This window comes from Rhinolophus hipposideros (assembly GCF_964194185.1).
Source record: "Rhinolophus hipposideros genome assembly, chromosome: 1".
Taxonomy (NCBI): Eukaryota; Metazoa; Chordata; class Mammalia; order Chiroptera; family Rhinolophidae; genus Rhinolophus; species Rhinolophus hipposideros.
The window spans coordinates 20932353-21068012 of record NC_138047.1 but is presented as its reverse complement, the minus strand read 5'-3'; the positions used below and the strand labels follow the sequence as shown (position 1 = coordinate 21068012).

The window sequence follows — 135660 nt, the reverse complement described above, 5'->3', positions numbered from 1 at the left end:
AGAGAGATACATAATTTAGAATGCGTTCTAATCAGTATAGGTTAGGTTAGGTGAAAATAATTGATACTACTATGAAAACAGGGAAAGAAGTTCAACGCCTCTATTTTCTAACAGTTTAAACAAGTAAAAAGCAACTCTTCAAAATAGAACAGTAGAGTATCACATTATATTATTTTTTTTTGCCCAGCAGAAAAAGGAAGATAGATGGGAAATTTACTAATAGTCAAACTAGTTCAAATAAAGCACAACTCACAGAGTGCTTCATTTGAGATTGCTGAGTTCCAAGAGTTTTAATAGGCATTCTAGAGACATAGGCTGATGAGTAATTTTTCCAAGCGTTTCCAGAGAACTGATAGATGTGGCTGCAATAAAAAGATCCAAAAACATATTCATCATACGTGTTGATGTTGGACAAGACAGTTGACCTACATTCTCCTGTATCCCACATGATGCAATAGCATCATAGAGGTGTGTAGAATTAAATGATGCTCCAGAAATATCGAGTCACTCCAAATAAAAAGAGATAGCCCACAAATGACCACGGGTGCCATTCCAGGACACATTATATTCATTATCGAATTGCAGTCAATTTCAGTCATTTTTACTCAACAATTTCTTTCAATCCCTTTAAGAACTCAGAGGCATGAGGTGTAAATGTGCCTGCTTCTCAAAGATCACTTTAAAGTCCTGATTTCCAAATCGTCAAACTCTCTCACCCCCAAAATTCTCAGCTTAAAAGTTACATCCAATCCAGAAGTCAGGTGACACACATTTATTTCCAGGCCTTCCTTGGAGGGCACATCACTAAATGTCACCTGTGCCTCACTTCCTCATCTATGAAATGAGCCAATACTCATCATGCCTTCATGTAGAATTCTGTGACAGCAAATGAAATCTTTAAAAGAAAAATGCCATTCAGATTCAACTAATTCTATCAGGGTGTCTATCCTGAGCTAGGCATTCTGTTACTATTTTACTTATATTTTTCCATTCAATCCTCACAACAACCCAACTAAGTAGACATTGGTAGCTACATTCTAAGATGAAAAACTGAGGGTCAGAAAAATTGAATGTCTCTTCTCAGACAGTATAACTAGTCAAAGGCAAATCTAAGATGCAAATTCCAATTCAATGCTCTTTCCATCTTATTATTTCTGCTTCTGTCTTTGTATATTCAAGATGTTACTGCAGTAATAAGATTTTCCGATAGAATGAAACTTTTGGAAGTCACCAATAAACTGTAGTAGAGAAAACAAAGGAGACTGCAAAGGTCATTTGCAAAGTCTCAGTGTGAACCAGGCTTTTGAGCACTTACAGCCCAAGGTCAAGGTCACAGAACTTTTTCAGGCAGCAAAAATATATACATATGAATATAATCTGGAAAGGAGAAAACTCCAGGCTCCTTCTGAAAGAAACAAGTAACTTACTAATTTAGGACTGAGGAAGAATAGAGATATACGAGAAGTAAATATTTGGCTGACAGTGGAAGACTTAGAAATGAGAGGAACTCCTGAATTCCTGGAGGAGACACACACTGTTAAATGACATCGAGCCTACTAGAAATTGCACAGCCGAAGATCCCAGCTATAAAGAATGTATTTGTAGATGCTCCGTCACTAAGACACCAACATTTGATCTGTTCTTTCCGAAATAGGTTTTTAAAAATTCAAAAGGGAAAAGGGCAAGAGCCCTGTACACAACATCCTCTGAAGCTCCTGTAAACACTGCAGTTATGGTGAATATCAGACAGTTGGTTGCAAAGCCTGAAGAGGATTTCAGTCTGATGAGAGAGAAGTCTGAGGGGATGGGGGGAGAGGGGGTGGTGCTGCAGACAGGAGGAGCAGCTACTCCTTTCTCAGCTCCTTGGTTAGTTGTTATGACCAGAAGAGGAGAAACCACAGCTGACCCAACTGTTTGGAAGGAAGACAACATAATGAGCACATGTCCTGAGTGGGTATTGAATGCTTTCCTTGCACCATGCTCTGGGAAAGCGTGTGGCCAAAGAAAGAAGTGAGGCACCTAGAGTCCTAATTTTCTGAGGTGTGTAGAATTAAACAATGCTCCAGAAATACCGAGTCACCCCAAATAAAAAGAGCTAGCCCACGAATGATCACAGGTGCCTTTCCGGAACACATTATATTTATTATCGAATTGCAGTCACCTTCGGTCATTTTTATTTGACTATTTCTTTCAATCCCTGTAAGAACTCAGAGGCATAAGGTGTGAATGATCACTTCAAAGTCCTGATTTCCAAGTCATCAAACTCTCTCACCCCTGAAATTCTCACACACACTACCCTGCTCCTACCCCCGTGCTTTGCAACTCCCTTCTAGCAGAAAAAAGTTCTGTGTATGGGAGACTAGTCCATGGGAGGTAGAGGTTTTATCAAAGAACGTCCAAAGTCCTGATTAATGATTGATAACCACAGAATTACAGTGCCACAATCTCTCATCCATGATTCAGAAATCCAAAAAGCTCTGAGAATAAAAAATTCTTCTTTTGTAATTCACTTGACCAGCAAAACCTGACCCGACCTCTTCTGGGGACAAAACCTGATCTGGATTTATGGGAGGGTGTTACAGGGTGCTATTCCTAAGCTCCTAGAGGATTATGAAATATTTAGTATGTGCACCATCCCATCTCTCTAGAATCTGAAAAAATTATAAATTCCCAGAATACCTAGCTCCAAGACTACCAGTCCATTTTGGTAATGGGTTGCAGGCTTGTATTCTATGCGTTTACATGTTCTTTTTCTTTCTTTTGGTTCTAACTGCTGGTTAATCCATCTCTGACACAGTACAATCAACTAAAGCACAGTGTATCTTAATAAGCAGGTACAAGTATATATTCACAGAAAATGCATACCTTGCCAGATCAGGTATGTTACCTTGTAAGGTCAACCACCAAACTTCCAAAGAGCCAAATTGCACAGGCTGAGCTTCCCACACCAAGAAACTAGCACCTCTGGGAGGGAGCTGGTAGAATTAGGTATCTGGAGAGTACTAGGACACAGCCTCACAGGGAAATCACCTAGAAAGCTATAATAATACTGCCTGAAAACGGATCCACTTCACCGACAGCTAACAACCTTACCTCTGTCCACTATCACATTTACATTTTTAATTTATCAGTCTCACACATTAAACTTTTCATTTAAATCCTGGTGAGCTTTAGAAATTCAGCACCAGGGTGGCTGCACAATCCCAAATTCTCAAAATTTTTGCCAGGGTAAAGCATACCCCAAACAAACAAACAGAAAACTTAATGATGCGTACTACCCACTCCCTTTTCTACTTCTCTCTTGGTGGAATTAATTTTATTTACAACACACTGTGAAGCAATGGGCATCCGCCAATCATTTCTTCTGAATGAGACTCAGAGGATAAAAACTCAGATCTCTGCTTAGAAAAGACACTTACCAAGAGCTGCTCAAACCCACACAGGGGGCCTCTGAATCACAGAATGCTCTGCCGTTTTGGGGGGGGGATCCGATAGTCAAATAGTTTCTTGTCCTATGTGCCAAGATAGCTTGTTCTAAATGTAACACTCTCCAGTAGAATGTCGATTACAGGTATTCATACTTAAGTAAAGAACTACAACTTTTAAGTTGTGCCCTAAATGTTATATCTAGTCTCCCATGTGTATGTAGGAACCAAAGTAAAGGGTCATCTGCTTAGAATTGTTGAAATCTAGAGTAGATCAGGAATAATGTCTGTTCCAGACCACTACTGTTTAAAGTGTTTTAGCCCAGAGTTTTGTCACTTCTGTCAGCAGGTCTGACTTCTAAATCTTGTGTGCTTATGGATTTGGAGTAAAAACACACTAAAAAAATGTGTATACACACACACACACAAACACACACAGTGAGAGAGGAAGCAACATAAATGAAAACAAAATAGAGAAATAGTAGCTACTTCTGGTCAAACAAAAAAAGGAAAGACATAATTTATGAAAGAAGCAAGTAGCAAGGAGGGGGAATTGTTTAGGCTATGATAAGCAGGAACTGTAACTAAGATTCATGGGAAGGAAGATTTTATGCTATGTGGCAGAGGTGGCTTGTGCCCACCTCTGCCAAGGTATTTCTCCCTTCTTCCTCAGTACAAAAATATTCTGATATTTGGGCAGCAATGAACTCAACCAAAGGATGTTATTTCCCAAACTCCCTTGCAGCGAGGTTTGGCATGTGATTAAGTTCTGCTCAGTGACCCATAGGCAGTGTTGAGTGGGGCATGGAACTTAAAGGTGAGGGTGGGGGTGGCGGGGGGATGGGGACTGGGAGGGCTGCCCTAAAGAGGCTGATTCAGTTCATGTGCTTTCTCCCTCCTGGAACAGGGAGTTCCAGCAGTCAACTGGACAATGGGTAAAGAATGGACCCACCCCTAGGCTGTGGAGTGATACGAGGTGAGTCCCTAATAACTTTGTGGAACTGCCCTATTTACCCTGGACTGGCTACCTGTGGACCTCTTTTACATGAAAGAATCATCTCTTGTGAGTTTATTGTTGTTCGTTTGTTTTTATTGTTATAGTCAGCCCTAAGGCAAAACTAAATCCATTGCAGGATCCATGACTCAGGCCCTTGCTACTCAAAGTGTGGTCCCTGGAAGAGCTCCATGGGCATCACTTGGGGCTTGTTAGAAATGCAGAATCTCAGGCCCCTCCCAGCACTACTGACTCAGAATCTACATGTTAACAAGATCCTCAGGTGATTTGTATGCACAGTTTGAGAAGTTGGAGCAGTACTGACTTGAGTAGCCTTTGAAAAACTAGACTAAATATTATGGATTTGAATGACCTGCTGGGCAGTGTTCTTATTACCTAGATTTATATCCTGGAAAAAAAATGACCCTGAGAAATATGACCTGATTTTAAGATCAGACATCAAACATGCTATTTTTAAATGACAACTTTCTCAATAGGTTCAAAATGCACTAAAGAAAAACAAACAAATTTATAAAAAGTAAGAAACCTAAATTTGGACATTTGAAAAATACAATTCATAATAAAGTAGGATGCTTTACACATAATGATCAGGCTGCCAAAATCCAAAAACAATAACCTTTTTGGCCATTTATTACATCAAAGCTTTTTATTCTCATTCTTAAGTTACTAACCACTAATTCTCTGACAATTTTGGTTACATCCCAACTGTCCAACTGAAAATCCATTTGCCTGTGCAGCATTTAAAACGGAAAATTATACTTACAGTGTATACTTTCAGTCTCCTCCACTCCCCAAAAGGACTCCCAGTCAGTAATTGCAATTCTTTAAATGAACAAGATGTTCTGAATCAATTAATTTTAGTTAATTTTCAAATAATTTTTCTACAGCAGTGTTTTAGATATAATTTACACACAGTAACATGCCCAGGGCTTCATTGTACTACCGGATGAGTTTGACAATTATATTCACCCATTGTCGTGCAGGGTCTCAGCTCCCACTCCCCGCCCAAGAACGCAGGATACGGTAAGGCCAAACAGGAACACCCACGGAGCCATAGATAGGGGAGTCAAACCAATATATTCTCGCTGGCGGCTGGGCTGGAGACACAGGAAGCAGGATCTACATAATCTGCCTAACAGCAGTCCGAGCTTGCCAGCCACCATCTTCTTGCTAGCCCCCATTCCTTCTCTGCTAGCGTAGCCACAGCCGTTATATTAGTGGCCAATGGCCTACGGGTTACAGCTGACGGCCAACTAGCCACAGCTGCTGGCATCTGATCACAGTTGATGGCCATTTACTACCCGAGCCAACACCTTTCTATGTGAGGCCGAGAGCCTGGAAACTGTTTTTTGGGGGTTTTGTCCCCACACCCATGTAACCACCATCAAGATAAAGGATGTTTCCATCACCCCAGAAATTTCCCTCGAGCTGCTTGGCAATCATTCTCCACTCCACCTGCCACTCAGGGACAGCCACTTACTTCTACAGTGGGATCTTATTCTTACGTGGCCAGAAAATGGAGCCACAAATGATTTTACAATTTAAAGCTGATGAAACAGCACTAAGAACCATCAATCTCCATGTTGCCTGCAGGTGCCCCTAATACGTTTTAACCCTCTATCAAAAGCTTGTTTATTGTGTGATAGGAAGGCCGCAGAAGTCCTTGAATTTGGTTCACGTAACAGTGTGAGTGTTGATATAATTTGCCAAAATATTGGCTACATACACTTGTGTGGATTCTTGATCTATTTTCTTTGAGTGGGTTTGAATAGGCTTCCTTCATATGGAAACACTAATTTCAAGTAGGGCCTCCTGCCCTTCCATTTCTGGTACCAAAGAGAACTAGAAAGTAGAGAGATTTGCAGTTGAAAATACAAAGTTTACTCTTTAAAAACTTTTGATTATGCCAGGTTGTTATCTTGGGTTGAAGTTGGGAGTTAGATAAGATAAACATTGTTCCTTTTGTCCTAATTCAACATATGTAATTAAATATTAATGCACAGAGAGGGGCCTCTTGAGCACTCTCCTCCTTCTTGGACTCAATTTCCTCCATCAACTTTTCGGAAATTCACTTTCCCCAATTTTAGGAGGTAGCCGATGATAATTGACGTAGTCATTCCAAGAAAACTATGATAAAGGCACTTTTAAGGTTTGGTACACGGCAAAAGTAAGATACCACTAATATTAAGTTTTACTTATAAACTCAAGTAACCAGTCCTGAGAAGGAATATCAAAACAGAAAGTCTGAGACCACGCAAGCGCAGTGCAATTCCCGGTGACTCAACTGACATTTTTGTCTCTAATTACAACCTATGGTGCGCGGGCGTGGAGGGTCAGAGTTCGGTTCTGCGGTGCACGGCGGAGTACTTGGGTGCCAGTTCTTGGATCAGGTTCACGTAGTCTGTTTTTTCCGCGCAAGCCCTGCATTCTTCCCCCCAGCTGTGCAGTATCTGTTTCAGCTCCAGGACGCTCATCTTCCTCAGGTCCACGGATGCCAAGTCCAACTTCTTTTCTAAATGACAAAAAGGAGGAAGGAGCACAGGTCTTTAAAAACACAAGTGCAATTCTGAAGCGTTTAGAAAGGCAAATGGTGTTCTTATTGTGGTGCTGACTACCCTATGAGAACAGTTCCAACTTGTATGGAAACCAAGACATTCCTAAGGAGAGTGTATTACAGACAGAGCTATTGGGATGAGTTGTGTTCTATCAGACTTCTCTCCATGGTGACACCTGTTTCAGAACAGGAGCCTGGGTAGCTTTGCAGCATTTGCTACCACTCCAGGGCTGCTCCACATCATCATTACTAAAACGAACAGCACCGCCTCTTAACTGCTGCTCCTACGATAAAAAGAAAGGAATCGATAAAAGGTGATGTGTTGCGTGTGGCCAGCTGAAAGCCACTGATCATAATTAACTAGGAAATTATGGTTCGCTTTTTTTTTTATGGAAACCTATGTCTGCAGTAAAACAAATGAACGTTCATGTTATAAAGCACTATTGAGTTTTTAAATACAAATTTAAAGAAACCAAAACACATGAATAAAATTAGGAGCCTTCTCATTGGTTCTTATTTGTTTTGGATCTCTGCTTAAACTCACCTGATCCCCATACCTACTGGGATTATTAAATTATTTACATTCATTTGGGGGTATACCCATTTCTCTAATGCAAGTGTTTTGATGCCAGCCAATATGGGTCCTAACCTTCTTGCCAGTAATACTTATCACCAACATCTAACTCCTCTACTAAGACTACTATTTACTGTTTACAGATTATCTGCAGAGAATGTCAAGAACTCAGCTACTTCTCTATTGCCAAGCCCCAAAACAGGGGAAACTATTTAAGCTCATCTGTAATTATAATCAGATATCTGCACTCCCATATTCATACTCATGATTATAATTTCCCTATCAGAAAGGGGTAATTTTCCTCTTTCAAAGGAAAGTCACCTTTTCCACCCCCCATGACTGGGTGCTTGAACATGGCTACAACAGTTAAGTTTACTTATTAAATTATTAGTGGCAGCTTAGGACTTTTTCGGCTTGAAGAGTTCTTTCCTTTTCTTCCCTGCATAATTGAACGTAGCATTTGAAAACTGTCATGCAGGGGACCCTGCTCGCTGCGCCATGTGTCATGCGGGGCGGCCTGCAGGGTCTCTGGACCGCTCCCCACATAAGAATGCAGGACATGGTGAGGCCAAAAAGGAACACCCACGGAGCCATAAGTAGGGGAGTCATATCACTATATTCTCACCCGTGGCACCTGCCTCTCTGCAATCCGCTCTTGCTAGCTCAGCCACCATCCTCTTGCTAGCCCCCCATTCTTTGCTAGCGTAGCCACAGCAGTTATATTAGTGGCCAATGGCTCACTGGTTACAGCTGACGGCCAACTAGCCACAGCTGATGGCCATCCAATCACAGTTGATGGCCATTGACTGCCTGAGCCAGCACCTTTCCACGTGAGGCCGAGAGCCTGGAAACTGCACTCCTGGCTCTGTCCCCACAAAAACCTTTTAACAACCATAGTTGTCAAGTGATTTATCAAAAATTTCAGTAAGTGTACTCTAATTGAAAAGTTGTGTTTTATATTTGGGAATAAATTTAACCAAAGATCTGTACACGGAAAACTACAAGACTTTGATAAAAGAAATTGAAGAGGACGTAAATGGAAAGATAAGCCGTGATCATGGATTGGAAGAATTAATATTGTTAAAATGTCCATACTACCCAAAGCAATCTGAAGATTCAATGCAATCCCCATCAAAATTCCAATGGCATTTTTCACAAAAATCAAAAAAACAGTCCCGACCTGTAGGGAACCACAGAATACTCCGAATAGCCAAAGCAATCCTGAGAAAGAAGAACAAAGCTGGAGGCATCACATTTCCTGATTTCAAACTGTACTATAAAGCTATAGTGATGAAAACAGCATGATACTGGCATAAAAGCAGATATATAGACCAATGGAACGGAATCAAGAGCCCAGAAATAAACCCTCGCATGTACGGTCAACTAATATTTGACAAAGGAGCCAAGAATACTCAATGGGAAAAGAATAGTCTTGCCAGTAAACAGTGTTTGGAAAACTAGATAACCGCATGCAGAAGAATGAAACTGGGCTCCTATCGATAATCACAAACATTAACTTGAAATGGATTAAAGAGTTAAACATAAGCCCTGAAACCATAAAAATCCTAGAAGGAAACACAAGGGAAAAGCCCTTTGACGTTGTTTTTGGCAATGCTTTGTTGGATGTGACTCCAAAAGCACAAGCAACAAAAGCAACAATTAGTAAGTGGGACTACGTCAAACTGAAAAGCGTCTGCACAGCAAAGGAAAGCATCGACAAAATCTGAAAGGGAGAAAATATTTGCAAGTCATGTATGTGATAAGGGGTTCATATCCAAAATATATTCAGAACTCATACAAATCCATAGCAAAAAAAAAAATAGCAAGCAATCTAACTTAAAAGTTGGCAGAGGATCTGAATAGACATTTTCCCAAAGAAGACATACAGGTGGCCAACAGGTACGTGGAAAGATGCTCACCGTCACTGATGATCAGGAAAACGCACGGTGAGGTATCATCTCTTCCCCATTAGAATGGCCATCACCAAAAACACAAGAGATAAGATTTGGAGATGATGTGAAGAAAACGGAAGGCTTGTCTACTGTTGGTGGGAGTGTAAATTGGTGCAGCCACTATGAAAAACAGTACAGAGTTGCCTGAAAAATTTTTACATGGGACTACCATATGATCCAGCAATTCCACTTTTGGGTACGTATCCAAAGAAATGAAAACAGGATATCAAAGAGCTATCTGCACTCCCGTATTCACTACCACATTATTCACAGTAGCCATGACAGGGAAGCAACCTAAGTGTCCAGCTACAGATGAATGGAGGAAGATGTGGTGTACACATATACAAAATTAAATGTTGTTCAGCCATGAAAAAGAAGGAATTCCTGCCATTTACAACAACATGGATGGAACTTGAGGGCACTATGCTAAGTGAAATATGTCATACAGAGAAAGACAAATACTGAATGATATCATTTATATGTGGAATCTAAAAAAGCTGAACTCACAGAAACAGAGAGTAGAATAGTGGTTCTCAGGGGCTGAGGGTTGGAAGAATGGGAGATGTTGGTGAAAGGGTACAAAGTTCCATTTATAAGAAGAATAAGTTCTGGCATCTAATATACAGCATGATGATTATGGGTAATAAATTATATACTTGAAATTTGCTAAGAGAGCAGATCTTAAGTGTTCTCACAGAAAAATGGTAATTATCTTACATGATGGAAGTGTTAGCTAACACTATGGTGGTAATCATTTTGCAATATGTAAGTGTATCAAATCAACACATTGTACACCTGAAACTTACACAATATTTTATGTCAATGATATCTCAATAAATCTGGGGAAAAAATTAATAAAAATTGGATTTCAAAGTCTTTGTTTATTTGGAGGGTCAGCTACACTCCATGCCTCAGAGAACCCTGAAATCTGAAATTTTTATAATGATCCCCATCCTTTTAAAATACAGAGCAAGCGAAAATATTCTTTCAGGTCAAAAACCAAGGACACCTTGCGAATTGAAAACATAATCTAATGCTACATTTACCTTGTTTGTTCATTTCATGGCTGACTTGACAGAATACGTTTGAAAGTAGAAGATTTTGTAGCACAAATTATTTATATCCCACAGCTCCCAGTCCCCTGTTAAATCTCAACCTTCCTGTCAACAATAAGCTGGGAAGAAGAAATCAGGACTACTGGTCTATTCAAGATAAACGGTTGAAGGAGAAAAATAGTTTCTTGCAAGTGTCGGTAATTCTTTGAGTTATTCTAGGGAACTTGGCATCTGACATTGATTTTAAAGAGCAAAAACCTCTGTGACACCCTAAAACTACAAGACTCAGGTTGATGCCAAAATTAAAACTAGTTCATGGTTCCCCAAGGGCCTCTAGTGGCCAACATTTCCAGAACATCAGTAACTATTTATTTCTTCTCAATAACGTCTGATTAATTTTTCTGTTATTCAAGGGACACAGTAATATCTCTTGCATATTGTAGAAGATATTCAAAATAAATTTGTTAAATGAAAGAATCAGCACAGGTTTGTACCCTTTCAAGAATATCATTTACATGAACTTGGTGATTCCTGCCTCTGTGTCATTACTTGGAAGCCAATAAAAAGGGATTCATGCCCCATAATCATACCCTGGGAGGTAGAGCCTGCCCTTGGCAAATAGAGAAACAGTATCTTTGGTATCTTCCAACCTTAAAACGATTTAAAGCCAGCTGTGTATCCATGGTGCATAGGCATATTACACGGTTATATCTGAAAATAAGACTAAAATAATTCACAGAGCTGGATTCTAATTCAGTAGTTTCAATACTACACTGGGTATGTAACATAAAACAATAACTTCACCAAAAGAAATGCGTCTCTACTGGTAGAATTTGTTCAGGCTGTTCAGGCTAAGGGAGGAATCCCCAGTCTTCTGTCATACCTATTCCATCTACCCAAAAGGCTGGCCCAGATAGAAATCGTCAATATGAGAATAGATTTTCTATGTGAAATGTATAAGACCAAGGATAATGTTTAAATAGGACATCTTATTCCTTTCCTCGCTGTTTATTTTAGGCACCAGCAACAAGGTTATTCCATCAGGCAAAACCTGAGTTGATGTGAATAACCTAAAATTTAAAGCTGGCAGAATGATAGACAAATCTAGGACTAAAGATACAGTCACGTTTAAAACTTCCAACTCCTCATGTCACCTTTGAAAACGTGCAACTTTTGTCTTAGTAGGTTACCAAGAGCTAAATCACCAGGAGTAGATGTTCCCCTGACGTTGTGAATTTTTCCTTGACATAACAGTCGACATTGTCTTGGTGATTAAAGAGTTTAAAGTTTGCTGTTTAGGTTGACAGTTCTACCTAAAGCTGATTGTGCCAGTATTCATTTCTCTTCCCCCAAAGAAGCTGAGGCACTGTTCAGCAGCCCAGCAACCTACTGGCGACTGGAGAATTGCTTTCTTTCTAATACTGACTTTTTAGAAACATAGCCTGTTTCAAGATTGGCAATACTTTGGACGTGTGTGGGGTGGGGAAGATTTGACTCCATTATACCATATTTCAGCTCACAGATTTGGCTGTCCATCTTCTTGAGCTTCTCGCAAATCTTCATTGCAGGCATGTGCACACTCATTGGACGAGTGACCTCACTGAGAATCTTCGTGGCTGCATCTTGTGTTGCTCCAAGATAGTAGCACTGAAGGAGAATGAAGAGAATTTAGTGGCCCAGACACTGAAAAAAGTAAGTATTATGGGTTTGAGAAGTGAGATAGAGGCTAACCTAGTTTTCATGGCCCAGCTATTAAATTGTAACCCCTGCTGACTAAGATACCAGAAAACAGATGGCCCCATTCCTGTGTCCTCCTAATTAGAAGAGCCCTACAATTCACATGATACTCTGAGAATTGCTAAGTGTTTTGTCGGTGCCAGGCACTGCTCTCAGGGCTTTACAGGTATTAACTTACTTAATTCTCACAACACTCCTATGAATTAAGTGCTTTGATTATCCCCATTTTACACCCAGGCCAACTGAAGGTCACTCAGTTAGCAAGTAGAAGAGACTGAAGTCAAAAATCGAGCATTTTGGCTCTAGAGCCCATGCCGTTTTCCATCATGCTATAATGCCTTTGAGGCTACCTGACTTAAGCACTTTACATTTAAAAATATAAAACGTAACGGCACACATAAATGCTGAGAATTTTACAGTGTGTCCATTATAGGCCATCAACAATGCAAATTGAACTGACAAATGCAACGTGACAATTTTAGGCAAAATGAATTGGCCTAAGATTGTCTTTAGTGACGTAAAACAGTATATTGAAAAAAGTAATCTGTGTATACCCAGGAAACAGCTATAAACACCATTACAAGAAAATATAAATACTTCATTGGTTATATATCAATAATGATATAAAATATTTTGATATGTTTAACTGATTGTCTTGGAAAGAAACAGAAAATCTACCCACTCTTAACTCAGGACAGTAAATTCTCATTAGGAATTCAATTGTATAATTTCATTTAAGAAGACATGGAATTGGTTGTCTGTGATTTATTCAGAAAACAAAATGAAATCAAATATATTCTAGATGAAAATTCACATGACTACACTTCACTGAATGATCAATTTCTGCTTACTTCCTACAGCGAACAAGCTTGAGACAAGCATCTAAGCGGGAGAACATTAAGTCCAAGATGAGAAATGAAAGCATTAGCAGTTTTCTTCAAGCACAAGGGAAAATGAAGGTGAAAATTTACCATACCAGGCGGTTTTCTTTTCCTTTGACACCCAAGCAAAAGCTGATCAATTCTTTTTCTATGGTGTCCAGAGAAAAGTTGACCCCTCTGGCTATCAGGGAATTATAGAATCGGTTCAAGAATTCTTCACATACTAGAAAGAACAAAGAAATTATGTATTTATTAACGAGATAACCACTACCACTTCCGGTACTCGTATATGTCCCACTCACAAAATAAAAAGTCAATAGGATTCAATGCATCATGACAATGAATTAAAATTATTAGTAAGAATGGTTTGGGGCCTGTAGCTATTAGCTTAGTATTGGGCCTTGAATAATATGAGGTTATTGAACCAATCAATCTTCAGAACCAAGTCCCACCTAAAATGAAAATGTTCCCAGAAATTTTGGCTAACCCTAAATGAAAACACAGCTTTCTATAAGATACAATGCTTGAGACATCTAGAAAAATTAACTGGGAGAGAAACTGGGAGAGAAATAAGTCAGACAGAGAAAGACAAATACCACATGATCACACTTATTTGTGGAATCTAAAGAAAAGAATAAATGAATGACCTAATCAGAAACAGTCTCAGAGACATAGAGGAAAAACTGAGGGTTGCTAGATGGGAGGAGGGGGTGGAGATAAGAGGGAAGTTGAGGGGATTAGAAAGCACAATCGGTAACCACAAGACTGCCAAGGGATATGAAAGTCAATTTGGGGAATGTAATCAATAATGTTGTAAAGATTGTGTAGGGTATCCGATGGACACTTGTCTCATTAGGGAGACCACCTCAGGGATGATGTAGATGGCTGACCACTGCACTGTACACCTGAAGCTGAAGCTGAACAATAATGAATGTCAACTACAAGTTTATATATATATAATTATATGTTATAATTATATATATATATATATAACCATATATTATACATATATGGTTACAAGAAGCAGAGTACAGCATTAGGAATAGAGACAGTGGAAATGTAATGGTTGTATGCGATGTCAGAGGGGTAGTGGATGGGGGGAGGGGGGTTCACACAGTGTGAGGGATATAAATGATAAATGTCTAATTGTTACATTGTTTTGTGCACCTGAAACTAATTTAAAAAATGAAAAAAAATTAACTGGGAGAAATAAAATCCAAACATTAATTACAATATGCATAAATATATTAAACTTGCAATTATACAAAAGGATTTTTCAGATTGGAACTATTAAAAATCCAATAATATGCTGTTTGTGAGTCACATAAAAAGTGTGAGGCTATAGAAAAAGGTAAAAAAGAAATGAAGAGATTTAAAAATGAAAAGATAATGACAGGAAAATGCTATCCAACATCTGGTTTATTATGTAAAGCTTTACTGGGGATAACAAAAGTCACTACTAATTATAAAATGAACAATTTACCAGAAATATAAAATAATTTTGAACGAGTGTACATCCAGTAACATAGCCTGATAATTTAATAGAAAATCCTGACAGATTAATAATAAGAAATTGACAAATTCACAATCATGGTACATGGTTTAACACCTTCTCAGCAATTATTATGTTTGGTCAAATTGACCTAAAGCTATTAAGGGCATTAAACATTTGAACAAAACTATTCCCAAAGTTGACATAGTAGCATATATGGAACTCTTCTCACCCAAATTAAAGAGTTCATAATGTTTTCAAGAAAACATGGAATATTTACATAAATCTGCCATGTACTAAGCCAAAAAGCAAGTCTCAACAAGTACCCAAAAACCTGTATCAAACAGACCTTCCCTGAACATAATTAGAAATCCATAACAAAAATAATATGATCAAGCTAGTACTTGCCTTCCATATGCCTAGAAATTTTCAAATACACTTCTTAGTCATCTGTGGGTCCAAAAAGTAGTAATGGAAATGTGAGATTTTTAGTACTTAATTCCTATAAAAATACTATGTAGAAAACTGAAGGAATGCAGTTAAGGCAGTAGTACTTAAAAGGAAATTTGTAACATTAAATGTGTACCTTTCAAAAGAAAAAAAAAGGAAAATTAATGAGTAAGCATTCATCTCAGGAAGTTTTAAAAAGTATAACTAAATAAACCAAAAGTATATGGAAGATAATAAATAATAAAAGAACAAAAATTAATTAAGTAGAAAAAAATAAAGACCAATAAAACCAATAGCTGGTAAAAATAAACAAGTTCTTATCAAGGAAAAAAGTGAATCAAATATAAACAATATTCAGACAACAATAAGATGAGTAAGAATTCTTTTTTTTTTTTTCTTTTTTAAGATTTTTTTATTGGGGAAGTGGAACAGGACTTTATTGGGAAACAGTGTGTACTTCCAGGACTTTTTTCCAAGTCAAATTGTTGTCCTTTCAATCTCAGTTCTGGAGGGCACAGCTCAGCTCCAGGTCCGTTGCTCGTTGCAGGGGGCACAGCCCTCCATCCCTTGCGGGACTTGAGGAATCGAACTGGCAACCCTGTGGTTGAGAGCCCACGCTCCAACCAACTGAGCCATCAGGGAGGCAGCTCAGCTCAAGGTGCCATGTTCAATCTTAGTTGCAGGGGGCGGAGCCCACTATCCCTTGTGGGACTCGAGAAATTGAACTGGCAACCTTGTGGTTGAGAGGCCACCGGCCCATGTGGGATTCGATCCAGCAGCCTTCAGAGTTAGGAGCATGGAGCTCCAACCGCCTAAGCCACCGGGCCGCCCCCCTGAGTAAGAATTCTTGATAATTAAAAATATAATAGCTAAAATTACAGAAAAAATTAATACGAAATTTATTTAGGAGATAAAGTTGAAAAAATAATCCCCAGAAAGTAAACCACAAAACAAAAGGGTGAAAAAAAATGGGTAATAATGCTTAAACAATTCAGGAAGCCAAATACCTAAACAATACTAGTTCCAGAAAGATAATAATAGAAAAGGAAATTGTCACAAAAATTTTTTTCATTTTTCTTTTTCCTCCTTTTTTTTTTTTTTTGTTTGAAAGTGTGTTTTTTTCATCCTTATTTACTGGCAATTGTTTTCTTTGATCATATGGAGGTTTCCATTTCACTTGCTCAGTCTTCCATTGTTTTTATTGAGAACTCAGCTATCAATCTATCATTGATTATTTTTTCTCTAGCATATTTAACTGTTTTTGTCTTTGGTGTTCTGTAGTTTCGCCATGATGTCTAGGAGTGGGTTTCTTTTTATCTATTCATTGGACCTCCTGAATTTGTGGATTGTTGTTTTTCTTCAGTTCTGGCAAATTCTCAACTAGTATCACTTCAAACATTGCTTCTGCACGATTCTCTTTCTTTTCTGCCGGAACTCCAATTAACCATATTTTGGATTTTCTCGTTCTGTTCTCATGTCCCTTAATCTCTCTTCCTTATTTTCCATTCTTTTCTTGCTCTGTGCTGCGTTGTGTATCATTCTTCTGACCGATCGTCTTTGGTTCTCAGATTGTGGTTCTTGGTCCAGCATCATTAGCAGCACCTAGGAGTTTGTTAGAAATGAAGAATCTCTGGCCTCATCCTAGATCCTCCAACTTTAAAGTACATCCAACTTTAATGTACATAGTAATTACCTAGAGATTTGTTAAAGTTCAGATTCTAATTTGTAGGTCTGGCGTGGGACCCAAGATTCTGCATTTCCAGCAAGCTATCGCGAGATATCAACGCTGCTGGTACGAGCACCACACTTTGAGAAGTAAACTTCTAGTTCACCCACTCCATCATCAGCTCTCTATAGTCTACAATTAAATCCATTCATTGAACTTTAAATGTTGATTATTATTTTAGTTCTAGAAGTTCTCTTTAGTTCTTTTTCAAATATGCTAGGTCAGTTCTTATAGTTTCCTACTTCCTGCAGATATTTTCAAGTTGTCTTTTATATATTAATATATAAACACACTATACATAATTGTTTTATCATCGGTGTCTGATAATTCCAATATCTAAAAATCTTCATGAGTATGTTTTTATTTTTTTGTTCTTTCTATAAATTCTTGTTCATGGTGCCTTGTTTTTTGGGTGCTTAGTTATTTTGTGCGATGGTTATAATTCTGTGATGCTCACAGTCCTTGTAACATATTCGTGGAGATTACTTGAGGCCTAAGATGAAGGTACCTTGTTTCCATAAAGGATTCGTTGGTATTTATCAGACCTAGGGTCTAGTATCCAGGGACCGCTTTAAACTAAATTGATACCTTGTTTTTTGGAGACCTGATGTGAATTTTGGCTGCAAGTCCAAGTGAGGGACATCTTGTGGTTATAATCGCTCAGAGATTTTTTCTTTCTTTCATCTACCCTGTTCAGCATCAAGGAAATCTCTAGTTCTCTACAGGTAAGGATGAATTAGGTTTACTGTTTGTTCAACCTTACTCTGAGGGAGTAACCTTATCCTTTGGGAATCTCAGATTAACAGGGAAGAGATTTCGAGTAGACAGACTCACCACTTGAAACAAGTGTTGCACTTGGACTTCTGTACTGCTCACACCAAAGGTCACCTTTACACTGACATGTCCAGTATCACCTTTACACTGACTGGCCAATGTCCTCAGGGCAAAATGACAGTACGCTCAGTTTATCGCTCAGAATTGCTGCGTTCCATTTTGTTGTAGTAAATCTTTCTATCATGTTAGCTCTTTGGTTTTCCATTGATATTTTTCTATTTTTACCTGCATTAGTAGTACTGCTTGGCCAGACGATTGCTACAATCTGACCCACTAGATTTCTAAAATTCTAACCAGTATGATTCTTTTAAAATGAAAGTCAGATTATGCTACCTCATCTGCTCAAAACTTTCCTGTGGTTTTCCTTATCATTCAGAGTAGTATCCAAAGTCTTTACAATGGCTGGCAAGGCCCTGGGTGACCCGTCTCTCCACTGTCTATCAGACCTCAACTTCTGTCGTCTCTCCCACTTCGGTCACACTTCTCTGTCCCCAGCTGAGCACCTAGATTAGATTTAAATATGTATTTTTTTAGCTGAATAAGTGAACTCCTGATATTTGTAAGAAAAACACAGTCGAAAACACACATACCCCATGACCCAGCAATTTTTGTTCTGTGACCCAAACAAATCACCACATATGTGCTCAAGGAGACATATATAAAATATTCAGAGCAGCATTGTTTACAATTATGTAAATTTAGGAAAAACCTAACTGTCCCTCAAAGAGAGGATATATAAACTGTACTTCATTCATAAACTGGAATTCTCTGGAAGAGTTGAAAACAATGAGCTACATCTATAGTTATCAATATGCGTAAATGCCCAAATGTAATATTGAGTAAAAATTGCAAATGAATGTGTTCAGTGTACAATTTACATATATCTAAGATCACAAAAATAGAGGTTATATGTAGATATATGCATTTATAGGAAAACTTCTTTAGAAATGGATGAGAAGCACACATTAATTTCAGAAAATATATTTCCCCTGAAAAAGGTAGGAAGGATAAGAAAAAAAGAATTGGACTTAGCTGCAGCTCATTTTTTTAAAGAAGAATGAGAGCAAATATAGCAAAATATTAACATTTAACCTAGATGCTATGTATATAGATTATATAAATATTTTTCTGTATGTTTGGAAGATTTCCCCATTTATTTAAAAAGCTCACCATATATTTGACTGCCACAAAAATCTGCAACATGCACATTAAAATATTTGGCAATATTAATGAAATTGAAGTAAAAATTTTAAGTAAAATTACACTTCAATTAAGCAAGTATTAGCCAGAGCCCAAAAGTAGAAAGTGATTATTTGAAAAATATAATAATGCCACCTGCAGGAAGAGTCACAACTTTTCTGAAAAGATAATGAAAAAATGTTTAAAATTGGTTTGTGGACTTATTAAACTGTCAGTATGCTAGGAACCTTATTTTCAACAGTTCCATCCTCACCTTCCATAACAAAGTTAGTTCCCCATTATCTGCTCCAGCTTTATTTTGGAGAAGTAAAAAAAAAAGACATCAGATTAGCGAGTGATACCAAGAGTAGGGGAAAACTGCTACCTAAGTATATAATACATGTTACAATGAGTTAAAATAGGAATAACCAGAGCTTATTGAATGATTTATATGCTACCTCACTGTTCCAATTTTATTTTTGATGTTGCTCTAAATAATGAGTTCGCAACACCACGCTCAGAAGGCATGCTTGGGCTCTGACGTCAGCCTCTCCAGGTCCGAACCCTGGCTTTATTACCTACTAGCTAAGTGACTTTGAACCTTTTATTGAATCATCTGTTAGCCTAGTTGCCATTCCTTTGAAGATCATCAGTCTTTTTTCTTTGGCTCTGTTTAAGATTTTCTCTTTTTTTCCATTTGTGTTTCCTAATTCGCTTATATGATTAGATATTAATCAGATATTTTTATTTATACTGTCTGGAGTATATTGGACTTCCCAGTCTGTGCATTGATGACTTTCATTAGTTTGGAAAAATGAGCTATCATCTCTTTTGCTCTGCCCATACTCCTTCTGGAAATCCAGTTAACCTATGTTGGAATTTTTCTCTTTATCCTTATTGTACCTTTATTTTTCTTTCACATTTTAATCTCAGTCTCTCAGAGATTCCGTCTTGATAATTTCTTCAGTTTTCTAACTCACTAATTCTTTTCTCAGCACTGTTTAGTCTACTGTTGCTCCCATTAATTTCTATTTGTGGAAGTTTATTTGGTTCTTTTCCAAATACGGTTGGACTTTTATTAATAGCCTCTTGCCCTTTATGTATATCTTTAATCCCTTCCTTTATTTCTTTAAACATGATAAATTTTTGTGCCTGATAATTCCAATACCTGAAGTCTTTTCAGGTGTGCTTCTTCTGTCTCTTGTCACAACTGGCTGTCCCTTATGGTGTCCTATTTCCCATGGGTCTGTCACTTTTCTCAATGTGAGCTTTATTTCCCACTTCAACTGTGGGAATTCTTTGAGGACTGGATAGAAGGTGGATTCCTGTAAGCAAGACTGGCATTTGCTGATGCCTGCTTGAAATCTCTTTAAATTCTCATTTTGAGATGTTTGGAACCACCCGTGTAATGTGAATTTGGGCTTCAGCCCATATGTGGGTTAGCTAGTGATTATGAATTATCTGGAGACATTTTTGTTTTCCCTTTTCGTCAGTAAAAAGTTCAAGTAATACAATTCCTTTTAGTCTATAAAGATGCTGGTAGAGTCGTACATATTTCCAGTTCACCTTTGTAATGAAGGTCTAGCACTTTGGAGTTCCAAATTGCGGGCGGTGAGGAAGGGATTTAGTATTACACTCCTAACTTGGGAGAGTCCTGGGCTTTGTATTAGATATTCTCTTCCTTTTACCAAAGCCATGAAAACCTAAGTTCAGAACGCTGGATAGCAAATGTCCTCAAGGTAAAAGCAAGCTTCAGGGCTCCTTTTAACCTCTTTTGGTTCCCACTTTCATTTTGTTTTTGGCCTCTGGGTACGTCTTACAGATTTACATTTTAAATAAATTTTACCTTCTATTTTATCCAGTATTTTTAGTGTATTCAGCTGGAGGGCCCAACATGTCTTCTTTTAGAGCTTAAAGTCATATTTATTTCTGATGCCATTAATAGGAACATAATAAATATAATAGCTAGTCATTCATGGTATTAACGAATATTTATTGAGGAATTAGTAAGTGCCAAACAGTGTTCTCGAGATTTAGCAATGAAGAAAACAAAGTCCTTACCCTCAAGGATTATATTCTAGTGAACAAATATAAGTATCTCGTGGCTATAGATTAAAATAAACATGGTAAGGAGGATAGAGGGTTACCAGGTAAAGGTATTATTCTACATGCATAAAGTAGTATTTGAGCAGAAGCCTTAAGGAAGTGAGGGGACCACGTAAGTAGCCTCTTTGTGAAGAACTCCCCAGGCAAAGGGAAGAACAAATGTAAAGACTCTGATCTAGGCATGTCCTTGGGGGGTCCAAGAACAGTAAGGGGGTCAGTGTGGAAGCAGAGTGAGCAAGAGAGAGGACAGTAGAAAATGGGGTCAAATAGGCAGCGACATGCCAGGTCATCGAGGGCCTTGAGCTGTGGTAAGGACTTTGGGGCTTACTCTGAGAAGGCAAGCCATTACAGGTTTTGAGTCAGGAAGTGCAGTCACCTGACATTATTTTTAAAGTATACCACTGGAGGCTGTCTGGAGAATAGGAGTCAGGGAAGCAAGAATGAAAGCGGGAAACTGGTTTGGAGGTTCTGAAAATAGCTGCATATCTTGGACCAGGGTAGTAGCATTGGAGGCAAAGAGAAGTGGTTGAATTCTGGGCACGGTTTGAAGGAAGAGCCAAAAGAATTTACCACATGGATTGGATATTGCATGTTGGAGAGTGAGAGAGACAGAAATAGAGATAGATTGGATAGATGATTGATAGATAGATAGATAGATAGATAGATAGATAGATAGATAGATAGATAGATAGACAGACAGATGGATAGATAGAGTTCAGGATGATTCCAAGGATTGTGACCTAAGAAGCTGGAAGAGTGGAGTTGCCATTTGCTGAACTGGGAAGACTGCGGGAGAAGCAAGTTTATGGAGACAAGCAGGAATTCAGACTGAACATGTGAAGTTTGAGATACTTCTAAACATTTGTGATGTTTAATTTTCTGTGCCCACTTGGAGGGTGCTGTTGAATGAGATGAACTCTGCATAAAGCAGATAAATCCTCCATAACGTGGATAAGCCTCATTCCCTCAGTTGAAGTCTTGAACAGAACAACAACAAAACTGGCCTCTGCAAGCCAGAGGGAATTCTCCAACAGACTACCTTCAGGCTTCACCTGCATTGTCAGCTCTCCTAGGCCTCCATCCTGTAAGCCCTCACTGCAAATTTTGGACTTCGTAGCTTCCACAATCAGGTGAGCAAATTCCTTATAATAAATCTATCTATCTATCTATCTATCTATCTATCTATCTATCTATCTATCATCTATCTAACTCTCCTATTGGTTCTGTTTCTCTGGAGAACACTGACTAATGCAATATCCGACTGGAAACAGTGAGAAGCAGCTGGACACAGAGATCTGGAGTTCAGGGCTGAGGTCTACATACATACATCAACACTTGTAAGTCATCAAAATTCACGTGGTATTTAAGAGATGAGACCAGAGAATAAGGAGAGAAGAGACACGGCCTCAGGTATCAGTCTTGTGAAACTCCGTTGTTTAGAAACTGGGAATATGAGAAAGATGGAGAAAAAGACTGAAAAGAGCATACAGTGAGGTAGGGTGGGAGTGAAGAGTGAGTGTTTTCCCGGAAAACCAATAAAGAAAAGTGTTCAAAGGAGGGACTGACCAATAGGCTACATTCAATGCTACTGACAGAATGTGAAAAATGAGGCATTGCCAATATGTAGTTTGCTAAGTTTAATTAGCAAATATCTCAAGTGTATAAAGGAGACACCTGCCGAGATGATCAATGCTACAAGTCAGCAGAAACTATGAATAAGGTCTCCCAGTGGCCTCGAATTCTCATCTTCCTACAAAAGAAACCCAGTGTTACAATGCCTCCTAGTCTTACTATTCCCACAATACACCTTCATATGATTTCTAGACCTCAGCTGTTGCTCTGCCAATTATTACAAGGATGAGGAGAGTTGGGAATTCTAACTTGTTCTTTTAAAGATAAACTTTTGACTCACCAAAAGTTGCATCAAATTTTATTGCAACATGTATGTATACATTTGTTCAACAAAATTTAGTGCCTACCATGTGCTTCGCACTATAGATGGAGATGATGTGGTGAGAGAAAGTCTTGATTTTCAAGGAATACACACATGGAGGAGACCAAAACAATTACTGACTACTATGAGAAGTGTACTGGATACTGTGGGAAAACAAAGAGGAGGCACCTACCTGGGGGGAAGTAGGAGACCCCCGAAAGATATTAAATAAGGGCATAGCATGGTAACAACTGCCAGGGGACTAGGAAGGAGAAGAAAGATGGCAGGAAGGATACTGTTGTGCCAGTAAGGAAGATAAATGGGGGAGGTCTGTAACAAGACAATGGAGCTGGGGAAGGAGTAAGGAGAGAGTGAACCAGAAGATAGACTCAGTGGACACAGTGACAGATAGACGTAGGGAATCAGGGAGAGAGAGAAGTCTAGTCTACTTGACCAGATACTGACACCACAAGCGTAACAGGGTTTGGGGACTGAGAAGGGAGGAGATGGCAATTTTGGTTTGGAACTCTGTTGAGTCTGAAGAATAAGATATCTCAGTGGGAATGTTCAGCAGTCAATAGGATGCAAGGTCTAGGACTCTAGAAAGGAGGTGGATTAGATGCAAACATTGGGAATTAATCAGACTCTAGATAGGTCAATTCTGATTGCACAGAAGAGTGTGTAGACTGAGAGAGGAGGAGTGCAGAGGACAGAACTCTGAAAAATTCTAATATTGAAGCCATGGCTAGAGAACTAGAAAGATACCATGAACAAGTGGGCACAGAGACAGGAAGCAAAGGTAAGAAAAAAGCAGTATCATCGCCATTAAGGGAAGGAAGTTTCTGAAAGAGACAGAAGTCAGTGGGACGATGCCACAGCGAAGTCAGGATGAGAATGGAAATTTATTCCTTGAGCTTAGGTGAAGAGAATAATCTCACCATAAATTACCTAACAAATTAGTAATTTAAGGTTCCTGACATGTATTTATTGCTATAACCAGATAATTATATTCTTTTTTACTTGTGGAGTTTTTTTGTTTATTAAAAATAGTCCCATAAGCAAATCTATAATTATTTCAAAATAAAAATATTTTAAAACAGTCCCATACTAAAATCCTTTTAAAGATATCCAGAAATGTTTACATTTTTTTCAGTAAGCCTCACATGATCTTTATAAAGCAGGACTCAGAAACTTAAATATTCACAGGGGCCAGGCAAGTAAAATGAACGGGAAAAGAAATCTGGGCGTAGGAAAAACAGAAACAAAAACCCGTAGAACACATGTCCTTCTTAAAAACAGCCTCGACTAATTCCCACTACATGGATTATGGGCCAGTCTTGACAGGGCACCTGGTATTTCCAGAAAAAGCAGAAATCTGAATTTTTGAATATGCAGTCTTCCAATTTTTAAAACGTAGCCCATTTATTTAAATGTTTTTCAAAATACTTTGTGAATTTAACAAAATATTTCAGGAGGTCCCAGGTGACTCACAGACTCTCCGTTTTTTACTTTTGCCCCAAATTATATATAATATAGCATTTTAATCTTATACCTTGAGGGAACTAAAACGGCTAATGACAAAGGCTCATAAGCAGTAATAGAGCCAGATCTAGAATCTACTCCTTCTTGGTCGAAGACTAGTATTTCCTTCTCTGTGAATCTACAACTTCTTTATCTAACAAAGAACATACATACCTACGTTAGTCAGACATGCAAGTTAATACATTTATTACAGACATGCTGTAATAAATTCAGGCAAGATGGCATAAGCTTCACATTTAATTAATCCGGATGCTCTGGCTCTTCTGAAATGTTTTTATGTAGAAGCTCAGATAATAAACTACTGATGACTAATCAATTGCTCATGCCTCACAAATTCTGCTTTAAATGTGTAGGACACAACTGTAAGCGATCTATAAACAAAATTATAATTTAGCTGAACGAATATCTATATAAAGTTTTTGTGTGTGTTTTTAAATAACATCACGTAGATATTTTTAGTTTTTGGAAAAAAGTGTAATCATTGCAGGACTGGTAGAAAACTGGACTCCAGTTCTTAAGATTTTGTTCGGTTATAATACAGACTACACTCAACCATTCATTCAACACATGCTGTGAACCTACAATTTCCTGTTAAGTAATGACAGATTCGCAAGCCCCCATGAAGGATGAGGAGATACATTTAAATTATTTCAATGCATGAAACGTGGAGGTAAGTGATACAGTAGTGCAAGAAGATGGAGCTAGCGTGGCTAATTGTCTTCTTTGATGTTAACAGCCCTCTGAAGGAGGGATTACCACCATGATTTGGCGAGAACCAGGTAAGTCTGCCAGAGCCACAGGGCACGTGTTCCGACTGCAAGTCCGCGGCTGAGATTCTGTGCACAGAAAAGGAATCGTTCTTTATGCCTCCTCTTTCTAAGGACTTAACGTACTCCCTTGGAAAGCAACTTTTGCATGTAACGTCCTAACAAACGTGAGTCCTGTCCTCTGATTGAAGCCTCCTCAACTCAATTGCAGACCACATGTCATGTTTTATTTGAACTCGAAAGACATCTTCTGTGCACGGAGAGGCAAATGTTACCGGTTAGAAGCAGCAGAATCAGTTTGGCGCCAGGGTCGTCTGCATCTAGCCGCGTTTGCACAAAAGCGAATCCAGATCCAAAAAACGCACCAGCTTTGCCAGGGCAGTTTAATCGTCACAGCAAGACTAGGACGCAGCCTAAAAGTGTCACCTGGCCTGGCTCGAACTTTTGCCGAGGCGACGGCGAAGGCAATCGGAAACTAGGGACGGAGCCCGCGTGTCCTAAGTGAAATGTTATTTATAGTCAAGGGCCAGGAGAAGCCAAAACGGACAACAGCTGCGCTGCAGCGCGGTGCCACCGCCATGCAAGCAGTTCTCACACCGCTCACCTTCACAGTCGGCCCCCGGCCGCCCCCCGGCCTCCTGGCCCTGCGCCGACACCGGGGTCGAGACCCAAAGCCCGGCGCAAAAGGCCACCACTGCGGCTGGGCTCGCGAACCACATGCTGAGCCAGCAGCTCCAAAACCCCTCGGCCACCAGCGCCCACCTTCAGCCTCGCGGCTATCGCCCTGGGCTGTTATTGGACGCTGGAGAGAGAAGTGAGCCCGGAGTGGCTAGGGCAAATGACGCAACTCCATCCAGAGTTTCCATTGGCCCTCAGGAAAGGGGCAAATCACGGGGCGGGGCGAAGGAGCCTTTTCCTCGCCTTCCCCAAGTGGCGCGTGCGCACTATCGCACACGCTGTGTCGCTTCAGCCGGGCGCGGAGAGACGCACTAAAGCTATTCGCCGACTGCTGGTGAGGGAGGCGGGACCTCCAGGCTGATTGGCGACGACGCGGGAGGCCGCGGCGCTGGGACCGGACGCAGTGGGCGGGCGGGAACGTGAAGTCTCCGCGGTGCCTGATGGGGCTGTTGGGAGCCGGAGACCTGTAGCCTCCCGGGTACCACTCTTTACTGCTGCCGCCGCGTCCGCCGCCTCATGGCGGCCATCGGAGTTCACCTGGGCTGCACATCAGCCTGTGTGGCCGTCTATAAGGTGAGGGAATGGGGCTGGGCTCTGGGCCTACTGTCAGCCACCCCGTTCTCCGAGTGAGGGGCCAAATCCGTTCATCACCCACGGGGTGTGAACGGCGCGGGGCCGGCCTAGGAGCGTCGCGCGCAGAGGCGGTACTGCGGGGAAGTTTCCAGGCGAAGAGCCAGGCGGACCCCGCTTCGGCCGCTGCTGCTCCGGAAAGCCAGCTGCGCCTCTGCTAGCGGGTCGTGAGGACGCTGGAGCGCGGGGTCCGGGGACGTCAGGGTCGCAGGAGACCGGGGGGGGGGGTGCCCGGGACGTCGTGGGCGCGGGAGGCCTCGAGGGGGACGGTCCCGGGGACGTCAGGCCGCAGGATGCCTGGAAGGTGTCGGGATGTAGCGACCGCGGGACACCTGGAGGTGCCTGGCCGTTTGCCAGGAAGGGGCGCGGTGGCTGCGATCGGGAACCGGGGCTGCCGACCCCGCGAAGCGCGTGGAGCGAGGTGACGGCGTGCGGGCTGCTGGCTTGGCCCGTCTGGAAACGGGAGCGCTGGACCAGGAGTTGTGGCCTTCGTCCCTCCTCGGGGGGGAGGCGGGAGGAGCGATGGTAGTGAACTCGCCGTTGCGGGTCTCGCGTTTAAATGCCAAGTGAGTTGTAAGGAAAAGCCCAAGGGATTAGAGCTACTTCATTATACTTGGAAAAGGGGAAGAACTGTGTATTTAGAGGGGGGAGGGAGTGTGTGTGATAAGACTTGTTGTAATCGTGTATGGAAAGGTGGTGGTTAGGTGTGTTCCCGTTATTGACTAGGCAGAGAAGACGGGAAAAAAGGAGGCAGTTCTTCGTGGAATGTTGGCCTTACATGAAATAGAGGAGATTACTAGCGGCGGTTAAATCGACACATTTAAAATATCGATGGAGCCTATGTTGTCCCACATATAGGCAAAGTCACCCGGGCCCGAATATGTCGAATGAGACTATTATACATATTTCATTTCAAAACAACTAATACACTTGTGTCTTTTTCTCCAGGATGGCCGGGCTGATGTGGTTGCAAATGACGCAGGGGACAGAGTTACTCCCGCTGTTGTTGCTTATTCAGAAAATGAAGAGGTACTATTCCCCCCCTCGTTTTTGTACTTGGGAATAAGTAAAAAGTATACGCATTGTAATATGTTTCTCTTTTTTCAGGTTGTGGGATTGGCGGCAAAACAAAGTAGAATAAGAAATATTTCAAATACAGTAGTGAAAGTAAAGCAGATCCTTGGCAGGAGGTATGGAGTAAAATAATTTACATATGGTAATAAAAAATGTGTGTACGCATCCTAAGCATAGTGTGGCATGAAACTAGAAACACCATTTGCTTTTTCGCTGTTTTTTATGACTGTCATTGCAGAGAGTACCCCAGTAGGCTGTTTCTTTTGATGATTAGTGTTGAGTCTTCTCAAGGATAGGATTCACTCAGACGTCTGTTTCTTGCTGGTAGGTCTGTTAGTATTGGTAAAGGCCAGCGTTCCTTTAGTTTTGACAGTTCGTGTCATTCAGAGGTGGTAATTTGGACTTTTCACATTTCTGTATTTTTTAACTGAGGGACCTCGAAAGATTTTTGTGGGAATTTGACTACTTCTTTGCACTATAGTTGAATTTTGCAAAATCTATACATTTGGTCATAATTTATGTAGATGCTTCGATTTTTCTTCTTTGGGTCCTTTTGTGACACTTTCTGGGAACAAACTTTTCCAGTGGCTTACAAATTTAATCATTAGAGAAACAGCTTAATTAACGTCTTAAGTAAGAATCAGGTTAATCATCTGTTGTAGCTTTAATTAAAAGATTAAAAAGGTTTGCTTCCCCAGACTCCTGTCTCCTCAAATTATAGATACCATAATAATTAGGGGGTTTCATTTTCACTGGACTGGTAATGCTTGATATAGTGTTTTTAAATTTTCAAAGTGCTTTCACATCTATTATTTTACTCAATCCTCTCAAATCCCTGTAAGATTGGTAAGGCAGGTTTTATCCCTCCCCATTTATAGATGAGAAAATCAAGGCACATAGAAGTTATTACTCAATTGGGGGCGGTGAACTAGAATAGGTCTGCAGTTCAGGACTTTTAACCCCTTAGCTCAGGTTGTTTCCTTTCTGTGTTGTTCAGTTGAGAATTTAAGTAGAAATTTCCTTAAATTGATCCTGGGATTTGGGAGTAACAAATCAAATTCAATGGATTTTTTTTTTTTACATACAGATTTTTTTTTTTTTATTATCCCTTACCTATGTTTAGTTAAATTGAACTTGACATTTATTTTTTTTCCTTCCAATATCTAAGCACTGTGCCAAAAACTATTTTGGAGAGAATTCAGATTTTTGTGATGATGATAAATTAGTTGGTGTCAAAAATTTTCAAATTATAAACTGAAAAAAAGGGAGTTGTATGTTGAATCTAGATTCACTGTAAGCAGCCAACAATATGTGTTTTTTATTAAACTTTTTATTTTGAGGTAATTCTACATATTGTTATAAGAAATAATGCAAAGAGATCTGATGTATTACTGGATGTACCACTTTCTCCCAAGGCTAACATCCTGAAAAACGGTAGTAGAATATCACAACCAGATGCTGATATTGATACAGTCAAGATACAGAACCTGTGCATAGATCTCTCCTGGTAGCCCTGTTTGTTTAAGCTGCTATTTTGGGGCAGACAGATGAGTAATAATGTGGTTGTCTTCTGCCATATTATGCAAAAAGCTTTGTATTAACAAGAAGAACTTAAGCTTCATTTCGGGCCCCGAAAATTACTTTTTAACAAAGGAGTGCAGTGATGTCAGTAATACATAGCCACGCCACGCTGCGTAGGCCAAGGTTAGTGAAGGATGAGCGCCCTTCAGACAAATGCTGCACCATGGTCCTGCTAGCACGTCTCTGGAATGAGGTGCCCCGTGCTCCCGGTATTTCCCCCTCGGTCTGTCTGCTTACAAGACAATGATTTTTACAGACACACAGTTGTACCAGGTCTCAGCCTTGGAAGCTTTCTGGCCTTTGTGGAGGAGCCAGTCCCCTGGGTATCAAGCCAGTAAGTCCCATGTTAGCCTCTGGTCCCGTATCCATCCCCAGCCAACGTCCAACGTTGTGCTTTCTCAGTCTGGGCATCCTGCCTGTTTGCGACCTACTTACAGGTAGCAGCACTTAACTTGCTTCCTTAACACCCTCCCTGTAACTCTCATTCCCCTGTGGCCTTCCAGCCAGAAATTCAGTCCTCGGACCTGGCTTCTCAGCAATTAGCCCTGAGAAGGAAGAATCGCCTGGCTCCTGCAAAATAGACTGAGAGCACCAGTGCTTCTGCCCCACACCTTCAGACTTGCGCCTTGCTGCCCAGGAGCTCCCTTCAGCTAGCCTTCCTTCCCCGTCCACTATGGCCAGTGCCAATAGCAGTGCGGGCATCCGGTGGTCCAGACAGGAGACGCGGACTCTTCTCTCCATACTAGGCGAGGCAGAGTATATTCAGCGCCTCCAGACTGTGCATCATAATGCGGATGTCTATCAGGCTGTGTCTAAGCGAATGCAGCAGGAAGGCTTCCGCCGCACCGAGCGTCAGTGCCGCTCCAAGTTTAAAGTTCTGAAGGCGTTGTATTTAAAGGCGTATGTTGCCCACGCCACCAGTCTGAGCGATCCACCGCACTGTCCTTTCTACGATACGTTGGATCAGCTTCTCCGAAGTCAGATAGTGACGGACCCAGACAACTTGATGGAGGATGCTGCTTGGGCCAAGCACTGTGATCAGAACTTAGGGGCCTCTGACACCCCCGGGGAAGAGGGAACCAGTATTCTGAGAGCACAAAGGACTCAAGCAGCAGATCACCAGCCTACCTTGAAAACAGTTAAGGAATCAGATGAGGATTGTCAACGGAGAATCAGTGACCAGATGCGAGAAACCAGTGACCTTGAGGACTCCTGGGATGAATCCTCGGGGCCAGGTAATTCCCAGACGTGTGACAGATCGGGGTCCCGGAGTCACTTGGTTCTAAACACCAGCATGTGTTTGGATGCTGTTCTGTTTAGCATTGTCCCTTTTTCTGCCCCTGCCCTCCTTTTTTTTTTTTTTTAAGCCCACTGGTAAGATTAAGGGTTCCAAATGTTTAAAAGCTATGACCCTAAACATATAAGATATTAAAACTCTACATGCAGAAGATGTACTCTTGAGAACCATACTAGTTCTGGCATTATTTATAATGGGTACCCATGCATTTGTGGATATAGAGTGGGTTGGGTAGCTAAGTGGAAAGGGGCTCAGGAAAGCAATGGGGAGGTTTTGGGGGAAAGCTGACAACAGGCCAAAATATCCAGACTACGGAAGTGAATTCTTCCCAGTCCCTTGAGGAAAGAGGCTTTTCCAGGAATGACTACCGTTTTGTAATTGTCTCGCAACTCAGCTGCTGGCTCCAAGCATTCCCTTAGCAGGAAAGTCCTCTCTGCAACATTGTTGCTTTGTTTTTCAGGGTGCTCTCAAGGGACCCCCAGCTACAGCAGCTCCCACCACCTTTTCAGAGGTGCAATTGCTCCCTGTCAGAGCAGCCCCCTGGCCAGACTGGGTATGTCCGGTGAGCCCAGCCCTGGCACCAGCACCAGCCGAGACACTCCTGGGGTGGCCTCCACACAGCAGCCTCCAATGTCCTCCTCCGGAGTTCCTTTTGTTTCTGGTGGGGATAGGCCTTTGACCAGTGAGCCCCCTCCAAGGTGGGCAAGGCGAAGAAGGCGGTCAGTGGCCAGGACTATTGCAGCTGAATTGGCAGAAAATAGGAGGTTGGCACGAGAACTTTCAAAGCGTGAGGAAGAAAAGTTGGACAGGCTGATCGCTATTGGTGAGGAGGCCAGTGCTCAGCAAGACACGGCCAACGAGCTGCGCAGGGATGCCGTCGTCGCAGTCAGACGCTTGGCGACGGCAGTGGAAGAGGCCACAGGGGCTTTCCAGCTAGGCCTTGAAAAATTGCTTCAGAGACTCATTTCGAATACCAAAAGTTAGGCACTGGTTACACAAGGCTGTACCTCCTAACGTGGTAGAAGCCCAGATCCAGCAGTTGCCTTCTGATACCCTGGCTCCTTTGCCGTGTCCTCAGAAAAAAACGTTCATGAGCCATGATTCTGCAGGAATAATGTGCTAGTTGCTGTTCTCAAGCTTCTCTACTAACTGAAAGACCTTTCAGCTATGTGAGGGGTGGCCGAATAGAAAACAAATGGAGCCAAGTCCGGAGAGCTAGTTAGCCCTGGCTTTGGCACTGATGTGAGGCAATTTAGTTTACCTCTATACCAGTTTCCTCATCTGTCAAATGGGAGCTAGGTAACAACTCCTGACCTGCCTACCTCACAGGGTTGTTGTGAGGAGCAAACCGCTGATAGATGTGAAAGGGTTTAAATATTTAAAAGCACTATACACATGTAAGTTATTAACGTATTTGACCTTGGCCAAGGTAAGGCTAGGGGGACAAGATACAGAATTGTGGTTGTATGCCATGATGACCTCATTGCTTGAATCTTTATTAGTTTAACTTGACTGCTTCCTGAAGTTTGAGATCTTCATTTTTTTAAATCACTCTATAGCTCAAGACTGCTATAGAGACAACATGTGTCAGTACCTTCCTCTCATTTTCACCGCTGTGTCTGTAACGTACTAGTACACTCACTAGTCAAACCATCTTTCCCTCCATTTCAGTAGTTCTTAGTCTCTATAAGGATATAATTCAGAACTAATAGGGAGCCACAATCGTGTGTTACGGTGCATATTGATAAGCTTTGGTATAATGAGATACTGGCTGTTTTACAGAATATTAAATGTAAGTAAATTCTTTGCATTCCATATTATTTGGGTCCCTTTATATGTATAGTTATATTTTTTTAAGTTTGGGTTGCCATTTGATCATCATGGAAAGAATTCGGATTATATCAGTTTCTAAAGTGCTTTTAGCTAATTTCATTCTTTTCTATTAGCCTTTTTTCTCTCTTATGTGTTACAGAAGGCAAGCCCTAGAAAACTTTCCTTCTAGGGAAATTTCCAAAGTCATTTTTTCTCATATGGTATAGATGAAAGTTCACCTAGTTAGTGGCATATGGTGGCAAAGAACATTTGAGGGTGATGTGAATAAAGACTGCCTGCAATAGAGAACTCCTTTTAAGCACAAGCTCTCAACAAATGAATTCCCTTTCCACCCCAAAACACACACCCTTCCTTTGGGATGTGGAAAGGTGTTGAGCCATATTTCCAGTTTACTTCAGAAGGGAAGCCATTACTGGCCATCATTAACTTAAAGCTTTTAGTGGTTTACTTAGTACTTTCAGGAAATACAAATAGGAGCCTTGGATTTTAAACAGTTTTCTTTCAATCTAGAGGCTGAAAATAAAAAAGTGTGAGCATGTTGGGAGAGATTTTATATTTTGCAAGGTTAGGTGCTTAATGCTGGAAATACAAATAGGCAGAGAAATGAGTAAAACCACAGTGGGACTATACCTGGAACCACAAATAGCACGTGAGCGAGCTGCTCCGATGAGTAGGTGATGGGGGTAGGAGGCAGCTGGTCTGGTGCATACCCTGGAGTCTAGTTAAACTCCTGGGTTCTAATCCTGTCACATGTCACATTGACAAATCACTTGCCCTTTTTGTGCCTCCATTTCTTTATCTGAAATGAGAGATTTATATTAGATGACTTTTCTAGGACCTTCCAATTCTAAAATTCTATGACAAGTAGCATAACAAAAAAGGCAACATGAAATTTTAATTGTAGTATTTTCAGTCACAGCCACGTATTTGTTTGAAATACTGGTAACAATTGTATTTTAAGGAAGCATTCTACAGAATTAGTATTTATTAATATACTGAACGTCTATAAACACCACACCAGACAAAGATTCTTTGCTTTTAAAGGAGCATATGTTAAGGCATTAAAATGGACACACACACACACACAAACACACATTTTCTCAATTGCTTTAGGCCATTATATGGAGGGATATGTGTCAGTTATAACTAGATAACACTAGATAATGTAGGTAGGTAGACTTTTTGGAAAAACGGAAATACTTGAAGGAGAATTAGGCCTGTATGACATTAATCTGTTAATGGTAGCAAAACACAGGTGAGGATTTATGTGAGATAAGAGAAGTGCTGAAGAACAGAAGTAGAGTTCAACTTTGGAGGTAGTATGGTGAAAATCTAATGGGTGAAGTAACCTTAATGTGGGAATCAAACTGAAGGGAAAGGTCTTAAAGAAGTACACAGAAAAATAGGCAAAATACTGTTAAGAGGAGGGAAGTTGTGATAAGGAGAAGTCATGTGAAAGAAAACAAGCCCAGAAATGCCTCCTAAGCTCTAGGCCCAATCATTGCTCCCGGGCTAGCCTTAGGTGGGTCATTTCACCATTCTGTACCACAGGTTCCTCACCTCTGAAGTGGGAAACTACTAACTATCCTACCTCCCTCAAAGGAATGTTGTGAGGGTCAAATGAATGTAAAAACTCAGACATGGAAGGCACTGTATTGTGCCCGCGGCGGGGACGAGGACCCTGTGGCACATGCATGCTGACGTGCGCCAGGTCTGAGGGCCTGCTGACTGCAAGAGACAAGTGTGGAGGAGGGGCAAGAGAATGGCGTTGCTGGTAAAGGTTGTGATCACAGTGGTCGGATTCACACTCTGCTCCTAGAGACCATGTTGTGAATGGGGTGCTATGTATACCAACCTCCCGCCGCCCTTTTGTTGTCTGTTACATAATTCAATCCTGATGTGGATAATAAAGTTTTTACTTGTATGTAGTTGTGGGTCAGTCCGCTACTTTCTGGCGCTATCCGTGATCATTTGTCACCTCTATTCTCTGCTTTCTGCTCTGCTAGCTAATCTCCAGGGTCTTGCCTGTGTATGGCCCCAAGAGCAAAGTGTGCTTTCTGTCCTCACAGGAGCGAGGTCTTTGCGTAACAGTTGAAAAATAATTTTTCATTTCTAAGAGTTCTGTAAAATTCATAAAAGATCCTTTCCTAGCAAATTATCTTGTTTGAGTAATAGATAACCTACACATAATAGGATAAATTATACTGTTGACTTCAATTGTATTCTAAAGAAAGAACTGGTGTTGTGCACTAATTATAAGACTGGTGCAACAAACTACGGGCACACTTCCACCTTTTTTTCTTACTCTTAAGATATTTGTACAGGATATAATGCAAATTCTGGGTTTAGACAAAGGGAAGAAGGGAGGGTTTAATGGAAAGAATACTAAAATTTATATTATATATAAGGATTCCTCCCCGTTCTGCCGTAAATTAGCCATGCGACTTTGAGCAAGCTACTTACCTGTTTTCTCTCTAGATCAATTTTTAGGTGATAGGAAAGGAAGTATGAGGAATCTGCAAGGATTCCAGACAGAGCTCTAAGCTGAATTAAACCCCTTTTGTCTTCCTATTATTTACACAGATTAGGGTCCTTCTATATTCAGTAATGCTTCGGCAATTAGTTGCTATTAATTTTCATCTTTTAGTAAACATTTAAGACTGGTCTCTGAACAGAATAGCCACAGCCCCTTGGAAGAAGGGTTTAGAATGATCTACTTCATTTTAATTTCTAGAGGAAATTAAGCCAAGGATCAAAGACTCCCATTCCAATTCAAGGAGCAGTAGTACTTCAGTCATGTACCATCTTACTGCCGGTCAGTTGTTTAAAGTGTGAACAACTGTAGCCTGATAGAGAAGACCTGGGATCCAGTACTGTCTGCCCCTTATTAGCTTATAAGTCATTGACCTCTATGAACCTGTTACCTCTAATACCTGCCAAACCAACCCCACATAGGTGTCGTGAAGATCAAGTGAGGTAATATATGTGGAAACATTTTGTATTCCACATAAATTAGTTTTGCTATGTTGAGCAGCACGACACCCGTTGTCTTAATTTTTTCTTTGCCAAGAACATTAATACCTGCTTTGTATGGGTCATTCTAGGTCTATCTACCTATAGTACTGTGCACCTTTCCCGTATATAACATTCGTACTTTTGCTCCCTTTTTTTATTTTGGGTGTAGATTCATGTTCAGAAACCAAGTAACAAAGATGGTGGTAGGCATGCTGGTTTGCCCTGAGTTTGCAATCTTTTTGTCCTTTTTATCTCAGTGGTTGGATCCTCAGGATTATAGATGTGAGAGTATATCACATAAAATCACTGATATTATGAAAATCATCCCCAAATGTAGCACCTGTTAATAGCAAGATCAGAAAAAAATAAGAGCTATTTACTTTCAAATGCAGAAAAGTAACATCTTAATAGAATTACTATAACCATTATAAATATTCCATTCATTTAATCCTATCATCTGTTATATCTGAAGTTTTTTTAATATTAAGCAATGTAATGATTTTGTTTATATTTTTATATTTGTTCAGTGGTGTTGAAGAATGTAATGTTTAAACCTTATATATCAACGATACTGATTTTAATAGTTAACTATCTTTATCTCTATGGACAGCTCTGATGATCCACAGGCTCAGAAATACATCACAGAAAGTAAATGTTTAGTGAGTATGGTTCTATTATTCCCTATTACGAAAGTAATTGTTAAGGTGCTGACCTGTAGTATTAGTTTGCAACTTTGTATTTTTATCAAAATTCTTCCTTATTTAACACACTTATAATTTCCTTTATAGGTCATTGAAAAAAATGGAAAATTACAATATGAAATAGATACTGGAGAAGAAACAAAATTTGTTAACCCAGAAGATGTTGCCAGATTGATATTTAGTAAAATGAAAGGTATTGAGCCAAAGAGAAAATCTTTTAAGAGTTGACCACTAAAAAAAAAACATTAGGTGTATTTTCTGACGTAGGGAGAAGCCAGTGATTGAGCAGATGAGCAGTGAGGAGACCTATACTCTAGATTTGACGGGGCCACTAATTGGCCATGTGACCATGGTTAAATGACATACCTTCCCTGACTTTGGTTTCTGGAGAAGTAATGTAAATGGATTAGGCTAGATTGGCATTTTCAAAACTTCTTAAGATTAAGTGGCCAAATAAGCACAGTGTAGAGAGAATATTGTATCTCCCTCTGTAAGATTGAGAGTGCACGCTCAATAATATTTAGGCACATTAGGTAGGTCTGGTTTTATCACTTTGGACGAAGGCTGGGGCTGAGTGGCATTCTTTGGAACAATTTAGAAAATTCTGGAGTAGATTATTTATAAGGCTCTGGAATTTACGTTAAGAACTTGTGGGATGGAAGGGATACCTTTAATGTGTTGAATTAACATGGTGCTGTTTGTCTTCACATTGACTCATTAGAAGCTTATTCTCGGTGGAATCAGTCTAATTTGGGAGATGCTTGAAACTTTGAAACCTAAGAGCCAGGCACTTTGGAAAGTACCTAGTTCTACATCCACAAACTACCAAAACCACAAAAAATAGTGCACAATTTAAGAGAATAAGGAAAGAAAATCAATGGGGTGGGATAGTCATGTGAATTGAAAAATTGTTATAGTGAGAAAATCTTCGCTACAAATGAATAAACCTCAGAAAGTATCGCTTGACTTTTTTTCTGCCATCAGAATTTATTTTTATTTTTTTTAATATATAGAAACGGCACATTCTGTCTTGGGCTCAAATGCAAATGATGTAGTTATAACTGTTCCATTTGATTTTGAAGAAAAGCAAAAAAATGCTCTTGGGTAAGTATAATATGGAGTTTATGGTATTTTTAGTTAAAGGAAATACAAATTTCACAATAGCACCACATAGCAGAAAAAGTAAAGTTGCATTTGAAAATACCTTAGGCAATAAAATTGTATTTGTAAATACATGTATGTATATATGTGTGGATATATATATATATATATATATATATATATATATATATATATATGGGATACACACACACACACACACAAAAGTAAAGAGCATGGTAAAAAAGTATGTTAATGATCATTAATATTTCCTATCTTTTATGGAACACCAAGAGAACATAAAATTAGATATACCTTCTTAGTTCTTTTGATTGGAAATGTTTTTAATTACCAAGTTAATGCTTATGAATCACTTTGACTCAGTTTCATGTAATTAGGGTTTATGTGGGAATGATATAAAAATGTGCAATTTTAGAATATATTTGCAGCTATTTCTTCACCTTAGATCTCAGCATCTAAACAAAAAGTCGAATTTAGTTTTTACAGCGTATATGACAAAATTTTTGATATTAGGATTACAGTATAATTTACATTATAATTTAGTTACTATGCAAATGTAAGTGGTGAGCATTCATGCCTTTGTTTTGGGATAGGGTTCCGCATGAAGCTTTAGGCCAGCATCTAAGTTGCTTCTGAAGTAGAGAATTGCTTTATTGACTTGAACTTGTGAGATGTTGATACCTGTGATGCTAAAAGTAATTGGAAAATTCCAAAATGTATTACAAATTTGTGTTAACCTCTTTCTAAAGTTTGTAAGCATGGGCATTTTGAAGAGCTTTCTTTTCCTTATTCAGTATAAGCACATGTTACTTTAAGAAAGTAGACTCTGAACATTACTATTTTAAATGGAAAATGATCTACTCTTACAGAGTTACATCCATTTCTGTGTTCTATTATCTTGCTTCTAAAGATCATTACCGTTCATGTTCTACTTATGAAATCTTACTTGCTGTTGCATAAAATCTTTAGCAGAGCATTTCTGAGTATGTGGACTTGGACGTGTTGTGATACTAAATTCATTGAAAGCAAATTGTCCACAGGGAAGCAGCCAGAGCTGCTGGGTTTGATGTTTTGCGGTTAATCCATGAGCCATCTGCAGCTCTCCTGGCTTATGGAATTGGACAGGACTCACCCACTGGAAAAAGGTAAAAACCATACTTGCAGCTTTCAGTTTTTCAGTGCAAAAACAGTTTAGATTATAGCAGTTATATCAGTAGAGATTGTTTATAATGCAGTGGTTCCGAGCCTTTATGGATGAAAAGATATCTAAACTAGAGTTTTCAAAATAGATGAGAAAGATGTCCTAGGACAGTAGAGAAAGGAGAAAAGACTAAGCTTCTGCTCTCCCCTTATCACCCATATTTTGTCCCTTTATCGGAGAAAGATTTGAAGTTTGTAAGCCCAGCCAAGTTCCAACTCAAGCTAGGACACTCTTAATTTTCCTACCAATTCCAATTATTAAACATGTTTAGAAACACTGATTAGTTTTATATACATTCATCTTGGCAGGAGATGGGGCGAAATCCAGCATGGGAATTTAAGACTTCTTTTGATAATGAAATAGTAAAACATACTCCTAATTTAGTTGTCAAAACTTGTCTTAATAAAAAAAAAAAAAAAACTTAATAGAGCTGACACATAATGCAACTTAAATTAATTCAAATATATAAATTTCCACTAGTTGTTCACCTCATTCATATCTCATAGTTAAAGAAACCAGTAAGCATAAATCACTAGGAAATTATTTTTAAGTAAACTAGATAAATGTAGATTATCAGAAATTATGAATGTTGATGCATAGGAAATTAGATCCTAGTTTTGCATGTTTCATTTTTATAGAACATGTTATTGCAGTAGTAGCTTGGAAAATAGTAGCACAAAATTTCTACATTCTCTTACAATTCATTATAATAACAAATCTCTTCTTTATTTGAAAAGTTGGTGTTTTGAACCCCAGTTTCTCAGAAGAATACAATTTTACCAGCACAGTTAAATGAAAAATAACTTTGACTTAAAATCAGAAGATCTGGTTTCTAGGCTTGACTCATCACTAAGTGATGACCATGGACAACTTAGTTACTCATGTGAGATTTTTAGTTTCCTCATTTGTGATTTAAAGGGATTAAGCTAAGTGACTTCTTAGTTTAAGAAGTCCAACCTAACTTTAAAATGTTGTGATTCTCTCTTAACTTACTCGTTGTCTTTTTTTTTTCTTCAGCAATATTTTGGTGTTCAAACTTGGAGGGACATCCTTATCTGTCAGTATCATGGAAGTCAACAGTGGGATATATCGTGTTCTTTCAACAAACACGGATGATAACATTGGAGGTACACATTTCACAGAAACCTTAGCACAGTATCTAGCTTCTGAGTTTCAGAGGTGAGTATTAATGGAGTTGATGATACATTTTGATTGCAGTTTGTCTTCAGGTTTTATTTTTTTCCTAATTTATTTGAAATTGCCCTGCTTCAAAGGAGGTTGTGGTTTTTCCAGTGCACTGGATGTTGTCGTATCTAGAGTTAATATCTAGCCAGGCAAACGTGGGGAAGCAGAGGTCAAGCTGCCCAGTGCAATGCACTTGGATTTTTCACTTAGTTTAAGGGCCCACCAAACACTGAAGTATGTGAACTTGTATCTCAAGTTCAGTTTCTTAATTCTTCATGCTCTGCTTTGATGTCTGAATGAAGAAGGAGTAGGCACGGAGGCCTTGATGCCCTTCCGAACAGTTTTTAAAAGTAGATCTGATGAAGATTACATACGTTGTAGTTATATCTCAGGAAAATAATGTTTTATGGAGTGTTTAATTACTAATCTCCTACCACAAGGAATATTTTAGTTTTGTTACTGGATGTAATTATTCCATTCAAAATTCTAACCTTGTTTGGCACATCAAAAATCAAATAGATAAAGGTTGTATTTGGGGCATTACCGCTCTAAAAACAAAAATGTAGCTGAAATAGTATTTTCATCAGTTTGACTAAACCGACTAGGTAAAAAAGTCTTGATAAAAGCCGTAATTTCTTACTTGTTTAATAAAGACCTATACAGCTTTTTGTTATAAAAGTGTTATAATTCAAGGTTGAGCGTTGTTAATTTTACTACCAATTCCAGTCACAAAACATGTTTAGAAACAAGGCCATTGTTCACTACTTAGCAAGCAGTTTTAACAATTAACTCAACTTAGTTTTAACAATTAACTCAACAGTTCCAAAGGTAAAAGAACTGTTACATATTTTGTGTGTGTCAAATTTCTTTGAAGAAGCACTTCTAGTTATTTGTTTAATGCTGGACACATAATTTTATACTGTTCAACAATGTTTGTGCTGCAGTGGCAATGGGGGAGGTATGAGACTTGACCCAGTTACATTAATCTCTTTCAACTTCCATTTGTCTCATCTGTAAAAAGATGACAGCTACTCCACCTTCTTCAAAGTATACTTCGTTATTATGGTTACAGAATGCAGCAACTCAAAGTATTAAGTATGTTTGGTTATTCACTTTTCTTGAGGAAACTCTTCTTTTAATTGCAGAGAATTTTCTTTGGAAACTTTGGGGGGTTAGAAGCCAGATACTAAAATCTGGTATTTATCTTGATTCATGAGCTGCTTATTATCCTAATAGGGATTATCCAGATTTTCATTATAATAAATTCGAAATGACCTAGTAATTTATAAACTTCAAAGACTGTATTTTTAATTTAGATCCTTCAAACATGACGTCAGAGGAAATGCCCGAGCCATGATGAAATTGATGAACAGTGCTGACATTGCAAAACACTCTTTGTCAACCTTGGGAAGTGCCAATTGTTTCCTTGACTCATTATATGAAGGTCAAGATTTTGACTGCACTGTGTCCAGGTAAAACTGAAATTCAAAAACTTTTTTAAGAAACTCTTTAAGTGCATTCATATTTAGGTGTCATTTTCTCATCCTGAGTTTTTTGTTTGTTCATTTGAGATTTATTCTCCATCTATAAAAAGAAGAGCTTTCCTGTCTCTACTTCTGGGATCCAGTTTTTGTCAGACTGAATAACTGACTGTTCCCAAAGTAATTACGTCAGTTGTGATTGGTTGCTCTGTTATTTACAGCTACAACTAGGTAGTCTAGAGAAAGTTGAGAAGAGACTCAAGTTTGAGATTTTCACATTTCTCTTACTAAATGGCAGCCCCACCTATATAGTCCCTAGTTCTTTGTTACTTATATTTGATGTGGGGTTTGCACGTTTCAGTGATCATTTACTACAACTTAATTGTTAACACTGTGTGACAGGCTATATTCTAAGTATTAATATGTCTTTATCATCAAGTCCTCATAACAACCTAATGAGGTATTCCTTATTTTACGCATGAGGACGCTGAAACACAGAGAGGTTTATTACTTGCCCAAGGTTACACAGCTAGTAAGTGATGGACCTGGGATTCAAACCCAACCAGTATGACCCCAAAGTTCATAGTCTTTAAATATCACACTATACTAAAGATTGATATTTATCTTGGTTTTGTTTGCTCTGTCATCCGTCAACATTTTAAATTTTAACAGCTTATATGACATTTAGTAAACACAGATATAATGTGCATGAAATTGTTTCTAATAGCCATATCTCATACATAATCCAAAACATTGGTTACAAGGGTTTGCACTTCTACCCAGAAAGTCCAGAGGACGGATGTCACCCTGTCATTTTACATTGCATATTACTAACAGTAGTAATAGCTACGTTAGTTAAACTATTCAAATCTCCCAACAACCTAACAGGTGACTTGGAAACATAGTGAAAATTTCCAGAACTATAGTATTATATTATTTTTAGGATTGTACTGACTATATTTAGTTAAATTCTCTCTTCATCTGGCTGTTATGGTTGAGCTTCCTTTCTCTCCCTCGGCTTTCCTAAAGACTTCATATCTGTATGCTCAATGTGATAAACACTAGCCACCTGTGGCTATTTAAATTAAAATTAATTGGAAACAAAAAATTCCATTCCTAAGTAGCACTAGCCACAGTTCCAATACTCAATAGTCTCGTGGGGCTAGTGGTTCACAGAAAATTCCGTTAGCAATGCTCTATATCTTTTAAGAGAGATTTCAAGCTACAACCCGAAAGATAGGTATTAAATTAAAATGAAATCTCTTTTGTGGGCAGAGTGTCTTTATATATTTTCTATTTCCAGATTCTTAGTGCTGAGTTTGTCCAAGTACTCAGTATGCATTGGCTTATTAATACCTGTTATTAAGAATAAGATAGAAATTGTAATTTTTCATTAAGAAAAGTTTGCCTTTATCACAAAAATTTCAACCCCAAAGTATGTTTTTAGTGTCTAGAGATAGCACAAGTAAATTTAAAAATCAGTCATCTGCATTTGAGTTCAGTATGAAATTAGGGAGTACATTTTTCATGACCATAGATCATTCTTAAAATTATATGCTAGAATTCAAGTTCCTAGGCGATGCAAAGGAGCTAACCTTCTGTATAGCATTGTCTCAGATTATAAAGAAAAATAATAAGAAATAATTTTTAAAACTTTTAACACATAAAAACATCAAAAACTTCCAAATGATGGTTTGACTTGGATTAATAGATTTATTGTTGGAATGCTATACATTGAGTCTTCAGTTTTTAGGGTTTTGAAAGCTTCTAAGTAGGCCATGGGTAAGAATCTCCAACCTGAATTTGATCTTAAATGTCTTCATATACTTGTAGATAAATAAGTTGGATGTTGTTCCCCCCATGGTATTGCACTGCTGGGTGTTAAATATCCTTTTCTGATCATAAATCTATTCCTAAGAGAACACATTAGGTTTTGGCATCACTCTTACAAGAAAAAGATGTCTTGTTAATTGTACTAAGCCTTTTCTCTGTGTCTTTTTCTTCTCTCTGTGTGTGTGCGCACTTGTGTACGTGCATGTGTATGTGTGTGTGTGTGTGTGTGTGTGTGCAGGGCAAGATTTGAACTTCTCTGTTCACCACTTTTTAATAAATGTATAGAAGCAATCAGAGCCCTCTTAGAACAAAGTGGATTCACCGCAGATGATATCAACAAGGTAATACTTTTATATTTTTCTTATTTATTTTAGAAGTCGTTTCAGGCTTGGAAATAGCCCCTCAGTACTGAAAGAATATTTTTATGAATTTAAACATTTTCTGAGCTTGTGTCAATGAGTAAGGACAACAGGTTAAATTTTGATTACTGGTTGTAGTGCTAGTCCTGTTTCGTGTCTTCGTCCTTTACCATGACAATGCTCCGTGTCACACATCACTTCTGGTACGGCAGTTTCTGTCAAATAAAAACATTACAGTGTGTCTTCATCTACCTTATTCACTGGAGGTACCTTATTCATCGACCTTAATCTGGCACTGTGCGACTTCTCGCTCCTCACCAAAGTCAAAATGACCATGAAAGGTAAACATTTTGAATCGATTCAGGGTGTTGAGGCAGCCACGACAATGCAACCTAAAGACACTCACGAAAGAGGACTTCCAGAACTGCTTGCGAAAGTGGCAAGAACAATGGGATAAGTGTGTTCAAAGCGAGGGGGAGTATTTTGAGGGGGATTAATGGCAAGGTGTCTTTTACTATAATAAATTTTATTTAAACATTCACTGTATTTTTTGATCACACCTCATAACATTTCCTATGGGCAGCTGAAGGTGTCTGTCGGTCTACTGCCATGGTGCTTCTCATTCTGTGACCCAGACTAAAGGAGCAGCTACCTGGGACATGCGGTTCCCATGGCAGAGGGAAAAGAAGAGAGCTTGCAGAACCTGCATGGCTTTTAAAGCTTCGGCTTAGATGTGGTGTGCTTCGCTGTATTCACATTCAGTTGGCCAATGCTAGACACAAGGCCACGCCTGAGAGAGGGGCCCAGAAATCTACTCCACCTACAGAGAGGGGCTGCAAAGTCTGGTTATGACCCTGGGCACCAATGTCTAATCGTCTTACAGGGAAGGGGGAGGGGATGATTGGGCTCCACAGGCATTAAAACACTGAATCTCACAACAGCACCAGCAGGTAGGCACTATTATCTCCATTTTCAGATGAGCAAACTAAGGTTTCTGAAGAGGTTCAGTCCTTTGCTTCAAGTCCTATTGCTGGCAAGTGAGTGGGGGAGCTAGGATCGGCACTCAGGCAGTGGGTCTCCATAACGCATGCTCTTTCTTTTCTCTTACGTCCAGCCTCTGGTTCTTCCAGAAGGAATCCACAGCCCTCTTGCTTGAGGACATGTCTGGTTTCTGGCCTTCTGAGCACAGGGAGCTTCGCGGTTCCTTCTGTTTAATACGCAAACTTTCCTTCTTGCCCTCGTTTTCAACACCATGCCCCACTTCGGTCCCCTGCTGTACCTTTGTATCCAAGGCCATGACTGGGGTCCAAACCTCAGTCTCCGAGTGTGGGGGAGGTGCTGGTGGCCACCTGTCTGGGTCAGGGGAGGGGTCTTGGGGGTCCATTCACTCTATACGTATGCTCTCTACATAAAGTCATCCTGCTTTCACGACTATGTCCCACCCTCGTTTTGTCTGCTGTGTGCTTCCAAATCCCCAGCGTCTCTGGGTTCTGGGAGTCAAACCACCTTGCTTTCTCTTTGGTTCTCAAACTTAATCTGCTTTAAGACAATTCTCTCTCTCCTTTCCACCGTCCAAAATTTGTTGAAATCTCAAGATCTCTCTTTCAGTTATTTTGCCCTTTTAAATTGTTATCTTCTTAAATCCCTTCCTGTTAGTTGACTGGGCTTATGGAAGGGCACGTAAACTGGTGTAATTAATCCCTCCGTTTTAACCAAGTTTCCAGACTCTACAACGGCACTTGAATAGCTGCATAGTATTTCATTGCACTGACATACCATAATTTATCAAACCAATTCTTGATGTTGGATGTATAGCTTATTTTGGTTTTATAAACAGCAGTCTTTGTGAACACCCTTCGTTTCCTGAAAATAACATTTGGGAGTAAAAACTTTTAATATTTATTTACCAAATTGCTCATCAAAAAGCAATTTAGATTGAGTAGGTGTAAAACTTCATTATTAACATTGCAATTTTTTAGAAAAATTATTTTCCTAGAATTGTATTTTCAACTTCTTTCATAAAATCTCTAGGAAAGAACAAATGAAATCCTTTACAGGGAGGTGTTGGTAGGATTTATAAGGAATATGATGTTATTCAGGAAGATAATGTTTTCTCTGTCATATCTGATGCACTGAAACTGAGGTTATTCCTACAGATGGTATGAAAACAAGTCAACTTATTTTCACATGTAGAAAGTTGTACGTATTATCTTAAGCACTACACCACAGTTGAGCTGCCTATCAGCCAAGACATACAGCAGATCCACTGTACCATTCCACTTTAAAAAAGAAATGTTTCTTGAAAACCATTTTTCTTGAAATACACAGCCCTCTTGGTCTTTCTTTCATTCTCCTGCTAGATGGAAAGATGGGTGTAGAGAGTTTAAAATTTTCCACGTTGAACTCTCCTGTAAGAAAAGCAAGAGCACAAATGTGATTGTAAATGGCAAGTGCCCACAAGCTGGTGTGAGGGCCGCAAGAAGTCAAGGTGGGCCTGCCACCTACAGACGGGAGCCATCCTAGTCCAAACAGGGCACCTGCTACCCACCTGCTAGTTACTACCCTTTAGGGATGCAGGCCAGTGCTGTGGGAGCCTTCGACTTTTTAAGAGACTCAAAATAGGGATTTCCAATAAAAAAATTTTAATATTTAAATGTTAGTAAACTAATTCAGAACTTTTAATAACACTGTGTGGAGAGACAAAACTTGCCTGATGTAATTTGCAAGTTACAACTTTGCAACCTCTGGTCCAGAGGGTTTTGTTTGATTGGTGTTTTTATTGTTGTGTCCTGGGCTGTGGGTGCTTCTAAAATGAATTTAATACCTTTCCATCTTTTTAGGTATTCTACTCTAGGGCATAATGCATGGATATTCTCTGTTCCTCAAGAGTTCTACAGAATTTACCTGTAAACAGACTTTTGTCTGAAACTAATATTTGAAGTACCATATAACTTTTACAAGTTCTCTTTATTGCTTCAATTTTGAATTTGACCTATTTAATAATAATTTCTTGAATTTTTAACATACCACTTTTTATAACATTCTTAAAATTGTAATTTTATGTATCTTTTCATACTAAAATTTGTATATATAAAGAAGTTATTGAAATTAAAATGGGCCAGTTTCTCTCTCTCTCTGTCTGTCTGTCTCGCTCTCTCTGTTCTTTTTGAGTTTTTCTGTTTTTGCCTTCCCTAAGTTTGGCAGACAGTTGTTTTATTTTTTGCTCCAACTCCTGCCACTTAAACTATCCCCAAAAGACTTCCTTAGATTTTTTGTTTCAAGTTGTGTTCTTCTCTTTTCTAATTGCTTTATTTCTGCTTTTCTCTTTATTTTTTCTAGCCTTTCCAGGACACTTTTATTATTTTTCTAAATTCTTATATTAAATGCAAATTCATTTATTTCATTTAATTTTTTCCCTCATGCATTAACTACAATTTTACTTATTCATAGCTTTGGTTTTATTCCAAACTTTGATAGATTTTATTGCTTTTTTTCAAAATAATCTGTAATATTTTTTATTTTCCTCATTGTTGTTTAGATTCATATTTTATAATACCCAAGCAGCTATGAAAGTAAGCAATCAAACCCCTGCCAAGTGGAAACTGGGTCTTTTGCCTGCTCCCTCTGCACTGAGCCCTGGTGTAAAGCCACTGGAGCAGGGAATGCTCCTTTGCCTATATAAAAACTTCTTTATTTGCTGTAGTCCTAGGAGACTCATGAATGCAAGCCTGTTGGCTATCAGAGCTAGGTGATTTGGGGGCCCATCCCTTGGGTGGCAGCCATAAAAGTTGGGGCACTAGACATGTGGACAAGCTCATAAAAGAGCAATTTTGCATTCAGTTCTTCAGAAACAATGATTTGTATATATATTTATGTGGTCAGTATAACAAAATAATACGTTAAAATAGGGTTTCTTATATTTTATGTGATGAAGATGGGTCAGCCTCTTACAGTCAACTTTGAGAAACAGCCATTGTTCTAGAAGTGAAAAACTGAAAATTATTTTTATTTTCTAGGTTGTCCTTTGTGGAGGGTCTTCTCGAATCCCAAGGCTACAGCAACTGATAAAAGATCTTTTCCCAGCTATTGAGCTTCTAAATTCGATCCCGCCTGATGAGGTTATCCCTATTGGTGCAGCTATAGAAGCAGGAATTCTTATCGGGAAAGAAAACCTTTTAATAGAAGACTCTCTTAACATAGAGTGTTCAGCCAAAGATATTTTAGTTAAGGTACATTTAGCTCTTCTTTACTCTCCCATAAAAGTGGTATAAATTTAATGCCCTAAGTTTTCATACATACCTTGTTTTTACAATAAAACTTTATATACTGGTAAAACTTTTTAATTTATATTTGTGATTTTATGTTTAACGAGTTTCGCATATTCTTTTAGTATTTATCTAACATGTTAATTTCTTAATAACTGATTTTAATCATAACTTTTAATCTAATCATAATCATAGATCTATGTTTCAATTTGTTTTTAAATAAAGTAGGTTGGGATTAAGGATCGCTTCCATTTTCTTCTCTTTGCTTATCTGTAGTTTCCAACAATTATCAGCCTGGGATATGTATTACATTTATAGGAGTGATTTTTAAAATTGTAATGATAAAGATCAAAGGATATGCATATTATTTTCCTGTTTATTAGGGAGTCGACAAATCAGGAGCCAACAGTTTCACAGTACTGTTTCCATCGGGGACTCCTTTGCCAGCTCGAAGACAACACACATTACAAGCCCCTGGAAGTGTATCTTCAGTATGCCTGGAACTCTATGAGTCTGAGGGGAAAACCTCTGCAAAAGAGGAAGACAAGTTCGCACAGGTGAATACGTAAAACTGAACTATGAATTACTCTCAGGAAACTGTTTAGCTTTTCCTTCTGGATTGGATTCAATTTAATATCAATTAATGTAAAATGTACATAGGATATCTAACACATTTTTATGAATAGATTACTTCTACTTACTCATTTTTGTAAGAGAGAAGAACTAGGTGATTTTAATTTGAAACAGTTACAGGAAAAGGAACACAAAATACTATTTGTATTTATATTATTTCTCTTTGAGCTCTTGACCCTTTTTGGTGGTAAGATATGTGGCAGGGAAAATGACATTTTTTTGTTTGCTAAATGCCAGGTACTACATGAGGTACTTTACAAACAAAATGCTCTCAAAATGCTGTGAGATAGATATTATTATGTGGATTTTATAGGTGATTAAGAAGTAGCCTTATGGTAGTACCGTGTTTCCCTGAAAATAAGACCTAGCTGGACCATCAGCTCTAATGCGTCTTTTGAAGCAAAAATTAATATAAGACCCGGTATTATATATTACATTATATTACATTACATTATACTATACTGACTATACTATATTATACTATATTATATTATATTGTATTACGTTACGTTATATTATATATTATGTAAGACCCGGTCTTATAGTAAAATAAGATCGGGTCTTATATTAATTTTTGCTCCAAAAGACACATTAGAGCTGATGGTCTGGCTAGGTCTTATTTTCGGGGAAACACGAAGTAATGCCTTATTTTCGGGGAAACAAGGTATATGCCTTGTTATTTTGTTGGTTGAGTTCATTTATCCTCAAGCTGGTTTTACTCCTGGGCTCATGCTCTTGTCATGAAACCACGCTGCCTCTGATATAGTGTAAGTTTGCTTTTCAAAATACCACATGTATATTTCATGCTATATGATCTTCTGCATCTCTTTAAAAAGAGTGAGGGGAGCCGCTCGTGTTATTTGCTTGGAAGCATTCCCAAGAAATACAGTTACATTAAAACAGCACACAGGGACTGCAGAACTATATTTATAGTATGATATCATTTGTTTTTTAAATAAAAAGACTGAGATCATGGGTCCAGTCATGGGTAAGGGAGGAGGTCCAGATCATGGGTAAGGGAGGAGGTATTTGGGTAGATGTGTATATTTAGATATCCGTGAAGGGATCTAGAAAATATCTGTAAGTTATTCAACTGTATTCAGGAACCTTAACAGTGGGTAGGTTTGAGGATATTTTACTTTTTAACACTTTCTACTGAAAATTCTACTGAATTTTTTATAAATAGACAGGACAGGAGCATGAATTAGTTTTATAGTAAAAATAAAACAAATACAGGTAACAAAAGAGAACGTGTAATACCTTTAGCTTTATATCTATGTACTACTTTCAACAAGAGAATAATGAAAACACATACATACATTACATGTCTGGGCTCCAACTCAGATTTAATTAACATCTTAGAACCTACTGGAGTAGGGCTCCTTCAACCAGTAAAGTTCTCAAAAGCTTGTCTAGATGTTTCTGTTGTGTTACTACATAAGCACTTCCCTGTGCACAGATTTCCGACCTCAGATGGCAGTCTCGATATTTATTCCCTTAGCTTCCGTCTCTTGTATATTTATTACCTTTTTCTTCACATGCTTCTCTGAGGCTCTGCAGCTACTGTCACTGTACCCTAACTTACAGATGCCAGAGGACAAAAGTGAGCACATAACACTGACTCTGAAAGAGAATCTTTCAGCAATGCCACCTGTTCTAACCTTCTCATTTCACAGATGAGTAAAGCTAGGTACTTAGCACCTTGCCTAAGATCATAAATCTTGATATAGGTAAAATCTGAAAAGCTGCTTCCAAACTTGGTTTATTGATATCCTTTTCTTTAGGAAACGGAGGAGTTTTATAGTAAATTCAGTAGTATCTCTTACTTATAAACGTAATCTTAGTTGTACAAAAGAATTTGCCACATGTTTGCAAAGTTTGTGTACCTTTTCCAAGTGTATTTAAAATATTGGAGTTTTAAAAGAACATATAGATGGCTTACCAAAATAAAATTTCCATGTTACTGATAATAGCTTAATTACCAAAAAGAAAAGCAGTGTTTATTTTCTGAGACAAACAGTACTTCATAGAAACAATCATTTTAACCTAGGACATGACATTTAAAAGGGACAAATATGTTGGTTATCTTATATGCCCTCCTTCTGGAGGAGACATTTCATTTCATAGTTGAGAAAGCTTAATCCCGTTTTCTGAATTCTAATAACTGGTAGGAGAGTTGAAAACTGCGCTATTTTAAAAAGTGTGTTTCAGTAATAAGTAGGATTTGGTCTGTTGGAATAATTAATGCATCTGTTTATTAATAGGTTGGAGTACTGAATCATTATTGTATTATTTTTGCATAAACAGGTTATACTCCAGGATTTAGATAAAAAAGAAAATGGATTACGTGACATATTGGCTGTTCTTACTATGAAAAGGTACAAAATGAAACTACTTGTGATGTTAAGAAAATTCACTTTGAGACTTAACCGTTTTTGTTAGTTTATTGATTCTTTACCCATTGTCGTTCTTGGAAAATCATTTAGTAAAAACTGACAAAGATTTTATCAGTGATTTACATTTTTTGCCCTGCAGAATTACTATACCTTACAAAGAAAAGTATATCTCAAGTCATTTGCATTCTGCATTTGTTACGAACTCTTTAATTATATTGTGGGCATAGTGCACCTCAAAAACTGGTTCCTGCAAATTTGGGATAATTTTTATTGATTTTAAATATAACTTTCTAAAGTTACATAATTGATATTATTTGTCCTGTGAAAGAATAAGTTTATTTCAGTATTGCTACAGAAAATGTCTAGGAAATAAAAGACTAAGGAAATCTAGCTCTTACCATTTCCCTGACAACAGCTCATCCATAACACTACACCTTGCAAGTCAGTTGTTTCCGAGTTAACATTCGGGACCATTCATTTCATAAATTGTACTTGGCAAGAATATTCAATTCACCAGAGTAGGTTTGTCTTGGCCTGGGCTAGAAAAAGACACGATCCGTTTTGAGCTTGAATAAAGTCTTACACTTAAAATCTTCACATGGGTTTTCAAGTAATACCACTTAATCTCACTGGTGTAGGAGGAAGTTTGTAAGAACTACCTAACAGTACTGAGTTTAAAGACACTGCAATTGGGCTTTTTCTTTATCTTAGTATTCTTCTTTCAAAAGTTAAAATGATCTCTTGTTTACTCTAAGTCCCCAAGTAATTTCTTACGGACGCCCTGTTTGTATAAAATGCGCTTATGTCACGTTATTTGTTTGTTTGTTCAGGGATGGATCTTTACAGGTGACATGCACAGACCAGGAGACTGGAAAATGTGAAGCGGTCACTGTTGAGGTGGCATCTTAGTGTTTTGGGGAACCATGAATTTTTTACAACTAGAATAGCAACATTATTTGGTTTTGTTTATAAGTGATGTTTATATTGAAATACTTTGGAATGAACTGTGTAATCTGTGTTTCTATTAAACTCCAGTATGTTGGTAAACGTTGCAGCCTTTTTTTGTTTTCCACTTAAGATGAATCATTATTAGTGGGAAATATAAGGAACTTTTTCTATCCTGAAGATATTTAGAATTAAATAGTTTTAAGTGGATTGAAGGAAATTTTACTGGGAATTTAACGTGTTTTAAAAATTTGTTTCTATAACTTCTAATTTTAAGAAGTCTTTTATTCTTTTTTGATAATGAACTAAGAGAACAACTTAAAAGTGATACTAACTGAAAAAATGCAGAACCATGTACAAAGTAAGATATCATTTTTGCTGAAAAGAAAAAACTCAACAGTTGTGTATAGATATGCGTGTGACACACAGGAAAACGTCCAGAAGGCTAAAAATCAAACTCAACAGTGGCTTCTTTTGTGGAGGAAAACATAAGGGAGGTGCTTTTACTTTTTCTTTTTACAATTCAGTTTAGTTTGATTTTTCCCTCTTACAAACATGGTTTTCTTTTGAAATTGAAAGATTTTTTTATTTTGAAGAGAAGGCTAGCCACATTGTTTTCATCAGAGAACATTCACTAGGGCATTGAGATCCTCAGTGGGTTACTAATGAAAAAGCTTATTCTCTAAATAAAACAAGATAACTAATCTGCCTGTATTGAGTGAAGAGCTGAAAGGTAAGCTGTGCACATAAGACTCTAGATTTTATTACCAACAGAGGATTTTCCATTCATTTCTCTCCTTGGATCCCAACGGAATTGAGAAGAGGAAATCTTTTACTCAGGAGTAAAATTTTAAAACTGTGTTCAAATGTTGTGGATGTGCTTTATTTTACAGTTGGCTTTTAAGGAAATGGGTAGCAGTAACCTTCTATTTCTAAAAATACAGAAACCAAACTTAAATTTTTTCATGATTTTTCTGCATCAAATTATTGACAGAAGCACAAAGAGAATTCAGATATAATTATAAGTCCACAAAGAAGGAGCCTTTTGATTAGGCATACTCTCTTGACTAAGGCCAAGTGCGTAGTTATTTCTTAGGGCCTTTTCCAAAGTTATAAAAGCTTTCAAATAAAACAAGCATATGTATAAGGCATTAGTGTTTTCAGAAAATAGGAAAATACCAACTGAACTAGTTGAACTGCTAAGTCTAAATATTTTCAGGTATCTTTGGACAAGAGCTTTAGGATTTTATTTTGTAGTTATTGTTAGCTCTTTTTAATAGGTCAGGGGTTGGCCAGTGTGTCAGTTCTACCCTACAACTAGTTTTACATAAATTTTTATTTGAACATAGCCACACTGAATTATGTATGTATTGTTTTCGCACTATAATGGCAGAGTGAATACCAGTAGTTGGAACAGAGATTGTGTGGCCCACAAGTTTAAAATATTTACTGTCTGGCTCTTTCCAGGAAAAGTTTGTCATTCCCTACAGTAGATTGTTGAAACTTAAAGAATGAACTATAAGGGTTTAAGTTTTCTTCCATATCCATGTAATAACTTATATGACCGCTTTCTGCACTAGGTTATGAAACACTGAGAGGAAAGACCCTCAGTCTTAGGGACCATCATGTCTCATTCCCTAGAATAGTGCCTGAACATAGGTATTCAGTAAATGTCTATTGAATCAGTGAATTACATGGAAGAGAAAAACAGTGTCATCTTTGTATCCTACAGGACAATGGCCAGTAAGTACATCTTTTGCATATTTTATGGTTTGTTTAGAAACACATTAAAGAAGGAAAGAAACACTACTGCTTCTGACCTCATTGATCAGATTTGTATTTTTCCCCCCAAACATACCATATTTGAAATTGTCGTCCAAAGTGCTCTGTTCCCTAGTGAAATATACTCCCAAATTTTCTTGTATCCTCAAGTGACAAGTTTGTTTGGTTTTTTTCGCTTTATTTTTTTCCAATTACAGTTGGCATTCAGTATTATTTTATATTAGTTGCAGGTATACAGCCTAGTGGTTAAACATTTATATAATTTACGAAGCAGTTCCCACCAATTAGTCTAGTACTCACCTAAGACCATACATCATTGTTCCAGTACTACTGATTGTATTCCTTGTGCTGTACCTTACGTCCCTGTGACTGTTTGTAACTGCCAATTTGTACTTGTTAATCCCTTCCCCTTTTTCACCCACTGCCCCCAATCTCCTTTCCCTCTAGCAACCATCAGTTTGTTCACTATCTATGAGTCCGTTTCTGTTTGGTTTGTTCATTTATTTTGTTCTTTATATTCCACATATAAGTGAGATCATGACTTATTTCACTTAGCCTAATACCCCGTAGGTCCATCCACTGTTGTCACAAATTATAAGATTTTTTATTTTTTTTTGTATCCTCAGGTACAAGTTTTTTTCCTTCTGATTTGTGGAAGATTTGCCAATTAAATTTTCTAGGTGAAAATAGCTTTAACCTTTCTCTGATTATAAAATAATACGTGTTTATTATAAAAGCAAAATTAAAAAAGAATAAGAATATATAAAATATCCTACATTTTACCACCCAAAGTAACAACAGTTAAGATTTTGGTGAACATCTTGATAATCTTTTCATGCACTTGTCAATTATCTTTGCAGTGTCACGTATATGTTTAAAAATTCAAGCATGTTTACCGGTAAAAGCTTATGTCAAATTACAGTTATAATTTTGCCTATTTACATGTCTGGCATTGTCTAAAGCACAGTGCAAAATACAAAAATAGAAGGAAATGTCTATGTAATACTGTGGAAGTCTTGGGAGGCCACAAAATATTTTATCACCAACTGAAAGGTTTTATATGTATAAGAGTTTTTAAAGATTATCAGAGCACAAAACAAGTTCCATGGGAAAATGTCAAGATTTCCAAAATAACAGTGACCATGTAACATTTATAGCAATGCTATTGTTTATTTGCTTTAATTCATTATCTTATTTTTTAAATTGTGATCTCCCTACAACTCCATGAGTATTTGTACTATAGAGAGAGCACCATGGCATGTATTAATTCTGTGTTCTTGACGTAGAAATATATTCAGAAAATTAAATAATTTATCCAAGGTCTCACAGTCAATAAATAATGAATTTTGAATATCCAGGTGCTCTTTTTGTAAACTTAATTTTTCTTGATTACTTAATATCCTAAGCACGTTATGTGCATTATTTCATTTAAATTCACATTTCCAAGTGTCTATCCTAGTATTCTTTGCCTCTCAAAGAAGATTTATTTAAATGGAAGAGGAGACATCCATGGACCTCTAGAAATCACGTTTTCAGTGGTCTTTATGAAAGAAAGTGTGGGGTGCCAGCATAATTCCTTATTTTTCCCTTGACACTCGTGTATGTCTCTCAATGGCTTTTGATTTCCCGCTCCATTTATAGCCAGGATTTACCAAGGTCCTCAAAAAAAAAAAGCAGTCTTAGGACTGCTTTTACACTCTTAAAATTTATTGAGAACCTAAAGAGTTTTTGTTTATATTGGTGATGTATATAGATATAGATATATGTATGGATATAGACAGATATATACAATATATATCTCCATATAGAAATTAAAACTAAGAGATCTTAACCATTTATTTTAAATTAAAAAAAGCATTGTGTTAACCTATATAACATTTTTCTGAGAAATAAATCAGTGGCAAGAATGACATTGTTTTATATTTTTTCAAATCTCTAATATCTGGCATAAAACAGTAGCTCTATTCCGGTATCTGCTTCTTCAATCTGCAATATCCAAGTTGTGAGACTTCTGGAAAACTTCACTGTACACTGGCGAGAGGAGAGTAAAGAAGGCAGATAAGATCTTGGTCTTCTTATGAAAATAGTTTTGAACTTAGAAGCCCCCTGATAGGGTACAGGCCTTGGGGGTCTCTCTACTTTGAGCGATGCTGCTCTAGATAGTAGAGACACAGCAATGCATGTTGAAGAGACAAAGCCTAATCCCCTGGAATTAATGGGATTCAAGACTAGAAAAATGAAGGAAATAATTGATTTACAAAAGAGTCTAATACATTCTATAAATTTTTACTGAAACTGATCAAGACTCAAAAACCAGACAAGGTAACTGCAGATTTTGACAAGTGCATTTAAGGGAGCAGAGAGAACGGCAGACAGGAGGTACCTACTTTAGATAGGGTGACCAGGAGAGGCCTCTGAAGAAATGACATGTGAGCTGAGTCCAAAGTGATAAGAAGGTAGCCACATGAAGAGGAGGAGCGCATCCTCACCTAGGAAGTAATTTAGAGTTGCCGTAAGTAACTTATTTCCTCACTTGTTTATCTGCTCCTCCCGATCGGATATAAGCTCTAGGAGGACCGGGTATTTTTCTTTCTTGTCCACTGTTATATTCCCAGCACCTCCTACAGTGCCTGGCACATAGGAAATGCGTAATAAAAGATTTTTAAATGAGCAAAAAAAAGTCCTAGAGAAGAGTGAGCAAAGGAGAGAGTGGCACTGAAGGTGGCAAAGGAAGGTTAGGGAGGCAGAGTTCTAATCACATAAGATCATGTAGGAAAGTGGGTTTTATTCTAGGTCCACTGGGAAGTATTTCAAGCAGAAGAGGCAACTGTTCTACTTTATGTTTTAAGGTCACTTTTGCAGCTGTGTGGAAAGTGGACTGGACAGAAGCAATAGTGGGAAACCAGGTAGGCTTTTGCAGGACTCCAGTTGAGAAATGATGGTCTGTACTAAAGTAATAGAAGAAGCAATGGAGAAATGAGACAGAATCAAGGTGTATTTTGGACAAACCATTGAATGACTTGCTAATGGAATTAATTTGGAGAATGAGAAAAGGGTGACTCAAGATGACACGTAGATTTCCTTCTTGAACAGCTACGTAGACCAGGCCTGGAGGCAAAAATCAAGGGTACTTTCATGAGTATGTTCCATTTGAGGTGTTTGTGCAACACTTAAGTGAATATGTCAATGAGATACTGTGGATATTAAAGTTTGGAATTTAGAGCAGAGGTCAGGGCTGGAGACAAAATGTTTAAAAAGATATTTAAATCCATGGGAGCTGAGTCACTTAGGAAGAGAGCATAAGAGAAATGTATTAGGGCCAATCTATGAGGAGCCCCAGAATTTAGGTTGGATAGAGGAAAGGGAGCCAGAAAGAGGAGGGAAGAGTGGCCAGTGAGGAAGAAGGAAACCCAAGAAAGAAATTGAATAAGAATGGATGCTCGCGATGGTGCTATAAGAACACATAATAGAGGCAGTGAGTACACTGGGGACCAGAGAGGGAGACAAGCCCTAGCAAGGTGAAGCTGTGAGCCTCCCCCCCTTTTCACCTTGGTATTAAGGAATGAAAGGCCCTATCCCACCCTATCACATGGGGGCCCCTTTTGTTAGGGTTCCTGCCCACTTCTCAGATCTCACTGCTCATCATTTCCTCCCATTCTAATTCCTAACTTCCTTGAATATTCCCTGCTCCCCATCCCCAGGATTTTGGTCATTTCTGTTTTCTCTGCCTAGAAAATTGTCTACATTTCTATCTTTGCTAGGATTACTCCTATAGGTGATAAGATGCTCATTATAGAAAATGGCTTAATATGTAAAAATGAGAAATAAGGAAAACATACCCCAGAGAATTTATATCTATCTTCCTATGCATTTTTTCTTACATAGTTGAAACTGTGTTTTACAGGTTTTTGTTTGTTTTGCTTAACATAGTAAACACTTCCCACATGATACTAATGGCTTCATAAAGATTTTTTTAATGGCTAGATAGTATTTCATAAAGGAATCAAATTAATTCCTTTAATGTTGTGTTTATTTCCAATATTTCAAATTTATACATGATGCTTTGAAATATTTTTTTTGTAATTTTACATAAAATTCTTTTAAACTTGTCTAGATGCCAGACGACTTTCTACTGAAGTTTTCGCATTTAGTCTACTTCTAAGATTTCTGCTTTAGATTGTTTAGAACAATCACCATGGAAGTGGTGTGAAGAATGGATGGGGGCGGGGAGAGGTTCCAGACCGGACAGAGGCTCCTCCAATTGTCCTGCTAGAGGACCTGGGTGTCACCGCAGCCTAGCTAACAAGTTGTGGCCGGATGGAGAGGCATCCATCAACGGGCACAGCCTGGGAGCTCGTCAGAAACGCAGAAACTCGGCTTTCAGCCCAGACCCACCTAATTCTAATCTGCATTTTCACAAGATCCCCAGATGATTTCTATGCCCATTCAAGTGTACAAAGCACTGATGGAGACGTTCGTTTCAAATTGCCGCACACTACAATCACCGGGGGAGCCGTAAAAAGGCCGTTGCCTACATCACACCCCATACCAATTGAATCAAATCTCTGAGAGTGGGACCAAAAAGCAAAACCGCTCCAAGAGAGCCCAACGAGCGGCCAATTTTGAGAGCCTGTGATCTAGGGGAGTAGCATGGAAGGAAACAACAGTCGTTAACTGGACTCAGGCAGCTGAGAAACAGGCACGGGAGGCAAAAGCAGCGTATGGCTCTGCTCTAGCTTTTGAGTTTTGCACAACGTGCACGCAGCGCCGATGTAAGACACGACGCGTGGGGAGGACTGCCGGGAGCACCCCCGGCTTAGGCGCGGACGCAGCCGGTCTGAGGCAGGTGCCCGCAACCAGCCGAGCGCCCCCGCCGCGCCCCGCCCCGCCCCACGCGCGCCCGTGCGCCACGCCCCGGCCCGTGGACCCCGTCTCCGCACTGGCCTCGCGCCCTCCCCACGCGCCGCGATGCGACGTGGGCGCAGGCGCGCTGGCTGCCGGGGTCTGCCTGCGGTGACGTCAGCGCGCCTCGCGGCCCCAGTCCCGCGGCCTCGCCCCCCGACTCCGCGCGGGCCGGCCGGGGTGGGGCGTCGGCCAGTTGAACTATCCCAACAGACCGCGGCTTTTTGAATGAAAGCGCCTCAAGATGGCGGCGGCCGGAGCCGACACGCGAGGAGGTGAGGGCTGCAGAGCGGCGCCCCTCGCTACCCCCGTTCTCCAGGCGGACTCCTCCGGCCGGGGGCGGGCCGGGACGCGCGGGCCGGGCGGAGCGCGACGCGGCGACACGCCGCCTCCCGCGCTGGGGACTCCGGGCCCCCGAGGCGCCCCACGGGCTTCCCCCTCCTCCGTTCCCCGCCCCTTCTCGCGGCGCGGCCCGCTCGCTCCCCGCGTTGTGCCCACGCCCCGGCCGGCGCGCCCGGACCTGCCCGCCGAGGTCCCGTGGGGCCCGCGGCGCCCGCCCGCTGCGTGTGGAGGCATCTGGCTCCTGCCGCCGCTCCCTCTGGTCCCGGGGTGGCGGGCGCCACGCGCGTTCCCGTGGGCGAGCGTGTGGCTTCAGTCCTTTGTGGTGGCTTCGGCGGGTCGTTGAGCGTTCCGCTGGCCCCGTAATGGGAGGCGGGCAGACCCCGCGGTGTGACGGGGACGAGCGGGGCCGCGGGCCGGCCGCCCAGACGCGGGCTGAGCGCGCATCCGTCCCGACCGGGCCGCCGCGGGGGGTCACGTTCCCGGTCGGAGAGTGGCCGACCGAGTGGGTATTGGAGGATGTGGCCTCTGGCGTAGGGTCACTTTTACACCCGCCAGGAACTTGCGTGTTGTTTATACGGACGCCAGAGAATTAGGTGCCGAACGGGGGTGGGGGGGTGTGTGCCGCGCGCGCGCGCCTTGAAAGACGGCCACTTGCAATTGCATTTTAATAATGTAAAGGTGTTTTCCAATACGGCTGCTCGCCACAAAGGTTATGAACTCTTCGTCCACAAACTTTTCCTCCCTGAGAGGTTAGTGTGAACGGTTCTGAGGTTTTTGTGGTGGTGATGAAATGCTTACTCTTGAAAATGAATTTTTCTACATGATTATACTCGCAAGTGTTGCCAAGAGCTTTCCGTTTCTTACGTGCCATTGTTTTTTACGCTCCATAGCATCTCCATCGGGGCTTGTGCCTTGAAGCCTCTTAATGACTTCAGCCGGCTAAAAATGGTGGGGACGGCAGGCACACCGCCTTTGCGTGTGGTCAGCTTAAGGAGGTTCACTTGACACAAAACATCCTTAAGATTTTTAACGGAAAGGATCTAAGGGGGTCGTTTCGGTTCTACCACCCTGCTACCCCCAGACCACCACGACAGAACAAGCAACCTCTCCCCCCAATTTTTTTTTGGGGGGGGGGCAAATATCTTGGTCCAGAATTATGAGTCCTTTGTAGGAAGTGGGGATGGGTGGAAATTAGGCTTCCAGGGTTTGTGACGATGAAGTCTCCGAGTTGAGGGTGAGGAATGGAGATAGAGTAAGGGCAGCTGGGTTTTCTGTAAATTACCTCAAAACACAAGGTTATCACAACTACCTTGAAGAGCTGCCAAATGAAGCTTGAGTTTCCTGATAGCTTTCATTTGGTAACCCCAACTGACTCCAACCCTCACATTTTTTTCAGTGAATCTGAAACCCAGAACTCTGAAAACCTCACTGAAATCAGGTAGCTAGGGTGGCCTACCAAAGGCTAGGGCAGAGGACCGCTTATCCTCTCCAGTGCTTACCATCACACTTGCCATAAAACCCAAGTTTGTTACAGATTTCTAAACATCACTTTGTGTTAGCATATTTTACATGCAGTATGGTAGCATACTGTTGGCAGAAGTTTGAGGGTAAAATCTGCAGCAGTTACTGGCCTCTTCCGTAAGTTTGATTATGAGTGTGTCTTCAAGCTTGGTATATGGGTCAAGTAAATTGAATACTCTGTTTTGTAATTCTTGGCTTTAAAAACAGTACAGGAAATGAGTATTACAAAAATCAATATACTCTCCATTATATGATTATGACTCTTGGGTTTATTCACCTTGATACATTGCAGCATGGGCAAAATAATAAGTGGAGTTAAAATTTCATGCAACACTGCAAAGTGGGAAAAGTAGGACATATGATGTATGAGTATGTAACTATAGAACTATATTTCGGTTAGATTTCAGTTCTTATTTATCTAAGAGAATGGGGAAACGTTACCTTTTTAACAAATTAAAGATTGTTTTAAAATACATTTAAGATCCATTTCTAACAATGAGTATGTCCTAGAGATCTACATTTTATTAAAATAGCAAATTATATTCTATGTAGAATATAATGGAGAAGTCAAAAACATTCTCTTTTGACCTTTGCAACTATATGAAATCTTAAGAAACCTTACAGACATGAAACATTTTGTTCAGGTGGCTCACTAGAAATTAATTGGCATCAGTTAAACACAGTAGGATAGAAACCCATGAGAAAACCCAAGAAGACCAATTTACCTAAATAGTTCTTGAATGCTTAACTTTTTCTTGAAGACGCAGAAATGGTTTCTTGTCATATGAATTTTTAGTCCTGTAAAATTGCCAGTAGAAGGGTGGGGATGTAGAGATCTTAAATTTTTCCTTTTCCTTTTTTGTTTTAATTTAGTAGCTATTTCATTAGTAAAGAATTCTATTTTCTTATTGTAGCTTGGTGTGTGCCTTGCCTAGTTTCACTTGATACTCTTCAGGAATTATGTAGAAAAGAAAAGCTCACATGTAAATCGATTGGAATCACCAAAAGGAATCTAAACAATTATGAGGTGGAATACTTGTGTGACTACAAGGTAGTAAAGGTAAGGCAAATATCTAGCCCCTTAAAAGAGACCTAATCAGACTTCAGTATTTCATATTTCTGTAAGATAAAAAGAACCTTAAAAATAAGCAAAGCTCTTCTTAATGTTTAAAATTTTAAGCCATAATTATTTATATGTCCTATCATCAATATTGCCAAGTAACATTGAGAGGATTTTGAACTATAAATGTTCTTGCATCCGACTATTTTAAGGTGCTTATATCATTCTACATCCAACTCTTGATTATCTCCATGTGGATTACCAGAGCAAATGTTTTACCTCAGATTGGCTTCTGTCATTCATTTTGTTCCTGAATCATATTTCCCCACTATCACCTGAAATGAACCTAGCAAATCAAACCAATTTTAGTGTCACTGAATCTCCACAAGCAGTATCACCATTTGTATTCCCTGCCATTGTGTCCAGCTTCAGATATTAGTGAGGTTCTGTGGTGTAATAAGACTGGCCTGGAGTTTAAAGTCATTTCTAGCCTTTGTTTAGTGTCTTGTGACTTCAGCAAAGTCACTTTACTGGGCCTTACTTTATTCCTATTTCTTTCACAAAATGACATTCTTCTAAGATTTATCAACCTAAACTTGACAGTATATTTTTGAGTAATCATTTCTCTATAGCCTACTTCCTCTGCAAGAACTCTGTTTTGGTCACTAGTCTGTCAGCTGTATCAGATAATCAGGTATCTTGTTTAGTTCTTTTCCTTGTTCAGCTTCCATATCAATTCAGTCATTAAATACAGTTCCTCCTTTGAAACATCCGTCTTCCTTTGGTACCACTGCCTTCCTCATTCAGTGGGATTTTATGATCACGCATTTTACCTACACTCCTCGCAACCTTCCACCCCGAAAGAGCCCAATCACCTGTCATCTGAGTTTATAAACTCTGGTTGACCAGTCTCGCTGCAGGTATCCTGTGGGGCCCATTGGCTCTGTTAAAGCTTCTTTCTGTTCTCACACTGCTCAGTTCTACTTGACAGACTTTTTATTCTTTGCTTTCTTTTCCCATTCTTGTCAGTTCTCCCAATTTTTACTATTCTGGACTTCTCTTATTCAACTGCAGACCTTTTCTAGCTCAGTGAAAAATAGGATCCCTCAAGTATGAACTCTCAACTTACCTTCACACCAATATGTGTATCTTTGCTCATTCCTACTTTCAGAGGTGTCACCATTTTTCTTTTTTGTTCCTATCCGTCCCTTTTAGGGCTTTACTTGATGTCGTTTTTGTATCAAGCTCTCTTTTACCATTGATTTATCTCAGTTGATAAACCTACTCATATCTTCCCTAACTTTCAAAAATCTTCCTTTGACCTTGCCTCCCCACTCATGCATTTCCTGTGTTTTCCCTTCCATTTCATTTCCCATTAACTTTTTTTCCCCCAAGAGTATTTTTGGTTTTATATACACAGGTTAGCATGACATCAGTATACAGACAATTGTTCATAATACATACACAGTTCATAACACATTCACAGTTATCACAATACAAAGATGATGTTAACTAGGGCAGTTGAAGAATAAGAAGGGAGGGATAGGCATAAACCAGTTTAAAAGTGCATTGTATTTATTTATTTTTAATGAGTTATATAACATTGTGTAGGTTTAGTATTTACAACATGTTGATCTGATATATTTACATATTGCAACATTATTACCAACATAAAGTCACCTAACACCTCTATCATGTCACATAAGTTTTTCTTTTTGTGGTGGGAACAATTAAGATCAAGTCTCTTAGCACCATTAAAGTTTATAATACAGTATTTTTTTTATAATTACCATGCTAAGCATTAGATGTCCAGGACATACTTATCTACTGGTTACAAGTTTGTACCTTTAAAAAACATCTACCAAATTACCCCACCTGCCAACCCCTGCTAATCATTATTCTATGCTCTCATTTTGCAAGTTTGGCTTTTTCAGATTATATGTATATGTGGTATCATACAGTATTGGTCTTTCTCTGTCTGACTTATCTCACTTAGCATAATGCTCTGAAGGGCCATCTCTGTTGTCACAAATGGCAGGATTTCCCTCTTATCCATGGCTGAATAATATTCCTGTGTGTGTGTGTGTGTGAGAGAGATATCTTGGCTATTGTGGAAAATGCTGCAATAAACAAGGGAGTGCATACCTCTCTTCGATATCCCATTTTCACTTACACCCAGTAGTGGAATTGCTGCGTCATATGGTAGGTCTGTTTTGAATTTTTGGAGTAACCTCCATGCTCTTTTCCGTAGTGGCCCAACCAATTTATATTCCCACCAACAGTACACAACGGTTCCCTTTTCTGGATATCTTTGTCAGCACTTGTTAACTCTTGTCTCCTTGATAATAGTCAACCTAACAGCTATGAGGTGACATCTCATTATGGTTTCATCTGCATTCCCCTTCTAATTACTGATGTTGAGCATCTTTTCATGTACCTGTTGACCATTTGGATGCCTTCTGCCTTCTTTGGAAAAATGTCTATTTAAAATAATTGTAATGAACAATGTCAAGGAGTTTCTTTCCTATGTTTACTTCTAGTTTTATAGCATCAGGTCTTATGTTTAAGACTTTCAACAATTTAATTTTTGTGAGTGGTGTGAGATAAAGGCACAATTTCATTTTTCTGTATGTGGTTACCCAACATCATTTATTGAAGAGACTATCCTTTCCCCATTGAGTGTTCTTGGCTCCTACGTCAAATATTAGTTGAACATAAATATATACAGAAATTTATTCCTTGGCTCTCTCTTCTGTTTCCTTGGTCTGTGTGTCTATTTTTTTTACCAATACCATATTATTTTAATTCCTATAGCTTTGTAGTAGAGTTTCAAATTAGGAATTGTGATGCCTCTGGCTTTGTTCTTCTTTCTCAGGATTGCTTTGGCTATTTGAGGTCTTTTATGTTTCCACACAAATTATTCTATTTTTTTCTATTTCTGTGAAAAAATATATCATTAAAATTGTAAGGATTGTGTTGAATCCCTAGATGCACATGGTGGTATGCACATTTTAACAATATTAATTCTTCTCATCCATGAACATGGATGTCTTTTCATTTGTTTATGTCTTCTTCAATTTCTTTCATCAAAGTCTTATCATTTTTATTGTATAGATCTTTCACTTCTTGGTTTAATTTATTCCTAAGTATTGTTTTTCATTCTATTGTGAATGGAATAAATAGTTTTACTTTTTTCAGATGTTTCATTGTTAATGTTTGAAAACACAACCAATATCTGTATGCTGATTTTTATGGCTAGCACCTTTACTGAATTTATTGATTGGTTCCAACAGTTTTGTTGGTTAGTCCGTAGGATTATTTATATATAAAATCATATTGCCTGCAATAATAATTTTACTCTTTCCATCCCATTTGGATGTCTTTCATTTTTGTCTTCCCTAATTGCTGTAGCTAAAGCCTCCAGTACTATGTTGAATAAGAATGGTTAGAGTGGGCAATACCGTCTTATTCCTGACCTTAGAAGAAAAGCTTTCAATTTTTCACCATTTCAATAAATGATCTCTGAGTTTGTTAGATATGGTCTTCATTATGCTGAGGTGTATTCCTTCTACAACCAATTTGTTTAGGGTTTATTTTTAATTTATTGGGGTGACAATTGTTAGTAAAATTACATAATTTCAGGTGTACAATTCTGTATTACATCATCTATAAATCCCATTGTGTGTTCACCACCCAGAGTCAGTTCTCCTTCCATCACCATATATTTGATCCCCCTTACCCTTATCTCCCACCCCCATTCCCCTTACCCTCTGGTAACCACTAAACTATTGTCTGTCTATGAGTTTTTGTTTCTCATTTGTTTGTCTTGTTCTTTTGTTGTTTTTGGTTTATATACCACATATCAGTGAAATCATATGGTTCTCTGCTTTTTCTGTTTGACTTATTTCGCTTAGCATTATACTCTCAAGATTCATCAATGTTGTCACAAATGGTCCTATTTCATCTTTTCTTACCGCCGAATAGTATTCCATTGTGTATATATACCACAACTTCTTTATCCATTCATCTATCAAAGGACGTTTTGGTTGTTTCCATGTCTTGGCCACCATAAACAAAGCCGCAATGAACATTGGAGCACACGTGTCTTTATAGATAAATGTTTTCAGATTTTTTGACCCAGGAGAGGGATTGCTGGGTCATATGGTAACTCTATTCGCAATTTTTTGAGGAACCTCCACACTGCCTTCCTTAGCAGCTGCACCAGTCTGCATTCCCACCAACAGTGTATGAGGGTTCCTTTTTTTCCACAGCCTCTCCAACACTTGTTACTATTTGTCTTGTTGATGATAGCCATTCTGACTGGGGTGAGGTGATATCTCATTGTGGTTTTTATTTGCATTTCTCTGATGATTAGTGATGTTGAGCATTTTTTCATACATCTATTTGCCATTTGTATGTCCTCTTTGGAGAAATGTCTCTTCAGGTCCTCTGCCCATTTTGCAATTGGGTTGTTTGTTTTTTTGTTGTTGAGCGTCATGAGTTCCTTGTATATTTTGGATATTAGCCCCTTATTGGAGGTACTGTTTGCAAAAACCTTCTCCCGTTCAGTTGGTTGCCTCTTTATTTTGTCGATGGTTTCTTTTGCTATGCAGAAGCTTTTCAGTTTCATATAATCCCATTTGTTTATTTTAGTTTTTACTTCCATTGCCTTTGGAGTCAAATTCATAAAATGCTCTTTGAACCCAAGGTCCATAAGTTTAGTACCTATGTTTTCTTCAATGCAGTTTATTGTGTCAGGTCTTATGCTTAAGTCTTTGATCCATTTTGAATTAATTTTGGTACATGGTGACAGATAGCAGTCCACTTTCATTCTTTTGCACATGGCTATCCAATTCTCCCAGCACCATTTATTGAAGAGGCTGTCTTTCCTCCATTGTATGTTTTTAGCTTCTTTGTCAAAAATTATCTGTCCATATTTATGTGGTTTTATTTTTGGGTTCTCAAATCTATTCCATTGGTCTATGTGTTTGTTTTTCTGCCAATACCATGCTGTTTTGATTATTGTAGCCCTGTAGTACAAGCTAAAGTCAGGGAGTGTAATACCTCCAGTATTGTTCTTTTTTCTTAAGATTGCTTTGGCTATTCTGGGTCTTTTGTGGTTCCAAACAAATCTGATGATTTTTTGTTCTATTTCTTTAAAATAGAACATTAAGTTTTAAAAACAGCTTTATTGAGATATAATACACATGCCATACAATTTACCAACTTAAAGTGTATAATTCAAAGCTTTTAGTGTACTCTCAGAGTTATTATAAAGTTGATTGTGCTGATGGGCGCACATTTTCATTACTCCAAAAAGAAACCCCACACTGCTTAGCCATCACTTCCCAAAGCCTGCATTCCCCCGACCCCAAGTTCTAGCCAATCAGTAATCTGCTTTCTGTCTCTATAGATTTGCCTGTTTGGATATTTCATAGAAATGGAATCATACAATATGTATGTAGTCCTTTGTGATTGGCTTCTTTCACTTACCATCATGTTTTCAAAGTTCATCCATGTTGTAGCATGTATCAATACTTTATTACTCTTTATTGTCAAATATTCCATTGTATGGATATATCACATTTACTTCATCACTTGACAGACATTTGGGTTATGTGTGTTTGGGGGCTATTATAAATAATGCTGTTATGAACATTCACGTACAAGTTTTTGCGTAGACATGTTTTCATTTCTCTTGTATATACCTAGGAGTTGAATTGCTGGGTCATGTGACATCTCTGTGTTTAACCATTCGAGGAACTGCCAAACTTTTCCAAAGTGACAGCACCATTTTATATTGCCACTAACAGTGTATGTGGGTTTCAATTTCTCTACATCTTCATCAACACTTCTTATTATCTGACTTTTTGGTTATAGCTGTCTAGTATGTGTTTAGTGGTTTCTGATTGTGATTTTGATTTGCATTTCTTTTATGGCTAATGATTCTGAGCATCTTTTCATGTGCTTATTAGCCATTTTTATATTTTTGGAGAACTTTTATTCAGATCCTTTGCCCATTTTTTTAAAGTTGGGTTGTTTGTCTTATTATCACTGAGTTGTAATAGCTTTATATATTCTAGGTAATCCCTTGTCAGATATACACCTTGCAAAAATTTTCTTTTGTGGGTTGCGTTTTCACTTCTCATGAACTTTTTAACCCACTTTATTCTGATTTATGTCCCTATCAGTGACCTAATGGCCAACTTTGTGGACTCCAAATCTAACTCTACTTCTTTGCAACATCTAACACTGTTAGCTACCCTTTTTCTTCTTTGAAACTCTTTTGTCAATGAAGAGACTGCCTAGGTTCAAATTCTGGCTGTACCATTTTCGTTGTGTAACAATCAGTAAATTACTTAGCCTCTATGTCTTTAAGTTTCCATACCTAAGAAATGAGAATGGTTATAATATCCATCTTATGGGGTTGCTATTAGCATTAAAAAAGTTGATATAGATAAATGCTTACAAAAGACACATCTGTGCTGTTTGAACTATAGAAGTGTTCACTGTCATTATTATTACCTCTATCTCCACTCCTTTTTTCCTCTTGTTTTTCTTAACTGTTCTTTTTGAGTCTCCTTTACTGTCTGTCCTACCTCTGAAATGTAGATAATCTCCAAAGCTTTATCCTTGGCCTTCTTCTTACCTTGAAGGTGTAGATGACCTCTCTCCCAACAGTTTCTACTTACATCTATTTGGCTCATGACTCCCAAATCTTTGTGAGGCATCAACCTCTTTCTGGCCTTCATTTCAAACTGTTCACACTACAGGTACCCACATTCAGTATATTTAAAACTGCACCTATTTTCCTTCCTCAAATCTGAATCCTGATCCAGTGATCCCTGTCTAGGTTAACAAAATCCTAATACAGTTAACTAACCTTATAATTGCATACTTCTGCCTTCTTTCTTACCCTCTAAATTTAATAGGTCATCAGATTGTATTCTTTTTCTGTATTTGTCTTTTCCTTTTCATTTCGGTTATACTTTCACAGATAGAGTTAGTTACCTAGCGGTCTGTGCTTACATTTGAGGAGCTACCAACATTCTTTCTTACACAGAATTCTGAGTGTTGTAGTTTAGTTTTGGATAGCGTTGGCCATTTAGAGTCTCTTTTATCCTTCTCATCAGTCCTGGTATCTTGTTTGGAATAAGGGACCTTACTGTGCACAGCAATGTTTGTCCTCAACATTCCACTTGTATCCCCATTTCTTCTCCTGCCTAATGAGTGATCGATCGATTAATTGATTTTTCAACTACAGTTGGCATACAGTATTAGTTTCAGGTGTACAACATAGTGATAGGACATTTATACAACTTATTACATGATCCCCCCAATAAGTTCGATCCCTTTTTCATTATGAAATGCCTTTCTTTGTCTCTTTTTACAGCACGTGTTTTAAAGTCTGTTTTGTCTAATATAAGTATTGCTACTTCTGATTGTTGTTGTTGTTGTTGTTGTTGTTGTTGCATTTGCAGAAAATACCTTTTTCCACCCCTTTACTTTCAGTCTGTGTGTGTCTTTTCAATGTGTGAAGTGGGTCTCTTGTACATAGCATACGTATGGGTCTTGTTTTTTAATCCACTCAGTCATCCTATGTCTTTTCATTGGAGCATTTAGTCCATTTATATTTAAAGTAATTATCGGGAGATATGTAGTTACTGCCATTTTATTGTTTTCTGATTGTTTTTGTAGTTCTTCTCTGTTCCTTTTTCATTCTCTTGCTCTCTTGTCTTCTATGTTGATGACTTTTTATAGTGTTTTGTTTGGATTCCTTTCTCTTTATTTCTTGTATATTGTATATTTTTGGTTTGTGGTTACCATGTGCTTCATAGAGAGTGCCAAAAAAATGTACACACAGTTTAAGAAAGGGAAAAACCATATTAAAATTATGCTGATGGTAACCATTTTGAGCACCTCTTGTAATTACAGAGGTCAAACGTGACTTGTATTCATCTTTTGTTATCGGTATATATATATAGTATTACAATTTTAATACAGTTTTTTCCTATCTTAAAATGTGTATACATTTTTGGGGCACTCTCTGTATACTAAGCTATGTTTATTGAAGTCTATTTTAAGTTGACAGTTGCTTAAGTTTGAACACATTTTAAAATCAATTTCTGTTCTCAATCTCCACATTTATATTGTGGTCATTATTTTTTACTTTACATGCACATATATCTTAATTAATTGTAATTACACATGATCTTCCTATTTTTAACCTTTGTATTGCCTTTACAGTTGGTTGATCCACTGCTTTTACTGTGTTTCCCTGTGGCAGAGAGCATTTTTTTCTTCCCTATATTTTTTTATTCCTATTTTTGATCATTTCTACTTAAAGTCCCTTCAACATTTCATGTAATACTGCTTTAGTTGTGATGAACTCCTTTAGCCTTTTCTTGTCTGGGAAACTATCTGTCTTTCAATTCTAAATAGTAACCTTACTGGGTAGAGTAACCTTGGTTGTAGTCTTTGTTTTCCATCACTTTGAATATTTTGTGCCAATCCTTTCTGGCCTGTAAAGTTTCTGTTAAAAATCAACAATAGTATCATGGGAGCTCCCTTATACGTATAACTAACTTGCTGCTTTTAAGATTCTCTCTTTATCTTTAACCTTTGTCATGTTAATTATGATGTGTCTTGGTATGGGCCTCTTTGGGTTCATCTTTGGGACTCTCTGCACTTCCTTGACTTGTGTGTCTCTTTCCTTCACCAGATTAGGGAATTTTTCAGTCATTATTTCTTCAAATAGGTTTTCAATCCCTTGCTCTCTCTCCTCCTTCTGGTACCCCTATGATGTGAATGTTATGCTTGATCCCAGAGGTCCCTTAAGCTATCTTCATTTTTATTTTTTGTTTATTTTTGCTGTTCTTATTGGGTGTTTTCTGTTACCTTGTCTTCCAGATCACTGATTTGGTCCTCTGCTTCATCTGATCTGCTGTTGATTCCCTCTCATGTATTCTTTCTGACTAGTTTCTTTTTATGGTTTCTATCTTTTTGTTGAGGTTCTCACTGAATTCATCTATTTTTCCCCCTAACATCATTAGGGGCATCCTTATAACCAGTGTTTTAAACTCTTGTATCTGGTAGATTGCCTGTCTCCATTTTGTTTAGCTCTTTTTCTGGAATTTTGTCCTGCTGTTTCATTTGGGACATGTTTCTTTGTCTCCTCATTGTGGCTGACTCCATGTATTTTTTTCTGTGTATTAGGTGGATCTGCTATGTCTCCCAGTCTTGGCAGAGTGGCCTTATGAGGCCCAGTGGCATAGTCTCCTGTTCACCTGAGCCAGGTACTCCAGGAGTATTCCTAGTGTGGGGTGTGTGTTCCCTCCTGTCCCAGTTGGGCTTTGATTGCTGTTGGCACTGCAGGGGATGGGCTTGACTCCCAGGCTGACTGGCTGTGGGGGATGCGATGAGTGCAGCAGACACGCTGTTCTGCAGGCACTACCCGACAGAGCGGGATTTGCTTCAGCGGGCACTGGAGACAGCCGGGTCCACCCTTTGGGTATGTCGTTGCGGAGGTGGTTGGGTAGTGCTCTGGTGTATTCTGAAGGCGGCCACCGTGTGTGTTGGTTCTGGAGGCTCTTGGGAGAGGCTCTGATGCAGGCCAAGATCAGCCGCCATTTCTGCCTGTCTTGAGGCCGCCTAGTGGGAACTACAAAGTGATCTGCAGTTGGTTGCCACTTGTGCTGTGCTTGCAGGTACTTGGGGGAGAGTGTACTGGGAACTGCAGCCAGCTGCCGCGAGTACCATGTTGGGACCCTTTTGTGACACCGTGATGTAAGCTGAGGCTAGCTGCCTTTTGTGCCAAGTTTGTAACCACTTAGTTGTAATTATCTTCCAGGCTAATACAGGCCACAAGTTATGCCAGGCTTGGGGCCACCTGGTGGGATTTACAATGCAAGTTGTGACCGGTGGCCACTTGTGCCAGGCTTGGTGCCACTTCTGAAGGGGTACAGGGCATGCCAAAGCCGGCTGATGCTTGTTTGGGGTTTGTGGACCTGTGAGAGATTTTAGGAAAGTCCACAGTGTGAGCCAAATCAGACTGCTTGTGTGGAAAAGCCGCTGGAAGTGGCTCGGGCCTGGCATGTGAGATGGGTGGGGTGGGGTGTCAGGGAATTACCAGAGCGGGGTGAACAGTGTTAGCTGGGTTAATGGAGAGCTCAGATTTGGCGCCCTCCTGCTTCTGCTGGCTAGGTCAGGGGAAGACTCAACAAAGGAGCAATGGCACCTACCAGCCCTTCCATTCCTGGAGAGAGCTGCCCCAACCGCTGTTCCTCTAGCCCTCACCCTGAAGCCAGTCAGTTCAGTTTCTCCCGGTATCTTCCTGGAACTCTGAGCTGCTGTCCCTGCACTGGAGCCCAGATCGAGTAAGTTTCTGAGTGATTGAGTCTCAGAAATGATATCTTGGAGTCCAGCAGCTCTCCATCTCAGACACAATCCCCACTGGTTTTCAGATGTTGTTGGGACTCCTCTTCCCAGCACTGGGGAGCCAGATGTGGGCCTGGGACCCCTGTCTTCTCATGGCCGACCTCCACAGCTGAGATATTCCTCCTGATTCTTAATTGCCACACCATAGGTGTGGGACCTGTCCGTTTTCATGTCTTAACCCCTCCTCCCAGTGTCATAAGTGTCATCATGACTTCATTTTTTAAAAAAAAAATTTTATTGGGGAATATTGGAGAACAGTGTGTTTCTCCAGGGCGCAGCTCAGCTCCAAGTCCACACTGTCCTTAATCTTTAGTTGCAAGGGGCACAGCCCATCATCCCATGTGGGAATTGAACTGACAACCTTGTTGTTGAGAGCTCAGGCTCTAACCAACTGAGCCATCCAGCTGCCCCTCCAGAAGCTCAGCAGCAGCTCGTTGTCTTCAATCTAGTTGTGGAGGACGCAGCTCACTGGCCCATGTGGGAATCAAATCAGCAACCCTGTTGTTCAGAGCTCAAGCTCTAACCAACTGAGCCATCCAGCCGCCCTGTGACTTCTTTATGTCCTTAATTATAGGACTTATGTTCAGCTAGTCTCAGGTGGTTCTCAATGATGGTTGTTCTGTAATTTAGTTGATTTTGATGTGGTTGTGGGAGGAGGTGAGCACATTTACCTACTTCTCCATCTTGACCAGAAATCCATATTATTTAATCCATAAACCAGTATAACTTCAACATGTCTCTCTCTCTCTCTCTCTCTCTCTCTCTCTCTCTCTCTCTCTCTCTCTCTCTCTCTCTCTCACACACACACACACACACACACACAGCAGGTGAAATATGTGATGACCCTGTCCTTTTCTTGTATGTTCCCCTTCATTTAGTTCATAAGAGACACTATCTCAGTACTTCTTCCTCCAAGCCATTACAGTTGTTTCTGAAACACAGTTCTGGTTGCATTACAGCCTTGCTTTAGACGTTTTAATGGCTCCCTGTTGTCTACCAATCTAAGGTGAGAACCTTTGGACTGAGATTCTTTATCATCTAGCCACCAACCGTCTTTCTAGCTTCATTTCTTGTTATGTATCCTACGTCTTATCCGCATTGAAATACTTGTAAATTCTTTCATTAAACTAAGACTTACTGAGTACCTACTATGAGCTGGGTACTCTTCTAAGCATTGGGAACATAGCTTAAAAATAGGCATAGCTTATATTCTAATTCCTTGAACACATCAGGCACTTTTGTGCCCTTTTGCTTTTCTCATCCAGTTCCCTCTTTGGAATACTGTTGTTTCCCGTCTCCCCTCGGCAAACCCTACTTAGTCTGCAAGATTTAGTTGAAAGGTTAACACCTATTATAGAGCCTTCTTCCCTTCACCACCTTCAGCAAATTAATTGCTTTATGTTCAGGACTTACAAAGGACTGTTTTTGTCATTATTCTAGAACTTGTTTCCTAACTCTGCTAAATTATCAGCCATTTGAGGTCCAGGACTATGGCTTACTGTAGTTCCTAGTACATGATGAGTATTTAATGGTTAATGAATTGAATTGGCTTTTGCTTTAGTGATTTTTCCAGTCCTTGCAATCACTGTTAGACTAGACCTTCATGTTTACATTATAGCAGCAGTCCATTGATTGACTAATATCTGTTTCTTCTTTCTATAATCTCACTCAAAAAACAAGGGAGTTTCTTCGCTGGGTCAGGTACTACATTAGGCACTGGAAAAATTAAAGATTAATAAGAAACTGTCCCTCACCTTAAGGAACTCACAGCCCAGTGAGAAAGACTGGCAAGTAAATCATCCATTGCAATATAGTACAGTAAGTGCTATTGTAGATATTATTATAAGATCTGGGAGGTACACATAGGCCAGGTCACAGAAAGCTTCTCAGAAGAGGTGATAATCCAACAGGGCCTGAAAAGACAAGTATTATAATTCATTATGGCTTTAGTATAGAGAATAGTGGTAAGATGGGAGTGGGAAAGAATGAGAGATGAGTGAAGGAACTTTCTCAGCCATGCTACAGTAATGGGGAGTCATTTGGAAGGTTCTAAAAAAAAAAATTGGTACAATCAGGTATGTAATTCAGAGAATTTTCTCTGTAAGAAGAAAAGTGGGTTGTCAGAGTGGAGAATGACACGTGTATAACTTAAACATTCTAAAAGGCTGTTGAAATAATCTAGGCAAGAAATGATGGTGCTTGAACTAACTAACATATTAACCATGGAGATGAAGAGAAATAGGTGGGTTCTTTTTTGTTTGTTTTTGTTTGTTTGTTTGTTTTAATTATCAGGATGTAAAATTTCCAACTGTGTGGTTTAGAGATGAGGGTGTCGAGTGGGGATCTGGTCGTAGGGATCCACATCTGGGAAAACCTGGGTTTCTGGCCTGCAGTAGTGTAGATAAGACGACTTCACCAAGACCTATGATGTAAGAGGACTAGATCAGGTTTGGAGAAGAAGGCTGGGAACATGTAAGTGTGAGATGACCAGTACATAGTTGAAAATGTGATTCTAATCAAGAGAGAACTAACTGGAAACATAGGTCTTGAAGTAATTGGCAGAAAGAACCATTGAAGCCCTGGGGATGGATACAGTTACCCATTCATTAACTCAATAGATACGTATTGGCCATCTACCACAACGTATGCTAGGCTCTAGGGATCTCAGCAATGAATGACACAGAGGTATGGTCCATGATATCATGGAGTACCTCTTTTAGTGAGGGTAGGAAAACCTTAAATGTTACTGTACAAAGTACTTCATTATGGTTGAGGTAAGTGCTAATATATCAGAAGGATCTAACTTAACCCTCCGTGAGGAATTGGTGTTTAAACTTAGTACTCAAAGAAAAGATAAGTAGAGAAGAGTCTTGAGGCAGAAGAGAGCCTGACTTCTTCAGGGAATAGAAAGTGTGAGTGGAAGAACATAGTCAGCCAAAGGGATTGAAATGAGCCTGGAAAAATGGGTAGAACCCAGAAAGTGCAGCTCCTTACAGACCAAGAAGAGAATTTTGGACTTGATCTTAAAAGCCATAGGGAAACATTTAGTAGTTTTGAGCAGGAAAGTGACATGATAAGATGGATGTGTTGAAAATACTCGTATTACTCTAGCTGCTGTGACATGAATGAACTGAAAGTGGTAAGAGGCTATTGTAGTAATCTAAGCAAAGGAAAGTATGAGAAGAGAAAAACAAAGACTGAGGAATAGTAAGGAGAAGTCACAGGAAGAACTGTCAAAGACTGAGACAAACTGGTAAGAAAAGGAAGAAAACCAAAAGAGTAAATCATGGAAGCCTAAGGAAGAGAGAATGTCAGCAAAGTAGAGGAGTGACCAGCGGGTCAAAGAACAACTGTAAAGCGCCCATTGGATTGAGCAGTGGAAGGTTCACTGATGCCCTTAGAGCAGTTTCTGTGGTGTGAATAGAAGAAACCAAAATAGAAGGAATTAAAGAATAAATTGGAGGTGAGAAAGTAAGAATCAGGTAGTACGGACAACCCTTTCAACAATTCTAGCTTTGAAGAAAGAAGAGAAAGGGCGATGTAAGGTGTAAGGGTGTTTATAATTTAAAATTTTTACTTAACAAAATCTGAGTAGGTAATATATGCATGTGATTTTTTCAAATTGAAAGTTATAAAAGGCCTTAAGTGAAAAGAAATCTTCCACACCTCTGATCTTCGTCTCCAGTCTCTCAACATATAGTAATTTATCATATCTTTTAGAGATCCCTTACATGTGGAAGTATTTATATCTCAAAGGAGGTTTTGTGTAAATTTGCTTTTAAAAAAATGAGAGACATGTAAATGCTAGTGAGAAGCAGTAGAGAGGGAGGAACTGAAGAGACGGGAGAGGAGAGATAACTGATGGAGGAAGTATATCCCTTCTGTGTGCCTGCATCCACCTTCTCTCGTTACATGTCCATGGAAGGGTGGAGATTCAGGGGATTCGTGCCTGGTTTCTGTTGTCTCTCTGCTTCGGGAACAAAGGTCAGGTGCTACTGAAAATAAGGGGGAGGTAGTGGGAGGGACCGGGAGCCAAGCGGAGGAGGTGTGACGTGGCTGCCTTGGGAAATGGGAAGAATGCTAACGGGAACAGGATGCTTGCCCTGCGAGTTCATGTCGGGGTCCAGGTGAACTTAAAGGATTAACTGGAGGTAGTTAATCCTACGTGACTTTTCTGTGCCATGTTCTTGCCATGTCACCCCTTCATACAGAAAACTTTCTGACAGAACTATGGGTACTTAGCTCATCAGTGAAGAAGCAGAACCTCCATGCACATGGGTGGGGCGTCTCCCTCAGTAAGCGAATACTAAGAAAGAAGTATTACCCAAAGCTTTGCCTTCTTGAAAATAATTCTGTGTCTCTAGAACCACCACTGTACTGCATGGCACATGCCAACAGAATATTCCACATCTAACAATAGATTTATGTTCCTACTAAAGGACTGATTGCACTTAGAGTCATTTATTAAGAACCAGATAACATAGGAATCATTACATAAAACTCAAATTTTAGAGATCAGGAATCAGCTCCAAGAAAGGTCTTCTCCTGGATCATGTGACTCATTTGTGCCAGTGGGGGGCCTCTAGCCCAGGTCTTACAATTTCTGCTCTCTGTCCATTGCTGGCATGCGAAGCCAGTGACTTTCCATTGGCTATACAGTTGTCTAATCGCACTTCCATGGAACCCTGGTGTTCTCAGGCTATTCTACCACTAATACTGAACTGATCATTATTTTTAAATTAGCTCATGGAAAGGTAGATATTTTTGTTTTTTTAATCCTCCCATATATGTACTTTTAAAGTTGTGCTTTGCTACCGTTTATTGGTTATAGACAGTAGATGATAGAACAAATATAGAAAAACCATGAATTACTATCTCCAAGATAACAGCTTGTATTTGTTTTAAGGATTCATATAATTACTATTGTCATTTTTATATTACATACATGTAGCTAGTCGTATTTTTTGTTACACATTCAGAAATATTTAATCAAAGCCTAAGATGTAGTAAGGAATTGTGCTTGGTTCTGGGGCTACAAAGGAATTCCATTCCTTCCTACAAATGGCTTTCAGTTTAGATTAGAAATGGTAACACGGCAGTGAACAGTCCTTGCGCAAGAGAGGCAGGAAAGACTTCATCGAAGAGATGACATTTGAGCTGAGTTAAAGATAAGTAGGTTTTTCTACATATAAAAGAGGAGACTGAAATAAGCAAGTGTTCATTAGGCAAATGAGAGAGGCCATTCTAATTAAAGAGAACTTTGTGAAGGAAGCCACAAAAAAGTTTGGAAAAGCCCCTCACGTTCAAGTACTAACAGTGGTTCAGCATGGCCAAAGGGTGGTGTGTAAATTGTGTCATAATGGAAGATTAAGCCAGGAGGTATCAGGGACCCAATCAGGAATGGTCTTCTTTGTTTAAAATAGGAAGTATGAATTTAATTCTTTAGGCAGTAAGGAAGCCATTAAAATGTTTAAGCAAGAAAATACCAGAATGACTAGTATGGTAGATGTTTGTTTTTATAAGAAAATTCTACACTTTAAACGGGTAGATTAAAGTGTTGTCAGTCTAGAGGCAGGGAAACCAGTAAGGAAATGAATGTAACAATGCAGGCAAGAACTGAAGGCCTAAAGTAACTGTAGGTAGTAGAGATAGACAGGAACAAGCATCTAAAGAAACTTGTTGACGGATTAGTTTGAGGAGAAGAAAGAATCGAGACTGACGTCCTGCTCGTGACTGATATGACTAGGTAGATGGGTAAAATTCCTCTTGATGGTTCTACAGAACAGAAAGAATCTGCGTAGGAAGGACGCAGCTAAGTTCCATGTGGTTAGAGTGATTTAGGAACCTGTTGGACATCCAATAGGCTACAGGATATATTGCGTTGCAGATAAAATTTTGGGAGTCATCAGCATGTAATTAAAACCATTGGAGTGATGAGGTTGCCCAGAGAGCATTTAGAGCAGGCATTCTTAACTTGGAATCCAAATATCCTGAAATTACCCAAAATATTACAGACATGACTTTTGTTAGGGACAGGTTCATTGCTTTCTTCAGATTCTCAAAAGGGATAAATACTTGTTTAGTGTGAAAAAGGGCCCTTCGTATCTGCATTGTTTTTAAGTGATGGGCTAGGGTAGTGGTCTCAGCAAAGAAGGCAGAAAAGGAACAAGAGTGTAGAGAGAATCATGATATCAGAGCCTAAGGAGAATGGTCGTCAGATGAGGACTGAAGAGTCACTGGCTTGGCAGTTAGAAGGTTGGTAAAATTGTTCCTGATAAACAAGATGGAATTTAATGCATCTGTACTTAATGAAGCTCCTCCCAGAAACACCATGTTTTCTAAGAATTGTAAAAACCATTGGCCTATGCTGAAGTTTAAATGCGTTAGTCAGGTGTTCAAGGCTGTGTAAAATTTACTCTTGCCTTGCCATTCGTTTGATCTCTCACTTCACTATCAGAACTTGAAAGCTAGCAAAATCCATCTCTTCACTGTTTTCTGGATACTTCATGCAAATCTTAGCTCCAGGCTTTTGCTCCTGTTTCCCATCCTGCCTGCCCTGTTCCCTACCCAACAAGTCCTATCAGCCTTTCACCATGAAATTTGTTCCACTTCCTCTGTGCCCTTTTGATTGACCTAGATTTGTTTCACTCTTTATAGTCTAGTGGTATTTATTATCTTATTTGTTTGGGCATTGAAAATTATACTACCTTGCATTGCTACTTATTTTACATGTTATTGCCTTCTTAATGTTGCCTTCTTAATGAGATTTTAATCCTAAAGGCTGGTGTTACCGTACATTTCATTACACCCCCTAGTGACCGAACTTTCATTATTATACTTATAGATACTAGAACATTTGAATGAATTTAACCTAAGGCAAACATAGTGGGGGAAAATGTCTTTAAGAAAAAAAATCATATGATGCATTTCAAGTTTTACAGGAGTAATTTATGTATGGGTCATTTTTATGACTGCTCCATTTCTATGGGTAATCAAGAGTTGATCGCATATCAGAATACAATACTGATATAACACGAGGCTTATGAACTTTTTGGCTTTTATTTGGAATTTTAGGGTATTGAATTAATTGAATTAGCTTAAGTCAAAGTGTTTTTTCTGTTTAAAATTATTTTATATTTCAAAATGGAAATATCTTTTTTGGATTTTAAAAGTAACATGGGTATAAAATAAAAGGCAGGAGTCTACAAAATAAAAAAATATTACTAATATTTCTATATTCTATTTTGCCAAAGGCAATCATGTTTTATAAGCATCTTTACCATTCATAAACTAAATAGGTACCAATGTGATTAAGTACAAAACTTAGTCACTAAAATGCAAGTGACTCATCATTAGTCAATACATTATTTTGGAAGCAAACTTCAGTGCTATGGTGTTTTTAGTTTTGCGTAATAATTTGATTTAATCATCTGACTTGAAGCCAGTGTTTCTTTCATTATTTGCTGGCAACTTTTGGGTTAACCCAGGGCTATAGTAGGACAAACAAGCATTAAAAAAGAAGCAATTTAATTTTTTTTAATTAACAACTTTTGTAATTAAAGGAATAGACATGTTAGATACTGCCAAATGGATCTCATTGAGCAGATATCTGCTAACAACAATCCCAAATTGTAGTAGTTACCTGACAAGAGGGGAAAATCCATGTTCCATCTCAGTGAGGCAGTTTGACTGACAAATAATTTGTGTATGCTCTTTTTTTTTTTACCTGGATCACAATATACCATGTTTCCCCGAAAATAAGACCTAAGTAGACAATCAGCTCTAATGCATCTTTTAGAGCAAAAATTAACATAAGACCCAGTCTTATTTTACTATAAGACAGTATAGTATAATATAATTATAATTATAATATAATATACTATTCCAGGTCTTAATATTAATTTTTGCTCCAAAAGATGCATTAGAGTTGTCAGGGTAGGTCTTATTTTCAGGGAAACACAGTATATTTCTATGGAAGTACAGTTTTTGTGCATATCCTCACACCATAACTTAACCACTTTTTAAAAAAATATAAAATATTTTGACCATTTTTATAAAGAAGCAAAATTCTTTTAATTCATAAGCATTACTGCTTATTGAGTAGAAATATACTAAAACATCGAGATGAAGACAGTGGGGAGAAAATGAGCTCCCTCACTAATGAGGTGACTGCTCCTGCTGAGCTGCCTCAGAGCCCCTGGCCCAGTCGGGCCTCAGCAGCAGGTCTTAGTACCACATGTCCTAGGCCTTCCAGGTCAGTTAGCATAGATACATTAGGAGTCGTAAAACAGCTGTCACGGGCATCCTTACTTTATGATGAAAACTTTATTGAAAATTCAGGGAAAAGAAAATGTATCCCAATTAAGTTTTTATCAATATGTATGAATTAAAATGGTAACTAAAAACTATAGAATGCAGTTTAATTACTTTCATATTTCAGAAGGCATTTTACCGAAGGCACATGGATGTCTGTTAATTATTCCAGAGGACAAAACACAAATTGAGATATTTGACTTCGGAATTTTTTTATTACACTTTCTTGACTACCTTTTTTAAGAGAAACTTAACATGGCATGCCTGACTTTGAGGTTCTGAAGAATGTGTCAAATCAGTGGGATAGGCAGGCAAGATTCTAGGTACCACGGTGGCCAAAAAGTCGGAGAGAAATCAAAATATTTGATCTTTGGTGGCTTGAATACCTGCTACCTAATCCAATTATGGTTGAGTCTAAATAAAGTAATAATTGTCTGGAATCATGCTGTCCAATAGAAATATAATATGGCCCACATAATGTATAAGTTTAAATTTTTAGTAACCACATAAACAAAGTATAAAGAAACAGGTGAAATTGCTATCAATAATACATTTAATCCAATAAATCCAAAATATTTCAACATATAATCAATATTTATTAAAAGTTGTGCTCGCTTCAGCAGCACATATACAAAAAATATTTATTAAAAGTTAGGAAGTATTTTACATTTTTTTGTGCTAAGTTTGAAATTCAGTGTGTATTACACTTAAAGCACATTCTGAATTTGGACTAGCCACATTTCAGATGTAGCTACATGTGGCTATGAATGACTGTACTGGACAGTATTTCTAGAATATCTAGGGGATGTGTGCCCATGACATTGAAAAATAGAACTTCCCTCTTGTATCCATTGTGAAATGTTAAATTACACACCATAGAGGGTGCCTACATCTTTGCTGGCCAAGTAAGCCACTAACTTAGGTCATACATTGTTGGTTTTCAGGCTATGTATTTTCATGATCAAGGTAAATACCTTCTTGTTTAACTTAATCACCATTTGGTAAAATATTTGTGAATTTCAGTACTTTTTCTTTATGTAGGTGTGACTCTTTTGCCTAGAATCCAACTTCTATATAGATTTTATGTAATATAAATAAAAGTAGTTTTATTTTTATGATTTGTACTTTATCTGCTAGAAATCTGACTATATTCTGAACTTTATTAAGCAAAATGATAATGGATACTTTATACAACATTAAATTCTGTTAAATAATTGGGACATAATCTGAATTGCATTTTCTTTTATATTTTAAGGATATGGAATATTATCTTGTAAAATGGAAAGGATGGCCAGATTCTACAAATACTTGGGAACCTTTGCAGAATCTCAAGTGCCCATTACTACTTCAGCAGTTCTCTCATGACAAGAATGTTTACTTATCTCAAGTAAAGAAGGGCCACGCAGTAACTCTAAAAAACAATAACAAAGCCCTGAATCCTGCCATTGCCGAGTACATTGTGAAGAAGGCTAAACAAAGGCTAGCGCTGCGGAGATGGCAGGACGAGCTCAACAGACGGAAAACTCACAAAGGGATGATCGTTGTGGAAAACACTGTTGACCTAGAGGGCCCGCCTCCAGACTTCTACTACATTAATGAATACAAGCCGGCTCCTGGGATCAGCCTAGTCAACGAAGCTACCTTCGGTTGTTCATGCACAGATTGCTTCTTTGAGAAATGTTGTCCTGCTGAAGCTGGAGTTCTTTTTGCTTATAATAAAAACCAACAAATTAGAATACCACCAGGTACCCCCATTTATGAATGCAACTCAAGATGTCAGTGTGGACCCGATTGTCCCAATAGGATTGTACAGAAAGGCACACAGTACTCACTTTGCATCTTTCGAACTAGCAATGGCTGTGGTTGGGGTGTAAAAACCCTTGTGAAGATTAAAAGAATGAGTTTTGTCATGGAATATGTTGGAGAGGTACGTTCAACTTACTACATAGCAAATAATATGCATGGAAGGTTTACGCTTTTGAAGAGTTACCTTTTTACCTCTGTAACAAGTATATGGTGTATTTTGATATCATTTGGAAATATGTAGAAATTTCAGGTTTGAGAGAAGGGTTCACTGACATAGTTACAAATACAAACTTGAATATAAACAAACAAACATATACACCCACACACAAAAGAAAGTCATCTTTCAACAAACACCCATTTATAGTCAATGAAACTGGCATTTGTAAATTTTAATATGACAACTATTTTTACACAGAACCCCTAAGAAGAAAATCAGATCTAAACACATGCTGGCTTTGAAACTTCTAAATTGTAATTTACTTCATTTGACCAAATATTGGTTAACTGTAGTTGGCAAAACTCAATTTTTGTTATCAACATGAAAGATACTATAGAGTAGACCAGTGCTTTCTGAGCAAGCATTACGAGATAACATAAAAGCATTTATTGTAGCCATAAGAAAAACCACACTCTTTGTATTTGTAACTCAGCTACAAAGGCTAGTCTCTAAATTACATATAGTGAATAAATTTATTTTATATGTACAATGTATATATACAAAAATAGTATTTACCATGTGCCAAATACTATTCGTTTTTAAAAATTATTTTATTATTTTTTGAAGAAGGGAGCAGCTCACAGTGGCCCATGCAGGGATCGAACCGGCAACCTTGGTGCTACCAGCACCACGCTCTAACCAACTGAGCTAACCGGTCCCTCCACCCAACAAATACAATTCTAAGCACCTTATATATTCATTAATTCTCTCTCTGAGGTAGTTGTATTATCTCCATTGTTATAGATAAGGAAACTGAGGCACAGAGAAATTAAACACCTTGCCCAAGGTCACATAGAAGAGCCAGGATTCAAAACCAAGGCTCTAAAATTAATGCGCTTCACCACAGCACCTCACTTCCTCAAACTGATGGGTGGGTTAAGCTGTGACTAGCAAAATACTAGTGTGAATGCATGTCTGGGACTGTCAAATCTGACATTTTAAAAGTTTGGAATTGGATCACCTAATTCTTGAGATTAAATTGGATCCTTATTTTGATCCGTATAATTTTATACAATGGCAATTATAAATCACTATTCAGGATATTAGATCTTGTATAATTCAGTTATTCTTTTTTTTTTGGCTATAATTCAGTTATTCTGTCTCTTTTTTTTTTTTTTTGGCTTAATGAATGCAGCAGCTAAATTTGGTTGACACCATGAATCACTTTAGACATTTTTGATTTCTTAAGCTGAGCATGTGGTAAAGCTGTGCATTGTTAAGAGCAGAACTGTAGATGATGGGTTTGAGCTACCTCATTTCATGAAACAACCTATTCTATAAAACAAAGCTTTCCGTACAGTCAACTGCAAATTTAACGTAACTTCTTTCCTCTATTTGTAACAAATTTGTATTTGTAACTGCGCACAGATTAGTTATAGGGAAAGTATGCCTTTGGAGTACATATACTTCTAAATTTAGTCCTTTACATTCTGTTATGTCTTATGGAGAGCTATAGTTGTGTAGCTCTTTGAACAGCTCACCAAATTAGGATGAAAGTACTACATGGTTTCAACTTGTCAATTGTTGAGTTGTCCTAATTCCGTTTAAATAGTCATAATTCTTTTACACCATCATTTCTCCTCCCATTGTCTCCTCACCTCTTTCCGTCTAGCTCTCTGTAGTCATTTGTGTGAGTGTTGATTTTGATGACACTTTAAGTTCTTTTTAAACACTTGTAGGAATGAATATGTTAATTAATAGATTTATGGATGAGTTTTTCTTCAGTTCAGCAATAGCTCTATAATACACTATAGTTTTTTCTTTTTAGGTAATCACGAGTGAGGAAGCCGAAAGACGGGGGCAGTTATATGATAACAAAGGAATCACCTATCTCTTTGATCTGGACTATGAATCGGATGAATTCACCGTGGATGCAGCGCGATACGGCAATGTGTCTCATTTTGTGAATCACAGTGTAAGAAATACTTAGAGACGGGGCTAATTAACTTAGTGCTGTGTTTATTGATTTTTCTGTAGTGGAGGAAAAATCACTTTAAACCACGTACCCTTTTAATATTTCCAGAGTTTTCTAGTACAAGGGGCTCTTCTGATGAGTTGTGGGATCATTGCTGTATTTGGAAAATTCATTGAGGCGCCTACCCAAATACTGTGCATTTGGCAAGAGTCTTTACATATGTTATTTCATTTAACCTTTCCAACCACTTTATAAAATAGGTATTATCCTCATACAGGGGCGGAAATTAATGGGCACAAGAGTTAAGAGGCAGAACGGAGAGAGTTTAAGAAACACAACTGTAGTTAGGTTTCTTACAGAAGTTAACGGCTAAATTGTGGGATACAATTACAAAATACAGCTAAAGATAGCTGTATTTTCTTAAAATGGAAACATGTTAACATTTTTATGAAATTTAGGAATTTATAGAGTATTGAAGTACTTAGGACTATTTTTCTAAATTGTAAGTTAGTGTTCTTAATTTATGTTTGAAAAGAACTTAGAATACAGCTGGAACCTTAACTCCAGAATCATATCCTCTAAAAACTATTCCCCAAAACAAAGGAGATTAATAGTTACTGGGTACCAACTAACTCCCAAATTGATACTCCCAGAAGGCTGTCCGGCTTGTGAGACTGATATTATCCCTATTTTATAGATTACAAGATATGTCTCAGAGAGTAAGTTATGTAGCTGACCATATGAAGAAGTAGACCGTGTTAAACTTTTGATGGATTTTACACCAAGAAACTAATTTATGACTAGTAGTGAAATGTCAGAGACCTCCTGACTCCCTTGTTAGTTTTTCTGATTAGCTTGAATTTTTACTTTTTTACTTAATAATAAATTTGAGATACTCTCAAAATAGATGTATTCCATTCAAAGACAATTAAACACTTACTTTGATTTTTTTTAGTATGATTCACTGGATCTTTCTTCTTGTATATTCCAGAATTTAGTATCTAGTTCTCAAAATATCAAACAATTCCAAACAAAAGTTTCAGCAATGAAACCCCATGTAATGTGAAATTTGAGTTCCACAGTACCAGCTTGATTTTTTTAAATGTAGTTCTAATTGTTTAAATATACTGAAATATTTACAGGTGAAATGATGTTATCTGGAATTTACAGTAAAATTTTCCAGAAAAATTAAAAAGTCAGGATTAGTTGAACTAACACTGGCAAAAATGTTAACAGTTGTTGAAGCTGCGTAGTGGATTTATGTGCATTTATTATTTTATCTAGTTTTATGTGTGTCTGAAATTTTCTGTAAGTGAAAACAGTATTTTTAAATGTATATGCCTTAGAGACCTCTAAATAATCAACTTAATTTCCAGTACATCTTAAAAAGCTAATAGTCTAGGAAATTAAAGATTTTATGTGTGGCATATAGAACTCGTTCACGTCATTTTTACTTAAATGGATTCTAATGTTCTTTTTTAGTGTGACCCAAATCTTCAGGTGTTCAATGTTTTCATTGATAACCTTGATACTCGTCTTCCCCGAATAGCATTATTTTCCACAAGAACCATAAATGCTGGAGAAGAGCTCACTTTTGATTATCAAATGAAAGGTATGGTTTTCAAGTACAATTCATTGGTGTTGTTTCAGTATGAAGAATCAATGCAAGAGTAGGAAAGACCTTAGATCATCTGAAGCAAATTAATATTAAAGATGAAAAAAATGAGGCAGTAGAGTTTATCTTCTTCCTTAAGGTCTTAAAGCTCATCTCACAGCTAGAACTGGAAACCGTGTGCCTGACCTCGGGCTGAGCAACTGCTTTTGCCAACTGCTTTTTTGAGAACTTCTATTATGGAAGCTTATTTATTATAACATCTTTCTCCTACTTGTACTTAAAAAATTGTAAGCCTACATGTCTGAATCTTTACTGGGAGATAGATTCAAAAGATTGGAAATGTGATTTAAATCACATATGAACTTACTCTATTCCTACTGGAATTTGGCTTTAAAAACACACACATTTAATTCTGTTTGCTTAATTGTGACAATATAAGTGTTTTCTTTCCTTTGTTTTCCTAAGCATGATGCCCTTTACATATTGTTACTACGTGACCTCACTTTATGGCTCTAAAATAATGTATGAAATGAATGCTTGTATGTTGGATTTTCCTAGTAAGTTTCATTATTTCAGAAATCCATTCTCATAAATACGGGCTAATAACATATATTTTACTCTTATTAGCCCACACCATCCTTTCAACACAATTCATAATGATTTGTCTCCGAATATTCACATTTATTTAAAGCTGATAGAAAATTTGAAACTCATTCAGAATTGTCTTAACTCTCCTTCTTCTGTATTTCTTTTTCTACATATTCAGGTTCTGGAGATATATCTTCAGATTCTATTGACTACAGCCCAGCCAAAAAGAGAGTCAGAACTGTGTGCAGATGTGGAGCTGTGACTTGCAGAGGTTACCTCAACTGAATTTTCAGAAAATAGAGCGGAGGAGAATTGTAGTTTTGTTTTTTTCTAACATTAACATTTTTAAAAATAAGTATTTGGGACTCTTTTCATACTATCAAGATGATATGCTATGTAAATTTACATTTCATGTTTCAGACTCTTGGCCAAATGCATTACTGATGCTTCTGAAGGGAGGAACACAGGGTCACATGGACTGATTTGAAATACAGCTCCTTAGTGGTTAGGGAGCAAACAAGCAAGGGAAACTGGTTACAGGCCAGCATATGTGTACTTAAGAAGTCTCCGTGACTAGAGAAATGCCTCCCTCAGTGTTTTAAGTGCTAAACTGATGATATCACAGTCACTAAGATGAAACATTCAACTTGCTATACACCTTGAATTTAGAGAAATACTTACCTGAATTTGGGCAAATATGCAACGTTCTATTTTTGTTACGTTGTCATTCCTGTTTACCTATTTATTACTGTAAATACCGTTCTTGCATTGGAGACAAATAGGTGATACTGAATTACACTCTCATTTTCTATTTCTACTTCTTTCATTAAAACATTGGAATCTTGGTACCGAAATTTAAGGTCTAAAAATAAGTACGGAAAAATTTAATTACAATTGGATTTCATATTTTGAAGCAATCTTAGACAATAACGAGGGGTATATATCTGAACCAGTTATTCTTAAAGGTTGTTTAATCCTGTGGAAGAAAAATCTCCAAAAAGCTCTCTGAAATTCTAGAATGGCTGGCCATTATGCCTCTTGGAAATGACACAGCAATGGAACCAGGCGGGTTGTTTTGGAGTACCAGGCAAGGGAAATAGGGTGCTTTTAGACCTCTTTTAAAACCATGAATTAGGAGATCCAGGTTGAATACATGTGGTTTAAACAGTAAAACAAGATGCTCCTGAGAGCAGCTACACCTGATGATATTTCTTCACACATTAACACTATATCTTCTGAATTTCAGGCAAGTTTTAACATTTCCTTTCCACCGAATTTAATTCTTTTTCTATTTTCTGCAAGCTCTTCTTAAAAAATAAGTATATTTTCAATTGATACTTATTTTATAAAGGAATTTTTTAAATGTGATAAAGCTATACTTGGCTTGGTCAGAGTGTGTGCCTGAATTATGAGACCATTTATTACTTGAATTATGAAGACTGAAGTGGAATATATTCCTTGTTGGTTTTGTTTGTCAGTTTCTCCTGATTGAGATTTTACTATGCAGGAAAACAATGTTTTCATCTTTCTCATTCTGGGATTTTTAATCAAAATGTAAAGGTAAATACAGCAAATAAATCTAGATTTCAGTATTCCTAATTAAGTTGTATCTAAGCTCGTTGCCCTAGGTTTTAATAACCTAAAAGAAACTTGGGTAAAATTGAACTGATTTCACAATGCAGCCTATCAAATATCTTCTTAATCTTTAATCTCTTTTTTGGGAGAATCTACACTTTATTATTTATTATATTGGTATCACGACTGCTCTTTCATAATAGGGTAAATTGTTTACATGTTAGAAGCTCAGAGTATATCTGCAAACCAAAATTGGCAGAAGGTGTCATGAACAAATACATTCTGTTAGTGCCGTTTATGTTTTCTTTATAAAAAAATAATCACATGGAAAAATCAGTGGTGAGAGAGCATCACTAATTTTACAGGTTGTTCCCGGTAGCCAAACATACTTTGAATTATAATTGTCACAGGTAGGTTTAAAGATGTAATTTTTGCATTCTTTTTAAAAAGTCAGTGTTTTACTGTCTAGTTACTTGATTTTGCCCACTTTTTGTGTTAAAAAATATAAAACTGGAAGACAAAGGGAAAAACGGCTATTTTCAGTCAACTTGTTTTGTCCTTATTAATAGAAATATAATGGGCCTTTGATATTTTAATTATCTGTGTCATCCTTATGTTATTAAAAAGCTGAACTTAAGCAGTAAAATAATACAAACTAACTGAAGTTGTTAGGAGCTTTATTTTAATTCAACATTTAGCTTCTTTAAATTTGTTTCCTAAGTTGTCAGACTGTGTTCTCTCATATAAAGCGAATATTCTTGGGTATTAGATGAAGTTTAAACTGCAACTGAATCCACTGTACAAGTTGTATTAACACCACTGTTCGTATCTATCTACCTAAGAGGATTGTAATCACAATTGGTGATCTCAGGGCTTTTCTCCATATGTGCAAAATCTAGACAGCACTTATTTTTCTTACAGTTCAACAGTTATTCTTTAGCAAATAAATTTAGTTTGGCATTTGATTTTCCTGTTTATTGTGGGTTAGCTTTGTTTACAAATATTTTACTCTTTTTTTAGTAAGGCTACAGAAGGAAGAGAAAAATACTGATGTATTCCTGACGACCTGCTGTTGAGATTAACCAAAGGTGTATATACCATTCCTTTAAATGTTATTTTCCTTTTTAAAACGCTCGTTGTTGTCATGGTTCATGCACTTGGATATTAAAGTACAATTTTCTCTCAGTAGAACGTGGATGGATACTTCTGAAACTTTTTGAGCGTTATTAGTTACCAGGTATTTAAACATATTTCGCTAAATACTCCTTAGAAGTACAAAGGAATTTTAGAATTTGAGCTAATGTTCTTTGAGCAAGTCTATGCCTTTATATGCCTCGTGTGCGTCTCATAAATGTATAAGGTTGGTGCTGTGGTGTTTACAATCCACCTGAGGTAGGACGTTCAGACTGTTAGGTCACGTGCCCAAGATCACCCAGCGACAAGGCAGGCAGGTAACATTCCTGACTATTTTTAATGTACTTAACCAACTCCATGCAGATTTTAAAAAATAATTCCTACCATTAAACAAACTTCTAAGTCTTGGATTCCTCTCTAAGGCAAATGTGGCTAGCCATTGGGTTTCTTCTGTGATATCTTGGCATTATGAAATTTTTTCTTCTCACTTTTCCTTGTATGCTTTCCAGTTCTTCAAGTAAAAGTCAAGGAGCCACTATAATTAATCCTGCCCACTGCCATGCTCTTTTTGAGAGGCCTCACTGCATAGCGGTTAGGAGATCGGTGCAGGGGGCCTGAATTGCCTGTGAGTCCTGGCTTCGCCCCTTACTAGCCATGTGCACTAACCTCTCTGTGCCTTAGCCTTCTCATCTGTGAGTGGGGATAATAAATGTGTGTTGTGAGGATTAAAGAAGTTAACTACAGTGTGTAAAAGAATTAAGCATTGTCACAGTAAGTATATAGCTAATAATATGTAAGTATTACATCATGACAGTACGTAGTTATTCTGTACTTCAAGTAGAGTATTAACCTGTAGTGGTTTTAAAGTACAGGTTTATGCAGTTCACCCTTGAACAACGAACAACATGGGTTTGAACTGGGTGGGAATCCACATATGTGGAATGCTGACTTAATTGACATTACATAAAATCCGTGTGGAGTTTTGACTGCGTGGGTGGTGGGTAGCCCTAAGCCCGCATTGTTCAAGGGTGCACACCTGTCCTTCAAACATCGTTGGTTATCCCTGTGAGTTTTTTGATCAAAGTCTGTTCTGCTCTTAGTCCTTAAATTCCTTCCGCCAGCACTTATCATGCCACACTCACATATAAAACAATGGAACTGTGGCAGTATGTAGTAATACTCAGTTGATGGTGTGATTATGAAATGTTAAGAATGTATTCAGAATGTTTTCAGGCATGTTTTGAACACCCAACTTGGATCATAAGCTATATTATTAAGATGAAGTCTTAAATGTCAGTATGTACAGATGTATATAGTTACATTTGATTATATGATTTGTGATAATGAAGTATAGTTAATTTTTAGAGCTATAAATAAAATACGAAGTCTCTGGGTTTCTGTAATAGGCCTATTGTAGTAATGACCAGATACTCAACCAATGATTTGCAATCCCTACTGGTTCTCTCCAGTGGTTTTATTCACTTGGGATTTAGGAAATAGTACTCAGGGGAGATGGGCAAAATGAAACAAATAGAACTCTAATCCTGCTCCGATCATAGCAGAGTGTATCTCATCCAAAGCTGAGGCACACTGAGCTAGAAAAACAGGGTCCGTGTTCCCTTAAAACTCCTTGTATCCTTCTTTATATTCTTTTGCCCCAGGTACCTTACTATGCTCAGACCCTTCTCGGTTGGTGTACATATTAATAAAACTGCTGAGTAATTGTGACTCAACATATCCTCAAAGACCAATCAGAAATGAGTTGCACTCGGCCCTTACTCTCTCAGCCCTATCCCTTGGTAACCATGCCAGTTTCTTCCCCTCAGCCCTCTGGTGCCAGTTTCTTAGGTGAAATGTGAATTCTAAGTGTCACTGTCCAGTTTTTCCCCCATGTAAATGGATGGGGGAATCTGTCCTCCCATCATTTGGGAGTGGGAACATTCCTTTCTGGAGCAGTGAGAGGGCTGACTTCCTGGGTCCTCTTAGTATTGCATCCTCTGAGCACCCCATTTATTTTCCTCTAAGTTTTGTAATCCTGATTAGTTTTGTGGATCCAGTACTTAACTGTTGGTCTAGTCACTTTGCAGCAGGGTGATAATGCATATCGTTGTTAATTGATCTGCAAATTATTTTAGAGACTCCACTTAAACTTGTTTAACAAGTCTGCTTTTGCTTCCTTAATCTACAAAATGTCAGCATACCAAAGTATTTATTAATGTTAATAAAACTATTTAAAGTCCATATACATAACTATGCAAAAGCATAACCTATGCATGAACTTTAGGAAAGTGACTGACTCACAGAACATACTTATACTTTTGCCATTTAATTATTTTCTTTTAGGTCCTAATTTTTCTAGTTTTAATTTTACCACCATCTTTACACCAACATGCTTAAGTAATATACCATCTTTTGAGATAAGTAGGGGGCTGATTTTTCCTATGGCCATCAGTTTAATAGTTCCAAGTTTTTTCTTTCAATCTGAAGTATTTTTATGACCCAGGATATGGTCTATCTTGGTGAATGTCCCATGTGCAACCGAAAAGCATGTGTTCTGCTGTTATTGGATGGAGTGCCAGTTAGATCTGGTTGGTTGATGGGTACTGTTCAGTTCTTCTATGTCCTTGCTGGTTTTCTGTAAACTAATTCTGTTACTGAAAGAGGAATGTTAAAGTTCCTCTATATACAATTGTGCCTTAGTTTGTCTTTCTCCTTTCAGTTCATTTTGCTTCGTGCAGGCATACTTTGTATTGCGCTTCGCAGATACTACTGCGTTTTCATCAAAATCAAGGCAAGACCCTTCACCAGCAAAGAATTACAACTTGCTGAAGGCTCAGGTGATGGTTAGCATTTTTTAGCAATATTAAGTATTTTTAAATTAAGATATGTACATTTGTTTTAGACATACTGCTATTGCACACATAATAGACAATTTAAGCATAACTTTTATGTGCATTGGGAAACCAAAAAAGTTTGCGACTCGCTTTATTGCGGTGGTCTGTAACTGAACCTGCAGTCTCTCCGAGGTAGGCCTGTGTCTTCTGAAGCTGTTGTTAGGTATGTACACATGTAAGACTATCTTGGTGACCTGCACTCCAGCTTTAAGTAGTGTTTACATGGTAAATCTTCCATCCTTTTACTTTTAACCAGCCTATATCATGTGAAGTGACTTTCTTATACACAGCATATAGTTGGGTTATGTTTTATTTTTCCTGTCTTTTCACTGGTGTGTTTAGACCATGTTCATTTAATGTAATTATTGATCTGTTTGGATTTAGTTCTTCAATATCTTGTTTTCTCTTTTTTCCTCAATTTTTTGTTCCTCTGTTTCCCATTTACTGCCTTCTTTTAGGTTATATGAGCATTTTTAAGTATTCCATTTTAATTTATTATGATTTTGGCTGTTACCTTTTTGTATAGGTTTTTTACTGATGGCCCTAGAATGAAATGTTTTTAATTCTTAAGTATCTAAGAGTGAGCTTTTTCTTTTTTCAACTATTATACTCTCACCTGTTGCCAGTTTCTCGTATAAATATTGTAGATGCTCTCGTTTAGGTAACTCAGCTTCTGGAGTTGAGGGAATTTCAAAGTCGGAGGAGCTCTGTGAGTCTGCATTGGTGCTATGATTTAACAGCCTTGTTTCCTGAGGTATGTGTTTCCTGCTGCTTAGAGTAGTTGGTTCTCCAGCACTTGGAACTATATTTACACCTGGATCTCTGCTTTTCAAGTCAGACTGAGTGTCCTTTTGTTCCATCTGAGAGGCAGAAACATTCTCTTTGATTCTTGGTCTGTAGCCACTTTTGTTCAAGGAGGTAGCCACTTTTGTCTCAAGACTGTTTCTGTCTTGAGAAGATAACAAGACCGTATCAGATTGGCTGTCCCAGCCTTGACTTCCTTGTTCTGAGATGTGTGTGGACTGAGAAGAATTCTGGGAGGAGATGTGAGTTGACTCCCCATCCGAGTCACTGAAAAGCTGTGGTGACTGAGCGTCCCCTGCCTCTATAGAGGAAGGGAGGTTTTCCAAACCATCATCCGGGACGTCATCATTTCTTTTAAAGAATACCTCCCACTGTGGTACTTCCTCATCCACCTTCTGTTGGTGTGTGACGGGACCCGGATCTCCTGGAGATGAGACTGGGATGTGTAATTCTTCCTCACTTTCACTGTTGGATTCTTCACAGTCTATAAAGTTGGTGCAGAGAGAGGTTTGCATGCTGTCTGCTATGAAGCGTCCTATGCTTTGTCTCAGTTTTTCAGGCTGGTCTGGTGACACGGCAGCCATTGGAAGTACCTCAGGGTGCAGAGCAGGCTGGTTTGGAACCCTGTGCCTTAACGGTACTGGGAGAAGATCGTCAAAGAGGTCATCCTCCTCCTCCTCTGGGAGAACAGAGAAAACAGGCTTGTAAGAAACAGTGCGAAGGAAACCAGTTTGTGCTTTTAATTCAAAATCCAGTTGTAGCATTAAGCTACATTTTTCATTCATGGAATTGCAAATAATAGGCAGTTCATGCTTCTTGCAAGAGAAATGAAAAGGCCCCTTATTCTTGGGATATTACGAACAGGATAACCACCATCCTTCAACTTGTTAAAATGTTAGATGGTGAGTTGAGAGTCTAGATCTGTGTTCCCCCAATAAGGCCACAACCCCCTATCTGTGGTTCTCAAACTTGATTGAGTGTTAGCACATCTGGAGAGCTTTTTAAAAACCACAGCTGTCTATATCTCATTCCAGACCTACTGAATCCCTTACAGTGGGACCCAGCAATTTGATTTTTGCTCTACATTCTGCAGCTGATTTTGTTCACAGCCAGTTTTGTGAACCACCCAGACTAGAAGAGAGGTTTGCAAATTCTAGATGCTCAACAAGTTGGCTGGTTTAATATAAAGACAACAGTTAATTTACTCTAAAGTTTTCCTCTCGAAACATTGATACCGACTTTGTGTTTGTTACGAGCTAAATGTGTGTCTTCCCAAAATTCACAATTTGAAGCTCCAACCTCAATGTAATGGTATTTGGAGGTGCGACCCACATGATGGGATTAATGTTGTAAAAAGAGGAAAACAGATTTCTCACTTTCTTAATGCCCATGCACAACGGAAAGGCCTGTGAGCGCACTGCGGCGGCAGTGGTTACAAGCCAGGACGCATCCCCTCACCAGGAACCCCACCTGCGGCGCCTTCATCTTGGACATCCCGGCCTCCAGAACTGTGAGCAGTAAATGTCTGTTGTTTGAGTTACTGAACCTAACCTACGGTATGTGTGACAGCAGCCAGCGCTGGTTCAGACAGGCTGTTAGAGAGACTGGGGGACATGTACAGATGAGAGGAACTTGAAGCAAAACAGTAATAAATCACAGTTAGTGTCAAGAACTGAAAGTCAACAAAATTCATTTTACTGATTTTCGAAGCATGCTGCATTAGCATATAGTGCGCTCAGTTCATTTAAATTCTTAAATTGAGGAAACCTTCCTTGGACAGTGAAATTCTCTAACTTAATATGTGAGATTTACATAAATTAAAATGATAAGGCACAGAATTGGGGCGGGATATATTTTCCTGCCCTCTACTAGCACGTAACCGAAGATGGAAATTAAATGCTCACGTGACTCCTGTATATGGCAACTTACTGTTCCAGTGCTGAATCTGGTGTTAACTTACAATTATCTACATCTTAGAAACATAACTATCTTCCCAGTGATAAAGGATATAGCTAATCACTACATTGTTTAAAGCCACTAAAAAAAATGGACCATAGCGACCATCTAGCTCCCATTTTACCAATGAGGAGACGAGCCCAGAGAAGGTTATGTGACAATGCATAGGTTGAAAAACTAGACAAGCAGAGCTAGGAATCAAACCCAATACTTAAAAGTCCCCTTTTCTGTTACGATTTAAGCAAGCAACTGTCTTCTAGGACTTAAAGTGACTGAGATGTTTAGCTACGTTATTTGTAATCATTGTAGTCTCTCAGTATGGCTTTATTTTAAGCCATGGATTATACATTTGTTTTAGCTCTCCCATTAGTGTGCCAGTTATCTTCTTATGAAATGTTTTTGTATCATCTCTAAGTTGGACAGTTTCATGTTCCTCTGGATCCAGGTATATCGTATATGTCAACTGTAAAATATTTAATCTGTCAAAAAACATTTTCACATTAACTCACCTGTATGTATCTGAAAAAACAAGTAGTTTCTATATTAGTTTATTCTGAAACTATGTATTCTTTGTTAAAACTATAAAAATTTTAAATTTCAGTATATAAAAATGAAAAGGCATGTAACACCAAGAAAATACCACAATAAATGTGAAAGTACTGAAATCCTTAATGATGTTTACAAACTGATAAACCCAATAAAAAAATGGACAAACATGATAATTCATAGATACTTTCCAATGCATCAACCACCACGCATTGTTGATGTCTGTAAACTAGTATAATCATACAGGAAGACAATTTGGCAATATGTATCAAGCACCTTAATTTCTGAAATTTAACCCAATAATAAGAAATATGAAATAGAATTACGTATCATGTTCATCACAGTGTTATTTATAAAATCAAAAAGTTCGAAATAACCTAATTGTATAATGACAAAGATTAAATATACCATTATCTAGTCATAATGCAAAGTATGCAGCCATTAAATTGGCATTTTTGAACAACACAAATTTTCCAGTAGGAAGTTTAAATGTGTGTGTATATGCAGTGATCCCAGCTGCTTTTCAGCCTGCATAGGCTCCTCACGTACTTGCACACTGCTTTGGAAAGAGCTTTGCCTTAAGCCCCAGTGTCCTTCCTGCCCTGGCCCCGACCTAAGGACTGCTGTCCTCCTCGCCACAATCCCAGTAAGAATCTTGGAGGCTTGAAGAGCTTTCGGACACTGCCCTTCCACTGCAGTACTATTCTCATTGGTGCCTACACAATGTTGCTCTTTAAACATTTTCAATATCACCCCTGAGTTTGGTAGCTACTTAAATAAATGAATAGGGGGAAAAAGGAAGTACATTAAAATGCTAATCAAAATAATTTAGCGTTGTGGGGTTCTACATAACTTTTCTAAATTACCTACAGTGAGTATATGCTACTTTTATAAGAACAGAAGCAGTAATTTTTAAAAATTGGTCTGTGGGGATAATTATAGTGGTTAACTAGTAAGTTATATAAAGCTAAAACAGCACAAAGAGCGCTATTAAAATGGTTTTTAAAAGAGGCTAAGAGAAGAATGACTTCTCAGCTTGCCCCTCAGGTAGATTTAATAACATGTGTATACGAACCCTGACTTGTGTCATGTTAAGAACTAAATGAACCTGACGCACTGGTCAGCGCACTGGTAGAGATCAGAGAGACCTTGAACGCGTGTGGCACAACATGAGAATTACAAAGTCAGTGACACGTGGGAACAAACATGATGACATCCAGAGCTCACAAAATTCACCTAGAGGTGACACCACAGGATTGTGGGAAGATTTATATTGGCACAAATATTTAAAACTATAAAAATTGCTATATTGGTAATAAAAAGCCTAAGGAATCTAGAAGGAACAAAATCACAGCTACCGAAAAGGATAAAGCAAGAACAAACAAAATGGAAGTGAACGATAATTTAAAAATTCTTACACTAGTGACCCAATCAAAAAATGACATACTCCATCAAAAACAAGCATCATTTGGGTAAATACATAAATATAAAAATTAAGTTAAAAATTTAAAGATTTATGCTTCCAGCCAAGAAAGTAACAGACTAGATTTAACCTCTCACCTGAAACAACTAAAAGCAAGGAAAAATATAACAAAGGCTCTCAAGAAATCGGACAGTGACACCTGAGAAATGTGAAACAAATGAAGTGAGCCCTAAGATTGCCCCAGCTTTCTGGTTTCCAGGCAAGAAGGGGACACCGAGGTAGAGCTATCCATCCAGCATCCCTGAATTGAGACAGACATAAATGGGAGTCTCAGAAAGCCAAGGTGGCTGGATTCAGAGGCTAGGCCAGAGAGCAGACGGTGGGACCAAGGAGCTCTGCAGAGGGGCCCTCCAGTACTCAGCATGCTGAGCAGCGCTTCCTGTGACGCAGCACACCCCGAGGCCGGCCAGCCGGGGGAAGAATACTCCAAAGAATGAAAGGAAACAATGCCCACTCCCGACAGAATGGAACACATAATTCATGGGTGTTTTACTGTAAGAGTTCTAAGAAGGGCCTTGCCTCGGTAGTGGGGAAAGTTAATCCTAGTCTAAGTGCTGCTCTGTGCCTGCCTTACAGAGATAAAAAGTAAGACACAAAAAGATCAAACTTTCCACGTCACTTAACCACATGCCTGAACAAAGTTCAAGAATATTTTTAGAAACCCAAAATTATATATAAAACCTAGCAAGGTGAAGTTTAGGAGGTACAGCATCCAATAAAAGATTATGACATGCAGGAAGGTGAGAAAATACAATTTATACTAAGGAAGAGAGTCAAAACTCACCCAGAAATGATAAAACGTGGGAGTAAATCTTCATGATCTTGGATTAAGCAATAGTTTCTTAAATATGACACCAAAAGCACAAGTTATAAAAAAAATTAATTGGACTTCATCAAAATTTAAATTTTGCACTTCAAAAGACACCATCAAAAAAGTAAAAAGATCAGTTTGTTCTCTGTATCTATGAATCTGTTACTGTTTTGTTTATATATAAGTAAAAACAGGATATTTCTCTCTCAGTCTGACTTATTTCACTTAGCATAATACCCTCTAGGTCCATCCATGTTGCAATGGGAGCAGAGTGAAAAAGTGAAAGGATTAAGAAATGCAAATTGGCAGTTACAAAATAGTTACAGGATTGTAAACAGCAGAGAGAATATAGTCAGTAATGTTGCAACAACTATGGATAGTGACAGGGTGGGTACTAGGTGTGGGGGGGGGGGTCACCACATAAATTATACTGTTTCTCCCCCAAAATAAGACTTAGCCGGACCATCAGCTCTAATGCTAAAATTAACTAATCATCAGCTAAAATTAACTCATTTTAGCTCCAAAAGACGCATTAGAGCTGATGGTCGGGCTAGGTCTTATTTTCGGGGAAACACAGTATGTTTTCCTAACCATTATGTTGTACACCTGAAATTAATATAATGAATGTCAACTGTAATTGAAAAAAAATTTTTTAATATAATTTATAGAATTAAAAATATATATACAAGCAAGAGTCCTATGATATACATATAAATATGCTCAAATGAAATTGTTATGAAAAGAACAGTTAAATTATTGCATTCCTATGTGGAACGAATGCAACTGTTTAAAAAGAGTGAACTATTTGTACCTATACTGAAGATTCTTCAGGATACATAATTTAGTTAAAAATTATATAAACAATGATTTTATTATTAAAAAGTGTGAATGCATGCAAAGAATAATTTCTGGAAAATAATATACCAAGTCACCAGCTGTAAGACCTGGGAAATACATAGGGATGGAGGGATTGAAAAACAAGTATGTTCACATTTTACTTTATGTGTTTTGAATTAATTTGAATGAATACATATGTAAAAATTTATCAGGCTGCTTACTTAATACACATTACCGTATCTAGGTTATTCCTTAATAATTTAAAAAAAGGTAATTAATACATGTTCAAAAAAAACACAAAAAGACCAAAATTTTTAAAAAAGGAAAAAGACAAGCTGCAGGGCTGGGAGAAAATATTTACAAATCATATCTGATAAAGGGCTTATATGTAGACTATATAAAGAACTTGTTAAGCTCAGTAAGACCAATAATCCAGTTTAAAAACAGGCAAAAGATTTGAAAAGACATTTTACTAAATAAGATCAGTAAATGGCCAATAAGCACATGAAAAAAGCTCAACATCAATAGAGAAATGTAAATTGAAACTAATGAGATACAACTTTACACCCACTAGAGTGGCTATAATCAAAAAGACAAAAAAAAGTGAACTAGGAGGTGAAGAAACTGGAATCCTTCCATATTGCTGGTGGGAATGAAAGTGTGTTCAGTTTGGAAAACAGTTTGTCAGTTTCTTTAAATGTTAAGACATTTACTGTGTGTTTTGGGCTAAATGTGTTCCCCCACAAAAAGCAATTCCTATGTTGAAGCCTAACCCCCAGTGTGGCTGTATTTGGACATGAGGCCTCTAAGGAAGTAATTAAAATTAAGGGTGGGACCCTGATCCAACAGGATTAGTAAGTATCCTTATAGGAAGAGACATCAGAGATGGTGTCCCCCACTCCCAGGCACATGCACCCAGACAAGGCCATGAGAGCACTCCGCAACATGGCAGCCACCTTCACGCCAACAGAAGAGGCTTCAGAATGAAACCCACTCTGCCAGAACCTTGATCTTGGAATCCCAGCCTCCAGAATTATGAGAAATCAATTTGTTGTTTAAGCCACCCAGTCTGGTATTTTGTTATGGCGGCTTACGCAGACTAAACCCATATAACCCAGAAATTCTGTTATCCACCCAAAATAAATGTCCAGACAAAAAATTATACACAAATACTCACTGCAGCATTACTTACAAATAAAAAAGAAACAATCCAAATGACCGTCAACTGGTAAATGGTTAAATAAAATGTACATCCATACAATGGAATATTATTTGGCAGTAAAAAGGAATAAAGTACCAATACATATCACAAGATGGAGGGACTTGGAAGACATGCAAGGGGAAAAAAGCCAAGCACGAAAGATCAAATGTTTGGTTCCATTTATATGCAGTGACCAGAAGAGGCAAATCTATAGAGACAGGCCATAGATTAGTGGTTGCCTAGGGCTGAAGGTGGTTTCAGGGAATGACTTTAAATGTACAGTTTCTTTCTGGAGTAACGAAACATCTGAAATTAGTGGTGATGGTTGCACAACTCTGTTCTAATAACAGTTATGGAATTCTTCACCTAAAAAGGGTGGAATTTATGATATATAAATTATACTTAAATTTAAGGCTTCAAAAATTTGACAGTTTCAAAGCAAAAAAAAGTAATTGAGTTTCTAAGAGAAGTCAAATGTGACGATAATAGCACGAAGACTGGGAGGGGGAGAAATGGAACTATATTGTTGTAAACCTCTGATACCATACTTGAAGTAGAATAATATTTATCTTTTCACTTTGGTAAGTTAAAGATGAATACTATAAACCACTAAATAACAAAAAACTACAGTTAATAAGCCAACAAGAGATTAAATGGAATTTATCAATATGCAATCCAAAAGGCAGCAGAAGAGGAAGAAGAAATAAAGAACAGATAACACATAACAAGATGGCACATTTAAACCTAACCATATCAACAGAATCACATTAAACTTAAAGGGTCTAAGCCAGGGATGTCCAAACTTTTTTCAACGGTTTTCACCAAGGGCCATATGCGGTAAAATACACAAACAGCCGGGCCACTCACTCGAGGTGAAGTATGTATTGCCTCACCTGGTATATTTAAGTAAACTAAATATATTTTTGGAATTTGCTGCGGACCAATTAAAAATGGATTGCGGGCTGCAGTTGGCCCGCGGGCCACAGTTTTGACACCCCTGGTCAAAGCACTCAATTAAAAGGCAGAAATTATCCAATTGGCTATTAAAAAAACAACATCCCCAAATATGCTGCCTACAAGAAACCCACTTCAAATATAAAGGCAGTTAAGTTGAAAATACATAGGTGGAAAAAAGATACACCATGGTAACACTGATCAGAAGAAACCAGTGGTTATGTTACTATCTAAAAAAGTAGATTTTAAAGCTAAGCATACTATCAGGGTTTTTTCCTAAAGTTGAAGGGCTCAGTTCCTCAGGAGGGTATCATCTTAAATGTGTGTATACCTAATAACAGTTCTTCAAACAGATGAGGCCAAAAGGATAGAACTGCAAGGAGAAGTAGACAAATCCACAATTATAAATGGAGATTTCACCCACTTGCTCAGTCATGGTTAGGGCATGTGGGCAGAACAAGTAAGTCAGCAAGGCTACAGAAGACTTGACCATCACCAACTACACTTGAACTAACTGACATTTGTAGAACTTTCCACCCAACGGCTTCAGTCTGCGCACTGGTAAAACTGAGATGATAGCCCTTACTTTGAGGTTTACTATGATATGTGTAAGGCATCTAGCACAATACCTGCCATACAGTAAGTGTTCAGTAAATAGTACTATTCCTATGTTTTCCTCATGTATCATTAGCTCCATAGTACAACTGGCTCTACGGCAGAGCACTGAAAAGTCAGACTCCTAACCACGAAATCACATAAAGCAGCAGATGAGGAGAAGCATCGTTTAGAGATTATAAAACTTGACCATGAGGGAAATCACACAGCTACTTTTAAAAACTGAAAAAACTTCACTCAACCCGAAGTTCTGATTTCCACCTCAGAGCTTCCCCTCTACTCTTCACTGGGAAAAGGGTAAAGAAATCCATTATGTATAAGCACTGATCAATCTGATCGGAAATGAGGGCAAGGAGAGTTGCCATTATCAGCATTTTCTAGTATCTTGAAGGAAACATTCAGGGCTAACAGGCGAGTCCTTGTGGCCTATTCAAACTATGGGGCATATTTCCAGAAAGCTGAGAACACCATTCAATACAGGCACTTGTTTTAAACCAATGAAGGAGATGGAAGTCCTGATTTTACAGGCTGAAGACAGGAGGCGAAGCACTTTCTGAGACCAGGTAACAAGTGAGTGACAGAGGGCCCAGGGCCCACGCCCCAGTGCAGTTGTCACAACTGAGAAGCAGTCTTGCCTAGAAAACCCTGGCCTCTGCCCGCACGCTCATTCTTACCTGAGTCTAGGGCAATGGTTCTAGCTCTCTTCAGTTTCCCAAGTGGTTTATACTTTGGCGTGGTGTTTTGGGAAGCTCGGCATAAAGGCTTTAAGCTGAAACGAATACGGATTTTTATTTTTCCTGCTGGGAGAGCTGCTGGAATGTAAGCATCGTTTAGAGATTATAAAAACTTGACCATGAGGGAAATCACACCGCTACTTTTAAAAACTGAAACGCAATGTTTAAAAATCACTTCAATATATTAATAAAGTGCTAATACAGCCTGGTGGATAACTGCAGGACTGAGGGACAACAGCACCCCTATCTGCTTCTGCACTGCAGAAAAGCGGATCCCATTCTATAAACTTAGTAAAACAGTGACACCTCCTGGCACTCAGTATAGCTAGCTGCTTCCCGTTTCCTCTTCAGGGAGGTTTACTTCTCTCTTGCAAGAATCTCACAAATTTGATCTCATTCGAGAAGCTAAAAGTTAAGACCCAGTGAAGATAAAATACAAAAGGGCAGAGAAATAAGATTTGAGGGCACCCTGCCCTTTTTTGAGGGCCTCTGTCTCCGTATGCCAGATTCCCAGAAGACTAGGATTTTACATAACACGCTCCCAACCAGAAACTAATCACAGCCACAGCCACTTCACATCCCTGCCCGTTCTCAGGCCTGAAACTATTCTCTGAATCCATCCCGTTCAACGACACATGTTCCACAGTAGTGAGTACTCACATTTCTATAACTTTATCCACAGTTGTGCCCACTGGAATGACATTTGGATATGCATTCACAGGACAGATGTAGCTCAAGAAATCTTTAATCTAGAAGAAGGAAAATAAAATAGATCCATTAACGGTGAAAAATCTGGGTGTTAGAGAAGCAGGAAGCTCGTGGCTGTGGTTGTCAGGGCTAGCTGCACCTGGGGACCTCTTATGGAAAAAACAAAAAACACCCAGCGATCAGGCCGCACTCCAGAGATCCTTTGAACCCGGCACTGCCATGGGGCCTGAGACTTGGTGTATTTAAATGTTCCCTAGTAAGGACTGAGAATCACTGATTAATGGGATTCAAAGCATCTACATCTCTTCGTTTGTCAGTTTCTTTGTCTAAGGTCGGTTGCCCATATGTAACAAATCCTTCAAGTACATTAGAATTTATAATAGCTGAGTATTTAATACACACAAGAAAACAAAGTCTTAGTGTTGCACTTCTTTCCTCCAACAAGTAACTGTTAGCAACACCAAGAGAATCACGTCTTTGAGGTTGTTTGATTTATTCCCAAGGTTTAGTCTAATCTAAACAAGGAAAATTACATGCAAAATTCAATGAATCCCTTGATTTTCTGCAAAGCTCAGGATGCTAAACAGGAACTCCCACTATTCCTCAAAACATCTTACAACCCAGATGAACTTCAGCTTTGTCACTTACTAGATTTTGGTGAGCTTGTGATCTTGTTCAAGTTACCTAAAGTCTCTAAATCTTAGATTCTTCATCTAAAAGAATAAATGAGATAATGCATATGAAGTGCTTAGCCCAGTACCTGGCACATGGTTAAGCATTCAGTAAAATCCACTACTAAGCCGATAATGACAACACAAAGATTTTTGTTCCCTTCTGTAAATGGGGAGAGTGAGGTTCAAAGTTAATTATTAGTACTCAACTTTTTCAAATAAAGGACCAAATCAAAAAAGGTCAGAACTCAAGAATTATCAATAACTCCATATTAAAATAAAATGGCTACTTTAATTAAGACGGGAAAAGACAGGAAGATCCATTCTTCTGATCTTTTCCACAAATAATTTCTTTTGTACTTTTAAATACTCAGCTAAATTCTAACTTACTTGTAGGGGACCGACCTTAGACAAGGAAACTAACGTCATATGAAGAAATACAGACACTTTGAATCCCATTAATCAGTGACGCTCAGTCCTTACTATGGACCGTTTAAATACACCGAGTCTTGAGCCCCATGGCAGCGCAGAGTTAAAAGGGTCTCTGGGGTGGGGCCTGAGCGATGGATGCTTCTTTTTCCTAAGAGGCCCCCCCAGTACAGGCATGCAAATAGAAACCATTATTTACCTACCTGCAACCTGTATGATTTGCATAACAAATCCAAAGTTGAGGCTGGTAGAAATCTGAGGCTTTTGAAAGGACTAAGTAGAAAGAAAGACCAGCCTGTACCAGAAACGATTCACTTATTCTACTCAGAGAAGAAGTGGCCACACAGAGAGAAGGGACACCCGCCAGAGGGACACTCTCACTTGTATAACTTGGTGCCCTTTTGTCAGATGCTTGCCATAAAACAATGCATTGTAACTGGGAAACTCAGTTCTCGTTATTCACGGTAGTTCTGTTCTATCAAGTCACGTGAACACTGAACTAGCTCCCAGGGGAAATGCGGGGCTCCTGTGGACCTCTGGTCACAGCGTTTCTGTCAACCCACCAGTCATCGCCTTGTCTTATGTGCGTTTCTGTTTAAAGTCACCTTACTGAATATACACTGTTGGCTCACTAACTGTCCTCAGGCCAACAGCACTATGCCTCGTGCCTGAACGAAGCTGACCAAACATTGTCTCCAGAAGGCGCATCCGGGCCTGCCCTGGGAACACTACACAGCACGTCAGCACTACGCTTGGGGGCCGCTTCACACAGTGAAGTCAACAAAAAGCTCAAAAATCGGAAACACGTGGCGCTAAGCTGACTGTAAAAAGGACAACTGCAGGCTGGGAGCGGAACCAAGAAGGCAGAACTCGGCCTTGTTCCGTCTGAGTCGGCAAGTCCACGCCGGGCGACTGGAGCTTGTGCCTGCAAACGGCCGACCACAAAGCACCGCGAGGATCCACGTGGGGGTTACAGGTGTCAGCGAGCAGGCCAATTTGTAAAGGAATCCACGAATAATAAGGATCAACTGTACTGAGAAAAAAACTGAAAGGAAATGACACTTAAATCCACTACGGTATTTACATTTGTAAACATAGTTCATGTTCTAGATATGTAGACATAGGCCTACATATTAAAGCAGTTTTGGGGAAAGCCACTCCCTCTCACCAGACACTAAAAGAACATGACTGAGCAGAGCTCGGAATAAGCCCACCGCCTGTATGATTAGTGGCTCTTAAGGACGGTGGGAGGAGGAAGTAGGTCTGCTGCTTCGAATACATCCATTAAAGGATGTCATTTCATAAAGTCCCACGAAGGCTTGTGCTTCCCTCCTTGCCTGCTAACCACACTGAAGAAGAGAAATACGACGAAGCAGATGTGATTCGATGCTCTCCCTGAGACAGAGAGGAAACTCCGCCCCCAGGGGATCGACAGGAAGGGACCCCGCGCTGGGCCAGATGTCTCAACAAGGACAAACCACCCAGGAGGGAAGAAAACATTAACTGAATTATACCATCAGAATGAATTACTTCCTAGCTGCTCGCACATAACCTATTTGTACCTGAACGTTATGGTCAGTTATTTAATAGAGATGTCATTGTGATGTTTTGATAACGTGATGAATGGACAATACTACCACTGACTCGATAAGAATGACGCTATCTGGAGCTCTGGGAGACTCCACCTGTTCAAACCATTCACACGTCCACTGCTGCAGGGCTGTCTCCATGTGTCCCAAATACAAAAATAATAGTTATCGGGGAAATGGATTTTTAAGTGCAGAAATGGCAAAACTAAAATTACATGACTTAAAGTGTCACGAAAAGCCTGCTTTTATATGGCTTTTTCTCCAATCCATGAAATGACTGAAAGCATGAGGGTTTTGCAAATAAATGGCATATATTAAGTTCCCATTCAGGAAGGTCAATTTCCTATATAAAAAGTACCATAACTAAACCATTTTAAGTCCTCTTAAAACTGAGTCTAATATACGATATCCTTCTTAAGGACAAGGTCCATAGTTCAATCACCTTTGTGTTTCCACACTGCTGAATATTCAGGGCTATTTTTAAGTGACTTTTTAGTACAGTCAAATTCTGGGAGAGGCCGAGAATCTGGCCAGTAAGGCTGTCTATAGCAATATTTTACCTAGTACTCCTTCAAATAAAATTTATGATTCTTTTACGCTAGGTGAACAGTACAACTGAAGTGAGAAAGTTAAAGTATATTTAGGATTCACAGTGAGACGAGAACCTTAATCATACATATTCTACAATATTAAGGCGGAAAACAGGTAATAATAGCAACCCCCTTTGTATATAATAAACGTAGCTCATCCCCTGAGATATTTTCCCCGCATTTCTTTAGGAAAAACCACAACAAATCTTCAGCAGAAGAGGAGATGCCTTTGGAAGTCAAGGAGAGTCACAGTCGGCAATAGGGTTGTACGTATATGGGATCCTCTTACCTCACTGTAGGAGGAATGAAAAGAAAAACAAGCTCTGTATGAACTCTCTCCAGTCCTAAAGGGAAATGAAAACACAAAATTAAAAGGTCACATAACAAAATTAAGCGAAGTTCTGTATCTCGAGCCGTCTCATTTAGGCTATTCCAGTAGGAAGTCACCCCACAGTCAAGAATTTCCTCCTGGGATAGGAGGGAACTGTTTCCAAAAATATAAATATCTGTGGACATTGTGAACAGCCAATATAAAGGAAATGTTGCTCAAAAATGGTGATCGTCATGGTATTCCTGTATTCCACCAACGGCTCTGTTCCTTCCACCATCAATTCATAACTCCTTGCCAAGCAAGGTACCCTCAGTCTCCAACCATCTTATCTGCCCAACTCTAGCTGGGCAGATACTAAATAACAGTGAAAAAGTATTTTTAAAAGGTTGAAAAACAATGGGACTATTTTCCCAAAGACGTACTGGCTGATGGTGTTAGCTATCACATAAGTTTGGAAGCAGCATCTCTGTACTTTAAATGGAGTTTAAATTTCAGAAGTTATTTTCCACAATTATATTATGTCCTCTTCTTGGGCTTAGGCTAGATTGCATTTAAACTAAAATCAGACAATTTACCTCAAAGCAAGGTTTGTCTCCGAAGACCTACGACATTGCTTTCTTACCTCACAATTATATTTGTTTTTCTGGTTCTTTCTCCAAACCACATCGTGGATGGCTTAATGCTGATTGTGTGGAGTGGAATTCTATTTTTGGAAGTAATTCCACAGGGTAATTTATTCCACTGAAAATATTCCTCTGCCTAAAAAGGATTTTAAAAATATAGAAAAACAGTTCAACATTTTCAATAAATCTGTTTGTACGAAAGGTCTCAAAAACAATTGGAGGTTAGTTTTCAGACATGGGGGGGGGGGGGAATGTAGACATGAGGAAACAATCAGATAATTCCAAATTGAGGAATGCTCTGCAAAACAACTGGCCTGGACCCTTCAAAAGTATCAGTGTGACGAAACAAGCTGGAGATCTGACCTACCTCACAGGAGACTGAAGAGGCTGAGTGAATGTGATACATGACTCTCCATTAAAGCCTGGATGCCCTGCTCCACCCCCACCCCTCACCCCCACCGCTACAAGCTTTAAATGACAGTAATGGGATAACTGGGGAAATCTGAATATGGAACATATAATACCATAGTACCGTATCTGTGTTCAACATCCTGAGTGAGAATTGCATTGTGGTTATATAGGAAAATGTCCTCATTCTCCAGTGACACGTGCTGAAGGTTTAGGGTGACGTGTCATGAAGTCTGCAACTGCCTCTCGAAGGGGTGGGTTGGGGGTGACTGGTTACATGGAGAGACAGAGGGGCGAGAGCGTCCATGTGGCCCAGGGTTAGCACATGGGGGGATCCAGTCTCACAACCTGACTGTTTTTTAAATTTTTCAAAATAAAGTTAGAGAAAATTAATAACAACAATATTTTTTAAAGGTTGAAAAACAATGGAGCTATTTTCCCAAAGACACTGTGTTTAGATGGAATCCTTCAAAAACACGAGCACTCCATCCAAATCACAGGTCCTCTGGCTTCTTTGGGTCTGTTCCCTCTGAGATGAGAAGCCACACACTCGGCACCCTGTGCTGCGTTCACTATTTTTCAGGCTACGTGACCTAAGAAACCCCTGCAGCTTCCAGAGGTAGTGGTTCAAGGCACATAGTTCTGTGAGAAATTACAGGAGCAGCAGTTACAAATTCAACTGCTTTATGAGATGTGAGAAAACTCAGAGAAAAAAAAAATTGGCCAATTAAAAGATTGATGGGGAATGGGAGGCCTAAGACTACAAGGTCCAACAGAAAAAGGACAGTTTCATTCTGTATTTACATTATTTTTATCCATCCATGAATTCACTGGGCATGTGTGTGCACGTGTGTCCACACACAAACAAAATGATGAAGTAAATTCATGAATGCAAATCATTTCTTACCTTGTGGCTCTTCTACCTACAGTGGGTCTGAAGTAGTATATTCCATGCTGTGGGTAAGAATTCTTTTTTTTAATTCTTTATTTTAGGTCTGAGCAAAATTATACTCGGTTTTTGGCTGATGGAGGCAATATTACTATCATGGTGATTATTTAAATGTATAAGTGCTGTGTTTACTAAGATAAAAATTACTCAAGCATTTGAATGCTAAGAGACTTTAAAAGTTAGAGGATAATTATGATCACACATACCACTGCATTTAAAGATCACTAATTAGTATTAGTGATGCTGAATGACTATATAAAATTTTTTTAATGTTAAAGGCAAATTCAAAATTTAATACCTGGCATTTAATAACAGAAGGGCATTTAATAACAAAACGGAGTTCAATGGTGGCATTAGAAAATGCATTACAAGTGAGTTGAAAAGACATTAGATGGATGTTGGATGGATCTTGAGATTATTATGCTAAGCAAAATAAGTCAGACGGAAAAAGTTGAGAACCATATGATTTCACTTATATGTGGGATATAAAACAGAAAATAAAGGAAAAAAACAAACAAATAAAGAAACAAAAACTCATATACACAGACAATAGTTTAGTGGTTACCAGACGGTAAGGGTGAGGGGTAGTAGATGAGAGTAAGGGGGATCAAATACGTGGTGATGGAAGGAGAACTGACTCTGGGTGGTGAACACGCATATGATATATAAATGATATATTATAGAATTATACACCTGAAACCTATGCAACTTTACTAACCATTGTCACCCAATAAACTTTAATTAAAAAAAAAACACTAGAAATATTCATTTGAAATTGGACCTGCAATACATGTAACTATTTCAAAATTCAAAGTTATATCTAGCTATTTATCTCAAATGAAGAGCAAAATAAAGTTTGTAAATGCGTGGGTCATGAGTCACAAAAATAAGTAGCAATAGATTATGAATGTTTTCTTAAATTATAGACTAACATTTTACTAATTTCATTACAAATAAATTTTCATTACATAATTCATTACAAATAAATATATCAAATGTGTACGAGGATGTGTCATTAAAAAACTATAAGTATCTGTGTCTACAATTAAGAGGTCTGACAATTAAGTTCGCAAACTTGTTCCAACAATATTGCTAACCTTTGTTATCAGAGGGATTATCCATTATGAATTTGTACCAACCGGACAGTTAACCAAGTTTATTATTTTGAAGTGCTGAAAAGGCTGCATGAAAAAGTTAGACGACCTGAACTTTTCGCCAATAATTCATGGCTCTTGCATCACGACAATACACCAGCTCACATGGCACTGTCTGTGAGGGCGTTTTTAGCCAGTAAACAAATAACTGTATTGGAACACTCTCTACTCATCTGATCTGGCCCCCAATGACTTCTTTCTTTACCCAAAGATAAAGGAAATACTGAAAGGAAGACATTTGGATGACATTCAGGACATCAAGGGTAATACAACGACAGCTCTGATGGCCATTCCTGAGAAAGAGTTCCAAAATTGCTTTGAAGGGTGGACTAGGCGCTGGTGTCAGTGCATAGCTTCCCAAGGGGAGTACTTCAAAGGTGACCGTAGTGATATTCAGCAATGAGGCAGGTAGCACTTTTTCTAGGATAAGTTCATGAACTTCATTGTCACACTTCATATTTACTAATTATGAAGTTTATGATAATGAAAATCCAGTAGTATGTAGTTATATGATCTTGGGCCAATAACTTAGAATCTCAGCCTCAGTTTTTACATCTGTAAATCGAAGAACCTAGAAAATGGAATTTCTAAGGTTCCTCCTGGATCTAAATTTCTGTTTTTCATGGATCCTACAAACAGTAAGAAAAGCATTTACTACCATGTTTCCCCAAAAAGAAGACCTAGCCGGACAATCAGCTCTAATATGTCTTTTGGATCAAACATTAATATAAGACCCAGCCTTATATCACATAAGAGCAGGTTTTATATAAGAGCCGGTCTTACATTATAGTAAAATAAGACCGGGTCTTATATTAATGTTAGCTCCAAAAGACGCATTAGAGCTGATTGTCCGGCTACATCTTCTTTTTGGGGAACACAGTATGTACCTTTGGATGGCGACACGCATGGATCTGAGTGTTGCGGTCTGTGGTGAGATGATGGAGAATGTCGGGCATGTTTTGAAACATGTCTAGTCTATCCACATGAACCTGAGGAAAATAACACATATAAGAAAATTATTTGACTTGTATTCCTATAAATGGGGTAACTATGCAGGGGGAAATCATCCAGTCAGGGAACTCTTTCTTCTTTCTTGAAACCTATACTTTGTCTCTTTCGATGCACATTGGTATTCCACCAGAATGTCAACAGGCAAAGGACAAAGACCATATTCACACCCATCAGCATTGCCACCTACTGTTTGTGGCAATAAAAAATTCTGGACATTCCGTTGGTGGATTTCACTGGATCATGCTAATACTGTCCTTCGGTTCATCAAGAGTCATTCAATTAATATGTATTGTGCACCTACTGTATGTCAAGCTTTCTTCTAAATATTGGGCATGTAGCAGAGAACGCAGAGGACAAAAGCCATCAGGAATGACTCGAGAAGACACACAGCATGCCACAGAAGGGCGGTATGGGGGGCGGGGGGTGGGGCACAAGCAGGAAGCAGAGCCCCATCCTCCCTGACCACACTTCTCTTTCTTAGATGGAAAGAGGGAGGGCAGATGCAGGAAAACTGAAAAAAAAACCTTGGCCACCTTTAGAATTTCAAGGTTAATACATTTTAAAGGGTTAAAACCAATGTGTCTGTTTAAAGCTTCTCTTCTGAGTACTTCAAAGTTAAGTAACATGGACAGTACACCCTCACTTAATGTCCTCAATAGGTTCTTGGAAATGCAGCAAAACGACGTGTAATGAAACCCTCTCTACCACAGGCTGATCGATATAAACGAGAGTTCAGTTCCCACAGCATCTCATTGACCTTATAACAAAACAACATTATTCAAGGACCTCCTCTAAGGTGATGTTAGGATTATGAAATGGCACCCCCAAAAAAAGATATTCTCATTTTGAACAAAACAGATTAGAATGAGGTCAAATTGCTGTGGCAATTAATACTAAGATAGGTAGGAAAAGAACCCAAGCATAATGGCTCACTTATCCTGTGGCTTTCTACCTGTTTATTAAAGACTGAGAAGGGACAATAAATTTGCTGTTTTGGTCTAAGAAGGAGACAAAAAAGGGTAAATTCTGAGACGTACAGAGAGCAATACAAAAAATTCCATCCTCACAGAAATGAAGGAGCCTGAAAAGGTGGCCATAGGTCATCACTGAGGTCCCTTTGTCCAAAACTCAGTGTTCTCCCTTTTTAAATTCCTGATCTGAAATTCCTAAATTCCTTGTTTCTCACCCCTACAAAGGGATAAGAGACTTAACAGAGGGCTCCCCCACCTCGGCCTCCCCATGATTTCTCCTGCAATGCTTCTAGGGCAGGACTTCCAGTGTTTTTGAGTTCACACACCAGTAAAAGTTACAAAGCGAATTTGGGACTGGTAAAGGTAGTTGCTACCTTTATATTACGCCAAGAGAAGACATGAAAAAAAAATTATTGGATAGTACTGTAGGGGTGTGTGTGTGTGTGTGTGTGTGTATACATTCCTAATAGCACTGTGATTTTAATGTAAAAGGCCCTTTTAACACCAAAAATCTCAGAACGAAAGTAAATCCTTCCCCAAATGGAGAACTGGCAGCTTTACACCAACACATTTGGACAGAAGGACTTGAGGAACGAAGAAATTAAGGAAAGAATGACTTAGGAAATAACGATTTATAAAAGGGAGGGAAGGAGGCATTTTAAAATTTCAAACGCAGAAAAATTAATCTTTTGTTTTACTAAATTACATTGCATATAATTAAGTTCTTGGCACAAGTTTGTTAGCTAGGGGGTTGAAATGAAAAGATACAAAGTAGAACTTAAACGTCCAATGAGTTCCAGCACTTGGTTTTGTTCAGAATCATTACTGAAAATCCATCTTGTCTTAGGGGACAAGGGCGGAAGCCACAGGCTGTGTGTGGGGACAGCAGGACTGGGGGTGGGGTGGGGATGGGGAGAGGATGGGGCGGATAGGGGAGTAGCCCTCACTCACACACACATACACACTGGGCCCTGCTGCCCAGGGTCCTGAGCATCTGAACCATCTGAAAGGGACAGACATTTTCAGACATTTGTGACCATGACCCACAATAAGAAAGTTTTCCACTGCAACCTGGTACGCATACACATACACGTGTATGTGCATGTGTCTGATTCCGTCTGTCAACTTTCACAAAAGCAACACACTCAGATATTTTCTATTCTAGTTCAAATTTATTTTCAATGCTGGTCACAATCACTAAATTTATTTCATGACCCACAGTTTTGAAAAAGTACTTCCTCTATGAGACGTTCCACCAAAGGACACTTCTCAGCCATCTGGGCCACTGTCAAATCCCCCAGTGGGCACATGACTAAACAAAGAGGACATATTCACAGGGGCTGCCAACCTGTGCCACACACATTTTGATAGGTTGTTTCCATCTGTTACTATTTCCAACTTTGGGGGGTTGGGAGAGGGAGGAAAGGTAAAGCGGGGAGGATGGAAGGGCACACCAGAGGAGAAAGAGACGCCAACGTACCTGGACACCAAATTCTTCACTAAGGTTGGTGAACAGATACTCATACCCGTAAGCTGCTTTGCAGTTCAGCCACACGACATGGTAGGGACTCCGAGTGATCCAGCTTCGAACCAGCTCCAGGATTCCACTCAGACACTCCCCCTGAGCAGGATTTTTAAAAGGCATTTACCGCTTTTAAGAAGAGCTCCCTTTCCATTCCCAGCATTCCCAGATATTAATGCCAGTGGGGACAATTATGATCTGATTTGTTATCCCACAAACTTCCTTTTGGAAACATGGCCACACCCAGATCCCCGTTTCTCCAAGGAGACTTACCCGACTAGGAATTTGATAAAATTTGGGATCGCAGAAAGTAGTATCTAAGTACACACTCTGGATATCTTTCACTCTGGGGGGGGAAAAACAATTGGTGTTAATCATCTAATGTGAAATAAAATATGTAGAAAGTTTAAACTCTGTTATTTACAGGGTGTTCTATTTCATTTGGGATTTTTTTGTCAAAACAACTTTGTTGGGAAATGATTTGCTTATAATACACAGATTTTTGCATATATGGTTCAGTGAATTTTGACAAATTCCCATAACTACTACCCGCGTCAACACCTAGCATGTTACCATCACCCCATTTCAAGAAGGAAAACTTACTGTTACAAATATTACAATCAGGTTTGATTTCTAAGAGAAGTAAAGGCTTGTCTTTGGAGGGAGCGGGGCAATAAACCTTTTAAAAATGATGCAGTCTTACATTCAAGAGTTATAAAAAGCCCAGTACCTGCCCCCATAGTGCAGAAGCTCCATTCTGGAAGTTTCTCCTTTAGCCAGTCTGAAGTCTCCTGTATACAAGACAGTTCCATTATCACCCTGAAATAAAAACCTGCAAAGGAAATATATGTCAGTGACTTCTCGGTTTTATACAAAATCCTAATAAAGCAAATACATGTTAATTCCATACCAAATGTCTCCTGCCAAACACAGCCACTACGACACAGTGGTAATGGAATTTCAATAGCGTTATATCACACGGGGCACTCAGCTGCCACCTCTTCCTGGGGTGGAAAAGAAATGACACTACTGAGTTTGCAATAGATGTCCCCTGAAATGTATTAGCACTCTCAGTGTATATTGAGTTCATTCCTGCTCATGGAGAGAAAAATCCATGTGATAGGAAAATGCAAAGCCCATGGAGAAATAGCAATGAATACTTCCTTCCATGATGAGAAAGCCACGTTGCAAACTTGGTCTCCACCTCAGTTCCCCAAGTTCAATTTGGAAACAAAGATTAAAGAAGGTGCCATGAAAATAGCCAAATCTCCCTACCCATATTAATTTCCAGAACCTAAAAATCTATTTCTACAAATATAATACATATAATAAAATGACAAAATAGATGAGTCCTCTTACATAACTGATCCTGGGCAATGACCAGCTGGTAAGAGAGTCACAACAATCTCTTCCTTCTAAAAAGAAAATAAAGAAGAAAAAACACACAATAGAAGTTATCATTAGGACGCAGCTAAATAAAGCCCTCCTTAAATAGAATATATTCAAGTACTTCTCAAGAATGTGATGCCTTTTCTCCTCATTTCCTCTCTCTCCAAATCCTCTAAATAAATGGATTCCTTGCCCACAAAACAAACGATTAAGTGTCGGGTTACAATATGACAGTAATTTCACTCTCTGGGAATTACACAAGAAAAATGAAAACTTACATCTACACAGAAACCCATACAGGAATTTCACAGCAGCATTATTCACATTTGCCAAAGGGAAGAAACAGCTCAAATGTCTATCAGCTGATGAATGAACAAACTATTTATGGTCTGTCCGTACAAGGGAATATTTTTTGGCCATAAAATGAAATGAAATACAGACACTTAACTACAGCATGGATAGAACCTTGAAAGCATTATGCAAAGTGAAAGAAGTCACTCACAAAAGACAATAAACACAATAGTATGATTTCCTGTGTATGAAATATCCAGAATAGGCAAATCCATAGAGACTTCTAGAATAGTGGTTGCCAAGGGATGAGGGAAGGGAGAAATAAGGAGTAACTACTGATGGGAACAGGGTTTCTTTTGGGGTGATAAAAATATTGTGAAATTGATTGTGCTGATGGGTACACAACTCTAAATATACTTGTGCCATTGAACTGCACACCTTAAATGGGGGGAATTGTATGACAAGTGAACTAGATCTCACTAAAGCTGTTATTACAATGAAAACAAAAGCCTGACGTAGCCTGTTCCCACCTCACCACACTGCGCACTGTTAGGGCTGAGCCTGATGGGAAACAGTCTCCCAGCCCTCAGGGTGGGGGCAGCGCTCTGAACACACCTGCTCCTCCCCTCAGTCTAACGTCCTTCTTTCCATGGCCCCTTTGAAACGGGGTCTCCCACTGGTTGGAGCTGGAGACACAACACACAAAAGCCCCAGCACGAGAAGAGACACGACAGCAAGACTCTGGTCCACAGCTCTCTGGGGCCTGAGGTTGAGAAAGCCTTTCACCAACGTGTGTCACAAGGAGGCGAGGCAAGGAGAGTGCGTCTGCAGGAGGCCCGTGTTAGCTCATGGAGCTCAGGCCATCCTTTCTCCCTCTTCTGAAGCCCCCCTACATCGGCCGTGCAGTCCTCCCTCGGGACAACGACTTGATGAGGGGGACTTCAAATGCCTCATCTTCTCCAAAGAGGAAATGTGAAAAGTCAGCCCCCGTCTGATCGCGTCACACAACAACGAGCACTCTTCCCGGTTCACCAAGTCAACAAAGCTGGTTAGAGTCGGGCTGCAGAACAGTCACTAGAGCTGCCAGAAACTAGGAGAATACCTCCTAGCTCTAGGTACAATCTGAGATAAAAATGAACAAATAAAAGTGAGTCCATACTCCTACTTACTATAAAAACTCATAACACAAAAGTACCTGTTTCTAAATTTAGGGACAAAAAAATAAATTGGATCCTCTTGGACAGGGTCTTTGTCTTCAATAAAAAAATGGCTCAGAAAAAACAAATCGCAATATGCATACATTTGCTTCAAAAATATTAAGCACTGTTTTATATCCTGCACATTATAATAAACCTAATAAATGTGACAATGGCATCATGTAGTAATATCAACAACTGGCGTTCCCATCATTAACATGTAAAACTAAAGGGGAGCCATTCTGACAGAGTCCTAGCTAATCCTTTGGAGGCGGAAAAAAAATACGTTACGAATGGTTTTTTCCCCCTACAAACTCACTCACTATGCTTAAATGAACATTCAAAATCAAGGAGAAAGATAAACAATCATTGCAGCACTAAACATTAATTTTTGAAAACATGATATTTAACATTGAGTTACCTCGCCCGATGCTTCATCGACTAAAGATATCTGGGTAGGAGTTTCAATTTCAATTGATATCTACCAAAATAAAGTAAGAGGTCATGTATACATCATACAGTACATTTCCATAGTTCTGTTTTGTTTCGGTTTGGTTTGTTGGCTTTATAATGCCTTCGCCATCTCAAACACAAAAAGGGGACGAGGGGTAGAAGTCACAGACACTCTGGGTAACAATTTCTAATTCCACTATAATAAATGTTTTCACAGCTTGAGAACATGATAAAGTTAATATAACAACCGTTTTGAGGTTGATGTGGCAATACGTATTAAATGCCTTATACACGTATATATCCTTTGATATAGCAATCTTATTTCTATGAATTCCATCTTCCTCTCTTCACCTCCCCATCCCTTTGAACTTGAGTCTTTGTAAAACACGTAGTCGTGTGTCCTATTTGTTTAGGTTTTGTGCTGCAGAACACAGTCTGGATCCATCCTCCGGATGGCCACATGTTGGCCAAATTCACAGAGTCGAGCGGCTGCAGAGTGCTCCAAGGTGTACTTGCACATTTTACTAAAATGGCAACGATTAATACGGAGAGGCACTCACTAAACAGATGACAAATGAACATAATTTCTCATCCTTAAGGATGTCTTAAACCTTACAGTGACTGAGCTTCAGGAGTGAAAACATCCTTGCATTTCTGGAATAAAACACATTGTATTCATCGTGCACTAGTTTTTAATACTGTGAGATTCAGCTAGCTGTTACCTTAATTAGGGTGTTCACATATGAAATGGCCTTTTCTCCTATGTTCTTTTATAATTTATTTTGCCAGTGGGGTTGAGCGGCTTATCTTTTTATTATCTCCTACAATAATTCAGCTAGTATAGGGACTATTCTGTGAACATTTGGCAAAAGGCACCTACGAAACCATCTGGGCTTGGGCATTTATTTTTTTTTATTTTATTTAGTTTTATATTGTTAAGGCTTTTGCATTTATATTCATTTTCTTTTCTCGTAAAGAATTTCATCTGACTTTGGTAACAGGGTAACATTGGCCTCGTAAAATGGTGAAACATGTCACCCTCTATTTTATGACAGATTTGTATAGGATTGGTATTTGTTCTTCATTAAATATTTGCTAGGATTTACCAGAGAAGTTATCTGTGCATAAAGAGATTTGTTTTTATTTTCGGAAGAAGGAAGTTATTAATTGTGAATTAAATTTCTTTAAGAAATATAGGGCTATTCAGATTTTCTGTCTCTTCTTGGATCTGTTAATTGTAGTTTTCAAGGAATTTTTCTATTTGATCTAAGTTGTCAAATTTATTGGAATACAATTGTTTATAATCTGGGCCTTTATTGAAGAGAGATCTTTGAAAATTGTTCTAATTTCTTGCATGATTACTGATTTCTTCACGATTTCCACTTTTCTTGCCTCAATTTGGTATTTTTCTCCTTTTCCAGGTATTTATCCACTTTGTCTAAATTATCAAATATACTTCCATATAATTGTCAAAAAACACATTGCTGTTGTTTTCCTTTTTGTCATTCTGTATTTTTATGTGCATCTTTTTAATTATCAATCTCGGCAGAAATTTATCTCTATTTCTCTAAAGACAAACTTTTAATTTTATTCATCTTTCATTTTCTGTGGTAGTTGTTAGTCTCTGTATCACAAATTTGTCCTTTCATTTTTATTATATCCTTCTTTCACATATCCTGAGATTTGCTTTGTTGCTCCTTTTCCTTCTTACTGAGTTGAAGATAACTCCAGTGAATTCTACTCTTTCCTTTCTAAGAAATGTATTTAACACTATCAATTTCCCTTTGAGTACTAATTTAGCTGTTCCACACATTTTGACATGTCATGCTTCCACTGTCCCTAAGTTCTAAGTATTGGATGTTTTTCTTTACAATTTCCTCTTTAACCTAAGAGTTGTTTATTGTATGCATTTAGTTCCCATATGTATGGAATGACTTTAGCTCTCCTTTTATTTCTGCCAACATCATTGCATTATGGTCAGAGAACAGATCACTGGAATTTCTTAAAACTTCTCTTGGGACATGGTACATGGTCAATTGTTGTTAATGTTCCATGTATACCCAAAGACCTGTTTTCCCTGTTGGGTTTGAAGCTCTGTATTTCGATTAGCTCACATTGATTAATTATGTCATTCAGATCTTCTGTATCTTCACTTATTTCCTGCCTCCTTCATCTTTCAGTTTCTGAGAGTGGTGTGGCAAGCGCTCCAGCTACAATTGTTGAATTGACCATTTTTCCCTTAGACTGTTAGGTGGCCTCGTGCTACATCAGCTTCGCTGAGCTGGAACTATCCTAGAAGTCGCTTCCGTGTATACTTCCAGCTTAGGGTTGAGATTTAGGAGGCGGAAGTGAACCAACAACTTTTTAATGCTCTGAAGGACACCAGAAATAACAGCTCATGTAGCGTTGTTATCTGCTGGCTCAGCTCACTGACACGAGACTTCAGCAACTCCGTCCTCTGTGGGACAGCCACCCTCCTTCAGCCTCTCGGAGTCCTGGGCCAGGTGTGTGGAGCTCAGTGGCAAAGCAGGAGGCAGCACTGCTGAGGTTGGGAGGAGTGAGCAACAGGGGTTCCAGCCTGTCTCTGCTCTTCTCCACTTCTTTCTCAGCTTTCCTTCCCAACTGCTGGCCAAGCTGGCCGAGAGCAACTTCAGGCCTAACACCAAGGCCAAGGATACTGCCTCGTGGCTGTGTACCTTTGTGGAGGAAGGTTAAACCTCACCCCAAATGACAGACTGGAACGGAGACAGAAGATGCCACACATGCACCCAGAGGGCATGAAAACACTGCCATGCTCACACACTGGGACTTTCTGGGGACAGGAGGGCAGGACCAGCTGGGAGGAAGTGGCTGGTGTGGCCTCAGAGAGAACAGGAACCAGTGGCTCTGGTTTTTATTGGGGTTGCAGGTGTGCCTGGGCTTGTGTGGTTTGAACTTCACGTGGGCTCCAAGGGAGGGGTAGGCTCTTGTGTCAGCATGTCCAGGTGTGGGGCAGAAGGGGAGAGAGGAAGTGGGAGTTGACAGCTGTCAACAAACAACAAACAGACTCTTTATGACACTTGCTCTGACGTCTCTGTCAGCTCCCACAATTATTTGGGGCTTAGTCCACATAGTGAACCCTAATTCTATTCACTCGCTGTGGACTCTTTCTCTGATCAAGCACAGGGTGATCAATTATTACTTTATCCAGTTTGAAGTTATTACTTTGTCAATTGCATTTCTGTTCATATCTTCTTGATCCATTGTTCCTTTTAACAGTAAATAACATCCTCTTTGAAACTTCTGGTTGTTTTTTGTTTTTTGGTTCGTTTGTTTTTTGCCAATTCTAATTTGTATGATATAACAATTGCCACTCTGGCATTCTTAGCTTCTAATTGTTTAGTATATTCCCCCCCCCCTTTTTTTTTCCATTTCAACCTTCATTTATCCTTTTGTTTTAATTATGTCTCTTGTAGACTGAATAGTGCATCTGTATTCTTTTAACCTAAACCGAGAATTTGTCTGTTGATCAAGAATTGAATTCAATTCACTCATATTTCTAGTAAGTACTGTTATAACAGAACTTTTCCTACCCTCTTTTGATCTTCTATGTACCATACTTTTGTTTTTCTCCCTTTTTCTATATCTTTCTTCCATTGATTAGATCCATTTTATTCTGCCAGATTTAAAATTATTCATTCTATTTTTATTGTTGTTAGCCCTTTCTTATTATAAGCCATAAATTACATTTACTTTTTCTAATCGACTCTGTGTTCTACATAAAAGGATTTATCAATTATGTTAATTAACATTTTACACTTTAAAGTATTAAAATGCAACTTAGCAAGAGACTCACTGAGATTAAACAAAACTAAGAACCTAGATCAAACTGTTGAGAGACAAGAAAAACCAATCAACAATAAAATGTCAACCTCTTCCAAACAGCTGACTTACAAAGACTGTGTCAATATTGTAATGAATGTGGATAAATATAGTGTGTGAAGAGCTGGGCTTTGAATCCTTCCATTGTCTTGTTCAATCTACCATGAAAAATATTTCCCACTCAAAAATAAAGAATGAGCATCATTCGAAAAACAAAACTTACAATTCGTTTCTCCCAAAATCTGTACTTCGGGCTAGTTAACAACAACTCTTTAGTAACAGGCGAACAGTACAAGTAAACCTTCAAACTGAAAGGGAAAGACAAAAAAAACAAACAAAAAAAAGCTGTTTCAGTACAATACAAAATAAGCCATCTTGGTGACTAGGAAATACATTTTATCACGTCACTTATCACTGATGTCAAATAATTCAGGAACTGAGGTGGCACAAGAAGTGTCAGTGTGGTTCCCAATATGCCAACACCCCAATACCCAGCTCGGTCCCATCGAGAGTGTAAAGGGACGGGGAAGAAGTAGGTGGAGAAAATACTGTGTCCTCTGACCCCCTCACGAGGTTGGCCCTTGCCATTCTTATGTTCAATATGCATGTTTGGACACACTCAGGGATATCTGGAAAGCGACCACCAAATGCTAAGCTCCTCTGGAGCACAGAGAGGGGGTGTTGGGGAACAGAAGGCTTCTGCGTTTTACTTCATATAAATCTACTCTGGTGTTTCGTGTTTTTGGTTTGTTTGGTTTTTTTTAGCAGAAATCAATTTCATAATAAATTGTAAAAATTCAACAGTATAGCTTGGAGCTGAGGAATAGTCTGTGGCAGACTATATTTTCCAAAGATGGCCACACTAATATTATACCCCATCCATACACAGTCTTCTTACAAAATGGACATGGAAATCCCTCCACTGACAAGAGGTCTCTATATTAAACCTCCCCTTGAATTTGAGCAGAACTTTGTTACTGCCTTAACCAACAGAATGTGATGGGAAGTAATACTGCAGGACTTTGGAGGCTACCTCTCGGGGCAACATGGCCACCTGCTGGCTCTCCTCTCTTGGGACATACACTTGTTTTCTCAGTTTCCATTTTAAGAAGTCCACCTATCCTGAAACCATCATACTGAAGAGATTTTTTTGAGACACTGATGCCCAGGGAGCCCCAGCTGTTTGAGTCGTCTCAGTCTAGGTGTCAGACATTGAATGAACAAGCCTTCAGATGTCAGCCCCAGACATCTAGTCAGGCAGACACCAGCCACCCCACTGTGCCTGGTCTGAATTCCTGATCCACAGCATCCAAGGCAGAGAATGCATGGTGACTGTTGGTTTAAGTCACTACGTTTTGGGGTAATTCGTTACGCAGCAGTAGATAACTAATACACAGGCTCTAAAATCAGACAGACCTGGTTGAAATCCTGGTCCTGCCACCTACTGGCTGTATGACCTTGGGCAACTAATTTAACCTCTCTGGTTCCTCAGTTTCCTCATCTGTAAAATAGAAATGATAATAGTATCTATTCAGAAGGTTATTAAGAGGCTCTAATGAAGATGTCATCCCAGGCACTCAAAGAAACTGCTAAACTAATAAATATGTAGTGCCCGGCATATAGAGAAGTACTCAGTAAGTATTAACGAGCATTATCAACAACACAGACTATTGCTATCACTTAGCAGATAGCACTTAGCCTAACATCCATAGGTTCAAAAGTCAAAAGCCCATGAGGCCCTTTCCAAATATACATCTTGGGAATTTGGAATTTAGATTGGGGCAATGGCTTCAGGAAAAGAATATAATAGTTCAGTTTTCAGGAAAGATCCAACAACATTATATGATTCTTTATAACGGAACAATCATTTACACACACACACACACACACACACACACTTAAAGAAATGAAAACAAATTGTCGGCCACACCCATTAGCACAGATAAATCAAACAAATATAATTTTAAGTGAAAGAAAACAAAAAGAAAAGTCTATTCAGTGCGATTCTATTTATATAAACCTCAAAAGCCGGAGCTAAACCATGATGACAAAAGTCAGAATAGAGGTTACGTGTGGGACAGAGACACTGGCTCTGTTCTATTTCTTGATCTGGGGAGAAGGCTCACGAATGTGTTCGCTTGTAAAAGTCGATCAGTCTGTACCCTTATGATGTATGCACTCTTCTGTGTGGAAGTTATAGCTCAATGAAATGGTTACTTAAAGATATACACACACAAATAAGTAGCAAAATAAATTACCTGCACTCCAACCTTCTTTGCAAAGCCGGGGCTCTTAATCCTTTCATGTGATCTAAAAACAAAAGAATCAAAAAATCATAAACACATTGTTTTTTCAGAGGCTCACTTAGCCCAAGCACAGCTGTCTGCTCTTTTTAAACTTCCTTGTATGAGAAACTATGTAACTGGCTCACTTTTACAAGGGAATTGATTCATGTGGACCATTGGCTCTTTCTTCCCCAAGCGAAGAATCCATCTGAAAATAGAACATGAACCTCTAAAAGCTGACCATCTCTGAGCCATCAGGAGTCATTTAAAAGGACAACAATCCCTTGCATGTTAGGGCAGAATCTAAACTACTCTGAGTAGCCACAGACGCATGAGTGATGAGGATCTCACTCGGAACTGCTTCCAGCAATTTCTATTCCTATCCACACAGGCTTGCTCCACAGCCCTCCAAACAACAGACAGAAAAAGATGACATTTCAAGATAGGTAACATTTAAACCAAATAGTACATTAAATAAAGAGGGCGTTCTTATACATTCTGAATCACTAGTACGTAAAGGCCTAGAGAACAATGACCAAACACTTCTAAATTGTTTAAATCAATTCTAATTATTCTAATTAGCACCCCCACACGCCCTCAGTTTACATGCGACGACCCTTGACTCCAGTGAACACAAGGCCATCAGTCGCCACAGCTCAGGAAGCAGGCCTTGCCTGACAGGTGGCTCCAAAGGGCAGTCCACCTGCCCCTTCAGAGGATACAGCAAGTCCGGTCATTCCGAGCGCAGGCTCTTAGGGCCCATGGGTCCTGGGGCAGGACTCTCAGTAATGGGATTTGCAGAGTTTGTGCCGTAGCAAAAGGAGGCAGAATCAGGACTCTGCCCCATGCTCTGAAACTAAGTCAGCAGAGAGCACCCCGGGTCCCCCACCCAGCACCCCAGACCCCTGCATGACTGGAGGCTAGAAGAACTGGAGCCAGTTGGCTTTGTGCTTCTAGAACTGCACCCGGAAACTCCTTCCCAGGGCCTTTTTCTTTTTCCTTCACCGGAATAAATCATCGTAAGTTGTCCCTTGAAGGGGTCCTCCCCAACCCTGGGTGACTATCTCAGGCAGGGGCCACCTCTCATTCTCCTCACTGATGCTTAGTAAACCTGACCCGATTCCGAGCACAACAATGCGTTCCACATGGTCCATAAACCAGCACCAAGTGGGGCCACCCCAAATTCTACCCAAATGTGATCTTAACATGTTCATGTGCATTTTTTTCTAGCAAAAGAGTTCGTAGATTTTATCACATATTCTGTATTAGCTTGGGCTGTCATAACAGAATACCCCAGACTGGGGGCTTAAACAGCAAAAACATTTCTCACACTTGGATTCTGGTGAGACGTCTCCTCCTGGCTTGCAGAACTACTTGACCTTTTCCTACCTAGGTATGTGTGTGTGAAGAGAAAAACCTCTTCTTCTAAGTCCTATCGAATTAGGACCCCACCCTTATGACATCATTTCATCTTAATTACTTCCTAAATGCCCTATCTCTGAATACAGTCACATTGGGGTTAAGGCATTAACATATGTTATATCCACAGTATATCCAAAAAGTAAAAACAGGGCCATCCTCATCAAGCAGCAGATTCTCAAAGAAAAACAAGACCCCCCCCCAAAAAAATAGTATTCTCAATAATAAGCGGAAAAACCCTCAAAGTGCTATTTAACAAATTAAGAGGAGCTTCAGATTTTCCTCATTGAAGAGAGAGACCTGGTGGGCTTAAGCAAAAAAGCAGAAGCATCTCCCCAAAGCAGATAAGCTCAACAATTTACACCAGCTGAAAGTGACTGATTCCACACATACGACAACAGTTGGTTCACACTAACCCCGACGGGAAGGCCAGTGTTTGATATCTGTAATTTAATTTAAAATTACACCTTGTGATATGTATGTGCATAGGTTTCTCATGCTCTAGTTCAAGAGTGGATGGGAGCACCCTACTCAAGCTGCTCTGGAAGCCCACACGCCTACAAGCAGCTACCATAGTGCTTCAGTTTATCTTCACGTCTGATCAATGCCAAAGCCTGGGCTCATTAATTAGCATAATGAATATTAAAATTGTTTTCATTGGTAAAGTTAGTGACTTATTAGCATAAAAGATGTTAAAAACGACAATGGTTGTGAAGTTAGTGGTACTCCAGCTCTGGAGATTGGCTAAAATGTGTTAGAGACTCACCCTGAGCATCTAGGCTCAAGGTAATTATCACTGGGATGACACTTCAGTGGGAATCCCTAATCAGTATCCAGCTGTGAAATCTTAGTCTTCTAGTGAGAGGCTGGAGCGTCTAGCTTCAAAGCCATATCCTTAGGGGTGAAGCTTCAGGCTGATTCCCTAACTATATCCATCTGTGAAATGGGAGGATTCTGGCTGCTTGTCCCCGCCATCTCTAAGGTAAGCCACATCCTGCCTCCAGACTAAAACGAACCTTTCCTATTGGATGTGGACAAAACATTTAAAAGGAGGGGGAGCTTGTACTTAGTTGTTAGAGGTTATCTGCTTTGGGGAGATGCTTCTGCTTTCTTGCTCAAGCCCACCAGTTCTCTCTCTTCAATGAGGAAAATCTGAAGCTGCTCTCAATTTTACAGACAGGCTGTTTAATTTCAGAGAGTGTGTGTGTGTGTGTGTGTGTGTGTGTGTGCGTGTGACTGCTCGCTAATGCTTGGGGGGCAGAGCATAACTTCATCTGGTAACAGTCTCCTTTATATTAGGTTGGTGCAAAAGTAATGCGGGCTTTGCCTTTTTTAAACCGCAATGACTTTTAGACCAACCTAATACCATAGTAGCGAGGATGTGGGAAGAACTAAACAGTCCTCACCGTGCTCTATTAGCTGCTAGGAGGGTTTCCAGAAGAACCTTGTAACTGTGCCTGATCCCAAGGCCCGTTCAGTGCGCAACTGGCAGGCGTACAGGTAGAGCCTCGAGCGGCTTTAGAGGCAGATCGGGACCAGGCGCAGTCACCATCCCTCCCCCGCCCTCCCGCAGCCCGCCCTCCCGCAGCCCGCACTCCCGCAGCCCGTCCTCCCGCAGCCCGCACTCCCGCAGCCCGCTCTCCCGCAGCCCGCAGCCCGCAGCCCGCTCTCCCGCAGCCCGCTCTCCCGCAGCCCGGCCTCCCGCAGCCCGCAGCCCGCTCTCCCGCAGCCCGCAGCCCGGCCTCCCGCAGCCCGCACTCCCGCAGCCCGCAGCCCGGCCTCCCGCAGCCCGGCCTCCCGCAGCCCGGCCTCCCGCAGCCCGCACTCCCGCAGCCCGCTCTCCCGCAGCCCGCACTCCCGCAGCCCGCAGCCCGCCCTCCCGCAGCCCGCCCTCCCGCAGCCCGCCCTCCCGCAGCCCGCAGCCCGCTCTCCCGCAGCCCGCAGCCCGCTCTCCCGCAGCCCGCTCTCCCGCAGCCCGGCCTCCCGCAGCCCGCAGCCCGCTCTCCCGCAGCCCGCAGCCCGCTCTCCCGCAGCCCGCACTCCCGCAGCCCGGCCTCCCGCAGCCCGCAGCCCGCTCTCCCGCAGCCCGCACTCCCGCAGCCCGCAGCCCGCTCTCCCGCAGCCCGCACTCCCGCAGCCCGCAGCCCGCCCTCCCGCAGCCCGCCCTCCCGCAGCCCGCAGCCCGCTCTCCCGCAGCCCGCCCTCCCGCAGCCCGGCCTCCCGCAGCCCGCAGCCCGCCCTCCCGCAGCCCGGCCTCCCGCAGCCCGCAGCCCGCCCTCCCGCAGCCCGCCCTCCCGCAGCCCGCCCTCCCGCAGCCCGCAGCCCCCTCTCCCGCAGCCCGCACTCCCGCAGCCCGCAGCCCGCCCTCCCGCAGCCCGCACTCCCGCAGCCCGGCCTCCCGCAGCCCGGCCTCCCGCAGCCCGGCCTCCCGCAGCCCGCAGCCCGCCCTCCCGCAGCCCGCCCTCCCGCAGCCCGCAGCCCGCACTCCCGCAGCCCGCACTCCCGCAGCCCGCTCTCCCGCAGCCCGCACTCCCGCCCCCCCGCAGCCCGCACTCCCGCAGCCCGCACTCCCGCAGCCCGCACTCCCAGCCCGCTCTCCCGCAGCCCGCCCTCCCGCAGCCCGCCCTCCCGCAGCCCGCACTCCCGCAGCCCGCAGCCCGCCTTCCCGCAGCCCGCTCTCCCGCAGCCCGCACTCCCGCAGCCCGCTCTCCCGCAGCCCGCCCTCCCGCAGCCCGCCCTCCCGCAGCCCGCACTCCCAGCCCGCACTCCCAGCCCGCACTCCCGCAGCCCGCACTCCCAGCCCGCACTCCCAGCCCGCACTCCCGCAGCCCGCACTCCCAGCCCGCTCTCCCGCAGCCCGCTCTCCCGCGTGCCGGGGTCCCGACGCCCCGCCTTCCTCCTCTCCAGACCCCGGGGCGGCTTCCCCGCCAGAGCCGGTGAAGCCTCCTCGCCGAGGTAGCAGCGGCGCCCGCGCTCACTCACCCTTATGGCAGTGGGACAGGAAGTAGGCGCGGGCCTTCAGGTTCTCCCTGTCGAAGCGATCTATGGAGATGTTTGGATACTCGGCCATCTGTCCCTGGAAGGAACTCATAGCGCAGGCCCACGCCGGCAGAACAGCCCCCACACTAGTCTCGGAAGCCCAGGTTATTTCCTGAGCGCGCCGCCACTTCCGGGAACCTGCCGCCGCCTCACCATTGGCCAGCCGGGCGCAGCCCCGTCCAATCAGAGGAGCCCTGCGGTAGGGGGCGGTGCCGAGCAGTGTCTGGTCCGTTTGCCGGCGGGTGACCCGCTAGTTAAATGCCGGAACTGAGCTGCGCTGGCGCGAGGCTGCTGCTGAATTGAGGGCGGGCGGCTGGCTGGGTGGCATCTGGGGTGTACCGCGCAGAGTGTGGCTCCTGCCGCCGGAAACCTTGACACAGCACGCTGTCGTTCTTCCCGTGTCTATGCAGGAACAGTAGCGCGAAGGGAAACGGAACGCCCGCCGCAGGGGGCTCCACCTAAGAAAACGAAGAGGGAAGCAGAGCTTCGCTTGAACACACGTGTTCCTCTTCCTGCTTGTCCACTGGAAGCCTAAAAGCCGAGCTCAATTTCCCGTCTCTTCTTCAGTGTCTACCTTATGGGGTGGTATGAGACAAAATTGTATCTGACTCATAGTTCCCGCTTCCATTTGTAACCACAAAGTGAGTAAATACACAATCCCTGATCATAACAGCTCATAGGCATGGTTGTCATGCGGGGTGTCATGTGGGGTCTCTGGTCTGGGTCCCCGCAAAAGAACGCAGAGTATGGTGAGGCCAAGAAGAAACACCCACGGAGCCATAGATAGGGGACTCATACCACTATATTCTTGTTGGTGGCTGGGTTGGAGACACAGGAAGCAGGCGCCACACTATCTGCTCCTCTGCCAACCAACTTCGCTGGCTAACTGCAATCCGCGCTTGCTAGCGTAGCCACGCAGTTATATCAGTGGCTAATGGCTAACCGGTAACAGCTGATGGCCACCCAACCACAGCTAACGGCTATCTAATACCCGAGCCAGCACCTTTCCACATGAGGCCGAGAGCCTGGAAACTGCTCTCTGGGGCTCTGTCCCCACAGTGGTCTTAGAGCAGATCAGAGCCTAAGGATACGTTACATTAGCTGCTAGCCTCCCTCCAACCCACCCTTTTGAGCTATCGTTTTTGCAAGTTAGAAGGATGTATAAAAGAAAAACAAGTGGTAGGGTAATGGGAGAAAGGTCTGGGATTGTTTTTTAACTTTTATTTATTTTACATATGTTTTTCCAGGACCCATCAGCTCCAAGTCAAGTAGTTGTTTCCATCTAGTTGTGGAGGGCGCAGCTCACAGTGGCCCATGTGGGGATGGAACTGGTAGCCTTGTTGTTAAGAGCGCGGTGCTCTTACCAACTGAGCTCACCGACCCGCCCCGGTCTGGAATTTTCTAAGCACCAAAGCAACTTTATGAAAAGGTTTGAAGTATTAAGAGTCATCAAATAGCCACAGTGGCATTTATTGGGTCTCTTCCTAGCAAGGCTCCTTAGACACCACAATGTTAATCGCAAACAACTCTAACACTTTTGAGGACCCGCTTTATTCTGTAGCAAGGTGACAAGCCTTGCAGTGGTTACATAGGTAACTAAAATGTGCCGTCAAGCAGTTTTCAGTCTATTCAGAGACAACACATTTGCAGAACATACTAAATGAATGCTTCCACGGAGACATAAAATAATGCAGGAATAAATCCAAGCACAATGAGTCTGACCAGGGGAATCAGGAACCAGAATGCCACCCTCAGAGAATATCAGCATGTTCCTGCAGCCATGGTACTCAGAGTTCTATTGAAATACAGATTCTCATGAAAAAAATTTTTTAAGGAGTGGGAGGAGAAGGAAGGAGAAGGAAAAGAATAGTGGTGGTGGTGGTGGAGTGGAAGAGGTACAGACACTGTGATCACTAATTTGAGTAAAGCACTCTGCTAGTACACTACTGCCAAGACCTTTGATTCAGTATAAGATGGCTTGTCATAGAATAAAGGAGAGCTATTGCTGTGGCTAGGCTGTCTACACCTAAAGACAAATTCTGCAGTGAGCCTAGCAGCTGGAGACTCCGGTGTGTCTGCCTCTGACAGAATTTGGAGCTCCTGGCAAGACAGGTTAAGATAATGCTCATATTTTTATTTATTTGTCCATTGGTTTGTCCTCTCTTCTTTCCAAAGTGGATGTAGTATAAAAGATTAAAGAGAATTGTGAGAGAGTTGGCATAAAGGGGAGAGAGAGGATAGAAAATGGTGAAGATGGGTAAGCACAGCCCACAGACACGCCCTCGTGCTCTCTTGGAAGATGGGAGCCATATATTTGGCCCTTCTAGAAGAAGACAATCATAAACTAGTGTTTGGCGTCTGCAAGATACAAATCAAAGAGATTTTCAGAAGAAGCACAGTGTTCTGGATACTGAGTCCCAAGAGGATGGTAGCAAAGAAAACTGTGACTATGGTCAACATCAGCTACTGCTCTGTTTCCTCATTCCCAAGGGTGCAGGGTGGGGGGCATCTCTTTCAGAAATTGCACAGCTCTTTGAACCTCTAAGTCCTTGATGTATTCTGTCTCAGCAGGACTGAGGAAGAGACACCACAACCTAGGTGGCTTAAACCACAGAAATTTCTTTTCCAACAGCTCCGGAGGCTGAAAGTCAGAGATCAAGATGTCAGCAAATTTGATTTCTCTCCCCTTGGCTTCAGATAGCTAGCTTCCTGCTGTGTCTTCACAGGGCTCACATCCCTGATATCTCTTCCTCTTGTAAGAACCTATCAGTCCTATTGAATTAGGGCCATCCCCTTAGGATATTACTTAACCTTAATTACCTCTTTAAAGGCCCTATATCCAAACATCGTCACATTAGGGGTGAGGGCTTCAACATATGAATCATAGGGGAGCTCCACTCAGTCCATAACAGTGCCTATGTCCAAGCTTCCCCTCACTAAGTGACACTAGTCATTAGAGTAAGGGTTAGGGGCCCACCCTATTCCAGTAGGACCTCATCTTAACTAATTACATATACTACAACCCTATTTCCAAGTAAGGTCATATTCTGAGGTATGAGCATTAGGACTTTAACATATGGATTGGGGGGGGGGCCTCAAGGGGAACACAATTTAACCCATAACAAAAAACAATGTAAAATAATATAGCCAACATGTGTTTCAAATTTTTTAAATAAAAACTAGGTGCTATGTTAACCATAAGGTTAATGATTTTTTTCTTAGATATTTGAAATGCAACTTTATTCTGATTCTAAACGAAAAGGAATGGGAATGACAGTAACCAACAAGATCTCCCCACGGAATATTGTGATATGAAGCAGTCTTACATTTGAAACTCGATAAGGAACCCACTGCGTTCTGAAACAGCTAAATATGCAGGTCCAAAAAAGGAAGATATTTTTAACTGCCACACTCACTCCGAAGCCCATCATCGCCTTCAGCATCCCAAAGATGAAGCGCATGTTCTGCTTAGCTGTGTAGTAAAGTGGCAAACACACTGCACCACTGACATCACAGGACAGTTGCCTATAAAACTAGACTTCTGACGCTGGGCCCCAGCTTCACTTTCACGGGTCGTCATCCTCATCCAGGAGAGCAGTTGTCTGAGCGACCTCTAGGTCATGCTCGTACTGCCGCAGGTTTTGCTGGTGGTTGGATATGGACGTAAGACAAAGAGTGGGCTCTGGGGGCCATCTAACTGAAAGGGAAGACTGTGGAAGGAGCAGCTTAGGAGGAGCAGCTTAGGAGCAGCGTTTGAAGAAGGGTTGTTTTGCAAAACCAAGTGGATGTTGGATATACAAGTCTAGAGTTGAGAGAGAAATCTGGAAATCTGAGGAAATAAATTTGGGAGTTGTAAGTAAACAGATCATTTTAAATATAATAATGAAGGTAATGTTAGAATAAATAAAGCTGTAGATGTCGTTTATTATAGGTTTGCTAACTGTCAGGCATTACACTCAACCCTATGCAGATTGGTTCATTTAATCCCAACAACAAAATGAGAAGAGAGGTGGGACAGATGGGAGATGTTTACTATCAGGGATCAGAATTGCCAATGGTCTCTGTTTCCTGATCCACTTTTTTAGGGAATTCTGAGATTGAAGACGCAGCAAATAACACTTTTCTACCTCTTCTTAGGGATAAGCCCTTGCAAGGATCCCTGTCACGGGCATCAACTTCGATTCTTAATCCCCAGCCCCGTCCTCGCTCAGGAGCATGTAGACGGGCTCACGGGGCCAAACCTGAACCGGGCGCTTCAGCAGAACCACACGTTGCTAGGAGACGAAAAGGTCTCCGAGGGAGACAGTTGGCCTCTCACCGCCCAGCCCACGACCCCTAGAGAAGAACAAGAGCACCTCCGCGCTCTCCTGAGAGCTCCCGGGCAGGGCGCCCCAGCCCCTCCACGTCGACTGAGCTAGGGTAACCCCGGAGACCTGGGCTAGGGGCGGGTGGACAGGCTGCTCAAGGGCCGGACACTGTCCTCCCTGGCCGCCCTGGCCCAGGAACCCAGGCTCTGCCCCTTCTGCTCCTGTGTGGCTTTGCGGTTCAAAGATTTGTCCTGCTTGCTTCTGTTTTCCTGTTATCTCCCTCACTTTCAGGGAAGGTCTTTATTTGGTCCCTCATGAGTTTCAGAGTCTGATTCTCCAGTAGTCACCCGGCCCTCCCTTAGGGGCCGTGGTCCTTTCCAAGTTCCTCTGGTGGGCCAATCATTGGGTCTTCAGTTTTTAAAATACCTTTTGTAGGCAGACTTCACCTTACAGACACAACTGGTGATTTCCAGCAGAAAAAAGTTTGAGGGACCTGAGAAAACATGTTAGCTGTGCGGGCCGGAATGGACTGGCTTGGTGCTGCACAAATGAAGATTAGCACCAAGGCCTATTTTAGGAACCATTTTTGATTTTTCAACTGACCACCCAAAAACTTGGGGAAGGGAAGTGTGAAGACGCTAGAGAATGCCTAATGAAATATTATCACAGGTCAAGAAACTGAGGCCCAGGAATATCCATTGCCTTGACCAAGGTTACATGCTAGTTAACGGCTCCTCCACCCTATCTTGCTGCGTCTAGGAATAGAAAAAACAAAATGAGGAAAGAAATGGAAGTTAGGCATACTAATAATGCTCTTGCGGTTTTAATATCACTAAAAGTAAAAGCACTTTTCAGAGTGAAAAGGGTTTTTGCAAAAAAGAGAGTTTGAGATGGTGGCTGGATCAAAGGCTTCTACGTTAGATTAGAGTATATAAGAACCTTAGATTGTCCAGTATTTGGTTCGGCTGGGTTTTTTTTTTAAAATACCCATATAAACCCTAATACTGTTTACTAAAATTTGATTTGCAAACTGGAAGGTCAGCCATTGCCATTTCCTGTTTCTGCAGATACAGTTAATATTATAGAGATTAAACATATTTTATCTCAATTATTTTTTGCCACAACTGTCAGTAAGGAAACAACTAAATTTTTAAAGTGCTGAATGTTACTGGCAGAATAAGTACTGCCACTGAATTTCCAAGACTCACTGAAATATATAATCAAGGAATTGTAAGTTGACCTTTCCTAATTTTAGTTACATTCTGTGTTTTTATTAAGTAGGAAGTAAGTTATGAGAGAGACCAAAAAAAAAAAAAAAAAAAAAAAGGAATTAGCACCATTACTATATAGTACATAGCAGCCCGTACAGTTCGTATTATGGTTAAATGCATGCACGTTCCCTTCAGCTGTTTGGGGAAAACAAAGTTTGGAAATTCCTGGTGTGACTAGAAGAGCTGTATTTCTACTGAGAAAAATGGAAATTTCTCCAGTAGTTCAACTGAATGCAGTATATTTTCTGCTCTTCTAGTAAATGTAGCATTTCCCCCCACATCTAATCAGTTGCCAGCTCCTGCCAACCCTTCATGATATATCATGTATTTCTTTTTTCTATTTCCAATTTCCCCCCCTCACTTACTCTTTTATTTTTTTAAAAGATTTTATTGGGGAAGGGGAACAGGACTTTATTGGGGAACAGTGTGTACTTCCAGGACTTTTTTCCAAGTCAAATTGTTGTCCTTTCAGTCTTAGTTGTGGAGGGTGCAGCTCAGCTCCATGTCCAGTTGCCATTGCTAGTTGCAGGGGGAGCAGCCCACCATCCCTTGCGGGAGTCGAGGAATCGAACTGGCAACCTTGTGGTTGAGAGGCCACTGGCCCAAGTCGGAATTGAACCGGCATCCTTGGGAGTTAGGAGCACAGAGCTCCGACCACCTGAGCAACCGGGCCGGCCCGCCTCATTTACTCTTGCCTGGGCATGTCAATGGTTTTATAATTGAACTCTTCATGTATGCTGTCTGAATCTGAGCTTCTGAAAAACAATAATGAAATTACACATCCATGCCAATTGCTTGCTTCTGAGGAACAAAAGATTTAGGGAGTACCAATTGGATAAGGATAGTGGAATATAAGAGTAGTTCAGGAAAGTGTGTTCTCTTGCTTGTCCCTTACTATAGTTCCCTGAGATCCCTTTGCCCTGCTTAGGTGCCCTTAAGTAGACTCACGTGTGTGACATCATGCTGTTGGTCTGCAGCCCACTTATACCCATTCTCTCCAACCTTTGCTTTTATATACAGCTATTCATAACCCGCACAAGGTACAGCATAAAATGAAACAGTTGTGCTTTAGATGCACATAAATAATTTTGCCTTACTTGTGGTATAGACTGAAAAGATATTCATCCCCCTTAAGGGTGATCCTTAGAAATTAATCTTGGGCATCTGCATACACACACACACATACACTTCACATCCAATCATAATTCTTCACTTTGCTAAAAATGGAAATTGATCAAACACAATTCTGATTGACACTCTTCACTCTTCATGGAATAATAAAGAAATGGTATTGCCTAAAATGCAAGGTCCTATACAATTTGTTCCCAATCTAATATTCCAATAATTTGTCACAAAGTCTTTTTGCAACAAGATATAAATACATAACTGAACAAATAATTTCTCTAGAACACAGTAGGGGCTCTTCTATTTCTTCAGCCCTTTTTGTCATAATGTCCTCCTTGCAATGCCCTCATCCTTCGGTATGCCTTTTCTTTAAGAAGTAGGTTCAAACTCACCTCCTTCTTCCAACAGCTACTGACTACCCCAGCCCATGATACAACTCTTAATGTGGTACAAATCTGTATGTTGATTGTAACCTTTGTTCTCTACCTCCACTTCCTATCACTCCCCAAGTTTTAATGAGTCCCTCGTCACTGGGTCTACGAATTACTCAGCCACTGGCTGAGTAATTATAAGTTTTGTTATTATAAGTTTTGACCCAGATGGCCAGACCTTTGAGAGTGAGCAGCACATTACTATTCTTCGCTGAAAATTTTTACTTTACATCACTTGTGTTAAGGTTTTTGTCACCTCACATCATAGAGGGTCAGCAAAGCAGCTAGGCATCGCAGGTTCACTCTCCCTCCCTCCCTCATCCCAGAACTTTCCCCTCAGAGATGTAGCCGTGGTAAGTCTCAGAGTTGTTGCATCAGTCCCACTCTTGCCACCCATCTGCATAACCACCATACTGAAAATGTTAATAATAGGCTTAGATTGCTGAAGGGAGCCGTGTACAGATACCAGTTGGGCAAATCAAACAAGATTCAACTATCTGAATAAACATAAGAAAGTCAGCTCAGTTAGAGTACACAACAGAGAAATTGCAACATTGTTTAATGATGGATGTGTGAGCTTATAGCAGCCTCAAATGAGATTTACCAGTGGGCACACACTCACACATGTTAAGTCTGAGTGAGCAAGGATCACGCCAGATCTCATAAATTTCCGAGTTGCACACTGTACAGTGTGATTGCAATGGCACAGTGCACTGAATGCTCAGTACTCTTAGAACTGAACATCTTATCTATCATCTTATTTTTTTTCAAACTCTTTTTCCCCCTTTTCTTCTGCCTCCCCCACCCACTCCGGTTCAAGCCATTGCACACGGTAGCCCATGGCAGCACACAGCAGCACACAGCACTTAGCGGCCCATGGCCACTCTCGATGGTTGCAGCCCTCGGCAGCTGGCAGCAGCACACGCCGACCTCCGGCTGCTCACGGCAGCCCAGCTCCAGGGAGAGCTGTTGTTCACAATCTTAGCTATAGAGGGTGCAGCTCACTGGCCCATGTGTGGAAATCGACCTGGCAACCTCGGTGTTAGGAGCACGGCGCTCCAACCCCCCAGGCGGGGGAGTCACCGAGCCCACCCGATCATCTTATTTATTACGACACCCCTAGTTAGCCTAGCTGGGCCAAATGCATTTGTAAGTTAATTTCCATGGAGCTATAGCAAAAGTCTATTACCCAGATGTCTTTGAGAATGTGGAACTCGCTAGGCCTTTAGAACTGCCTGTGGTCCACCCATTCTGTGTAAGATTTATGGCCCTGTAGCATTTTGTTACCTACCAGTGTCATTTATGTTTATATGATTTATATGATCGAGTAATATGTTAATACACATTTTACATCTATAATACCTAATGCACCATATTGCATTTAAAAATGTCATTTCACCAAGCATTTGTTGAGCACTTACTGAGTTTCAGGCTCTACAATAAGTGCTAGAAATACAAATAATCTGACATGACCTGCGGCTTGGAAGAATTCAGCATTTTAGGGAGTTAGACCGGGAGTAGCCATGAAGGCATACTTCTCAGCTTTCCCTACAAGAGTGTTAACTGCCTCTGGGACCTAATACAGCGTTTGAGCTGTGGTCAAGCCCTCCCCGAGTAGCTTCCAGGCAGTGACTGAAAATGGCAGCCATACTAAGCCTGACCACTTTTGCCTAACGCAAGAGTCCTCCACAGGTATTCTTTGTGCTGGGTTTCGGCATTGGCCTGACCAAGACTTTATTAGTTAGTACTGCCCTGCTGTCTGAGGCTCTTCCTACCCAATTCTACTTCCTTCTCCTTTTCCATTCACAGGTGTCAGGCGTGTGTCATGGTGTAAAAGCTTTTCCTGCACTCCTGCCCCTTCTTTCCTTAAGTTTCATAAACTTGAGCCCCAATAAATTTCTCATACTCTATTTTGGCATCTGCTTTTCAGAGTACCTAAACTGATAGCACACAGACACACAAAATAATTACAGTTAGCCTGTCCCTGTCTCCCCCTCCCCCATTGCAGTTTCGCTTTCTGTGGTTTCAGTTACCTACAGTCAACCACGGTCTGAAAATATTACATAGAAAGTTCCAGAATAAACAAATCATAAGTTTTAAATTGTGTGCCGATCTGAGCAACATGATGAAATCTTGTGCCAGCCTGC

At 39.7% G+C, this 135660-nt stretch overlaps 5 protein-coding genes across 6 annotated transcripts; 3 read left to right on the top strand and 2 right to left on the bottom strand.

The window, feature by feature from the left end:
* Positions 1 to 4522: 4522 nt before the first annotated feature.
* CDNF (cerebral dopamine neurotrophic factor) lies at positions 4523 to 26016 on the bottom strand. The gene is made up of 4 exons (XM_081044794.1): positions 25827 to 26016; positions 13289 to 13416; positions 12081 to 12222; positions 4523 to 6952 (listed from the first exon to the last, which is right to left on the bottom strand). The coding sequence occupies exons 1-4, from the start codon at positions 25939 to 25941 to the stop codon at positions 6774 to 6776; spliced, it is 564 nt and encodes a 187-aa protein (XP_080900920.1). The 5' UTR covers positions 25942 to 26016; the 3' UTR covers positions 4523 to 6773.
* A 268-nt stretch (positions 26017 to 26284) lies between these two features.
* HSPA14 (heat shock protein family A (Hsp70) member 14) lies at positions 26285 to 51554 on the top strand. Its single transcript, XM_081025973.1, has 14 exons — positions 26285 to 26473; positions 27479 to 27559; positions 27638 to 27720; positions 35941 to 35989; positions 36119 to 36224; positions 37045 to 37135; positions 38191 to 38295; positions 39369 to 39530; positions 40853 to 41008; positions 43089 to 43191; positions 47226 to 47438; positions 47858 to 48031; positions 50415 to 50485; positions 51334 to 51554. Exons 1-14 carry the CDS (start codon positions 26417 to 26419, stop codon positions 51410 to 51412), a joined length of 1530 nt encoding a protein of 509 aa, XP_080882099.1. The 5' UTR covers positions 26285 to 26416; the 3' UTR covers positions 51413 to 51554.
* MSANTD7 (Myb/SANT DNA binding domain containing 7) lies at positions 29744 to 34235 on the top strand. The gene is made up of 2 exons (XM_081026110.1): positions 29744 to 30420; positions 30943 to 34235. Exons 1-2 carry the CDS (start codon positions 29859 to 29861, stop codon positions 31464 to 31466), a joined length of 1086 nt encoding a protein of 361 aa, XP_080882236.1. The 5' UTR covers positions 29744 to 29858; the 3' UTR covers positions 31467 to 34235.
* Positions 51555 to 58251: 6697 nt separating the features above from the next.
* On the top strand, positions 58252 to 88705 carry SUV39H2 (SUV39H2 histone lysine methyltransferase). Of its 2 annotated transcripts, XM_081025763.1 has the most exons (5): positions 58252 to 58407; positions 81061 to 81732; positions 83597 to 83743; positions 85226 to 85355; positions 86125 to 88705. In XM_081025763.1, the coding sequence occupies exons 2-5, from the start codon at positions 81064 to 81066 to the stop codon at positions 86229 to 86231; spliced, it is 1053 nt and encodes a 350-aa protein (XP_080881889.1). In that variant the 5' UTR covers positions 58252 to 58407; positions 81061 to 81063; the 3' UTR covers positions 86232 to 88705. The 2 variants fall into 2 exon arrangements, with proteins under 2 accessions (XP_080881889.1, XP_080881890.1); XM_081025764.1 differs by lacking the exon at positions 58252 to 58407 and having other exon boundaries at positions 80349 to 81732; positions 86125 to 88484.
* Positions 88706 to 91983: 3278 nt separating this feature from the next.
* On the bottom strand, positions 91984 to 126524 carry DCLRE1C (DNA cross-link repair 1C). The gene is given in 15 exon segments (XM_081025629.1): positions 91984 to 92148; positions 92150 to 93032; positions 101431 to 101525; positions 102151 to 102239; positions 105767 to 105821; positions 106431 to 106567; positions 109830 to 109931; positions 112405 to 112545; positions 112720 to 112792; positions 113177 to 113278; positions 113806 to 113861; positions 115744 to 115803; positions 119860 to 119944; positions 121895 to 121946; positions 126323 to 126524. Coding segments are annotated over 15 exon segments (2064 nt in total). The 5' UTR covers positions 126432 to 126524; the 3' UTR covers positions 91984 to 92123.
* Positions 126525 to 135660: the final 9136 nt, after the last annotated feature.

Excerpts from the sequence above, each read along its gene's own strand:
- SUV39H2 (XM_081025763.1), top strand. The coding sequence starts at position 81,064 with ATGGAATATTATCTTGTAAAATGGAAAGGATGGCCAGATTCTACAAAT. Across the intron at positions 83,744-85,225 it reads CTCATTTTGTGAATCACAGT|TGTGACCCAAATCTTCAGGT; the intron begins GTAAGAAATACT and ends GTTCTTTTTTAG. Across the intron at positions 85,356-86,124 it reads TTTTGATTATCAAATGAAAG|GTTCTGGAGATATATCTTCA; the intron begins GTATGGTTTTCA and ends CTACATATTCAG.
- MSANTD7 (XM_081026110.1), top strand. The coding sequence starts at position 29,859 with ATGGCCAGTGCCAATAGCAGTGCGGGCATCCGGTGGTCCAGACAGGAG. Across the intron at positions 30,421-30,942 it reads GGATGAATCCTCGGGGCCAG|GGTGCTCTCAAGGGACCCCC; the intron begins GTAATTCCCAGA and ends TTTGTTTTTCAG.
- HSPA14 (XM_081025973.1), top strand. The coding sequence starts at position 26,417 with ATGGCGGCCATCGGAGTTCACCTGGGCTGCACATCAGCCTGTGTGGCC. Across the intron at positions 27,560-27,637 it reads CTTATTCAGAAAATGAAGAG|GTTGTGGGATTGGCGGCAAA; the intron begins GTACTATTCCCC and ends CTCTTTTTTCAG. Across the intron at positions 39,531-40,852 it reads CTAGCTTCTGAGTTTCAGAG|ATCCTTCAAACATGACGTCA; the intron begins GTGAGTATTAAT and ends TTTTTAATTTAG.
- CDNF (XM_081044794.1), bottom strand. The coding sequence starts at position 25,941 with ATGTGGTTCGCGAGCCCAGCCGCAGTGGTGGCCTTTTGCGCCGGGCTT. Across the intron at positions 13,417-25,826 it reads GCCGGGGGCCGACTGTGAAG|TATGTGAAGAATTCTTGAAC; the intron begins GTGAGCGGTGTG and ends TGTTCTTTCTAG. Across the intron at positions 6,953-12,080 it reads AATCTGTGAGCTGAAATATG|AAAAGAAGTTGGACTTGGCA; the intron begins GTATAATGGAGT and ends TTTGTCATTTAG.